Here is a 135,444-nt window from a genome sequence, read left to right as displayed (position 1 = left end):
TTTATGATTCTGACCATTTAGGAATTTCTACTTTTTAAATATTCTGCCATGAATGGATCTTACCCAACTTTTCAGACTGCTAAATATCTCTATCTCACTTCCTAGTCTTAGCATACTTTCAAATCTTGGATTTATCCCTTTTTTTCAGAAAATTCTTTATCAATGTACCCCTCTCCATATTCTGTCCCAGCTGCATTTGATCTAAAATGTTAGAAAAGACTCTTACCACCACCTAGACTCACCCTCTGCACACACACACCCCACCACCACAACTATTCATTCCATACGTATGTATTGAGTGACTGTGTGCACCAGATACTACCCTAGGTGTTAGGGATACAGCAGTGAACAAGACAGGCAAAAAACTTTGTCCTGAGCAAACTTACATTCTAGGGAGAGACAGACAATGAACAAATAAAAGAGGAAAAGAATTAGTATGTTAAGTGGTGATAACAGCTAAGGAGAAAAATAAAGTAGGAAAAGGAGGGGAATCGTAGGAGCGGGGAGGTTGCAATTCTTTATTAGAAGAACCAGGAAAGGCTTCACTAAGTGACATTAGAGCAAAGACCTGAGGGAAGAAGAAGCCAGAAATGCAGATATCTGGGGAAGGAAGAGTGTTTCCAGGTACAGGAAAGAGTAAATGTAAAGTTCTGGGCAGGAGCACACCTGACACATTTCAGAAAATAGCAAGAAGGTCCAGATGGCTGGAGCAGAGGAAGAGGGAAAGCCTAGAAATGAAGCTGGTCAGAGAGGTGATGGGGGTACATTAGCCAGCTTTGCTACAGTAACAAATGACCCCCAAGCAACATACAACAAACATTTATTTCTTCTCATGTTATGTATTGTGGCCGTGGATGAGGCTGAAGGAGCAGCCCCTGTTTGACACATGCTGCTTTCATGACAGAGGAAAAAGCACGAGAGCTAATGGCTTCCTAAGTCTTCTCGTTGGCACTGGCACATTGTCCCTTCTGCTCACATTGCACTGGCACAAGCAAGTCATATGGTCAATCCTAACAATGGGGGAGGAATTCTCCGCCTGCTTGGCAGTAAGTGGGAATGTATGATTCTCTTACAGGGAAGGGAGGTAATAGTTGGGAATATAGTTGGGAACAATTGTATAATATACCACAGGAGGGCTGGGGCATGTATAAGGACCTCAGCTTTCTCTCTGCATGAGGTGGACAGTTTTGAGCTGAGAAGTTATTTTACCCGACCCGCCTCACAATTTGAGGATCAGTATGACTACTGTGTTGAGAAAAGACTGCAGCAAGGAAACGGCTGAAGCAGGAGATCCAATTAAAAGTCATTTAATAATCCATGCGAGAGATGATGGAGTTTACACCAAAGAGGTGAGAGTGGGATGGAAAAAGTGATTGGACTCTGGGTATATTTTGTAAGTAGAGCCAATAGGATTTCATGGTGACTTGGATGTAGGGTCTGAGAGAAGGGAAGGGATCAGGGATGACATCAGTGAACTTTGCCTAAGGAACTGAAAGCATGGGTTGCCATTTATTGAGATGGCGACCCCATGGGAAGAGCAGGTTTGAAAAGGAAGATAAGGAGTTCAAATGGGAGCATGTGAAGTTAGCCTGTAAATTGGATGATAAACTCTGTTAGGATGAGGATTGTGTTTATTTCCTATTATTGTAACCCCTGTAACTGGTACAGTGAACATACTAAAAAAAAAAAAAAAAAAAAAAAAAAGTTGAATTAATGACTCCTTGGTCTCTGCTTCCCTTCTGCCATTCTTAGCCTCTGAATTTCCAGTCTAAACAAAAGGCTTTTGCCTAATGGTCTGTAGAATGACCTGTATATATGCTCTATTAGTTTTCCATTGCTGCTGTAACAAATTATCACAAACTTTGTGACTTAAAACAACACAAATTTATTATCTTACAGCTTTGTAGTTCTGAAGTGTGATACAGGTTTCACTGGGCTAAAATCAAGGGGTAAGCTAGGCTGCATTTCTTTCTTTCTGGAGCCTTTAAGGAAGAATTGCCTTTTCCAATTTCTAGAGACCACCAGCATTTCTTCAAAGCCAGCGGGGCAGGTTTTCGAAATCCTTCTCACACAGCACACTCTGACCTCTTCTTCCTTCTTCTTCCACTTTTAAGGGCCCTTGTGACTACATTGGGCCCACCTGGATAATTCAGGATACTCTCCCTATTTTAAGGTCAGATGATTAGCAACCTTAAATTCATCTGTGACCTTAATTCCTCTTTAATTCAGAAGTAAATTAGGCAACAAAATTAGAACATGGATAAAATGCATGCTGCCTCACCAGAACAGCTTATTTACTACTTTCACAAATATTAATTGACTTCTGTGTCTAAATTATTGACTAGTGACCAAAGGCAAAGTGACCTAGTGACCAGGGACTAGGCTCCAGTGACCAGGGACTAGTGACCTGGTTATTCAAAGGCTTTTAGAAGTCCTAATTCTTCTTAATTGAAAAACATAATATCTAAATTGCTAGGCATTAGAGATAGAAAAATTCATTAGCTGAGGTGAATATAGTCTAAAATGGAAAGAAAATGATTACTTTGGGAGTAGCCACCTTATATTGTATTTGTGTTTTAGGCAAAATTTTGTAGTTTATTTTAGTAATTGCAAATAATAAAAATCCTACCAATATTATATCTAGAAAATAAATCACTTTTAATTAGAGGTACCTAAACCAAATGAATAATGTAATCTGTATAATTTCAATAAACGCATTTATTCAAGGTTTATTTTTTATGGAGATCTTTCTTTTTTAAAAAAATTTCCAGGCCGGGCATGGTGGCTCACGCCTGTAATCCTAGCACTCTGGGAGGCCGAGGTGGGCGGATCGTTTGAGCTCAGGAGTTCGAGACCAGCCTGAGCAAGAGCGAGACCCCATCTCTACTAAAAATAGAAAGAAATTATATGGACAGCTAAAAATATATATAGAAAAAATTAGCCAGGCATGGTGGTGCATGCCTGTAGTCCCAGCTACTCGGGAGGCTGAGACAGGAGGATCGCTCGAGCTCAGGAGTTTGAGGTTGCTGTGAGCTAGGCTGATGCCACGGCACTCACTCTAGCCTGGGCAACAGAGTGAGACTCTGTCTCAAAAAAAAAAAAAAAAAATTTCCAATAAAATATTGCTTTTAAATTATAGCAGGGCTCACTAGATTTTTTTCATAAAATTAATTGCATATTTCATACAGTGAATATGCTATATCTTTCAAATCTTACTTTTCCCATTAAATTGATTATTAAAAGATTGTGAAAATTTTTCAATACCAGATATTACTTTGCTAAGATTACTCTAAAATGCTCATTTTCCTGTTCCCAGCTGAAATCAATTCATAATTATTAACAATAGCAAAGAAGATATTTCATCTACTCCTAAAGTAAAAGTTGTGCCTGACCAAGTGGCTTGTTTTATGATTGGTTTTCAAAGTAGTAGAGCTGACTGGATTTCAAAACAGAAATTGTGGAAGGTAACATTTTATTAACAATATTTTTTATATTAAAACCATTTATTTTCTTTGTAAATAATTTACTCATTTCAGAATACCTTTTTGCTACTAATGTACAAAAGTCACATTTTCTACCTTGTGCATTGATAACGAAAGACATTAGAGACTGACAAAAGTGGGTATTAGGTAAGTCCTCTGTAGGCAGCAGGTCAAAACCTGTGACAGGACTCCCTGACCATGAGCAGCACTGCATATAGCTAGCAGCACAGCATATAGCTAGCTGCCCATGATCTGGTCCCAAACTCACTCTCTGGACTTGACCAGGACTATATCTCTTTACGATACTTCACTTTGGGAGGATAATTGCTGTAGATGAGGGGATAAGTGATACAAATTGAATTGACATAATACAGTGATTTAAACAGCTATTGATTTCCTCTCTTCACTTTATTCATGTAATGCACTGTGAGAGTTGTCAGAATCAAAATGGAGTCGCGTGTTGAAAACCCTGACAAATAGAACTGAGAAGGCCATAAAGGGAGGATTTTCATGCACAAATGCCTAATAACAAGCACTATCACAAAAGACTATACAAAACTACAACCTTGCACAAAGGTCATTGCAACATTACACACACAAAAATACTTCTGTAAGGACATCTGCCCAGCAATTGCCTGTCCATTCTTAGACGGGTGCCACCATTGTTATTGATCCTTGCAGCCAGAAATAATTATCTCAAAACAGTTATGTAATCTTCCTCATTTTTCCTTTAAGAGCTTTTGTCTTCTTTTACCTCCCCGAATACACACATAGTTTACTATGGCAGGAGTATTCCCATGGCAATTTCCGAATAAACATCATTTTCTTTTGGGGAGTCTCCCTCCGTTTGCCATTTAGGTGGACAGCACACACCTGTTTACATGCTCCCATTTGTTGCCTATATGTATGTGTGGCTTATTCCTAGCCATGAGATGCTGATTCTGGCTACAAGTCTCTTTCTCTTCACCTAGGGTCTTCCTTAGGAAAGTCTTACCATCCTGAGTCTTCTTCAATAAGCAGACCTTATTTAGGTAGTCATCATCCTCTTTTCTCTTCCCAAAGTATTTATACTCTCATCATGCTTGCCTCTCATTTTTTTGTTTTTTAAAGAGAGATTTAGAATAGAATCCAAAACTAACATCTTGGGCATCTGGTAAACATGTCTCCAAGAACTGCTGAGTCTTCATAAATCTCCGCTAAGTCCCTGATTAAGCTTCAGAGTTCTCCTGGGCTCTTCAGCTGTCTTTTGGCAAGTACACAACATTCACCACCCCCAGAGATACCCGTTCATACAATGGTTCCTATTAGTCTGCTACTCTTGTTTCTTCCCCTTCATACCTACTTCTACTTCTTGCTGAGATTGGATATTTACTCATTTAAGTAGATGTTATCCTTTTACTTCTCCCTTCGAAATGCCTCCTGAATTTCAAACCCTCCTTTCCCATAGCCTCTTCTGGTTCACACCTTCAATGTGTCCTCCCAGACTGGAGCTCCTAACCTGTTTTATGCCATGAACCTTTTTGGCAGCCTGGTGAAGCCCATGCATCAGAAGAAAACAAGGGATTACAAGAGAGATAGATTATACGGAAATATACAGTTATTAAAATATTTTTAAAATTAAATAATGCTTCTTTATTAACATATTAAAAATAAGATCTAGTAGTGGTTCTAATAACTACCTTAATTCTCAGGTAGCAATGAGCATAATTAATACATCCACAATATCTGTAATGTAATATGAAAAGAGCTGTAATTTGTTTTGGTGACAAAGTCACAGATCCTGCTAACACTACTGTGGTTTTTTACCAAATGCATATATTTCAATTGGTGGTTACTGAAAATAAACATGTAATTTTTTTAATCCATATATTCTCCTCCCCTTCCCCTCCCCCTAGATCATAGACACTTAACTGTCCTCCCTGCCTCTGTTCTAACCAGAACACTCACTCATGAGGCTAGTCTTCAGAACTCTCTTCCTAAAATGCATATCTTGCCTGTATAAAGACTTTCGTGGGTCCCTATTGTCCATAGCAGCATCTCTTCCAGTATTCTAGAAATGGAGCTCATTTGAAATGCAAATTTCCTGGACTCCCTCTCATTCTGCAGATCTGGGGTGAAGCCTGGGACTCTGCACTTTTAAAAGTACTACAAGACAGTCTTGCACTGGTGATCAGCAGACCAGACTTTGAAAAACAGTGTAGAATCCAAATTTGTATATACGGCCTTCAGCACCCTTCACAGTCTGCCCCACCACACCCACCTTTCCAGTTCTACTCAAGCCTCACATTGTTATCGTCCATTCCCAAACAATCCTGGGCCATCCCACCTCCCTCTCTGGAGAAGCCTCTTCCCTCCCAGCCCTCCTGCTCCTCCAGCTCCTCACTGTGCATGCATCTCTCTGCTTGCTTAAAAATTACTTATCCTTCAAGGCCTAACTCCAATATAACCTTCTTTCCAAGCCCTCTGACTTTCTCACTTGAGGTGAACAATCTTGTTCTCCCTGACACTTTCTAATCACACTGTGTGTAGCTAATTATGCCAGGCCTCTGCAAGGGCAGAGGGCCTCAAACCCAGCTGCCTGAAAGATTGCTGTGAATTCATTCAGCATTCAGCATACACTGGGGAAGAGAGAAAAAGTACTGAGCAGCAATTAGGTATGAAGTAGTCACTAAAGGAATAAGACAGGGTCCTTACTTTCAAAGAGTTCATGTTCCTGGTTCATCTCCCTCACTCTTTACTCCAGCCCTTTCGTGACGGTCCTGAAGTCATCTCTCTAACTACTTCAGCCCACATTGATCTTTTCTTTTTTTTTTTTTCTTCTTGCAATTACCTGTGACCAAATGATCTTTTCTTCATTGAACCTCCCCCCCATACTGATGGATAACCAGAATCATGCTGTTTTCGAATTCATTTGTTCATGGTTTATTGAGTTACTACCATGTACCAGGAAATGTGATAGGTATTGGGCATGTATAACCTGTGAACAAGACAGTAGCTGTCCTCAAAGTTCTTAGAGTGTCGTTAACTGATGTCTTGTTGCTATTTTTGTCTCCCTGGCTAGGCTGGAAGCTCTTTAAAAACAGAGAAAGTTTTATAATTTTTTTGTAGTCTTCATTGCCATTAGCACATTGCTGGCGCAGTAAGTATTTTAATGCCCTTGAAAGAGTAAAATACTTGTTTTCCACGCCTCCCTTCGCATTCAGAGCTTCCCTTACCTGATGCTGCCAAACTAAAGGGAAAGAATCCTCTTTGTAGAACCCAGGAGGAAAGCTCCTTCGAGAGCTGGAGATGAGTGTTTGACTCTTCTTTTTCAGAAAAACAACCCCCCAAAGCACAAACTGCAGCTCCTCTGCCGGTTGTTGCTAGGACGCACCCGTTGCTAAGAGTAAAGAGGCGAGTCCTCTGCTGAGATTGACAAAGCACCACCACCAATAGCGTCCGCTCCCTAACAGGCTCTTTCAAAGCAGACTTGTGATTGGTTACCGTGATGTGACGAAACCCAACGCGCGTCTAGGGATGTCCTCGGTTTTCCACTAGCAAAGAGTTTTGTAACTTAGGTACGTCGATGACAGTGCCAGGTCTGACAGGTTCGGTCCCATGCCTCACACCCACCGCAACCTCACCCGAAGGGGAATCCTTCTGGGCTGTGGACTCTAGGAGCCAGGAGGGAAGGGTGTTATGAAGATGTCGGCTCAGCATCCCTGGGGCTGCTTCCCTGCCTACCCTCTGCGGCGAGAGGGGGGCGCTCCTGGGAACCTACCTTGGATTCAGGCGTGGGGAGGAAGTTGGGCATGACTGCGTGTCGTGGGCATCCCAGAACTTCTAATGTGTTACATTTTCCTCTTGCCAGAATAACTGTTGTCTAGAGTTTGACTTAAACTAGAAGACTGAGTCGCTGGGGAAGAAACCTGAATCCCTGAGTAACTCTAAGGGTCATTTATTCTGTGATTATGGGTCCTGTGGGATTCATACAGTGAAGCTCATCTCTCTGAACACTGTTCCCCCCCTTCCTTTAAAAAATAATTATAACTGCCTAATTTGTACACTGGTAGAACTTAATTAAAGTAATGGAATTGACCGTTGTAATTCATCTAAATTAATTTTTATACCAAATTTAAATGAAATATTTAGTTAAGAAGAGGCTTAGATTTATAACATGAGACTTAATGATTCTAAATGAATATAAGATTTTCGTGATGTGTAGAAGGATCATGTAGATTCTTTCAAATTTCTGAAGAATTTGTATTTACTACAGAAATCATAAAAAAAAAAAAAAAAAGCCTAGGAAGAGGTCTTATCTAAACATTGTGACAACCTTTTCTCGGGCTCATCCACTCCTCCACACTAACTTAGTTTTTTTTCCTGGGCTCAGTCCTCAGTCTTCTTTTTTCACTCTTTGCACTCTCCTGGTGGCATCATATATTCCCCTCATCTTCAACCATCACCTCTGAACATATCAGTGACTTTCATTTGATATTCTCAGCCTAATATATCTCTTAAGTTACAGAACTCAATTTCCACTAGCTATTGGACATTTCCAACTATCTATCTAGTTCAGTTCATAGTGTTTAATAGTTGCTAAATAAAGATACTGACTGAAAGAGTGAATGAATGAATTACTGTACCCCAGGGACCACAATTTAGCAGAGTCAAAGTCAACTCATTATTTGTCAGAAAATTTTTTTCCTCCTTTATTTCCTTTTTTAGGTAATAGCATCACTGTGCTATTTCTAATTTGCAAAAACTAGAAATCTGAGAGCCATCCTTGACTCATCATCTACTGACCACAGTCAACATATCACTAAGTCCTGTCATTTTTGTTTCTTAAATATCTCTCAAATAGTCCATTTCCTCTTAGCCATCCTCTGCCTCTGCCTTATTTCAGGTATGCCTTATCTCTCACCTAGTTGGTAGTAATAGTCTCTTGATTTGTTCTATCTCCTTCCCTCTAATTTACTTGCCAAGTTGCCAGAGAATGTTCTAAATCAGAGATCCTGACATCACTGTGCTTAAATATTCTCAATCTGGCACATGATACCCTGTACAAATAGGGATTTGAAAGATTCCAGAAAGATATCTGAAATATAATGAGTTATTTTTCCAACCTCATTTCTTACCTCTTTCCCCAGCCCACTCCATGTTTTAATTCAGTTCTTCTCAACTGAAGACCCCTAAATACTGATGCACATGAAACCACAAGAGTTGGAGGTTGGTAGTAGGCTGATGGTAAGAAGGGTTATATAATAGCTGAAGTAGACTTCTGCAACTGAGATATATTTTGTTTCCTATAAAGAATTCACCAAGTTTTTGCATTCCACTCTACAATGCATTCATGTTTGCTTTAATTTTTTAAAATGTCTAAAGTCACTATTAACTAAAATTGACACAAAATTGAATAAACACAAAGAACCCATGGGCAACTGTGACATGCTCATCCCATGGATATCCACAGCCCCTGACATACTGCTGCACAGGTCCAGGAGTTGGTGTGTCTCAGCTTGAGAGCCAAAGCTCTGATTACATGTAGCTCCTGACTGCTCCCCTTTGTCATGTCCTGTCACAACTGTGTGTCTGCTCATCCAATTGCCTCCACGTCTACCTCCACCTCAATCTGTAATGCCATTGTTCATCTTCATTACTTGGTAAACTTCTGCTTATTTTTCAAGACCCAACTCGAATGTCACCTTCTCCATAACGCCATACAGGCACCCAGTAGAATTAGTCACTCTTTCCTCTGTTTTTCTATTACAGCAAGTATTACATTGTGTTGCAGTGGCTCATTCACATGGATGTCTCCCCCTCTAGACTTTAGGGCAGGAATGGCATCTCACTCCTTTATATCTCCATTGTCTAACACAGCATCTGACATAGGTGGTGTTTAATAAAATATATACTGAATTATTTAATTGATTGACTATTCTTGAAGGGACATCGAAATGAAACCCTTTAACAAAAGTTGCTTTGTATTCTTCCAAAGAATTTCCTTTTCTTAAAAAAAAAATCCATAATCTTTTGCAGATTTAAGGAAGTAAGGATTGTAACCTTGTGATTTGGGTTAGACACCAAGCCCTTTCTGTCATCTTTTCTTTAGAGATACCCCAAGGGGATGTCCAGTAAATGGAATGAGTCATAAGTCACAATACCAAGACAGTTAGAAATTAAAAATGGGAAATGTTTAGTAATTTCTTCATGTTTTAAACTCATGATTGACCATCTGTTCTTTAATGGGAGTGGTCAGAAATGAAACAGCACCATGGTGGCTAGTGAACACTTGCATGTTCTTCCAAGGGATGCTGAATTAAATTTTCCTGAGATGTAAAGATATTTAAAAATTAGTTTTAGTTTTATCAGTTGAGTGAAAATGTAATGAGACAAGAAGTCATAACTTAAAATATTTCTCTGATTCCTTAAAGACATTTTGGTAAATTTCAGATTGGGTTTACAAAAGGATAATCTGACAAACTGACAAATTAGATATGAGGTGGATTTTTACTAATCATTTTGGTGAGTAACTCTCCCAACCCTTATATGGATATATTTTTTGAAAAAAAAGTTAGCTCAGAAACCAGGGGTGTAGGATCCTGTTTATTCCTGGGAGGCAAAAGTGTCCTTGTTTGAGCCCTAAACTGCTGGGATTACCACATGTTTTCCGAGTGTTTGGGGGAAATCACCACGGCCTATTGCAGGAGGAGCTGAGGAGCACTGCAGAAGAGTATTCAGCTTCAGAAATGAGAAAACGAGATAGAAAAGCCTGACCTAGGTACAAAGATTAGCTGTTGGAAGAACCGGCCAATTGTGGCGATTCCAGAAAAAATGGACTAAACCTTCAAGGAAAAATTAGAATATGTGCAACACTGAAGTGAGGAGAAAGGCTTTATTACTACTTCTGTACAAAATGGCTTGATTCTGCTGGGGACTAAGGAGGACACAGGCCCCACCGGGCTCCAGAAATTGTTAACCCTTCCCACAAAGGAAGGCAGGTACAGCTGATCGCAGGCCGCAGGCAACAGAAGTCTCCAGAGGGGCCAAGGCAAAGGTCAAGGCAAGGGCTGAAGAGGAAAATATGGGGCCGTGTGGTAGCAGAGTGGACTTATTTGTGAGCACAGGTGAGACTCCACTCCCTGCACGCAGAAATAGTTGGCGCTGTGAGAGGCATTATATAATGGTTACAGTCCCTACAGTATCATCAAGCATCAATGAATACCAGTTCTAATGTGGTGTACATATACCAGTTTGTACATATAATGATTATGCCTTTAAGGACTTCAAATATTTTTAAAGTGGAGTCACTTAAATAATACTGTATTTAAAGTAAGAAAATTATGTTGAAGCCTAAATTTGTCACTTTCTGGATAAAAGGCATTAGACAGGCTCTTAAACTCTCTAAATTTCATCTGCCAAATGAAGATACTTTCCTCAGGGCCAGGGCAGATAAAAGATGAGGCCAATCACATTGCTGCCCTAGGGGCATTCTTCAAAAGATATTAAACTTCCCTGCAGTGAATTGCAAATAGGTTGTCAATTACTTAGGGTTTCCACAGGGGACTTTTTACATAGCAGGAGAAAAATAAATTTATTCTTCTCTCAACCAAATAGACAGCTTCAGATTTGAAATAAAATCTATGTTGAAAATTCTTGCCATGTGAGGAGGGTTCAACCAAACGGTAATACTCCCATGCTGAGTTCAGTCAGCTTTAAAATCTAAATTTTGAACAAGTCAGTACACTCCCCAAAAGTTGTCTAGTTCGGAAAATTGTGTTTAATAAATTATTTCAAATGTAAAAAAAGAATATATGTTTGTTAACAGAAATCAGTTTTTCCCTATTTCCACTAATAAATGGTGAACAACTTTTTAAAGAGTATTAATATGAAGGGATGCCAAATTGTTAGCCTGTACAGATTGCCCATAGATCTTAATCTGCCCCTTCCCTGTTGCATTGTCATGAAAAGGCCAGCAGAGTGCCTCAAATGTGGTATATACTCAAGGAATAGTTGTTGAATCAGAATTAATCTTAAATTCTGCTCAAAATGAATTTGTATACATTGCCTCTGTTCTTTGGTGACCATTAAATGTAGATTTGACTATCCAACTGTCTACTAGACATTTCCACTTGGACTGTCTAATACACAGTTATGCAAAGCATGGCCCTTGGATCCCAGCCAGGAAATATTTGTTACTAGCTCACTAGTTCATGAAATATTTGTTACCCAACTGCAACAAAAGAAGTACAGAAATTAAAAGTGTTTAAAAACTTTTTAGCAAGTTGACAGAGTAACTCTATGCTACGTATGAACAAAATTAAGGTCTGTCTTTATTCCATTTTTCTGGCAACTTATTTGTACTGTATTTTATAGAACTATTAGTCTGTGAGGGAAATGAAAACAAAACAAAGCCAACTAGCCCTTTAACAGATAGTCTGAGTAGCACTTTATAGACATCTCAAATATACATTCAAAATTGAACTCCTGACTCTTCCCACCTACCTGCCTCTCCTGCAGTCTTCATCTCAGTTGATGGCAATTTATTTCATCTTTATGGTTGCTCAGCAAAAACTTAGAGTCATCCTTGATGCCTCTTCTTCCATCCTTTACACTTTGGAAATATATTTTCAACACTGCAGCCAGATGGGTGCACTTTGGGGCTGGGAGGGAACATCTGGGACATCTGTGTTTATCTGAGGCACCAAAGTAGCAGAAGGGCTCCCATATGGGAGTGGGAGGGGTGGGGGCGGGGTGGGGACTTAGACTTGGAAGCAGCAGAACCCCTGCCCCTCACAGCTTACCCTTGGAGTGAGTGCAGCGTGGATGCAGCGAAGTTGCCCTGGTGGGCTCAGGGCTCTCCAGGCAGCTGCTGTTGGGCCCAAACTCTCAGCCCTCCCTCCCCTTAACCAGCACCGGACAGATGCTCACACTTACATCTGCACAGCACGCACCCACCCACCCACGACCACACACCACCCATATTCACAGGCCCTCTCTCCCCATCTGGCTCAGCCTTCCTGGGGGCCACCAGGGCCTGGGGCTTAGGTGCCCCCTTCACAGGTGTCCATGGGACTGAGTTCTGACCCTGGAACCCTAAGACTCCAGGAGGACCCTCATCCTTTCCTCGGTCCCCCAAGAAAGGTCACATCATTGACCCCAAAAGTAAAGGTAGCTGGCCCCACTTGGGGAGGCGGTCTTGCAGGTGTAAGTGCAGGGGGTGTGCCTGACCCTGAGGATCTGGGGCCAAGGGGGTGGAACCAGGCAGGTGAGGCCATGAGCAGCGAGGAGTGGGAGGCTCCGACATCTTCTTGGGATCTGGGAAGGGCTGGGCTTTCCTTTCTGAGGTAGGGGTTGGGGGAGAGGGAGCACAGGGTCTCAGTGGTTAGGGGCCAGGCCGCCGCAGAGGGGACAGCAGGCTGAGCAGGAGCCCGAGGCCCAGCGGGGCGGCCCTGGCCAGCAGCCTACTGTTGGCAGCACAGACATTGTACAGGAAGCTCGGGCAGACGCTCAGGCCGGGGCAGATCACGGAGCAGCCCCTGTTCAGGGTGTGGCCAGAGTCCACAACAGACGTTCCCAATGCCAGAGGCCGCAGATAGATTCACAGAGTAGTTGTTCTGATTTGTACAGAAGCACATCAGGGGGAATGGGCTTCCTCCACACCCAGAAGGGCCGCCAGGCTGCACTGGCAAGAAGACCTTCATTCTGGAGGCGACAGAAATCCCTGTCTACAAAGCCATAGAACCCTGTTCCCTGCTGGGTGCAGCCACGCAGACGCCAGCGGCCTCGAGGAGCTCCCCAGGCATCTCCAGGTCCAGACCTTGACAGCCTTGGCGACTCCCTTGGATGCATTTTAAAAACAGTCAAATCATGTCAGTCCTCTGCTCAAAACCTTCCAATAGCTCCCATTTCTCTGTACTTAAAAGCTGAAGTCCTCACAAAGGCCTACAAGGTCCAGAATAACCTGTTTTCTATTATTAGCTTGATTCCCTCCCATTGCTCCTGGAGGCTCACAGAGCTGCAGACACGTGCTTTGGGGTAACTCAGACACACCAGGCAGACAGCTGCTGGAACACTTAAGCTAGATACCCTTCAAGATTTTGCTAAAATGTTAACTGCTCAGTGAGGCCTACCCTTCACCCTCTTTAAAATGGCAACTCTCGGCACTCTTCATTTTCCCACTCTGCTTTATTTTTGCTCGTGGTATTTAATATTTATCACCTCCTAACACACTGCATAATATACTATTTATATTCATTGACTGTCTTTGTCCACTAAAATGTAAACTCTACAGGGGCAGGGATTTTTGCCTTTACTGCTGCATCCCCAGTGTCTAAATAAATCTAGGCCTGGCATATAGAAGGCATGACATAAATGTTCATTAAATGATTTGGAATAACCACTTTGAGAGTCATTTGGCAGTATCTATTAACTGAAACTGTATACATCCTATAAACTAGCAATTCTACTCCTGGATATTTACCCTAGAGAAACTTTTACACATGTTCATAAGGAAGTTGTTCATGGATGTTCACTGCAGAATTTTTTTGTAATGGCAAAAGATGGAAACAACCTAAATGTCCATCAGTAGTGAAATGGATAGGATGATATGGTATAGTCAATAAATTACAATAAAGCTGCTAAAATAACTAAACTTTCATGCATATAGCTAAAGCAAAAATAATGAGGTAAGTGTTGAAGATTATGAACAGAACAATGCTATCTTTGTGAGCAAAAACATGTATGAACTATTTCTGTATGTAATGAGTACTTGTGTTTGGAAAAATATTACAAATGGACCAAGATGATTCAAATTCATGACAGAGGGTTGCATTTGGGGAAGGATGGTTAACTTTATAATGCTTTATTTCTTATAAATTAGGAAGACTGAAAACAAATGAAACAAAATATAAAATTTGTTCAATTTGGGGGTTGTGGGTGTTGAGTGGGATTAATATGTTATTCTTTGTACTTTTCTGTATTGGAAATTTTCCCCAAATTAAAAAAAAAATTGTCCTCTGGACTACAAGATCCTTAAGAGCAGCAACTATGTCTTATTCATATTTCCATCAACAGTATCTAATATCCTTACTGAAATATGAGTCCTCAATACTTGCTGAATTTATATGTGTTATTAATAAATAAATAAACATTTTATTGAGAAAAAAGAAATTAAGAGGGGAAAGAAGATGAGTGGTACAGATATAAGTAGAAAGAAAGGTAAAAAATATTTTGGGTTTATATATATGTGACTTAACATCCATGTTACCTGAGACTGTCAGCTGGCCTATCTTAAACAGATAGGATTTTTGAAATGACAAGAAGATAAAGATGTGAAAAAAGCCACCTTCCATCCAGCAGATATCAAGAATGTCATAGGGATCTGTTGGTTATTGTAGTAGTGTTTCCAAATTCCCAACAGATATTAATCTTTGAGATTCAGAAAAAAAAATGGAATTCCTGAAATAACAAATTATTTTTTATTTTTCATAACACTTTATTTACATGTTTTTAAAATATAATGAGTAACCATAATAATAAGCAGTGAATCATTTTTCTGTGCTAGGATTATACTAAAAGTTTCAGAGGTTTCTTTTTGTTTAAAAAAGATAACGAAAGCATGATTTATTATTATTAAGAACCAGTATGTTGAACAAGATTATATACTTCAATTATATGTAATAATGATCACAACCATCATAGATATTTCATAATAAAAATCATTAAAAGAACGAAACATTAATGCACAATAAATTCTAAATAAAATCTTTTTAAAAATAAAATAAAAATGTTTAATATTTTAAAAGTTATTCTTCAAGTGACAATTTAAAACACATTAAACAATTGCCTTATGTGATATATTTCATCTTTGTTTTGTAACATGTATTCCAAATGAAAGAAAGTTTCTTTCATTCTGCACTTGATGTTGGTTCAATTGTTAAAAGTGCTTTTAATAGCATTATCAGATTTGACATTAGGGCATATGTTACTTTATATAAGCTCATTTACTTTTTTAACAATGAAATTATTTTGTCTGTTTTACAAAGAAGTATGCCCTTTAGTGAATTTTTAAACAATGGAAAATGCAGCAAACATGATTGAGTAATATTCAAATACAGTCATGAATCACTTAATGACGGAGATACATCCTGAGAAAGGTATCATTAGGCAATTTTGTCGTTGTACAAATGTCATGTAGTGTACTTATACAAACCTAGATGGGATAGCCTACTACACACCTACACTATAGACTATTGCCCCTAGGCTACAAACCTGTACAGCACGTTACTGTAATGAGTACTGTAGGCAGTTGTAACACAGTGGTAAGTATTTGTGTATCTAAACATACCTAAATGGAGACAAGGTACAGTCAAAATTGGATATAAAAGATAAAAAATGGTACACCTATATAGGGCACTTACTATGAAGTTGCTCTGGGTGAGTCAGTGAGTGAGTGGTGAGTGAAAGTGAAGGCCAGGACATTACTGTATACTACTGTAGACTTTATAAACACTGTACAGTTAGGCTATACTAAATTTATTAAAAAAATTTTTTTCTTCAATAATAAATTAACCTTAGCTTACTGTAAGCTTTTTTAAAATGAACATATTTAAAATACCAAAGAATAAAATAAGTCTCAATGAAATCATCCTCCCAGATTGACTGGCATAGTTAGAACATTAGTCAGCCATAAGGGCTAACTCAACGGCTGCTACACTCATGATTTAGTTCTAACTTCCCTACCTGACTGGTGCTACTACCTCACAAGGCTGGCTGGTGAGAGTTTATGGGGGTCAAGTATGCCAGTCTGTTATCAGCTTTTGATGAAGGTGCACTGTGTTTCTGTTTGAAGTAGAATTTGTGGATAGTTGCATACTCAACAGTATTTTTAAATCCTGTCTGCTTAACAGCCCATCATGTCAAAGAAGATCCCTAAGAGAATGCTAAAGGAATAAAACAGATTTTTAAATGAGGATTGGGAATTGCAATATTATCTTGTTTTTGCTAAAGATAAGATGATTTGCTTGCTTTGTGATACTGCAATATCAACATTAAAGAAATTCAATGTTCATCAACATTATAACACTCATAAGGACCACAAATATTCTAAATTAGGGGAAGAGGCACGGAAGATTGTATTGCAGAATTGAAAGATCAAAAGCAAAAGCAAAGACAATTCTTTCCAGCAGCAATAAGACCTGGAAATAATGCCACTGAAACAACTTATAAAGTAGCTTGTACACTTGGGAAAAAAGGGAAGCCATTCAATGATGTAGAAATTGAGAAAGAATGCATTGTCAAGGTTGTATAACAGAGTAGTCTCCCATAGATATGGAAGGGAAATATTGACAGTGGGGAATATGTAACAGAGGGAATCGTCTGAAGAAAATGGCAAAAATATTTTCTGTCTCTTTAAAACATTCTCCATGCCTTTTGAGAACTAAAACCTGCACCCCTGCCTGGGCCAGTAGTTGTTCTTTGTGCTACAGGAGATGGCTAAACCTAGACCTGGCAAGAATTAATTATCAACTGTAGTTGAACAGCAATTGCCTGAAGCTGAGAACCCACCCTTTAAAAGCTCTGTATTTCTGCTTATGATGAGGATAATGGTATTTTTCAGACAGTAATCTCCATCCTCCTCCTTTGCCAGCAAAGTAATAAACTTCTCTTTCCTTCTCCTCAAACTACTCATCTTTGTTCTTCTGATGCAGCATTGGTGACAAGTGCTGAGTGCTGAGCTTTCAGCAACAGTTGTAGGATGCTTAGAACCTAATACCATTTCAAAGTGCAAACAATAGCCTCTTTCCTAGAGAACCATAACTGATCGGTAGCATGATTTAGCCTTCAACTTAACAGAACAACTTCATGTAATACTTCAAAAGGAAAAATGACACTATTCAATTGTTCTGGATGAATTAACTGATACTGCTGACTTAGTGCAAGTTTTATATTTCATTTGGGTCATAACAGAAGGTTTTCTTTGCTTTGAAGAGTTCCTCACTTTGGGCACTCTTGCAAACAGAACACAGGGAATAGATATGTTCAATAACTTTGAAGGTAAATGTTTTGAAGTTGGATTGAATTTGTTAAATTTAGTGAGTGTATATACAGATGGTGCATCTTCCATGATAAGAAAACATGAAGGGTTTATTGCACAGATAAAAAAGTATTAACAGATCCAGATGCTCTCATTTCTTTTCATTGTATCTTGCAACAGCAAAATCTCTGTGCTAAAGCTACTATTTTCAGTGACACTTTGTAACAAGTTCTAAGTATTGTTAACTATATTCCTACAAATGTAACACGGTGTAACATGCTAAAGTTGAATGATGAGGTATTCATTGTGTATTTGCCATATCATTCTAAAGTGCATTGACTATCACAGGGACAGGTGTTAGCTAAAATTTTATCTCTGTGAAAATAGCTAGTTAAATTTTATGAAGAACAGAATCAGCAATGTGAATTATTGAAAGAAGATTTCTATAGGAATGCAGCATTTTTGTGTGATATCATGTCAAATCAAAAAGGCTTGAATATTTCTTTGCAAGGTAAAACTAAGTCTATATGTGATATGTGGCAAAAATCCAAGCATTTTGAAAAAAAACTTTTTTTTTTTCAAAACACTTCTTGAAAAGGAAATTTCGGATGAACATTTTCCCCAGTTAGGAAAGGTCATTGATGAGCAGGATGATATATGTGAATCATTTGAAGAATATGCAGCTATTATAGACCTATTAATTGGAGAATACAATGAAAAGTTCACTGACTTTGAGAATCATGACATCACACTAAAATTAGCATGTCAGCCTCACCTAGTTGATATCACCAAGGCACCTAAAGAACTAAGGTGGAATTAATTGAGCTCTCAGTAGATGATATTTCAAAATCATTGATGCCCAGAAAGATCCAACTGAAATATGGAAAAATGCAGTAGAATACCCACACCTTCAGCAACATGCCTGAAAAATGCTTTCTTGCTTTTCAAACACTTATTGTCGCACATTTACATTCTCCTACCTAACCCAAATCAAGATGCCCTTAAGGTCACAAATGACTGATACCCATCTAGAGGATCAACTGAAAATGTGGACTTCCATGCTGCAACCAAATATTCAAGTGCTTTCCAACAAAAAGCAGACAGAATAAAGTCATTAAAAGGTTAGTTAACTTTAGAGTTAACAAATGGTTTTCATTTTTTGAAATTATTAAGTACATAGTAGTTAGGTTTTTACAAAATAATGCATTTTAAGTGTATCTAATTGAAGTTTCTTCAATGCAGCCTTATTTGATTACAGCTAAATTATTGTGGCTTTCCAACATGAAATTTTCCGCATTCCTGCACTAGGCGATAGGAATTTTTCAGTTTCATTATAATCTTATGGGATCACTGTCGTATATCTGGTCTGTCCTTGACCATGTTATGCCTTGTATGACTGTAATGTAACTTTTGTATCTCCCAGCAACATCAACAGCATTATATTAAATCATATGTTGAAATTGCCAATTTAGAGATGTATTTTGCTTTCAAAACTTATTTCTTAAAATACTATTCATTGGAGTAGCACAATGCATTCTATGTGTGTATATGTATTAATGTTTATTTTCTTTGCAAGAATGACTCACTAGCAAGTCTAGAAGCACACACTTATAACATGGCAAAAGTTAAAAGCAAGACTGACAGATTAGATCTTAACTGCTTCTCTTTTATGCACTCCTCTCCTGCTTTCTAGAAATGTTTACCTAAACCTTTGACTCTGAATGTAAGCATTTCCTTTCTTTTGACTTAATGTCAGTGTATTCCTTTGAGCCAGTAACATCACCATATTGATAATATCCTTCTTTACATTGTTTTGATGCCTTTTCCAAAAACAATTGACCATATATATGTTTGTCTATTTCTGGATTCTATTTGTTCCACTGTCTGTATATGTATTCTATATGTCTCTTTTCACTAGTACCAAACTGTCTTGCTTATATAGCTTTATAATAAGCCTTGAAATCAGGTAGAATAAATCCTACAATTTTGTCTTTCTTTAAAAAACTCCTTTGGTTATTCTAGATTTTTTGCATTTTAATATGAATTTTAGAATCAGCTTGTCAATATCTACAAAACAGTCTGCTGAAATTTTCAGTGAGATTGGGTTGAATCTATACATGAACTTGGGGTAAACTCATATTTTAACAGTATTGAGCCTTGCAATTTATGAATGAGGTTGATCTGTTCATTAATTTAGTTCTTCCAAGTTAAAAAAAAAGGCATCAATATTTATAAGCATATAAACTATGTCCAACACAGTAATGGGTGCATTATATACATCATATTAATTAAAATACACCATTCCTTTTATTGGACAGATTAAAAGGAAATGGGGTGGTGCAGGAGGTAAGGAACTCCCTAGTGGCCAGTAAGTAGCATAGGAAAGGAATTTGGGCTCTCAGCTGTCTGACTCCAAAACCTAGCTTTTTCTATTCATGGGTTTAGTGAGGGCCATCATTTACGACTGCAAACCTCTCCGAAGTTCAGATTGGTCCTGAACAATCAAGCATTTCAAACTTTTACCATGATGATAACTTCAATGTTAGAGTAAGGAGACAGTGTTAAGTTGTGTGGAGGCGTATGGGCACTAAAGATTAAATTACATTTTCCAAATTGCACTTGAGAATTGAGTGTGCCAATTATATCCTTTGGGTTTCTATCTTGTTCAAAGCACTTGGGATTCAGGCTAATGAACAACATAAAATTCTTGTACCCATTGCAAAAAATATATTTCCATTTATAAATTATCCATGCAGACTGGTTTGGGATTTGAAAAAAAGATTTTGTAAAAGGTCTGACAGCTGTTGATATAATTTCAGGAATACCTGTTAGGCAAATTCAGTGCCCTTTACAACTTACCCATGTCCAAAAAATAGAAAAAAAAAATCCAAAGTGATTGTAATTAAAATTAACCAAAGTTCCTGATCCATTCTTGATAAAGAGTAAGCTCAGGTTTAATATTTAAAAATAATTTATGAAGAAAAGGGCTATGTTTCAAAGTCTACCTCAGGTATTTCTGTTAGCATTTCTTCCAAGAGCTTTCCAGGGCTCTTTCTGTCCCTGTACCCAGTCTAGAGAAGAGTCTAGACAACTGTGCACTCATTTGATACCACTTGTCTGAAACTAGAAGGCCCGGGAAGGGTACAAGGTTCAGGCTTGAAATGTCTTAAACTTCATGATTTCACCTTGTAGGCAAAACTCAGACTGGAAGACTGCTGAGAGCACTCCCCCAAGCTAGGATGCTAGGCGCCAGACAGCCATCCCCACGTGTAAGCCCCACAACCATCTGAGAGGAATCGGGCAGGAGGGGGCGGCCCCTGGCCGGTCTGGAGCCGGGAGCCCACGCACGAACGGCGGCCCCCGAGCTAAGGGAGAAAACCCCAGCAGGCCTGTGCGGGTTGTTTATGGTGAAAGTGCGGGGTGTCATGGGGTGGGGGTGGCAGACGGAAACAGCACCGGGATCCTTCAGACTGCCTCCTCCGCTCCACCTGTCCCGAAAGGCGGCCCCACTAGGGGCGTGGACGGGAACCTGAGCAACGGGGAGGAGGGGCACGAGTTAAAGCGGCGGGGGGAGGCAGGATGTCACTGGCAACTCGGGGTCGTCGGCGTCACATCGGACTCCGGGCGGAGAGGAGCCTCAGGAGGCTGCAACAGCAGAGTGCTGACCCGCCTGCCCCTTTCCCCCACTGCTGAGAAGACTGACGCCTTCCCGCCGTCTCGCCTATCGCACGCAGCTCCCGCCGTCGCCTAGTGTCCTCGCCGGCGCCCCTGCGCGCGCCGCGGGCCTCAGGTGAGCTGAGCCGGGCGCCGCCCGGAGGCATCAGGTGTCGCGGGACCAGCGCCCGCAACGCTCAGAGAGGGACCGTGAAGCCGAGAGCCGTAGGGGACCCAAAGCGGGAGGGTCAGGCCCCCGGCCGTCGGTACGATGGAGGGCACACAGGTGGGAGCGGGGTGCGAGCTGCAGCTGTTTGGCACAGCCCCGGCACCGCCGCCGGCCCCAGGTCAGTGGCGGCGCGCCGGCAGGGGGATGGGCACGGGCCCCGCGGCTTCGGTCGGCGCGTCCCCGCCGGGTGGGTTCTTGCCCAAAGCTGCAGCAGGTGGGGGCTCTGCTCCCCGGCCCCGCTCGGGCCACCGCCCACCGAGAAGCCTGAGGCAAGGACTCCGAGAACCCGAAGCCACCGCGTCCCACAGCCTCGGACCCTGGAAGGCCTGTGGCGCGGGCGGCCGTCTGGATGCCGGCCAGGGCCCCGGAGACCGTCTTGAGGTTGACTGGCCGGCCCCTCGCGACTCAGGTTGTCCCTTTATTAGCGGTGTGGGGGAGGGGGACGGATGGAAATGGGGGCTGAAGCCGGGGTCCCTGCGCGGGCTGAAAGCAGCCTCCAGCGGGCCCGGCTGTCTGGAGGGCTCCTGGGCACCGGCGGCCTCGTCGCGCCCTTTCTCGTGCGGAATGCCAGCCCCCCAAAAGCCGTCTGAAAGCTTGTTTTAAAAAAGAAATGAATGAAAAAAGAAAGGGAGACACAAGTTTTGTGTCTGGTGAAGTGGAAAAGCGCTTCTGAGGAAACAAACTTGCACTACTTTGTCGCCAACTGTGAGGTTGTTACTATTTACGCGTATTCCCGGGCTTTCTCAAATTTTCTGCAGGTGATCCAATGAAGCCTCTGACCGCTGTGCCTAAATAACCTCTGCATGTCCGTTTGTCCCTTCTAAGAGGACGCCTAATACCTCGGGTGGACTCTCCTGATGGGCCCCTTCGCCACCTGCCTCCCGCGCCGCTCGCTGGGTGTGCGGGGCAGCGCGGATGCCTCCTGCGGCCGCGGGCCGACAGTTGGCGGTTTTTACAGTGCACCCTCTGAAGGGCTTTTGAAATAGGATAAAGCCAACGTTTGCAAGTTTAGCCGTCGGTCCTTGTGAATGAAATGTCTTGCTTCTGGGGCAACTCGGGGTGATGTGCTGAATAAATTAACGGTGATTGGCTCACTGTCTCTTCGTTCCTGTGGTTTACTGTTACATGGTGTGTGGCTAGTTTGTTTAGTTTTCCCAGTAGCAAAGTGGAAAGGGCTTAATGTCAAAGTTGGAATTCACCAACATGCTTTATTATTAACAGCTTCCTTATAATGTTGATGTTCATAAGTGAGCTTCGCTGAACATGAAATCACCTTCCTTTTAATTCCCATAGGTAAAGTCTCCTTAAATGCTGGTTAAGATACCTTACCTTTTTGAAGAAGAAAATAAAACTGTTCTTGATTGAAGATCCTAAGGCATTAATAACTTTTTTAATTTCCTTTATGTCTTTACCTAAGAATTATTGTTATTTATACTTTGACAGGCGTTTTAACACACAGGCGTATGAGCCACAGTTTAAAGAGTTTGGTCATGATTATTTGATTTTGAAGGTAGGGCATATGCCATATAGTAAATATGTTTTATGCTTTATTCATTCAATGGTATTCTTATTAATCTCTTCATTAATTAAGAGTTTAAAATTTTTCCCCAGGGCTAGTCTTCATAGCCAATATCTATTGTTTGGAGATGCTGGGCTTGCTTAGAATGTTTGAATTGAAATGAAAAGTGGGATTCTAGACTTGGAAAGCAGTGTGGTACCTAAGCAGTGACTTGTCAGATATTGTATGAATGCAGGTTAAATTCTGTCCCTCACCCCACTTCATCACTGAGTACAAGTTATTTTAAAAATATCAAACAAAGCCAGCCTTTCTATTCTGTATGGAAGGACTCTACTGTCCTGGTGGTTTGAGGTATTTTATTTTGAACAGGGTTCCATAGCATCAATCTTAGTCTGAGGGAAAATCCAAGATAGGTCCCAGTCTCTGGAGTGACTTCTCTGTCACTTTGGAAAAGCTGGCTATGAAGACAATAAAACTAGACTGACCCTTTTCAAAGGGACAGAAAAAAAAAATCCAAATGGAGTGATGCTGCTGATTGGGAATTAGACTTAAATTGAACACCTACTTTTCCCTTTGATCCCGAGGCTCATACTGCCCCTTAAGAACCTTGTTGGCTACTTAGGAAACTGCTCTGTCTGCTGTGGGTGTTAGATAAGTGAGCCTGCTTAGTGCTAGGGCTTTGTTTGCATTTTTATTTAATGCTGGCTATAATCATAGAAGGGTAGGTATCATTCCCGTTTTGCAGGAAAGGAAACTGAGACTCAGAGAGGCAAAGTGTGCCTAAGGTCACAAAAGTGTCGAGTCGTAGAACCAAGATTAGAAACCAGACTGGATCTTGGTTCTGTACACTACACCCTGCTACCTTTAACTCAGTGGTTTTACATTTTTTTCTTAATATGATGAAAGTTTTCATTTCTCCCCAGGAAAAAAATGGCATATCCACATATATGAAATTTTGCATATAATTTCAGGGTCCGTTTGCTCTCTAAAGTCCTTCCCCAGGCTCTCAGATCTCCAATTCCTGCTCTGATTATATCTATTACTGAACAAGGCAGAAAGCATATACGTACTATATATGTACGTATCTTTTACTGATAGAAGCAGCCCTTGAATTTGGTAACTTTCAACTAGTTGAAAATTCACTTAGTAATTGAAACAAATAGAAAAATGACATCTTACATTCTAACTGATTCTGCAAACATCAAAAGTGCAGTTTAGAGCAATGGTGCTTATTTGAAACCAGATCTTTAGTTTGGGCTTCTTTCTGCAATAGCGAAGAATATGGACTTGTGCCTTCAGTCACTAAATAGAAATGTTGGCTTTGTTTTCCTCCCTAGAGATGGCAAATCCTGAGGTGGTTGTAAATAGTTGCAGCTCTCATGAAGAGGAAAATCGCTGCACTTTCAACCAGCATACATCTCCATCTGAGGAGCTTCTATTAGAAGACCAGATGAGGCGAAAACTCAAATTTTTTTTTATGAATCCCTGTGAGAAGTTCTGGGCTCGAGGTAGAAAACCATGGAAACTTGCCATACAAATTCTAAAAATTGCAATGGTGACTATCCAGGTATGTGTTTCAGATCATGAGTTTGGTGAAAACCTCTTTTAATAACAAAGAGAACTATGTACAGTGGTTTTTATAACTTTTAACTGTTTGCATAATGGAGAAGAATAAAAAATAAGGAAACATACAATCTTAAACCCTTCTCCCTTTACTATTTATGAAAAAATGTCTTTTGTTCTTTACTTTTCTTCTTCCTGTCTTTCATTAAGTTATAATTTTAATTACATAATCAAATTAGTTTTTGGGAAAAGAAGATATTAATATTTGGTCTCCAGTCAAGAGGTTTAGCTGAAGGTTTCTTAATCAGCCATGGAAACCAGTGTGCCTGACATGAAGACTTTCTTTTTGTTCCTAGTTAGATTCCTGGGAATTTCTCTCTCTTCAGAAACTTCAAGGGTTTCTGTTACAGGCAAGTTCTTAGGTTCTCACAGCCTTGTGATCATGAGAATTGTGGAGTGGAAGAATGTGGTGTTAACACAAAGGGAGTGGCATTAGCTAGTAAAATATCAGACTGAGTTTTAGTTCAAAGGGAAATTCCGAATCTCATTTCCTTGGCTTCTTTTAACATTTTTTGAGAAATCATATTTTGTCATTCTTATATGTACTGGTTGTGATTTATTCTTATGAAAATATGTTTTCCTGCTGGTGAGAGTAATTGCCTCTTGTTAAAAGCAAAGAGGCAAAAATAAAAGGAGATTTTAATGAGAAATCATAGATGCATTAGGTTTATTTTTATTGTTGCTTTATCTTCTTAACTTGGTAAAAATGCATAAGTAAATAAATTGTATTAAAGGAGAGATTTTTAAAAAACCCATCATTGCTAATCTTAACTGCTTATTGAGAACAAGTGCTTATGATTGTTAGAAACTAAGGCAATTTCTACAATCATATGAGGTTGGTAGAATTCTTGCTTAAGTTTCTAATACTAGATGTGTATCAAGGGAAACAAACATTTGAGTAACTACTCTGTTCCAGTACATTATTTCATTTAATTCTAATAACATTCCTATTGAATAAATGATTGCATCTCTTGTGTTACAGATGAGAAAACTGATGTTTATAGAGGCCTTTAAAAGTCATATGGCCAGGGCCGGGCGCGGTGGCTCACGCCTGTAATCCTAGCACTCTGGGAGGCCGAGGCGGGTGGATTGCTCAAGGTCAGGAGTTCGAGACCAGCCTGAGCGAGACCCCGTCTCTACTAAAAAAAATGGAAAGACATTATATGGACAACTAAAAATCTATATAGAAAAAATTAGCCGGGCATAGTGGCGCATGCCTGTAGTCCCAGCTACTCGGGAGGCTGAGGCAGTAGGATCGCTTAAGCCCAGGAGTCTGAGGTTGCTGTGAGCTAAGCTGACGCCACGGCACTCACTCTAGCCTGGGCAACAAAGTGAGACTCTGTCTCAACAACAACAAAAAAAAAAAAGTCATATGGCCAGTAAGTGGCAAAATTGAGACATTAGAGGCAGGCACTCTCTCTAACATATCACGCTGAAAATGGATGTTCAATGCTCAATATAGTATTTGGCAAGTTGAATTTAAAGTTCTTAACTTCCTTGTGATGATACAGTGTGTCACAATGGTGAAAAGTTTATGTGTCTTATTTTTTATAAGGGGGAAATACCTGTGTCAGTTGAACATGAATATTTTCTACTTAGAATAATAATAGGTACTACTTGAGTATTGCTGGGTACCAGGCTAAACATTTAACAGACATCATCATGTTCAATTCTCAAAACAGGCCGGGCGCGGTGGCTCACGCCTGTAATCCTAGCACTCTGGGAGGCCGAGGCGGGTGGATTGCTCAAGGTCAGGAGTTCGAGACCAGCCTGAGCGAGACCCCGTCTCTACTAAAAATAGAAAGACATTATATGGACAACTAAAAATCTATATAGAAAAAATTAGCCGGGCATAGTGGCGCATGCCTGTAGTCCCAGCTACTCGGGAGGCTGAGGCAGTAGGATCGCTTAAGCCGAGGAGTCTGAGGTTGCTGTGAGCTAAGCTGACGCCACGGCACTCACTCTAGCCTGGGCAACAAAGTGAGACTCTGTCTCAACAACAACAAAAAAAAAAAAAAAAAAAAATTCTCAAAACAAATTGGAGGTAGGTAGTGGTATCCTCAGTTTACAGATGAGAACACTGAGGCTTAGTAGGGTAATATAACCTGTCATAGTCAGGGGAAACTAGAAGAATAGAATTGAGATTCATACTCAGATTTATTTCCTCTAAGACTTATGTTCTTAATTACTCCTTAATTTTTAGGAAGCTCATCTAACCTTTCTGTGTTTACTAGGGTGGTCAAGAGGAAGACTGGCCAATGGTTAAGATATTAAGCCTGTTAGTAATAATCATGTAAAAGGTGTTTAGGTAAGTTTTTCAAAGGAACTGAGGATTTCGTTATTGCGATGTTTCCTTAATCTATATCTGAACAATCAAACAAATACCAGACAAAGGCAACTTTGTAATTGTGAAAACAAGGGTGACTTGGTGACATATTACCTCTTTTCAGGGAAAAGAAAGTGGGCTTTCTGTTAAGTTGGAGATTTTGTGTCTGCAGCAGCAAAAGGAAGATGTCTACAATGATAGACCCTACTAAAAATTTCCCTTTTCCCATTACTTGGCTCAGTCTCTGAATTATAGCAGTTCCCTCTCAGCAGTTGTCACTCCTGTCTGCCACTAAGCCTTTGATGACAGAGACCAATTGTCTTCTCATTGTATATCCCAGTGGTAACACATGGAAGGTGTTCATGTATTTGAATAATTGGTAAGAATATCTTTGGGAATTCTTTGGAGGCTTTTTAGTCACCACTTTCAATAGATATAAAATCTCTGGAGTATCAAGCTATCATTTTATTGGGATTTAAATGAGGACGCTTAGCTTAAAGAGGCTCTTCAGAAATGGGGGTTATATGTGTGGAGTGAAGGCCATATATCACAAGCAGAGAGGAGAGGGGAAAAAATTAGTCTGTATTTTTCCTGATCAGACCCTGGATTACTTTGTGTAGCAATGATAGGGTGCGTAGAGGCTGGATTTAGCCTGTAAGATATGGGTTCCAATTTTGACTATATGCACATTGCCTAGTGATATAACTTGAAAAAGTCATTTAACTTCTCTGAGCATTTATGTATGCATCTATAAAACTGCTGTATTATGAACTATAATGCAGGATTAGTACGAGGAACATTTCTGGAATAGTGTATGGCCCATAGAGTATATCCCACCTTCCATATAAAATACACCCTGCCTCACTCTGGGATCTAAGTCAGAGTATAGTTAGAGTGTAATTTCTACTTTCAACGTGTACGGGGGCGGGGGGGGGGACATTGGGAGGGAAGAGAAGATGAAAGAGAGACTTGAAGCAGAGTAAGCTTTGGGATTTGATTGAAAGGCCTTTTGTTAACACAACAGCAGTGCAGTGAAACAACTTTTTGTGTGTGTGAACAACTGAGTTTCATGTAAAACTCTGAGGTCAATCCTGCATGAATATTAAGGATACATTACGTTACTATAATTTAGAGATGCATTGAAAGGATATTTTCTATTTTTGGTCTTATCGTCACAGTTTTGGTACTTAGACCTAGGAATATAGTTTGATCATAGGACTTGAACTTCCTTACATTATGGTATCGACCTGCTGCAAAACCTTCTTTATGTCCTAGAGAATTCATTTGAAACTCTTCTACTTGCTATTCAAGCCCCTGCACCCTCTGCCTCCACTTTTTCTGCTCCCATTTTCCACCTTCTTACCTTTTTTTTTTCTTTTAAGCTGGTCTTTTTTGGGCTAAGTAACCAGATGGTGGTAGCTTTCAAGGAAGAGAACACTATAGCATTCAAACACCTCTTCCTAAAAGGATACATGGACCGAATGGATGACACGTATGCAGTGTACACACAGAAAGATGTGTACGACCAGGTCACCTTCGCAGTGAACCAGGTAAATCAAGTGTATTCATTCATTGCTTGGGAGAAAAAATAGACTGGAAAAATGGTAGCAATGTACATAATAACCAATAATCAAGTGTAGAAGGGCGAACATTTCTGCTTAGAAATGACTTATGTATAAAATCGTTTTTAAATTGTTTTTTAAAAATATTGTCAATGAACATTTACAAAACTAGAAATTGAGAAAGCTTTTGTTTAGTAACAGAGAAACAGAAACTTTAAAGATTTAATTAAAAGAATCAGAGCTAGGGCTTGGCAGGGGAACCTCAAATATTTAAGATTACTAACCATGACCCTGGTTGTAAGTAATCATTAGGTCTTCAGAGCTTACACTTTTACAGGCCCTTAACAAATAATGAGAATATTAACTTTGCAGAGTTTGTATAGCAACCAAGACCTTAAAATTCACTTAAAAAATAAGGAAGGCCTTTATGTCATACATGACAATGATTTTATTGTGACATTGACTAACCACTAAACAAAAAGGAACCTTGTTTTTCATACAGATGAAACTATTTCATTCTGAGTTTCTAACCAATTAGTTTTGCTATAAACAGTACCTTTTAAAGATCCCACATTTTGTTTTCTGTAGGTATCATTGAAAGTGTTCTTGAAGTCATTATTCCCAACCTGGGTTAGTTTGCAGACCATATTTCAAAATTATTACAACTCTTCTTCAAAAAATTATTATAGTATAATTGTGGCTCTTCATTTTCTAGAGATAATCTAGGCACAGCGAGATGGTAAACTGCTAGGATAAAATAAATATTTATGGCACCAAGGCTTTCTGTTAGTATTAGGATTGGGAAGCCAAAAATTTATAGTAATAAAAATAAGTTGCATAAATTGTTAAACAGAGTTATATCCTATAATGGCAGTGAAGAGGGGAATAGCATAATGTTGGAGATAATTCAGTTTTGAGAATTTTTTAAAGTGTTTTAAGTTTCTCAAACTAGTCTGAACCAAATTGGTAGTTTGGTGAGGGGTGGGGGGTTTGGTGGTAGAGGGATTAGAGGCAAGAGGTAAATAATCCATTAAATTGTTTGTAAAACATCTTTATCCTTATTAGTAGGCCTAGACTCAGTCTTCAGAATATGATATTTGGTATTCAGGCCATTCTGCTTATCAGATTTCCATGTTCTTTACAGAAATTCATGTAGATTCGTTATTATAGTTGTCTTGGTCCATTCTTGCTGCTATAACAAAATACCAAAGACTGAGTAATTTATAAACAAGAGAAATTTCTTTCTCACTGTCTGGAGCCTGGGAAGTCCAAGATCAAGTTGCTGGCAGGTTCAGTGTCTGGCGAGGGCTTGCACCTTCTTGCTGAATCCTCACATGATGGAAGGTGGAAGGGCAAAAGGGCCTAGACAGTTTCCTCCAGCCTTTTATAAGGTCACTAATCCCATTCATGAGGGTTCTGCATTCAAACCATAGCACTAGCATATGAATAGATAATACTAATTGCAGAGGGGTACCTTGGGCAGATGATTTTTCTAATGTCTTCCAAGTACCATTTAGGCACTTTTAGTTGAAGATAAAAAGTATCTTGATCAAAATTTTCATGAATAAGTAGGGATTTTGGGGTTAATGAGGTCAGTTATTCTACATGCTTCCAGACAACTGAATAGATCAAAGCATGAAGGATCTTTGTTTTCTGTAAGGAAACAAAGTTTCCTTGTTTGATAGTTGAGGTGATAGTTATGGAGGGAAACTGACAAGAGGAACAGTGATATTTCAGTCCTTACAGGTATATCCATGACTAATCAGTTGTCCTGAAGGGTACTGTGGTTTGTTGTGATCCAATACTATGATTATAACAGCACTGCTTTTTATTATATATGCTTCTATATTTAAATGTCAAAGACCTAATTATTTTGTTTTTATATGATACCCTGGCTTTCCTCTTATTTCCTCAATCCTTTTGGGGTCAGCTTTACTGGCTCCTTTTCATCCATTTGCCCCAGAAATTTGAGCAGTCCTCAAAGGTTTGTCCTCCTCCTGCAGAAGTTTCCTCCACTACACAGCCTTGGTTGTCACCAGGATGACGTGACTCCCAAGCAGGTGCTCACACTGTTGCAGGCCGGACACTTCACAAGCACCTCAGGATTACCCTGTGCAGAGTAGCTTCATAGTCTCTTCCCACCTACTCTCTCCAGACTGGATTCTCTTTCTCGTCAGTTGCTTAGGTTAAAAGGTCTCAGGGTCTTCTTGGAATTGTTTTTTCTTGCAGCTCAAACATAGTTTATAAATTCTTATTTCTGATTGACTTCCCTTCTTTCCCACCCACCTGCCCTACCACTTCTTGGCTGTTTTCTAAAGAATTCATCTAAAATTACAGATCTTGGCCGGGCGCGGTGGCTCACGCCTGTAATCCTAGCACTCTGGGAGGCCGAGGCGGGTGGATTGCTCAAGGTCAGGAGTTCGAGACCAGCCTGAGCGAGACCCCGTCTCTACTAAAAATAGAAAGACATTATATGGACACCTAAAAATCTATATAGAAAAAATTAGCCGGGCATAGTGGCGCATGCCTGTAGTCCCAGCTACTCGGGAGGCTGAGGCAGTAGGATCGCTTAAGCCGAGGAGTCTGAGGTTGCTGTGAGCTAAGCTGATGCCACGGCACTCACTCTAGCCTGGGCAACAAAGTGAGACTCTGTCTCAACAAAAAAAAAAAAAAATAAAAAAAAATAAAAAAAAAAAATAAAATTACAGATCTTATTGTATAATATTCCTCTTTATGTAGATAGATTTATATCTATATATCTCTGTGTATAACAAACAGTGTTCAGCACCAGAGCATCTGATGTATTTTATTCCATGAAGGCAGAGGGACATAACAGGCACTCAGATGTTTGTGAATGAGTGAATGAGCTCGATAGGCTCATGGTATGAGTCAGGATCAGGAGATCACAGAAGGACCACAAATAAGCAATCTATAATTAAGGAGCAGTCAGTTTTAATCTGCTTTACTTTTGGTGCCATATCACTCAGCTAAGGACCTTTAATGTGCTTTTATATTGTCACTCAAAGGATAAATTGGGGCCCATGGATCTGAGTGAAAGACTCCTTTTCTCCAAGCATGGCAGCAAAGGCCAGAAAGGACGGATGTGCCCAGCCTAATTAAAGCCCCACAAAGGCCACAGCCAGTTGGATGCTCTGTGCAGTCTCCTCTCTGTTAGTTCCACCAGTTAGTTCTGACCATAGTCTCACCCTACAGTCCTGTCCCAGAGTCCTCCGACTTGGGCTCCAGAGCAGAACACGGCCCTGCCACTTACCCTAGATCACCCATTTCTTGCCAGATGCTTAGATCTCCACTAAGAGTCCTTATTAAGACAGCAAGGAAGTCTGACTGTGGCATAGCGTATGATGTCAGCAGGTACCTGCAGCCCTGGGCCTCAGATCTTTTGCCTTTCAAGATCTTAAAAGGTTTAAGACACAAGATTCTGTGGTCAGGAGGTTTATATCTTTAGGAGATTGCTGTGGGGATTGCCCCACACGTGCATAGTCGGCACTCAGAAGGGCTACAGGGCCCTGTCACAGCTATGACTCTGGTGTATGGCGCCTGCTTGCCTGTCTAGATTTACCGTCCATCTCACATCTCGCGTTGCAGGCACAATGGTCTGCTTGCTACCTTAGACAGAAAACAAAAATCTCAAAGCTGAGTATCTCCAGCATTATACTCTTTTCCCCTACATGTAGAACATAATGCTATTTAACAACTTATAAAGCTTGCTTCTCTTATCTTAGATTTCTGGCTCATTTTCTCAGTCCTAACGCTAACAGAAAGCTTGGTGCCATAATCACGTAGCTCATGCTGACAGTTTACCAACTCAATGTGCACAGATTGGCTCTAGTAACGAAGAGCTACCATTACATTGTAATCATTTTCCACCTTATTAATTTGACAAATATTTGAGCACCTACCATGTGCCTAAAGTGCTGATATTAGAGCAGTGGACTTGATAAATTCCCTGTCCTGTGGAGCTTGAATCCAAATGGAGGAGATGGATCTTAAACAAGTTTAACCAAAATCGTTTGTGTTAAGTAGTGATGAGTGCTACGAAGAAAAATAAACCAGCAATAACCAGCGGCTTCAGGGTGGTCGCAAAAGGCCTTTCTCAAGACTTGAAATCTGGGCAAGAATATTCCAGGCTGAAGGAGTAGCAACAGCAAAGGCCCTGAGGCTGGAAAGCATTTGATATGTTTGAGGAAATACAAGGGAGGCAAAGAGTGAGGGGATAGAGAAAGGGCCAGAGAAGTTGGGGGCTGGCTGGGTCTCTCAGGGATTTACAGGACATGGACAGGAGTTTTGAATTTTATTCTGAGAGAGACAGGAAGCCATGGAAGGGCTTTCAGTAGGGGAGAGACTCTAATGTACATAAGCAAATGCTAACATGTGTTCACTCAAATAGTCAGCATTTATTATGGATCAGGTACTGTTTTTGGTGCAGAGGTACTGCAGTGAACAAATAGACTAAGTCAAGGAGGTCATATTCTAACAGGAAGAGACAGGCAGTAAATAAGTAGATAAGAACATCATCTGTCTGTTGGTTATAAGTACTACGAAAAATATAATAAAGCAAGGAGAGTGAACAACTGGAGGTGATTGGAGAAGGCCTCTCTGATTAGGTAACATGTGAGCAGAGAGCAGACAAAAGTGAGGGCAGGCAGCCTGTGGCTATCCCAATGAAGATACTTCCAGGGAGGAGGAACAGTAAGAACAAAAGTCTTGAGCAGGTTTGTGTTTTTTTATAGGCATGAATTTACTCACTCCTTGTAGCAATCCTATGAGTTCTAGATGGAGACTAGACTATAGTGAGGGTCAGGATTGGAAGCAGGAAGACCAGTTTAGAGGCTTAATTTGTCCAGGAGAGAGATGGTGGTGGTTGGACTAGGGCCATAACAGTGAAAGTGACGAGAGGCAGTCAGATTTGTGGTGAGAAAGCTCAGATCTTTTGGTGACTCCTGTGGGGAGATAATTTGAAAGTAATGCATGACTTTCTGATGGACTAAAAGTACAATATGAGAAAAGGAGACTAAAGGATCTTTCCTAAGTTTTGGCCTGAATGACTGATTGACTTACAGAGTCATTTATAGAGAAGGGGATTATTGTGAAAGGAGTAGGTTTTTCTGTTTGCACATTTATGTTCAAGATTCCTCTTAGACACCATAGGCATCATGTAGGCAGATTGCTATCCAAATGCAGTATTCAATGAAGCATATAGGTGGTGTTTAAAACATGGGACTAGTTGAAGTCACCTGTGGAGAGAATGTGGCTAAAGAGGTTGTGGTCTTAATCCAAAGGCACTCCAAGATGTAGAGGTTGGCAATGCGAGGATAGAGCAAAGGAGACCAAGAAAAAGCAGTCAGTATTCCTAAAGTCAAGTGCAGAAAGTATTTAGTGCAGGGGAAACATTCAACTGCATCAAATACCATGGAGATATTAAGTTAGATGGGGACTGAGAACTAAGTATCAGATTTGGCAACATACTGCTCATTGGTGACCTTGACAAGGCCCAATTCAGAATCCAGCCCATAGACCTAGATTATAAGTTATTTCCTTCATTTAGCATAGCATGTTTCACATGCATCTTTTAATAGAATTTGTTTTCTATGTGTCTATTGCACAAAATTGTTAATTTCAAGACAGATGCCTTATCTTTACCTTTGTATGACCGGGTGTGCCAAACATATTGCTTACAGTAGGTTCTGAAACACCTTGTTTCAGAAACATCTACAGAAATCTATTAAGAGTTTAAGTTGGCAATTATTCCAGGGTACCACAAGATTCTTATTTGTAAAAGTAGTATTTTGTTTTATTGAGGATTCACTAGGATACGGGAATATTGCTATGAAAGTGATTATATTCTTGCAAAGATAAAATCTATATATGTGTGTGTGTGTGTGTATATACATATATATATATATTTTTTTTTTTTAAGAAAAGGTTTTGCTGGTTTGCCTTGAACAATTGTATCCCACTTTTTATATTACAGTAGTAAAGTAGAACTCTTACCTTACAGGAAATAGTTCAAAGATAAATAAAATTTGTATTAACGTTGAATTTAAAAATCAGTCCCTGAACATAGTTCTTAAGGGAGGAAAGAACCTCAAAGATTATGTGGCTTCAGACTTTAATTTTTTCAGATAAGGAACTAGAAGCTCCGCAAGTTGTGACAGAAATGAGACTTGAACCCAGAACTCTAATTCCGCGTGCCCCCTGCCATCTGCTTTGTGGTGCACAGCAGCAGGTCACTTAGCTGCACATCAGTGTGAATGTCTCCACCCTGAGGGGAGGTGGAGACCTGCCAGGTTCAAAGGTGGGGAGGGAGGGACATCGCGGCTTCACTTCTGCCCTGGCTGGCGCTCCCATTTTCTGTTCCTCCTTTTGGCTGAAGTACTTGCAGCTGCGCAACGTCTCGGTGGGGAATCATGCTTACGAGAACAAGGGCACGGAGCAGTCTGCTATGGCAGTCTGTCAGCACTTCTACAAGCGAGGAAACATCTGTCCTGGAAATGATACCTTTGACATTGATCCAGAAATTGAAACTGGTAATGTTCTTCTATAAACTAGAACTTCAATTTTAACTTCTTGGTTTATACTTAAAATCAGTCATTTCATCTCTGAAAACATTGATTTGGTCTGTGCTATGAGGGCATAGTAAGAACTATTTTAGGAGTTATTATGTGTCAGGTCCTGTTCTGAGCTCTTTACTATAACTCAAGAATCCTCAAAAAAAAAAAAAAAGCAACAAAGAAGGCATGAGTGTTTTCCCCATTTTACAGTATGGTTCAGAGGATTAAGTGATCTGCCCAACATGCAGCTAGAAGAGGCAGCGCAGAAATTGGCCCCAAGCTATCGAGCTATCGGTGCTCTTCGCCACTATATGCCACCACCTTGTGCTTGATACACCAATTAAATAGGTAGATTTTATGCTTACAGAGCATTTTGCTTGAAAATACTTGATGTATATAAAACTTCCTTTCCCCAACAGCACTTCGCTATTTAACATCTTTTGGGGGTAGGTTGAGGGATGAGAATCAGAACTTGGAATAACGCAGCTTATTCTTATTAGTAACTTGTACGTATTAATAAAATATCAGCTTAGGTCACTGAGTTAAAAAGTAGGTATTTAAATAGTTTTATAGACACAAGGATTTCTTTTTTTTTGGATAAGGATAGTAAAGGATAACAGTACCAACTAGTGAAAACTTTCTAAAATACTATCTTCCTTTTTTTTTTTAAGTGCTTATTGAGTAAAAGTTATCAGCACATATTAAAAAAAATAGATCCTTAAAACTACTTAGAAAATGTTACCTTAGTCACCGCAAGTGATTCAAGTCATATGCTTAGGATACAAAAAAGGGAGGTGGAGGGTCTCAAAGTTTATCTAGGCTTAAAAAGACAGGAAGGAAGATAATATTCTATAGAACACTAATGACATAGAGTTCATATCTTTCTCTAGCCTCCAACCCCTCCAGAAATGTAGCCACTAATGTCTTAAAAACAAATGAGTCATTGTAACCAAGCGGTATTGATGTTTAACTTTTAAAATCTTAATTCAGGGCCTGTAATCCTAGCACTCTGGGAGGCCGAGGTGGGCGGATCGTTTGAGCTCAGGAGTTCGAGACCAGCCTGAGCAAGAGCGAAACCCCATCTCTACTAAAAATAGAAAGAAATTATATGGACAGCTAAAAATATATATAGAAAAAATTAGCCGGGCATGGTGGTGCATGCCTGTAGTCCCAGCTACTCGGGAGGCTGAGACAGGAGGATCGCTTGAGCTCAGGAGTTTGAGGTTGCTGTGAGCTAGGCTGACGCCACGGCACTCACTCTAGCCTGGGCAACAGAGTGAGACTCTGTCTCAAAAAAAAAAAATCTTAATTCAGAAAAATAATAGAACCTGAATATGGTCTTAAATGTATTATCCTTTCAAAATGCAGTTTTATTTATTTATTTTAGGTACTATATCATGTTTTTTTTGTTGTTGTTGTTCTTTTCTATGGCAGAATGTTTCTTTGTAGAGCCAGATGAACCTTTTCACATTGGAACACCAGAAGAAAATAAACTCAACTTAACACTGGACTTCCACAGGTGAGGGACACAGATGGGAGTGTAATTTATGTTTGTGTGTATATGTTTCCACTGAACTAAAGTCTCCTCTGTTTTCCAGACTCCTAACAGTGGAGCTTCAGTTTAAACTGAAAGCCATTAATCTGCAGACAGTTCGTCATCAAGAGCTCCCTGACTGTTATGACTTTACCCTGACTGTAAGTGTGGGCCAGGCTAAATCTGGTTCCAGTCTGGAGAAAAGTTGTTTTATCTAGTTATATGTTTCATAAGTTTGTATTAAGGCATGATTAAGAATACAAGATGTTTCCATTTAAATGTGTATAGGGGAAACATTGATACATCTAGCTCTATTTTGTTGTAATAATTTATTTACTTGTTAATTATTTCTTCTGTACCTCAGTGTAAGTTCTGCCAGAGCAGGGACCTTGTCTTGTTCACTACTGTCTCCAGGACCAAGAACAGTGCCTGTCACAGAGTAGATGTTCAATCACAAAAGGAACAGGGGTTTGCAGGTTCTGTATGATTGGCTCACGACAGCCTGTGGCTATCTGCTTAAGGGCACTGCCAAGGGTTCTTGTTACTGTTTCTTCACCATGGATGTTGGCAGCCTTTGGGTTATTGCTCACACTGCTTGTCCTCATGCTGCCTCTGAATGCTCTCATTCGTCTCTCCCCCTGCAGCCCACCCTCTCACTTCTGCATTCTTCATGTTCCAGTTGCAGATGGAGTATTAAGCTCTCTAGGGAGCACAAGATGTGTCTAATGTGAGTTTATCACCTCACAAGATCAGAGTCCGTAACCCAGTGCAGTTTGTTCATATGCAGGATAGCATTTGAAATGACTTACCTTCATACCATCCAGAGTTCCCTCACTTTGCACTATTTGATACAAATAGTAGTTTGTAGCAAAAGCTGTGTCCAGGATACTCACTACTTGGCTGTGATACTCAAGTTGTCAGAGATGGAGGTTAAAAAAAAATTTTAGAATATGGTATAATGTAATAAGTATACATAGCATTCAATGAAAAAAGGCACAAAAACTATAAGAGTATTTTGAATTAGGCTACAAATTTCAATCATAATATCAATCAGCAAGTTATAAATTATCAGTATTATTTGATTTTTAGAAATTGAACTATAACCCAGTCTCCTCTCTTTTTTCTTTCTCTCTGTCTTGAATTTGAGAAATGACACTTTTCAGACTTTTTATAATACTGATATCTCCATTGTGGACCTTGTTTTAATTCCTTATTTAGAAAGACATTCTATCTTCTGATCTCCCAAGTATTTTGTGGAGTTTTTTGTTTTCTTTTCTTTCTTTCTCTCTTTTTAAAAATTTTATATGGGCTTACTACCTTTTCCTTTGTTTTAGGATTTTCTAGGTGTTTATTAACTCTGCTAGATTGAAAGTTCCTTGAAGGTAGGAACTATTTTATTAATCTTTTCATTCCTCAAAAAACATAGTAGGTGACACAAATATTTGTTGAATGTATAAATGAAACACTTGTGAAATCTAGACCCTTTCTATTGGCTCAATTCAGTAATAAAAGCAACCTGGCCTGTTAGCCACATGCAGATTTGTTGTATTTTCATCATTATTGTAGATCATCCCAAGCTATACTTTTGCATTGTGGATTTAGCAGTGCATCTTGTAGAACTGGGGTAGAGCTTATATCCTATGGGGTGATTTAATAATAAAAGCCGTTTGTGCAACTTCATTGTCATAAGTAAATGTAAACTGGATAGCATGCACCTGATATAAAATGTAGGGACTTTAGAGTCAGATAAGCCTACATTTCAGTTCAGCTCACCAGTTAGTAGCTGTGTAACTTTTAAGAAAATTATTTCATTGGTTTGTGCCTCAGTTTCATCTGTGAAACAAAATTAATGCCTACCTACCTGGCAAGCTTGTCGTCGAGATATAAAATAATATACATAAAGGACTTACCTAAGTATCTGGTATATACTAGATAATTGATTCATTCAACAGCTTTTTTAAAACCTTTGCTGTGTGTGCCCAGTTGGATTTAGAATGGAAAAGTAGTGCATTAGCATTCATGCATAGAGTTTAATACATTTTTGTATCATGTATTTCGAAGCTCTTTATTAGGTGTATGAACACCTAGGATTCTTGTGGTCACTTGATGAACTAACTCTTTTAGCATTATGTGATGGTACTCGTTACCTCTACTAATATTCTTTGGTTTGACATCTACATTGTTTCGTGTTAATGTAGCCACTCTAGCTTTCTTTTGATTAGTGTTAGCATGGCATATCTTTTCCCATCCTCATAATATTAACCTATTTGTGTTTTATATTTAAAGTGGGTTTCTTGTAAGGCATGGTATTGTTGGATCTTGCTTTATTATCCAATCTCACAATCTCTACCCTTTAATTAGTGTGCTTAGACCATTTATATTGTTTGCAATTATTTCCTTTTTTTCTGCCTTCTTTCGGATTATATTTTATGACTTCATTTTATTTCATTTGTTAGCTTATTAGCTATAACTCTTTGTTGTATTTTGGGGTTTATAGTAAACATTTTTAAGTTATTATAGTCTACCTTCAAGGGATATTATACCACTGTATATACAGTGTAACAACCTCACAATATACTTCCATTTCTCCCATGTTGGCCTTTATGTTATTATCATACAATTTATTTCTACATGTTATAAATTCCACAATATACTATTATTAATTTTGTTTTAAACAATTATCTTTTAAAGCAATTTAAATAATAAGAAAACATCTTTACATTTGCCCATGTAGTTACTATTTCCAGTGTGCTTCATTCTTGTGTGTAACTCCAAGTTTCCATCTAGTATCATTTTCCTTCTGCCTGAAGGGTTTCCTTTAACATTTCTTATCGTGCAGGTCTACAAGTGACGAATTCTTTCAGCTTTTGTATGTCTAGAAAATATTTAACTTTCATTTTTTTAAAGATCATTTCATTGTGTATAGAATTCTATCTTGACTGGTTGCTTGGTCTTTGTTTTGTTTTTGCCCCAGTACTTTAAATATGTTGCTCTTCTAGCTTATACTGTTTCTGATAGGAAATCTGCTATCCTCTTTATCTTTATTCTTCTGTACAGGATGTGGCTTTCCCCATCTGGGCACTTTGGAAATTTTCTCTTTATCTTTGATTTTAAGCAATTTGGTTGTGAAATCCCTTGTTGTTATTTTCTTCTTGTTTCCTGTTTGGGGTTCATTGAGTGCCATGGGTCTGTGGGTTGATAGTTGTCATTATATTTGGTATTTATTCAGCATGATTTCTTCAAATATTTTTTTCTATTATTCTCCCCCACCCCCAGCCCCCTGTCCTTTTTCAGAGGTTCTAATTATATCTATATTTGGTCACTTGACGTTATCCCATAGCTCACTAATGCTGTTTGTTTGTTTTATGTTTCAGTCTTTTTTTTTTCTGTGTGTTTCATTTTGCATAGTTTCTATGTTTTCAAATTCACTAATTTTTTTCTGTGCTATCTAATCTTTTCTAATCCCATTCAGTACTTTTCTTCTTTGTTTGAGGGATTCACCTTCTTCTGAGCATCTTAGCAAGATGTGACTGACATTGAGCCACAGATTATTTACTCAATAGGTATTTCATGAGCACCTACTATTTGTAAAACCCTGAGGCCCTTTGTGTGGGAAAAACATGGTTTCTACTTGACAAGGATTTCTGACTCAATCAAATAACACTGCGCATCTTCCTTGTATGAGGCCATGGGCTGGGTTTGCCAGCCGTTGTGGACATGGACAGACAAATCAGTGGACTGCCAAGGAAAGAAGCTTACAGTTCATCAAGAGGAGAAATATAGCGCTCTGGGAGGCCGAGGCAGGAGGATCGCTCGAGGTCAGGAGTTCGAGACCAGCCTGAGCAAGAGTGAGACTCCGTCTCTACTAAAAATAGAAAGAAATGATCTGGACAGCTACAATCATATATATAGAAAAAAATTAACCAGGCATGGTGGTGCATGCCTGTAGTCCCAGCTACTCGGGAGGCTGAGGCAGAAGGATGGCTTAAGCCCAGGAGTTTGAGGTTGCTGTGAGCTTGACACCACGGCACTCTAGCCCGGGCAACAGAACAAGACTCTGTTTCAAAAAAAAAAAAAAAAAAAAAAGAGGAGAAATAGAATGACTAAACCCTTTAAGGTCATTTGAAATCTTATATCTAAAGTGATATGAGATCTTATATCGCCCACATGGAGAAGCTTCAATAAAATTCATTTAAGTGACAGACTTTTCAAAGAACTTTTCTTCTTCAGTACTTGAGAGAAAGAGAAGAGGCAGAAAAAAAATAGACTGATTTTCTTGCCTTGCCATCCCTGTCCTTCGATGGGGACAGGGAACCAAACTAGAGTGGAAGACAGTAGAAGAACTATGGAAGGTGTTCTGGCATAGCTTTGTCCTGCTTGGCACCTGGTGTCCTGAAGTGCCTGTCCTCGAGGCAAGGCATGTCTACTGACTCCCTGCCACCAAATGCTTTGTCATAAACATTGTGCTAAAGTGACTAAGAAATCTAGGCCCAGAATAAAAATGGAAAAAGTCTTAAGGCAGAAATAATGAGCCTCCGAACTAGGAAGAATTGTGGAAGCACTAAAAATCTACCCCTAGCTGAGGTCCTGCTGGGAGTTGGAGGAAAGTATAGAAAGTATAGTTGTACCAGCTCTTGCTCATATCTAGACGGTACCTGGAGGCACCTGGAATGGGAAGGAGGGGAAGTACTATTGTTGTATACATTCTTCAGGGCTGAAATGCTGTCCTAGAAACAAAGGGTTTTAGAGAATACAAGGTCTCTCTGGAAGATCTAGTTCAACTTTTTCATTTCACAGAGAAATAATGGGAACTTCCCAAGGTTGAACAGAGTTCACAACAGGTTTGAAATGAGGATATGGGTCTCCTGTACCCTTGAAAGAATTGTTTCCTAATTAGTGCTTAGAGGTGTATCTTGGCTTCAAAAACGATAGGTATGATTTTGACCTTTTCGTGTCTTTACAGATAACATTTGACAACAAGGCCCACAGTGGAAGAATTAAAATAAGTCTAGATAATGACATTTCCATCAGAGAATGTAAAGACTGGCATGTATCTGGATCAAGTAAGTGATGAGCTTTCCTAGTTTTCAGAATGGTTATTAACTAATGTAAAACAGTCATTAAATTACTGCCCCTTGGATAGGTGGAACATTGAATAAAAGATTGGACCATTTCCAAGTCCCTAATTCTCGTAAGCATGTGAACTCATGGTAGATATCTGATGTTTCAGGTAATACCTAAGTCACTCACGCTGAAATGGCCTTCCTTACCTTCTTCAGGTGCCCTTACCTGCCCACTCCTCACCAAGAACATATGTATGGTCCCCCACCAAGACTCTACATGTGTATACCCAAACCAATTCTTATCGAGTGCATGCTGCCTAAGTACTTCCACCTTCATTTTCCTCATTTTAATATTTTAAAATATGCTTGAGATAGGCAGAACCCTTATTTTTACAGATGAAGAAACTAAGACTCAGAAGTGACACTTGGTACCCATGGTCATACAGCCAGGGAGAAGTCAGGTAGGATTTGACCCTAAAGCATCCCACACATTGTAATTGCCTTCTATCCAGGTTAAAAAGTAGACTTAGGAGCTGGGCACATTGGGTAGCACTTGTAGTTTTAGCTACTTGGGAGGCTGAGGTAGGAGGATCGCATTAGCCCAGGAGTTTGAGGCTGCAGTGTATCATGATCATGCCTGTGAATAGCCACTGCATTCTAGCCTGGGCAACACAATGAGACCCTGCCTCTAAATTTTAAAAAAATGTTTAAAGTAGATGAGAGGAAAAAAGGGTCTATTCTTAGAAATATGGGCAATAATTCAGGTATAAACTGAATACTGTTGAGAATTTTGGAGCTGAACTGGAGAAAATTGCCTGGAAAGAATTTATTAATATCTATCTCATTTTCTAGTCCCTCATAAGTAAAATAATGGTATGTTGTGCTAGACTTAATGATTCGGTCAGGGGTTCTCAGATTCTTGTGAGCAAAAGAATCTTACTGGATACCTGTTAAGATGTTGTTTTCCCAACTCCATGCAAGGCGGTCAGCAGGTCTGAGGTGGGGCTTAGGAATGTGTAGACAGCCCTTATTCAGACTGTCCTTGGATAATCACTGTTTTAGGGTTGCCTACTGATTGATTTGCCAAGTTCAGAAGTAATAACAAGGTAGTAAGAGTAAATAAAGTGAAATTTCATCACTGTAGAATTCTTTTCCCTAATAGGTAACTTCAAATACATGAAGCTCTTAAATTATAAACTGTCATTTCAATCACAAGTTTATTTGAAACACAAACCTCTTTTGTCATCTGTAAACTTTATAATGCTTCTCCCCAACTTTAGAATAAAGAAAATGAGAGGATATAAAAGTGCCTGGCACATAGGCTTTGTCTCAAATATTTGTTTCTTGGTTTTTAAGTTTTTCTAAAGTAGATTTAGAAATTTGTATAGCAATTAGATACCCTTGGCAAACATTAATGGGATGCTTCATCACAGAACTAGTCTTAAGTCCTTCATCTTTTCATTAGTATAGAGCAGTCTAACCTGTGAAATAGAGACAAGCTCTGTAGCAGAGCATGTGATGGCTGACACCTCTGCCTACCTCTCTTCACTGGCTCCGCTCATGCTGGCCGGGACTTTGCACTTTCAATTCTCCAGAATCTCTGTAAGGGTAGCTCTTTCTCATCACTAAGGTTTCAGTTAAAACTTACTTCTCCCTTTACTATACAGTATAAACGAACTCTCTTCTCTAACATTCTGCCACACTAACCTCCCTCGGATAGAGCAGTGGATCTCAAATTTTAGCATCATCTAGAGGGCTTGTGAAAACCCAGAGTTTCTGATTCAGTGGGTCTGGTTAGGACCCAAGAATGTGCATTTCTAATAAGTTCCCAAGGAATGCCAAGAACCACTGATATAGACTGATGGGAGCTGGAAACAGACTGCAAAGTTTTGAATCCTGAGTCTGCCACCTACTGGTCCTGTAACCTTGGGCAAATCATGTGACCTCTGTGCTTCAGTTTTCTCACCTGCAGAGTAGAGATAATCATGCCCACCTCTTTAGGGTTGCTGTGAGGATCAAATAAGTTAATACATACAAAGTGCTTAGAGGTATGCCTGGGAAGAAATGTGCTCAATACTTGTTAGCTATTATGATTTATTTTCTTTGTATCATTACCACTATCTGAAAGCATTTTGTTCCTGTGCTTATGTACTTCTTTGCTTGTCTCAGTGCAGCAGAGAAGTTCCACAAGATCAGAGACCTTGTCTATCTTATTCACCAATGTATCCCAGAATCTAGAAAAATGCCTGGCACATAATGGGTGCTTAATAAATACTTTATACCTAGATAAGTATATTTCAATAGAATATGCAGGGAGGCTAATTATATTGTCAATGGAAAAAAAAGCCAAACTCTGTGAAATAATTTTAAAGAGATTTACTCTGAGCCAAATTTGAGGATCATGACCTGGAGCCATGCCCAAGAAGCCTTGAGCAAGTGGACTCTCTATGGTTGGGATACAGTTTGATTTTATACATTTCAGGGAGACAGGGGTTACAGATGAAGTAATAAATCGATATGTGGGAGGCATACATGGGTTTGGCCTGAAAAGGTGAGCCATCTCCAAGGGGGGGCTTACAGATTATAGGTGGGGTTAAAGATTCTTTGGCTTGTAATTGGTTAAAAACAAGAAGCTTTGTCTAAAGGCTTGGAATGTTTTAACAGAGGAGCTGTTTATCAGAGATAAGCCACCAGACTTAGATTTGTTGTGTAAATTGAGGACCTGTAGGTTTGTCTTGCATACCCTTAGGCTTGCTAATGGGTTACAAAGGGTGTCTCCAAGAAGGGGAGGGGCATGATGAGGCATGTCTGACCTCCCTTCTCCTGGCAGGCAATTTAGTCTTGGGATATTCTTTTGGCCACGGGGGGGGGGGGGGGGGGTCCATTCAGTCAGCCGGTGGGGGGGGGGGGTGAGCGTTAAAATTTTATTTTAGTTCACAGTATTAAGAACAAAAGACCACGAGCTGATAATTAAAGATCTTGGATTGGTGGTTGTGGTGTTTTTAAAAGGACTTGTAACCTTGTGTAAATACTAATTGGAAGGGTGCTTATCAAGGCTTTTTTTTTCTTTATTGTCTTACTGGAAAGAATGCTTGAATTATCTAAATTATTCTAAAAAGAAGTAGATGTTGCCATATTAGTGTCCCACCACATAAGCACTACATAATCTTTTTTGCTTGCAGTTCAGAAGAATACTCATTACATGATGATCTTTGATGCCTTTGTCATTCTGACTTGCTTAGCTTCGTTGATCCTCTGCGTTAGATCTGTGATTAGAGGACTTCATCTTCAGCAGGTAGGATTGTTGCTTTCTAGGAATGCTACTGATATTTTGACTGACAGAGAAATTCATTGTGCCTCCCCTCTTTTCCCTAAAGGAATTTGTCAATTTTTTCCTCCTCCATTATAAGAAGGAAGTTTCTGTTTCTGATCAAATGAAGTTTGTCAATGGATGGTACATTATGATTATTATTAGTGACATATTGACAATCATTGGATCAATTCTAAAAATGGAAATCCAAGCAAAGGTAAACTTTTTCCTAATCATGCTATTGTTAGTATCAGCTTTGGATTAATGGTAATATATTTTTCCAGAATGTGAGAATTTTCAGCGTAAATGATTTCTTCCAAACCTTACAGCAAGTAAACTTGAAATCAATAATGGTAATTTTCTTAAATCTAGTCGGAAAGTCTCTTAGGCAGAGTTTTTCATAGTGAGATCCACAAACCACTGCATCAAGATCATTTGGGTGCCGGGTTAAAATGCCCCATGTTAGACTTTGAATTCAAACTCTTCAGGTGGGGCCTGTGAATTCTTACACACACCAAAATTCATACACACACCAAGCTAACTAAGGTAAGAGTTCGTAAAAACAATCTTACAAGAAATGCTACAATCTTCAACCAAAAATGAGTGAGGCTGAAGGGGAAAGTGAGGTCAAGGTGCTATTGTGTGAGTTCTTTTTTTTTTTTTTTTTTTTTTTTTTTTTTGAGACAGAGTCTCACTCTGTTGCCCAGGCTAGAGTGAGTGCCGTGGCATCAGCCTAGCTCACAGCAACCTCAAACTCCTGAGCTCAAGCGATCCTCCTGTCTCAGCCTCCCGAGTAGCTGGGACTACAGGCATGCGCCACCATGCCCAGCTAATTTTTTCTATATAGATTTTTAGCTGTCCATATAATTTCTTTCTATTTTTAGTAGAGGTGGGGTCTCGCTCTTGCTCAGGCTGGTCTCGAACTCCTGAGCTCAAACAATCCGCCCACCTCGGCCTCCCAGAGTGCTAGGATTACAGGCGTGAGCCACCGCGCCCGGCCTATTGTGTGAGTTCTTGTATTTGTTTCTTCTGTCCATTCAAAGTGAGAATGGGAGCATTTTCTTACTTTTCTCATTGATGTGCTACAAAGTTATCCATTTTAAGTTAAGACTAACCTCACTGAGAAATCAACTCTCCCTCGCAAACAGAAACCAAATTAAAAAGACTAATATTGTTCAGGAATCTTGCTCAAACTTATATTTTCCTAGTCATAATGCAACTGATTCTGAGTCATCTGGGAGTTGGTTATAAGCCTGGGCAGAGACCCCAAATGCAATGGCTCAGATAAAATTAGGAGCTTCTTTCTTTCTTATGTAATAGTCAGGGAGAGTTTTACAAGTTGGTGAGTAGCTAAGCTCCACACAGTCATTCAAGGACCCAAGCTCCTCCTACTTTGTTTCTGTGCCAGCCCTTGAGGGCTCAGCCTGACTGCATGATTGGCACTGGATCCCGTCAAAACCAGGTTGCAGCTTATGGTAAGCAAAAACACAGTATGGTGGAAGCTCTCCCACAGACTTACAGCAAGACTTTGTTTCGGTTCACATCCCACTAGAGAGAATTTAGTCAATCCTACCTGCAAAAGGAGCCAGGGAATACAGCCCCGGCAAGTGACTAGGAAGCAGAGAGAATGGGTCTAGGTCAACACTTAGTAGCTGCCACTATATGTGGCTGTAGTATATATTATTGGAATAGATGTTTAACTTTAGGGAAAAAAAAGAAACAAAAAACAAAATCAACAGAAGAAAAGGAGTACGGGGAGATTTGCAGCAAATCTTTAGTTTTATCAAATTCAACTATCATTAACTTCAATGGGTTCCAATAATCTTTCTACATTTTTCTAGGCCTCTCTGCCCATTTCATAGATGATTGTTCCATGTTTTCTTCTCTTCTAAAACCTCTCACACCCTTGCCACATTATCACTCTAAGCTAATGACCTTACCTCTTCTTTCACAAAAACAATAGAAAAAAAATTTCCACAAACTCCCACTTCATTTATCCACCTCTCAAAATCAGTGCCCACATACTAGCTATTTCTCTGTTACTGTGGATATATTGTTTCAGCCACTCTCCAGGGCCAGCCCCTCCTCCTGCCTACCAGATGCCATCCCCACTTGCTTATTCAAAGGCACGGTCCCCACTAGTCTTCCTTCTCAGGTGTCATCAATTTCCCTCTCTCTACAGGTCATACCCATTAGCATGTTTTGCCTCTTTTTGGAAAGATAACATCTCAAACCCATTTCTCCCCCTCTAGCTACTTACTATTCCAATTTCTCTGCTCCCTTTTATTTAGCAAAAGACCTCAAAAGAGTAACCTTGTTGACTCTGATTCCATTCCTACCATTCTTTTTATGTCGGTTCCAGTCAGGCTGCCCTGCCCCTCCTCAGAAAGTGTTCTTTCCAATGTCCTCCCATGCTGATGAGTCCAATCATCAATTATTTACCCTCATCTTGACCTATCAGCAGCTTTTAACACTGCATAGCACTCGCTCTTTGTTGTCATACTTTTTCATTGGGTGGTCACTTACCAGGTTTTCCTCCTAAGTCATTGGCTGGTCTTCTGACTTTCCTTTGCTGGTTCCCTCTCATCTCACCAACCTATTCAGGTGACAATGTTTCAAGACACAGTGCTTGAACATCTTCTCTTTTCTGCTCCTGTCTTGGTAATCTCATCCTGTCGCACGGCTTTAAATAGTACCTATTTGCCAATGAATCCCAAATCTATGTCTCCAGCTTGGAATTCTTCTCTGAACTCTAGACTCAAATATCCAACTGTCTATTCTACATCTCCACTTGGATATCTACTTTTCCTCTTAAAGTTATCATACTTAATAGAACTTCTAAAAACCCCACCTCCACAGTCTAACCCCTTCCTAATTTTTGTTAATGGCAACTTTCTTCAGTTGCTCAAGACAAAAATCACGGATTCATCATAGACTCCTCTTTTTCACTAACCCCCTCTCTCCTACATCTAATCCAAGAGCAAATCCTGTTGATCTTCCTTCTAAAACCACCACATCACCTCCACTATTACCAGCCTGGTTCAAGCCGCCATCTCTCACCTATATTATTGTAATAGCCTCCTTACTTCTCCAACAATCTGCTCTCAGCCACAGCAGCCAACATTTGATCATGTCACACCTGTTAAGGAATCTCAAATCTCTCCAACTAGGTCAGAGTAAAAGACAAAGTTGTTAAGTGCTTGGGGTCCTATACTACCTGTTGCCTCATCTCTTCTGTATACTCTTTCCATTGCTCACTCCAGTCAAACTCACTAACTTGCCAGACACCGTTCTGCCTCAGGGCCTTTGCGCTTGCTGGTCCCTGTGCCTGGAAGGATCCTCCCTTAGATTTTTGCTTGACTTCCTCCCTCACTCCCTTCAGATCTTTGCTCAAAAGCCACCTTTTCAGTGAGATTTTCCCTGATCACCCTATTTAAAATTACAAACCCATACCATTCCTTATCCCTTCCCCTGAATTTTCTCCTCAGCAATTGCCATCAGCTAATGTACCAAAGGTTCTATTAATTTATTTCTATTGTATCTCTCCACACCGCACCTTCACTAAAGTGTAAGCTTCATGAAGGCAGAGAATTTTGTTTGTTCACTCCTTTATCCTTGGCACCTAGAACACCTAGCTATGAGTGCCTGACTCATAGCTACCTCAATAAATATATTTTGCCCAAATGAATTTCTACTATATTAATCTGATTATATTTTTTCCCACTCTGTCTTAGAGTCTAACAAGTTACGATGTCTGTAGCATACTTCTTGGGACTTCTACTATGCTTGTGTGGCTTGGAGTCATCCGATATCTCGGATTCTTTGAGAAGTACAATGTAAGGAATTCCATGGATCTCCATGCTGTTGGTATTTCTCTCAGAGTTGTTGCACTGCTTTGGCTGAAGGACAAAGGGATTCTAATGACCTCTTTCACTTTCCCAGCTCCTTATTTTGACCCTTCAGGCAGCATTGCCTAATGTCATCAGGTTCTGTTGCTGTGCAGCTATGATTTACTTAGGCTACTGCTTCTGTGGATGGATTGTGCTGGGGCCCTACCATGACAAGGTACTGAGAAATAACTCTTTTCCTATTACTATTAAGCTTTTAGCATAGTGCCAGTGGCTTGTCATCCTTTTTAAATGAACTCCTTTTATTTTGTGATTTAGCCTTAAAATATTGAAGGTAGCATATCTATTGCCATATTTATGAACTGGTAAGTTGTGACTAGCTTGAGAGAATAATTGATTCACTCAACTGCCTCAAATTCTGTTTTGCAATATGTCAGATAATTAAGTCCCTTTTACCACCAGTGAAGCCAAGTTTAATCAGTTTGATTCATCAATATGTATCTACATATCTATATCTATCTATCCATAGAGTAGGCTATTTAGGTAAGCCTTCTCAAAATTTGACTTTATTAAAAAAGTAGTATAGGGAGAAACTTGTATTAATAAAAATATTTGAATATTTTGTTACCAGAGTTACTGTAGTCTTGACTATCATGCTGCTATCTTAAATGGAATGAACCTTAAAATGGGATTATGAGCATGCATGGTTGGGACCTGGGTATTACTGTAGAAGCATTTCGCGGTTGTCTTTCTGTGGAGGTAAAGGGGAGGGGTAAGGCTTGCCTCAGAAAAGCAGAGGCTGCAGACCAGCCCCTTCTGCATTTGATTCAGGTTGCTCCAACTAAGAGGAGCACCAAGAGAGAGATGCTTGTCCCAGGAAAAAATGGTAGGCTTATACATGTCATATGCATCACAAAGCAAATGTGTGTGGTTGCCTCAGGTTATTTGTTTGAAAGGGTAACTGGGGCTGTCTGGTGCCATTATGTTTAATATGATATCATGGTCTCCAATGGGAAGAAATGTGGAATAAAATGAGCTTTTCTCTTTTCTTTTTCCAGTTCCGTTCTCTGAACATGGTCTCTGAATGCCTTTTCTCTCTAATAAATGGAGATGATATGTTTGCCACATTTGCAAAAATGCAGCAGAAAAGTTACTTGGTCTGGCTGTTCAGCAGAATTTACCTCTACTCATTCATCAGCCTCTTTATATATATGATTTTAAGTCTTTTCATTGCATTGATCACTGATACATATGAAACAATTAAGGTAGGTTTATCAAGAGCCGTATGTGGCAGTGTTCTTTTAGAACTTATATAGTAGCAGTAAAATTTAGTACCTAAGGGGGTGGGGGAAGTTGATAGGATGTTAATTTGTTCAGGATAGAGAGAAGGACCTCAATTTTAGAGACTGAGAAATAGAAATGGAGGAGAAAATAGAACTTTTAGAAGGTTGAAAGTCTTTTCTCTAAGTAATTGTGCTGTTTCAAGCAAGCTGTCTAACCTTTTATTAGACTTATAGCAGCCAGTAGATATTGGGTAAATAAAATGGATGGAATTTCAGAAAGCCAAAATTTTGTGGGGAACTTTAAAAATCCAATTTTTATAAAGAAAAATTGTCCCTCTCCTTTGGAGTGTGCTGTCACTGAACCTGTCACTCTTTGAAAGGCCCGCATAGCACATGCCCAGAACCTGGCCTCCTGAATAGCAGAGGGCTTGATTGGGCCTGTACTAGCCATATGTACTTTATGTAGTCAGAAATCTGACTTGAAAAGCTATTGTTATTCATATGAGATATTTTAAAAATCAGTTTAAGCCCCTTGAAATATGGAAAGGCAGAATAAATATTCTTATATATTTAAATTTCTAATAACCTTATTCTGTTAGGTGGACTACTGATATAGACACTTACATGTGGGGGCTTTTCTTTCTGGGTTTGAGGGGGGTAATGAAACATGATGCCATGTAATTGCCCCCAGGGATAAAAAGAATGCCTTGGTGGGAGCTGATAATTATGAATACGTTGCTCATGAAGCCAGAGCTGTGACTTCACTCTTACTGAACAAGATTTCAGGGACTAATTATCTTCCTTGCTCTCTCTTCAGTAGAAGTTAGATGTATGTTTAGGGTCACCAAAGCAACTAGGAAAGAAAGAATGTAGTTTTAACTGTCCAAATCCCTCCCAATGGTGCTCTAAAAGTTCACTACCTTCAACTTTGTATGCAGGGAACTGCATGTGTTATTCGAGAGTGACACTGGAAATCTCTAAGAGTAACATGGGCTTTCTTTCAACTCTTGATGACATAACCTGAGACTCATATTTTAGGTTGCTAACCTCTTTTCATGGGCTCAGAGCACTTGCCAAATGGGCAAGCTAAGTTATTTCTGATCCTTTTTGGTCAGAGCATGTCCTAGAGATCTTAGACCCCAAATTGATATATATTAAACAAATCCATGTGCCTAGAGGAGTAACTCCAAAAGGGTGTACAGATTGGAAATCTCTTGTAGCAGTAAGATCTTTGTCCAGACACTTGAGATAGCTCAGGAGCATCTAAGGCTATGCTGAGGTCTCCCAGGAAAGCCTAGGATGTTAACCGCTTGGTGCTCAACAATACCCTGTTAATCCACATCATTTGGGCTTCTTGTGGCCTGAACCAGGCTCCATCAGATGCCTGCTTCACACTGGCCTGGCAGTCATGGGCCTGCAGGGCAGAGTCGTGACAGAAGTTCTCAGACTTGGGATGGGCCTGACTCACTTCTCCCTGGAGGCAGAACTCACACTCAGACTCAACATGCCCATTTTGGGCAAAAGTGGACCCAGAAAAGAGAGCTAAAGAGGGCAACTGCAGAATCCTAGGCCCACTTTACTTCAGCCAAACCTGAGAGTGACTCTAAAGGCTGCATCTTCTTGCAAGTACTTGGAAGTGACTAAACTATTCCTCTAGGAAAGTCCCCTCCCTTGCCAAATGATCCCTTTTGAATTTGTAATAAATTGTTTTCAAGGGGCTTATTAACGAGAGTTTTAAAAATTCTTTTATGTAGCATTACCAACAAGATGGCTTCCCAGAGACTGAACTTCGTACATTTATATCAGAGTGTAAAGATCTGCCTAACTCTGGAAAATACAGATTAGAAGATGACCCTCCAGTATCTTTATTCTGCTGTTGTAAAAAGTAACTATCAGGTATATCTGTGCTTTAGAGGAAAATATAAAGTATAACTGAGTTGGAAAACTACATAAATATTTTGAGATCAGGTGTAGTATACTTGAAGACTATTGTTTTGAGTGAATTGATGGCTAAAATTCACTGAGAACTATGCTTATATTTTTAAAAGCAATATTTAATGTCTTTGCAGCTTTATGCTGGGCTTGTTTTAAAAAAAACTAACTGATGAAAGAAGCTGTTGGATTATTATTCTTTCTTGTATTTTGCCATAGCTTTAGAATCTGTTCTCTATGCCTCTCTTTAGCTCTTACACTCTTGTTTCCAGCTATTCTGACTGTGTGGATTGTGTCATCAGTGGAAAACAATCCCTGGTCTGACAGTGACTTCAGGTAACTCAGTGACCCTGGCCTGGACCCCTCTCTATGGTCCATCTCTGAGAGAGTGGGGATATTTCCTGTATTGCCAGGAATCATTGTAAAGTTTTCTTTTAAAAGGCAGAGTAAGAAACAACCATCACCAGCTAACAATGCAATACAGTTATGCACTGCTTAATGAGAGAGGTATGTTCTGAGAAATGTGTTGTTAGGTGATTTCATAGTTGTGTGAACATCATAGAGTATAGTTAACACAAACCTAGATGCTATAGCCTACTGCACACCTAGGCTAATATGGGATAGCCTATTGTTCCTAGGCTACAAACCTGTACAGCATGTTACTGTAATGAATACTGTAGGCAGTTGTAACACAGTAGTATTTGTGTATCTAAACATGGAAAAGGTACAGTAAAAATATGGTATTAGAATCTTATTGGACTGCTGTGGTATATGTGGTCCATTATTCACTGAAACGTCCCTCTGTGGCACATGACTGCATTTGGTTCTGAAGGACAACTGTTATTTGATTCTGCTTTTTGTTCTGAAGAGGATCAGGTTTTTAAATATTCATTTACAAGTTTTCTCTCCTCCTTCAGTGTTAAAGTACAAAGTTGAAAGAATATCTTATACATGTATGAAAATTAAAGCACATACCAAAAGCATATTTGATCCAACGATGATTATATTAGTAGTACTTGAACAGCATGTGAAATTTATAATGCACTGCGCCTTTCATGGGCACATTCAGTCTCACAGCAAAGTGTGCTGGGGTAAGGAGCTGTGGTTTCATGGAACAGGTTTCTACAACTTACATTAAAAATATTCTGGAAAACAGGTATGCTCAAAATTTAAAAATAAGTGAGAAATGTGTATCTTAAAAAGACACAAAAATAGTCTCTACTCCTTGTAGACTGCTGATTGATAATTACAGGGATTTTCACAGCATGAATATTTGTTTTATGTCCTGTTTATTCAAATAGAAATAAATTCAATGAATAAAGTTCTTCTCAAACCACATTTTCTTTTTTTTTAAGAAGAAACTGACTTTTAAATTTCTGATTCTGTTTTAAGGACTAACTGAAGATAGCCTTGAGACACTGAAATCTTATTTAATCATAGTGACAATCAAAATAATGACTCTAGGTGTTGATATGTGACACTTTACAATAGGTATAAGCTATTTTTGTAGTACCTATGGCTTTTTTTTTTGAGACAGAGTCTCACTCTGTTGCCCAGGCTAGAGTGCCGTGGTGTCAGCCTAGCTCACAGCAACCTCAAACTCCTGGGCTCAAGCAATCCTTCTGCCTCAGCCTCCCGAGTATCTGGGGATTACAGGCATGCACCACCATGCCTGGCTAATTTTTTCTATATATTTTAGTTGTTCAGCTAATTTCTTTCTATTTTTAGTAGAGACGGGGTCTCGCTCTTGCTCAGGCTGGTCTCGAACTCCTGAGCTCAAACGATCCACCCACCTCGGCCTCCCAGAGTGCTAGGATTACAGGTGTGAGCCACCGCACCCGGCCCCTATGGCTTTTAAAAAATGAAAAATCTAAATTTTTAGGTGAGTGTTTTGGGGGGCTTAGTTTTAGTATTTGTATCACTATCATTTATAGAATTTACAAGAATCCAATGTGAATTTTGAAATTATGTTTATCTGATAAATCCTTTTCTTTACTCTTTGTGAGATTTTTAGAATAACAATAATACTTCTTCTTTTTTTTTTTTTTTTTTTTTTGAGACAGAGTCTCACTCTGTTGCCCAGGCTAGAGTGAGTGCCGTGGCGTCAGCCTAGCCCACAGCAACCTCAAACTCCTGGGCTCAAGTGATCCTCCTGTCTCAGCCTCCCGAGTAGCTGGGACTACAGGCATGCACCACCATGCCTGGCTAATTTTTTCTATATATATATTTTAGCTGTCCATATAGTTTCTTTTATATTTTTAGTAGAGATGGGGTCTCGCTCTTGCTCAGGCTGGTCTCGAACTCCCGAGCTCAAACGATCCGCCCACCTCGGCCTCCCAGAGTGCTAGGATTACAGGCGTGAGCCACCACGCCCGGCAACAATAACACTTCAGTGGAAACATAAGACCACTGACCCAGTGTTAGGCCTGGAGTTTTGCTTTGCTCTGAAGTCATTATGTTTCTTCAGTGGAATTACAGCCAGTGACTTGGCGCCTTCATGTCTCCTGATTCTCCAAGCTTTCTTATTGTGACAGGAGCCCTTAATAAATTCCAAATCCTAATTTTTAGTAATGATGCCTGTGAGAGAATAGTTCTACTATTTCCTGAAAGAAACAGCAATGACTAACTTTTTAGAACTGTCCCCAAAGCAGTACAATGGCTTGATCTGGATAGGCAGATAAATTATAGGCTAGTCATTTTAGAGTTCTACTTACATGTGTGTATGTGTTGTAGAGAATGTCAAGGTAGTTGTAAGAAGGAACAGAGGATGGAAGTCATTATTTCCTCCCAGGCTTCTAGCCTCCCTAGCCCAGGAGATCAGGGCTGGACTTTAGTTGATGATACCCCTTTCCCTGGAAGTCAGGTTCTTTGTCCCCTCTTTCCACTACAATGATTTTCAAGCTTGTGGGCATAAGAATCACTGGGGAATCTTGTTAAAATCATGGATATCCAAGTAATCCCAGGAGAGATTCTTCTTCTTCTCTCTCTCTTTTTTCTTTAGAGTACTTTACCAAAGCCTAAGCAGAGATTATTATTTGTCAAGTCCCAGGTGGAGGCCAGGAATCTGCATTTTTAGCAGGCACACAAGGTGATTCCGATGCAAGTGGTTTGTGGTGGCTGCATGGCTTAGCTGGACAGGAATAGATAAATCCCTTTGTTGGGGGCTACAAATAAGAAACTGTCTATAGGCCTTAGGATTCACACTGGCCTTCTGTTAGTCAAGAGAGAAACCACATTAGTCAAGAAAGAAACCCCAAGTAAGTGGGTTTATAAAAGTCAACTTGGATATTTTAGGATTTGTGTTATGTGTTAAAAATCATTTGTAGGTAGACTTTGACTTTACCAATGCCATATTTTCTTTAAACAATTCAGATGCCCTTTTATTCTTTCACTTAATAAAGCTTTAAAATATCTAATCATATTGAGTTTTAATCTCTTTTGTTGCAGAACACCATTTTCAAATTAAATTAATACATACAAATAGAGAAGTGTATGGATTAGAAGAAAAAAAGATAAAGCTCTCATTATTTGCAGATATGATGATCTATGTAGAAAGTCTAAGTCTAATAGAATCAAAAAATTCTCAAAACTTATTAGAAGATTCAACAAGGTTGTTGAATGCTAATATCAATTTTAAAATTCTTTAGGCTTTCTCTCCACTACTGATAATCCTCTAGAAAATACAACAGAAATAAAATAACATTCACAGTAGAAACAAAATTATGAATTATCCAGCAATTATCCTAAGGCAGAAAGCACAAGACCTTCCCAGAGAAAATGTCCTTTATAACACATAAAAAGCACATATGAATAATCGCAGAGATAATACATTTATGGATGGGGTAACTTAATGCAGTAAAGACTTAATTCTCTTTAAATTAATCTATAAATTCAAGCTAATAGATACAAAATTTCCAAGTGCTTTTTTTGAAGTTCAAAAAATTAATTCTAAAATTCATATGAGGAAAAAGTTCCATGAATAGCCAAATCCAATTTCAAAGGGAAGGACAAAGAGGAGAGATTCGCCTTACCCAATATTAAGTTACACTACAAAGTCATAGGAGAATAAAAAATGTAAATGATATTACTATGATGTTAACAGAAGAACAAACAAAAAGACCAATGAATAGAATATAGAGCCCAGAAATATACTCAAATATGTGTATTTGGGAACTTATGTCACCATAAAATGAGGGGGAAAGAATAGACCTTTAAAACATGGGTTGGCAAACTATAGCCTATGGGCCAAATCTAGCCTGCCACCTGTTTTTGTATGAGCCTTGAGCTAAGAATGGTTTTTATATTTTTAAATGGTGGGAAAAACAATAAAATCTAAATAACACATGAGTCAAAGAAGAAATCTCAAGGGATACTAAAAATTATTTTGAACTAAAAAAATGAAATTATAACTGATCAAAAATTGTGGGATGCAGTAAAAGCAGTGCCTAGAGGGAACTTTATGGCATTGAATGCACATATTAGAAAAGATGAAAGACCTAAAAATCAATCCTCTAAGCTTCCACCTTAGAAAACTGGAAAAAGGAAAGCAAATTAAATCCAAAGTAAGCAGGAAAAAAAAAAATGAAAATTACAGCAGAAACCAATGAAATTGAAAACAGGAAATCAATAGAGAAAATCAACAAAACCAGAAGCTGGTTCTTTGAAAAGATCAATAAAATTAATAAGCCACTGGCCAAGCAAACTAAGGAAAAAAAGAAAAGATACAAATCACTAATCTTAAAGTGAAAGAGGGAACATCACTACAGATCCCATGGGCATCAAAGGATCATAATAGAATATTATGAACAACTGTAGCCCACAAATTTGAAAACCTAGATGAAATGGACCAATTCCTTCAAAGATACCATTGCTAAAACTGCCATGAGAAAAAATAGATCATCTGAATAGGCCTGTATCTATTAAAGAAATGGAATCAATAAAAAATAACCTTCCCAAATGACAAAAGTCAGATGAAAGAAATCAAAGAACTAAATAAGTGGAGAGATATTCCATTTTCATGGATAAGAAGGCTCAATATTGTCAAGATGTCAGTTCTTCCCAACTCGATCTATAGATTCAACACAATCCCAACTAAAATCCAAATAAGTTATTTTGTGGATATTCCCAAAGTTTATATGGAGAGGCAAAAGACACAGAACAGCCAATATAATATTGAAGGAGAAGAACAAAGTCAGAAAACTGACACTACCAAATGTCAAGATTTACTATAGAGCTCCAGTAATCAAGATAGTGTGGTACTGTGAAAGAACAGACAAGTAGATCAATGTAACACAATAGAGAGCCTAGAAATTTACCTACATAAATATAGTCAACTGATCTTTGATGAAGGAGCAAAGACAATACAATGGAGCAGATAGTCTTTTAAACAAATGGTACTGGAATAACTGCGTATCTACATGTAAAAACCTGAGTCTAGACACAGACCTTATACCCTTCACAAATATTAACTCAAAATGTATCATACATGTAAATGTGAAATGCAAAAGTATAAAACTTCTAGATAATAACATGGGAAAAAACTCCACTACTGATAATCCTCTAGAAAATACAACAGAAATAATATAATATTCACAGTAGAAACAAAATTGGGTTTGGCAATGACTTTTTAAATACAATACTGAAGGCATGATCCATGAAAGAAATAATTGACAAGGTAGACTCTATTAAAATTAAAAACTGCTCTGCAAAAGACATCATCAAAAGGAAGAGAATAGAAGCCACAGATTGGGAGAAAAATATTTACAAAGGACACAGCTGATGAAGTACTGTTATCCCAAATATACAAAGAACTCTTAAAACTCAACAATAAGAAAACAAAAACCCCATTAAAAAATGAGTAAAAGGCCTGAGGAAATACCTCACTAAAGAAGACATACATATTGACAAGCATATGAAAAGATGATCAACATCATATGTCATTAGGGAACTGCAAATTAAAATAATAAGATACCAGTATACACCTATTATTAATAGAATGGCCAAAACCAAAAACACTGAAAATTCCAAAAGCTTGTGAGGATGTATAGCACCAGGAACTCCCATTCATTGCTGGTGGGAATGCAAAATGATACAGCCACTTTAGAAGATAGTTAAGCAGTTTCTTACAAAGCTATGCTCTTACCATACAGTCCAGCAACTGTAGTCTTTGGTATTTAACCAGAGGAATTGAAAACTTATGTCTACACATAAACCTGCACATACATGTTTATTTATAATTACCAAAACATGGAAGAAACCAAGTCATCCTTCAGTAGGTGAATAGATAAATACACATACTACAGTATGTCCATTCAGTGGACGATTATTCCATGCTAAAAGGAAATGAGCTATCAAGTCATGTAAAGACAAAGAAGCAGCTTAAATGCATATTGTTTAGTGAAAGAAAGCTAATCTGAAAAGGCTATATACTGTGTGATTGCAACTATATGACATTCTGGAAAAGGAAAAACTAAGGAAAAAATCAGTGGTTGCCAGAAGTTAGTGGTGAAAGATGAATAGATGGGGCCCGGATGATTATAAGGGCAGTGTTTTTGTCAGTGTGGGCTGCTGTTACAGAATACTGTAGACTGGGGGGCTTAAACAACAAAAATCTGTATCTCATAGCTCTGGAAGCTAGAGAGTCCAAGATCAACGTAACAGCAACCCAGTGTCTGAGAAGGCTGCTCTTCCTGGTTCGCAGACAGCCATCCTCACATGGTGAAGAGAGATGATTTCTCTCCTGTCTTTTCTTATATGGGCACTAATGGCACTCATGATGGCTCCACTCTCAAGACCTAATTATCTCCCAAATGCCCCACCTCCAAATATCATCACATTGGGGATTTAGGCTTCAACATATGAATTCCGGAGGACACAAGCATTCATTACACAGCAAGCAGTGAAACTATTCTGTATGATACTTTAGTGGTAGATGCATGTCATTATACATTTGTCAAAACTCACAGGCTGTACGGCCACAAGAGTGAACCCTAGTATAAAGTATGGACTTTGAGTAATGATTTGTCTATGTAGGTTCATTGATTATAACAAATGTACTATTCTGTTGTGTGATGTTAATAGTGGGTGAGGCTATGCATGTGTTGGGGCAGGAAATATGTGGAAACTCTGTACTTTTTGCTCAGTTTTGCTGTAAACCCAAAATTGTTCTAAAAAATAAAGTCTATTTTTTAAAAATTAAAATAAGAATAAAAATTTCATGACATATGAAACACAATCACTCTCTTATTTACTTATTGTCTATGATGATATAGAGTTGAGTAGTTGCAAAGGAGACGGTACAATTCACAAAGCCTAAGATATTTACTCTCTGACTCTTTATTTTATTTATTTTCATTTCTCTGCAACAACTGAAGGAAACTCTCTGACTCTTTACAGAAAAAATTTGCCAATTTCTGACCTATAAGATAGCTTCCTGAAAACTGGCTTACTTTAGATAGAAAAATTGAGTTGCATTCATATCTCCCACCATATGCAAAGTTGAAGTACCATGGAATTTGAGGTGAAAGATAAAACTGAAATATTACAGAAAATACAGGAGAATATTGGTGACTTAAGGGCGGAGAAAGACTTATTTTAAAAGATCATAAAAGAATGAACTATAAGGATTAATTTTGATTTTATAATTCAAAATTCAGGACAGCCATCAAGGAAGAATACCATGAACCAAGTTAAGAGATAGATGAAGACTAGAGGAAGATATTTATAATGTTTAAAACTGGTAAGGAATTAATATCCACAATATATTATAATACAAATACTACTTGCACTTACAAAAAAATGGAAAGGATGGGAAAGTAGGTAAATAAAGGGCATTATTTTTTTCTCCTATTTTATTCTGTTCTCCCTCCACATACTCTTCACAATAAATATTATTTTTGTCTGCCTACCCTAAAAAATTGTTGCATTCCTACTATTAGCCTGTATCACATTTTCTAGACTACCTAAAAAAATTTCCCTTTTAACATTGTAAATTAGTGAAACTTTCATGTGAAGGCAACCTGCTAGGGAAATTCAAGACCTCTGGTTTGTAAATTTTAAATGCCATGTTATAATACACTATTGAGCAAAAGATTCTTGTGTTATTTGGTTATTGGTCATTATAAATTTGAGTCAGGGCACAAAGCTTTTTGTCCTAGGACATACAGAACAGAACATAGATGTTTGAAAGGAACAACTCATAGCATAAAACAATGTCCATTACCACCCAGTGAGAAATGAGCTAGCATCTTTATCATAAAGAAATGATTTAATGACTTAATGCCTACCATGAGCTAAACTTACTAATTGAGAATGGTTAGATTAGGTGCCTAGAAACTATAGTTCATATCTCTTAGTATGCATGGTATTCGAACTCTTTAGCCATCTGACTCCAATTATTTTCCACTCTCACTCTCCTCCCTTCTTCTCTACCCCAGTTCCCACACACTCTTAGTTTAATATTTCGTAGACCCTTGCCGCTTAAAGAGTCATGCATGGACCAGCACCAGCAGCATCTTCTTGTTAGAAGTGTGGAAACTCAGGTCCCACTAAATCAATCTGCTTCAATAAAATCCCCTGGTGATTCATGTGCATATTAAAGTTTGAGATCCCTGGATCTCTCTTTTGAAACTATTTCTCCTTTTACTTTGTTCTATAAGAATTTGTTTACTGTTTATTTTTAATTTATTTATTTTGAGATGGGGGTCTTGCTATATTGCCCAGGCTGGAGTGCAGTGGCTATTATTGTGCACTCATTGGACCCTACATCCTCCACCTCTGGGCCTAACGTGATCCTCCTGCCTCTGCCTCCTGAGTAAGTACACCATCACACCTGGCTACTATTTATTTTTAAAATGATACTTTTATATCTACTGATAATATATGCATTACCAATTACAGCTTTCCAGGTACATGTACCTCTTCTTCACTTTGTGAAACTGTTTACAGATTGTTACAGATAGGAAACTGTTTACAGAAACTCCTCCAAGTAGAGAAAGCTACAAAAGGGCAGCAACTGTTTATTAATCCTGTCTCTATTAATGTAGCCATGTGGTTAAAATAAAGGTTTGGGGGACCTGAATAGAAATCTTGGACCTGCTCTCTACTCTGTGGGTGACCTCAGGTAAGTAACTTAAGCCTCTCTAAACCCATTTCCTCATTTCGAAAGGGAAAGGATAATATGCAGAATGCTGAGCATTCTATAACGTTATATAATATTAATACAAATCAACCTAAGTATCTAGTAGGCCCTCAGGGTTACTTCTGGCCCTTTTGAAGTACAGAGCTTTTGTACACAGTAGATATACTTAAAAATGCAAACCTTAACTATGAATTTTCTCTTAATTATTTATACTGGTGAGCTATTCAGAAGAATTATCTTGAAAGCATTGAAAGAATTGTCTAGAAAACACTTATAATGAGAAGTTTACTGATACAAAAACTGTATCCTAGTTCACAATTCCCTTCTAAAGAGGCTGTTGCCATTAGTGGAGGACTAGTAATTTGGAGCTAATAAGTTTGTCTCTTTATGGCAGTTTTTCTTTGAATTTAAAAGGCTTTGATAAATTCTTTAGCATAAAAAGTACATAACAGTTCTTAAAATATACCTCTAACACTCTCCAGTCAAGCCACAGTCTCCCTTTTTCACCGGAGTCCACATCCTCCCCACAAGAACAGAACTGTAACATTTCTTCTCTTTGTCTTATAAAAAGGAACCTAACCACACCATTGTTCCACCCACCTGCAAGGACTGTGACTACACAGATGAAATCGTCCAAGCCTGTCTGTACCCAGTGACCTCTGATGAAAGGGGCTCAAAGATAAGGCACTTTTGCCTAATAACCCTTTGGAAGTGACTTTTAAAAAAGGGTCAATTATGTATGCTTTTATATACATCGTTCTGTCCAACTGCTTTTACCTGGAGACGCATATTAAAATAATTACCTTGCAGAATATTCTTTGCCCTAGCTAAACCCAGAGAGCTTTTAAACACTTGCTGATCCAAAGGGCCTGGAACTCAGGACTTTTGCTGCTGCTACCTTGTGAGACTCCTTTGGGAAGAGGCTGTCGGCCATATCCAAATTGCCAAGTCAATATCGCTCAGTCGAACACGGCATGTACCCGCGACTCTCATCTCTTAAGATTCATGAACGGCGACAGATTGTCTTGGCCCGTTTCCCACAGGCGGCTTTCGTGCACCAACAGGGAAGAGCAGCAGCGGCTGGCAGGGCGCTTGGGTTTACCAAGTCCAGCTGCTCGGGCGGACGCGGGTCTCCGCCCTCCCTCTGTGCCCGCCACCGCCACGCGGCCACTCACTCCCAGCACAGGGGCCCCTGGAGCTCCCAAGGCGCCCAGGCGCAGGGTGATTCGTTTTTCTTTCCCTCGCGCTTGTCGCACTTTTAACATCTCCGAAACATGACCCTTGCCACTGACTTTCGTGATTGTGCACTTCAAAATAAAGAAACGGCAGCATGAATGAACTTGTCAGTTCGACGTGAAGTCCTAGGGGACTTCGCTTGGTGCTCAGTATTTCCCGAACCCCTCAAACAGAAATGACTAAAGAAATGGACAAATGAAAGGATGTAGAAACAAGAAAGGAATGCCTGGAAGAGTGAAGGAAAGACTGGAGAAATCAGGAGAGGAATGAAGAACGGTAGGAGCCGCGGAGGGCGGGGAATGCCAGGTCGGGCCGCCCGGGGGCGCTGTGCAGGGCGCTCCGCCGCCCGGTTCCCTTTTTAAGGCGCTTCTCCCCAGCCCTGCCTCCGGCGGACAGTCCGGAGCCGGAGCCGGCCCGGCGGCAGCAGTGGGCCCCTGGGACGAAAGCGTGGGAGCCGCGGCCCGGCGCCCGGGGCCCAGACACGTGCGGCAGTCCCACCCTTCGGCGTCCTCCTCCTGCCGCTCCTGGCCGCGCCATGCCTCGCGGCGTGGACGCGCAGGACCTGCTGGTGTGGAGCCGCGCCTCACGCTTGTCCTGGAGGCACCGCCACAGGTCAGTGCCCCAGGGCGCCCCGCGGCTCGACCCTTCCCTCCCCTCCAGTCCACCGTCCCAGCCTGGGGCCCCTCCTCGGCTCCATCCGCCGCCTCTGCGCCCCCGCTCGTCTCCCGGGGCTGGAGAGGCGGGCTCGTTGACACGTGGCCAAAGTCCCCCGGGGCACCGAGGTGAACAGCACCCCTCCCAGGTGGGAGGCGGGGCGGGGCGGGAAGGCCTGGCCAAGCGCCGCATCCTGCCCGGCGCGCACAGAGCCGCCTTTCAGCCGCGGGAGCCGGGCCCGCCGCCGACCCGCCGCGCCTGCTCTCGGCCGGGATCCGCGCGCACCGGGCGGCTGGCAGGAAGGGTAAGAGACCGGGACCCCGCCTAGAAGGGCTCCAGCTTCAGGGGACACGTTCCGGCGAGGCTGAAATGAGTGTGCGGTGAATGGTTTTTCCTGCTGCGAATCCCGAGAGCCGTGGAAAGTTTTGAAGGAGGAGGCATGGTTCGGCAGCCTTATCGTTTTCCTCAGGCAAGGAACCCAGAGAGAGGATCAGGTGTTTTCAGGTTAACTGTCAGGTGAGGCGTCTGGGATGCATCTTTCGGGATACCAGACTCTGAAGAAATCCTCATAAAGTCGATGGCTTTACTGTTCTAGAGTTTTCTTGCTGCCTTAGGATTTCTTGTATTAACTGCTTGCAGTTAAATAAGTCTGGGCTTTGCCTTCCGGAACAAACAGGCCTTTTCCTCAGGTGGGAGGGTTATAGTGTGGTTAACCCCAGTTCCTCTGCCTCTATGAAAGGGCGCATAGTTCAGCCGGGTGGCGCTGCCAAGGAGCCCCTCCTGCCTGGTGAAAGCTCCAGCCACCCAGATCCCAGCTGGGCTGAGGGGGTGAGTACGAACAGGCCACGGCCCCCCCTTCTCTGCTCTCAAAACAACTGTAGTGGTGGGCTGTTAAACTGTCTTAAAATAGTATTAAGACCTTCTTGCTTTCCCTGCATGGCGCTCTCAATAGTATAAATGAACTTAAAGCTAGCAAGGAAAGCCAGAATTCAAGAGGAGAATTTACCTAATTTTTGGTGGCTGCCCAGATTAAGTATTTAATTCTCGGCAAGTGGGAATATATTTTTTAGACTTGGAAAATTTTTGAATTAGAAAACATAACTTTCGTGCAAGCTCCCATTGTTAAAGGTCACATACTTGAGTGTGCACACAAATAGTTTTGAACATGTTCAAATTGAAATATATATATATATATATATATATGTTTGGTTGGACAGTACTGGTGGGAAACAGAAGGTTGTGTGTCATTGTCAATTGAGAATGGAAGAAAGAGTTATTGAGAGATGAGAAAGGTTTTCTGTGGATGTCAGGATGCAGATTCTGATATTTTATGGAGAAGGAACCAACTTCATAGTTCTCCCCAGAAGTTGGATGTGGACTTCATCACATTGAGGAACTGCTCACCACCTCTGTGATGTGCTAACCAAAACAGCACAAGTTTTGGGAAACTCGATAACTTCTTCCTATTGAATCAGAGGTCTCTTGAGATTTAGCTTATCTTCCTGTTCATACCTGAAGAGGAGTCAAATTCTCCTCGTTGGGAACTTTCCACAGGCACACTCTTCTCCTTTAGCAAACCTTCCGTAAACCAGCTTCTGTGGCCAGGACCCTTTGAAAACAGGCACATTTTCGCTGCTTTCCTTGACTTTTCCCATACAGAGGTCATCAAAACAATGCCAATTTTATTTAATTGCCTGTACAAAAAAAATGATAAATGCTGAGAAGGTGTTTGAGGTAGTCACATTCTTTTCTCCCAATGAGGAGCATATTAAAAGTGTTGTTTTTATAAATAAAGTAATAAATATAAAATACCTTAGTGTAGCAAGTAAGAAGAGTTGGGAGATAAATTTTGATCAGAGTGGCAGAGAACACAGAACTGAAAGTCAGGAACATGTTCACAAACTGATCATTTTGGTTAGGTTTCTGTTGGTGAAGTGAAACCCAGAAGAAGGGAATTCTTAAAACTTAGTGGAAAAAGAGGTACCTTCTTGTGGCTACAGTTTTCAAAGTTAAAATAGTGGCCAAAGAAAACTCTTTTGGCTTTAAAAGTTAAAAGTGGACTCTCCCCTGAAGATGGGCTGTTCTCTTTAGCTAGGGCCTAAATATTAAGTTCCATGTGTCAGTTCTAAAGAAATAAGTCACTCTTTAGTGAGCTCTTGCATCATGTTAAGCGGGTCACAGAAGAATTATAGGTATACCTTGTTTTATTGCACTTCATTTTATTTCACTTCACAGATACTGGTTTTTACAAATTGAAGGTTTGTGGCAACCCTGCATCAAACAAACCTATCAGCACTATTTTTCCAACAGCATGTGCTTACTTTGTGTCTCTGTGTCACACACTGGGAATTCTTACACTATTTCAAACTTCATTATATCTGTTATGGTGATGTGATCAGTGATCTTTGATGTTACTATTGTTACTGTTTTTCGGTGCCATGAACCTCGCCTGTATAAGATGGTGAACTTAATAAATGTGATGTGCATTCTGACTGCACCACCCACCAGCCATTTCCCTGTCTCTCTTACTCTCCTTGGGCCTCCCTATTCCCTGAGACCAACAATATTGAAATTAGGCCGTTAATAACCCTACAGTGGCCTCTGATGGTTCAAGTGAAAGGAAAAGGCACACATTTCTCACTTTAAATCAAAAGCTAGAAATTAAGCTTAGTGAGGAGGGCATGTCAAAAGCTGAGACAGGCCAAAAGCTAGGCCTCTTGTGCCAAACAGTCTGCCAAGGTGTGAATGCAAAGGAAGGTGGGGGTGGGGGGTGGAGTTTGAGTGATCTGGATAGAAGATCAAACCAGCCATAACATTCCTTCCAGCCAAAGCCTAATCCAGAGCAAGTCCCTAACTCTCTTCAATTTTGAGAAAGCTGAAAGAGGTGAGGAAGCTGCAGACGAAAAGTTTGAAGCTAGCAGAGGTTGGTTCATGAAATTAAAGGAAGGAAGTCATCTCCGTAACATGATAGTACAAGGTGAAGCAGCAAGTATTGATGGGAAAGCTGCGGCAAGTTATCCAGATCTAGCTGAGATAACTGATGAAAGTGGCTGCACTACACAACAGATCTTCAATGTAGACAAAACAGCCTCTGTTGGAAGAAAGTGCTATCTGGAACTTTCATAGCTAGAGAGGAGAAATCCATGCCTGGCTTCAGAGGACAGGCTGACTCTCTTGTTAGGGATTAATGCAGCTGGTGATTTAAGTTGAAACCAGTGCTTATCCATGCTCCAGATAGTTGATTCCTCAATGTTTTCAAAAGGAGTGTGGTTTGTTCAGAACAAGCACTTAAAAAATTTGCAGCCCTAGTTCTGCTTTCCTGGTCCTTAGGTAGCCAAATGATGATCACAGAAGTTTTTACAGGAACTTGGTGGCATGGTTGTTTTTAGGGAAATTCCTGCAAGTTTAGTGTGTTCATCTTTTAGGGGTGGTATAAAAATAGAAAATGGAAAATGAAAAGCCCCTACGGCCTTCCTTAAGCGTGCTTCTTAGGGTTAAAATGACCATGTCATTTATGTTCTGAGGACTGTGCTGAGAAGGTAACCAAAGTTTTCCTCTTTGCCTCCCTGCCCCCCCAACTTCCGTTAATTGTGGTCTGACTACCCCCAACCTCATCTGACTGGACTTATTTTTTTTCTTTCTCTCTTATGAGACTAATTGATCATGAGAAAATTACTTCATAGTAGGAATTGAAGTGAGTGAAAAAATGATGTGGAAGTAGTTAAAATTGGTCCAAAGTTTCCTTCTGCTGGATTGCCCCCTGACATTCATCCTGGGCCCAACGTGGTCGTTGTTGCAGAAACATTGACTGGTAGTCTCTGTACTTACCTCCTGCACCCCACCCATCACACACAAACTAAGAACACTGATTACCTGATACATATTAGACTCTTTCTTTTTGAAATAGCTTATTTAACTCATAATGATGACTCAAGGATGCACACATGTTCATTACCCAAAATGAAGAAAATATGGAAAACTTGAAGAAAATTAAGATTACTTATAGTATTATGTTAGAGATTACCAAATTGAAGTGTGTGTGTATGTGTGTGTGTGTTTTGGCTGGTTTACGCATGTCTAAACTTTTAAAAATATCTGTATACATATATAAATGCTGACACTTTTTGAAAAGTAGGATCTCAATACATCTATTTTGTACCTTTAAAAAAATTTAACAGTATGTTATAGACATCTTGAAGTCAGGAAAAAGTTACAAATAGAGCTGCAATTAACATTTTTTTAACTATCTTTCTGACTGGCTATATTTTTAAATTTGTGGTATAAATCTGTAGAAGTTTGATTCTTGCATCACAGATACTCTTATAGGTACTGACCAAGTGTTCTTCAAAGTTTACTTTGCCTTTAATACTTGGTAAATAAAAATTAAGTACTTTACTTAGCATACTGGTAAAAGAAAAACAAACAAAAAAATAAAATAAAGATTAAGATAGACTTTTACCAGTCTGATTATTGGTGAATTTTTGTTGTTAAATGTTCACTGGCTTGTTCAGATCCTTATTATATTGGATTATCTTTTTCTTATTAGTCCTTTGGAGCTCTCTGCAGGTAACAGTTAACTTTTGCCTGTTTAAATATATTGCAGATATTTCTCCAAATCTGTCTTTTAACCTTTTGAAGTCTTAAATTTTTGTGTTAAGATCTGTCAGTTATTTTCATGTCTTCTGAATTTTGTTATACTTAAAAAGGCATGTTAAATTATTTTAAAAATTCTATATCTTATACTGCCATCAATTTTATTCTTTTAATATGTCTAAATTTTACTTTTGCATTTGGTTTCAGGGAGGACTCTAACTTTCTCCCAAATGGATAGCAAATTATGATAATGACTGATTGAATAGTTCATTCTTTGGAAATACTTTAGGAGTAATGAATAAAACAAAATAGGGTTTCTATCAGCAAACTAGGCAACTAAATTACCTAAAACCTTCTAATGTATTTTGGCTAAGCAAGACTTTTCGATACGTTTTTAATTCAGTTTTTCATATCAATATTTTATACTTTCTATTGTTATGTTATTAATATTGTTATTATTTTCTCTTAAGCGGTACTAACCAAGGAAAAATTCATGTAGTCAGAGTTGTTGTCTCATTCGTTGACTCATTTATTTTTTCCAAAAAATATTCATTGAACACCTGTTATGCATTGTATGCTCTGGTGTATGCTGGGGTATACAGTGATGGGCAAGACCAGCCCTTCATGAAACTCTCTTGTAGGGAGGACCAATAAAGATTGTGATCTCGATTATAAAGTAAATAAAGTGATGTTAGAATCAGTGGGGAAGGCCACATTTAATAGAGTGGTCAAGGAGCCCTCTCTGAAGAGGTGACATTTGTGCTGAGAGGTGAAGGAGGATGAGAAGGAACCAGACATGCAAAGAACTGGGGGAACAACAGTAGGGTAGATGAAACAGCAAGTGAAATGCACAAAGTGGAGTATGTTCCATGGCCAGGAAGGAAGCCATGGTATAGTGAGGAAGGGGAAGGAAGGTATGGTTGAAGTGGGCAGGAGTCTTTTAGCCAATGGTAGGAAATGCTAGAAGGGTTGGATTTTACTCTGAGAGTGGGGGAAAGCCCCTAAAGGGTTTTTTAAAAGGGAAGTGACTTGTGTGTTTTTTTCTAGAGAAAGCCTATCTCTGAAACAGGGAAGCGACTTCGGACTTATGCTTTTAAAATTACTCCTCTGGCTACTATGTGAAGAATTGGGAGGCTCTTGTACTTTTTCTTTGAGAGATGACAGTGCTTAGACCAGGGAGGCTGCCGTGCATATAACAGAGGTGGGGATGTGAGAGCTGAAGAAAAGGAGAAACTAAAGCACACCTTACAGCAGGGCTCCCATAGTTTGCTGCGAGTTAGAATCTCCTGGGAAGCTTATCAAAATCCTGATGCCCAGTTCCCACCTCATATCTATTAAATTACAATGCATAGAGGCTGGGAGGCAGGCACTGAAATCTTTTTTAAATTCCCAGGTGATTCTTCCGTGCAGCCAAGGAGGAGAACCTCTGAATGGACTAGGCATTGCAGCTGAAGCATTTGGATGAATGTGTACAGATCACTGTATTGAGCAGATGAGTAGAGGAGCAGATGGAAGACAGGTCTGAGAAACCTATTAGACATGTGGGTGGAGTTTCAAGGAAGGGGTTGCATAAGGGAGGCTGTTCAAGGGAGAGATTTGCTGGAGATGAAAATGTGAAAGTCCACACCATGTGGGTAGTATTTAAAGTCACAGGATTGGACAAGCTCTTCTAGGATGGAGGCTAATAGAGAACATAAGAGCCCTGGACTGTGCCCAGGCACTGTGACTTCTAGAGGAGTTTGGTGTCCTGGAAGCTGAGAGAAGAGGTTATCCCAGGGAGGTAGCTGTATCAAATGCTGCTGAGCCACTAAGCCTAAGAAGTGTTTGTTGGAATCTGAAGATGGTTTGCTCTGAGCAATTTCAATGGAATAATGGAAATGGAAACCCAGTATTTATTTGTTCTAGAGAATCTGAAGTGCAAAGATACCTTGAGTAAGGTAATTACTGGGTTCATTTCATGAGATGTCTTTACTTTTTTTTTTTTCCTTCTTATCTTGATAACATAACCGTGTAGAAGTTTCCTGAATTTGTGGACTAGGATGGCTGTTTGCCAAAATGTCACACATTTTTTAATGAGAGAAATCGTTTGAAACATGAGTATATTTGAACATAACATTTTTTCTTCATTCCTGACCATTATACAGGCCATTATTTCTTAAAAATTATTAATTCAGTGATCAGTAGAATTGGATTCTTATAATTGGGGGCAAGTTGCAACTTTGGGGTACCTTAGTTGCCACATTTGTAAAATGAGGAGATACCAACAGGTAACCTCTAAGATGGAGCTTTTAAAACTTGGCTGAACATTAGAATCACCTGGGAAACTTTAAAAAAATTCCTGTGCCTGGGCTGCACCCATGTCAATTAGGCCAGAATCACTTCGGGTGGAACCTGGACATCCGTATTTTTGAAGCTCCTCAGGTAGTCAGTATGCAGCCAAGGTTGAAAACTATGGCTGTAAAGTCTCGTGTAGCCCCAATCCTGAGTTATTTTATCCTTTGGTATTAATATATTCCTTGCCCTCAATGAAATCAGGAAGAAGAATGGAATGAATACTGGGCAATCAAGTAGTAGTGTCTGTTTCAGGAAGTCTCAACATTTCCTTTTCAGACTTCCTTTCATAGGAAGTGATTGAAGGATGCTCTCCACAAAATGAAGGAGTAAAGCAAGGAGTCCACATGGGATCCAGAAAATGGGGAATCCAACTTTGGAAGGAGATGAAGGAATTCCCACAGCGATGGCTTTGAATAGGGTTAGAAAGCAACCAGTGTAGGTTGGGGCAAAAGGATGAGAGCTGTGGGAACTGATGGCTCCAAGACAGAAAGGAATGGACGGAGTACCTGGCTTTTGTGTATTTAAGGGCACAGTCAGAGTCAGTCAGAGTTTGGTCATAAAGTCATGGTTGGTATGTAGAAAATTAAGCAAATGGGAAAAAGGCAATTAATTCCAGAAAAAACATTTTTTACAAGGAAGAATATAACATTACAATGTATTAATAGTGTAACTGTGAAGAATTTTTGCATATTCACCTCATAAAACCTAAATGTTAATCCAAATTTTTGTTGAAACTTCATTGGGAAGATGAGCGGGGAGGTGAAATGCATATGTTGGTGGGGAGGGGCAAATATAAGAGCTAACTCCATATTTTCCAAGGGAGGATGCAAATTGATACTATCTAAAAGAGGAAAAAAATGGTGGCATAAGTATTATTTAGAAATATTAAAGTAAATGACTGAAAAAAAAAAACAAAACCCCAGATAAAAGTGGTTGCCTCTAAGGAACAGAAATCAGGGGTGGGGTTCACTATACTTCCTTCTAAATTTTGTACATGATTAAATTTGAGGCTAAAAGGGACAGTTGGGAGTTAGGTGGGACCAGATCACACAGAGCTACATAGATGTGGGTTCCTGGTTTGGGGGCCTGGGATACTGATTGTACCGGTCACTATGATGAAGATACAGGATGAAGGATAGATTTAGGAAGTGGCTTGCCCTGCCTCCCTGCCCCATCACCTGCGACTAATAAGAGACAGTTGTGAGTTAAAAAACAAAACAACAACAAAAACATTCTGTTCTGGTGCCACTACACCAATACATGGTACCTAAACAGGTCTGGTAGGAAAAGTGGTACCCATCAAGATTATTATTTGTTTGTTGGAGCCAGGGGAGTAAGCTTCAATTTCTTCAAAGCTAAGGAGTTTGTAATATCAGCTGGAATACCAACAGCCACATTTAAGGTATGCTTGGAGCTCTGGAACACCAGTAAAGTAGTCCCAAATATATTTTCTTATAACTTGTCCCCATCAGTGAAAAGAACATCCACCCTCTCTGAACGTATATTCATTTATATATTGTATGCAAAACCATATGTATGTTATAAGATAAACATTTTAAGGGATTAGATAAGGATACTAAAGTGAGTTGCCAAATGCAGCAACTTCATAATATGACTTCATAGTATCATTGGCTAATATCTTAGGGTACTATATACTTAAAGCCATGCTCCTCATTTAGCAGTAGTAGATTTAACCAATATTTTAAATAGTTTTCTTAATAAATCCATTTTCCCCCCAACTTCCTAGATCAGATTTGCTTTTCATCTTTAACTCATGGCCAGGAAAATTTATTAGAGTGTTAGCTCTTCCATTTTCTTGATGTTAATTTCGGTTTACATTAGTTTTACAATGAATCTAATTTTTTGCAAGAATCTTTATATGCTTTGCCTATTTTGTGAGGTGTATTTTCACTAAAACTGGATAATCCACAGTGCTTAAATAGGTCTACATAAACCATAAATGGTGGGAATATACTGAAAGCCAGTGGGGGTGCCATCAGCCCCCAACTTTGGGGAACTTGCCCTGTTCCCCCAGGATTCCCCACGTACCTTAAGAGTATCTGATGCTCTTACCAAGGGAGGGCAGCTTAGGTGTGATGGATAATAATCTGTGTATTAAATTTTGGGAAATCTTAACTTCTCTCTTTTCTAGGTTGATGCATTTAGAAGCCCTAACCCTTTCTTCTCACATACCAGTGAATGGTCTTGCATACCCACTATGTCAAAGGACTCCACTTTGGAGACTACTGCAGTAGGGGAAAAAGACAAGTTCAGTCCTCTTGTCAAGTAGGGTAAGGATCATGCAGGCCAAAGGCAGTAGCACTCTGGGCTGTTGGTGTATTTGCTGACAAAGTACCATCACTGAAACTGGTGTGTGCATTTTTCTGGGGCAAAGATCAAGAGCCTTTGTCCTGTTCTCACAGGGATTTATGACCCCAATAAGGTTAAGAATCACTGGCAGCGTTGTTTTGTTTTTTTTCAAAACTTCAGGCTTCCGTAGACTCTTTTAGGCATTGGTTTGATAAGGCTGAAATTGCCCGTAGTCATATGATAGCCTCAAATTTAGCCAACATCACACAGTCCTGGTTATCTGGGAAAAGAGTAGGTTTTCTTAATTACTAACAGTAGCTTTGATGTGCTTCCCTCCTGTTTTCTCACCATAGTACCAGTCTCAGGCTCCTGTTCTGTGTCCTGTGTTCTTTTCCATTCTACTGTCTCTAGCTTTTGTTTAGCCCACTGATGGGTAACTTTTCATTCTATTCTAGATCTTGTTTTTATGCCTTCAAATACTATGCTGTTTTTCTTTGATATTTTGGTCTTACTGGTGCTGTTTATTAAGCTTGTAAAAGTCAAGATCATGCATTTCCTATAGTTTAGTGAAACAAATAATTCATAAGAGTCATGATTGCTCTTATTTATTTCATGCAATTTCAATTGCGTGACTGCCCTGCAATTGATGGGTTCATGTAATTTAGAAGATCTTCTTTGTTTTCTGTTCCTTAACTAGTTTTATGGTGCAGTCACTTTCACTTCCCCTGATTTGTGTTATCACAAGTTAGCAGCTCTCTGTGCTTTCTGAACAGCCGGTAAGCTTCATCATTTGTGATGGAAGTTGCAGTATTTCTCCTGTTTGCTGACCTAATTCTTGCTTATGAAGTTGTGATCGCAGCTTTCAAGTCTCCTGTACCAAACACCCAGCCCCCTGCTCAGCATCAGAAGGTGTTGACTAAGTGTGTGTCAAATGAAGGAGTTTTTTAGTCCTAAGATAGTGTCCTGTCTCTTTGTTTTTTGTTTTTTTTCTGTCTTTTCACTTTGCACCATTTTTTTCACCATTTTATTTTGTTATAGCAAAAAGGTGCCTAGTTTTGTGTGTGTTTGTGTGTGTGTGTGTGTGTGTTTGTGTGTGTCTGTTTGATACCCTTTATCCACCAGGGCAAACCTACAAACTGGGAAGAGGGGAACAAGAAAGAGAACTCAAAAAAGTAAAGTTTAGAAAGCTTATACATTTACCATTTTCCTCGAGATATCAGAATTTTTGAACCAATATATTATTAACTTTTCCTCACAAATTTAGATGTTCTTTTTAAACTTAAGTTAGACTTATTTAAAAAAACACTCCATCCTGTACATTTATTATTCATATCCTTTTTTTTTTTATATTTCTATCATTCTGTCATCAGTCAACCACATTTGACTAGTGCTATCCTATATTTCCCCAATTGGCTCATGTACTCTGGAAGGAAACATTTATCATGCTAGTTATTTTCCATTTTCCTCATCTTTAACATTGCTAAAAGTATTGCAACTGCTCTGTAAATAGCCATGAGAAACAATTCTGGAAAGATACAATAGTATAAATAATGTAACACAATGAGCAATCCTGATATTTATTATTTGCTTCTTTTGACCTTTTTCTTTTCTTTGCCTGGGACTTCTTTTTTTTTTTTTTTTTTTGAGACAGAGTCTCACCCTGTTGCCCGGGCTAGAGTGAGTGCCGTGGCATCAGCCTAGCTCACAGCAACCTCAAACTCCTGGGCTTAAGCGATCCTACTGCCTCAGCCTCCCGAGTAGCTGGGACTACAAGCATGTGCCACCATGCCCGGCTAATTTTTTCTATATATATTTTAGTTGGCCAGATAATTTCTATTTTTAGTAGAGACGGGGTCTCGCTCTTGCTCAGGCTGGTCTCGAACTCCTGACCTCGAGCGATCCACCCGCCTCGGCCTCCCAGAGTGCTAGGATTACAGGCGTGAGCCACCGCGCCCGGCCTGCCTGGGACTTCTTAATAAAGTTTCTTAGGGCAACATTAGCATCAGTTATCATTTCTTGAACACTTAGTGGCCATGTCACTAGTCAAAGGAACCAGTAGCCAGAAGAGTTATTTGAAGCCTCTTGAAGCACTTGGGCTGTATCAGGCACTCTTTCTCTTTCCAGCGTGCTAGATGCATACTTCAACTATAGCTTTTTAACACATTTTATCATACTTTTATCTATTCATATTGCTCCCTTCCCATGGACTAAGCTCTTGGAAGGCAGGAAAATGTCTCCAATGGAGCTTGATTCACAAGGTGTTCTCTAAGTATTTGCCTGAATGCCTTGTGTTATGCACGCTGTTTTGGAGAAAACAACGTCTTCTTCCTTCAGTTTAGTATTTCTCACACAGATGCTGTGTGTGTGTGTGTGTGTGTGTAGGTGTGTAGGTCAGTCGGTCCCATGATCTTATTCTCAGGGGTCTAAGAATTCAATGCATACCTTTTCATATGCTCTTTTCATTTTATTAAGTGAAAAGCTATTGTGAATCACCAGAAGGAATACTTTAGGAATACCGATCTGCTAAAGTGATGGTGGTTAACTCTAAATTCAGCATTGCTGAAACATGCCCAGAGGGCTTCTTATAGGCATGTTCTCAGAGGTCTGAGAGTTCATGTTTGAGGGTCTTGCTCTCAGGCATGGTTAAGATGCCATCTTCTTGGAAATGCCTACCTCAACATGTCCAGTCAGGTGCCCACATAGCACTTCCACTGTGTGTATGATACGGGCTTTCCCACAGCTCTCTGAACCCCTCTCCCCAGAGTCAGAACTCTGCTTCCATCATATGTTTTACACATATCTTACAAGCATTCACTGAGCTATTTGATAAGATGTATTGACAAGGCTGTCTTTCCTATTGGACACTGAGCACGTGAAGTCCAGGGAACCTTGTCAGCTTTGTGTTCTGAGCACCCAGCACAGGGCTTGCTCAGCACAGTAAGTGCTCATTAAGTTGGTCAGATCGAATTAAAAAACTCAGGACAAACACATTTTTAAAGTCTTCACTTTCTTTTGAAATGAGAGTCATTGTGGTAATTGATTTTTCATTTCTAAAAGTTTTTTTTGTTTTTTCAGAGTTTTTCATATAGATATTTTTACTATGTTGTTTTTTAAAGATGGTGTATACGTGAGGGGGAAAAACCCCTGACAAACTATATTTTTCCTCTGCTCTCACACCACAACAATTAACACAGAAGATCTCTGTGACCAAACGTAGGGATTTCTCCCCACCAACAAGCAATCAGTTCTGCAGTGGAGACCACCTGAGTGTCCTCTAATTCAGTTCTATTCTGACACTGTCTACCTGGAGATAGTGTCAGATCCCACAGGCTGAGGGCTCAGTCCCCAAGACTGTTCGCCCTCAGACACCAGTCACAAGTCCTGGCCTCTGGAACTTTTGCCTGACTGGTTCTCAAGACACTCTCCTTGGGTTCAATTAATTTACTAGAGAAGCTCACAAAACTCAGGGAGACACGTTTACCAGTTTGTTATAAAGGATATTACAAAGGATACAGATGAAGAGAGGCATAGGGTGAGGTATGGGGGAAGGGGCACGGAGCTTCCATGCCCTCCCTGGACCACCCTCCAGGAGATTCATGTGTTCAGCTATCTAGAAGCTCTCTGAACCCTGTCCTCAGGCATTTTATGGAAACTTCACAAGATAGGCATGATTGACAACCATGCAGAAATGTGATTAGACAAAAAGGGTATGATCTGATAGCCTTGCTGGAAACCCAGCAAGGCCTGTCTGTTCCGTTCTTTCTGGCCTACCTGTGCAGCATTCTTTCCTCCAGGGTATGGAGCAGGACTCAAAATTGAGGGGTCTTATGACCTACAATCAGACAAGGTAGTTGGGAGAATCCTTCATGGCCGTCTCCAAGGCAGAAAGACAGGGAAGAGTCCTGTCTTAGGGAGAAAAAGGAGCAGGTGAAAGAAGGGCAGAAGAAGGTCAGAGAGAGAAATTCTGTTTTCAGAGACCTTCTCCTGAAGCCTAAAGTGCCCCAATGTTGTAACAAGGGTTTATGGGAGTTATGAGCCAAGAACCATGGATGAAAGCTGCTATGTGTATACAGCATAATATAGATGGTGAGCATGGTTATTTTCTAACGTGTCTAGTTCTAACATACTTAGTCCTTTTTTTGTTGTCTGTTTCTAAGTCTGTTTCATGTTACTTGGTTTCCTCATGGGTTTAGCTATATTTAACTACCTGCTAGTCACTGTGATTTACAAGTTATTTGTTAGAGTGTCCTAAATCCTAGGATGAACCTCTGGAGAGGTCTGTGTGTGTTCTGGGATATGAAGGGCCATTCCAGTCTGGGACCCCCGTCCCCATGCAAGCTGACAGTTTGAAGTTCCCTGGTGCAGCCAGGTGTGAAGCTCAAAGGTTTGAGCCTCATTTGATAATGGCCTGGCTAATAGCCACTGTTTCTCAGGATGGGTCTATTTTTTAATTTCCTTTTCTTTGATTTGGAACCACTCTAGCCTTGTGTGTGGTCCTATAAGTTTGGGGACAGGCAGTTTCGATGCTGCTTATTTTCCTGAGAGGGTAGCCCTCTGGGGCACCCATCTAGATGTGAGGAGGGTCTCCTGTCAGCTCTTGGGTAGGCTTTGGCCCTTGAGTCCTGGCTCCCTTATCCCTCTTTTCTGAGGTTACAGAACCAAAGCCTAAATGTATGTGAAGGGCAATTGGCTCTTTCTTCTCTAGTTATCCCCAAAGATTGGCCCAGGAGAGCCTGTTCTCTTTTAACTTTTGAGTCTTTTAGAGGTACTTCCCATCCCCATCCCCCTCAAGAAGTATGTAGTGTATCCAGGATTTTCCCTTTCCTTCCCCTCCCTCCTTTTCCTTCTCTCCCTTCCTCCCTCCCTCCTTTATTCCTCCCTTCTCTCTTTCCTTTCTTTCTTCCTCCTTTCCTTCCTGTCTTGCAGGATAGTTCTTAATATAACCAAGCCCACTGCTCCTGGAAACAGATCTACAAATCAATTTGGAAATAGTAAATTATTAACAACTGAGTATAAGCTTTAAACTATTCATTGCATTTTGGGCTTTGTGTTAATCCATTTTGTGTTCCTGTAAAGGAACACCTGAGACTGGGTAATTTATCAAGAAAAGAGGTTATTTGGCTCTCAGGTCTACAGACTGTGCAAGCATGACGCCAGCATCTGCTTCTGGTGGGGGCTTCAGGGAGCTTCCAATCAAGGTGAAAGGTGAAGGAGGAGCAGGCATGTCTCATGGTGAGAGAGGGAGCACGAGAGAGCCTGTGCTCTCTAACAACGAATTCTTACGTGAACTAGTAAAGTGAGAACTCACTAATTACCACAGGGACGGCACCAAGCCATTCATGAGGGATCCTCCCCCATGACCTAAACACCTCCCACCAGGCCCCATCTCCAACATCAGGGATCAAATTTCAACATGAGATTTGGAGGGGACATATATCTAAACTATTTCAGACTTCCTTTAAATTTGTTATCAAGGTAGATAACATAGACCACAAGTCAGTCTAAAAATATGTCACTTAGATGTTTTCAGTAAAAAGATTCCTAAAAATGACCCCCAATTATAAAAACTTCCCAAGAAATTCAGTAACTTGAATGATTAGCTTAACTTAATAGAATTTACTCATTAAACTTACCATCAAGACACTTCCTAAAACAAGAAATCTAACTGAGACTGGCTTAATCCCCAAACGGTATTTATTGGCTCAGATTGAAAGTCTTGAAATAGATAGTTTCAGGAAAAACTAGATCCAGGAACTCAAATATTGTCATTAGGCATGTGTTATATAATATGTTACATTGTTATATATATTTTCATGTTATATTGATATATTATCTGCATACATATATTCTATGTTATATTCATTACTAGTAGAATTCAATTTTTAGTTTTGTTTTTAAGTTCTTTTAATTTTAAAGTATTAAGGGGGTACATATGTTTTTGTTACATGGATAGCTTTTATAATTCTTAAGTCAGGGCTATTAGTGTACCCATCACTCAACTAGTGTTCATTGTACCTGTTAGATGGGCAGTTTTTTAGTTTTTAAGATAAAGAATAAAGTAGAAGTACTAATATATGTTATACTCCCAGTGGATTGTTTTGCACACCCCACTTTGGGGACTACTCAGTGGAAAGGCTACATTTCTCCATACAGTTAAAATAACAGTCCTGGGACCACATCTTACTGGTTCTTTTTGGTCTAGCTTAAGTTGTGTGCCCATTCCTGAGTCTAGAGTCCTTGAAATAGTAAAAGCAAAATTTTATTAACATAAGTGGCAGATATCTGATTAGGTGTAGAGAGTTGCTCTTTGAACTTTTTAAAGCTATTTATATTCTGGAACCTTATAATCACTGATATTTTTTCCAAAAAAAGGGGACATAATCTTTCTCTCAGTCCAGAGTTACAGAACAAAGATTGTCTACTTCCATAACAATCTAATTTCATTAGTCTATACTAAATTTCTGTAATTTCATACTTGGAGTATCCTGAAAGTGTCCAATCTGGTTTTTGTTCACATATACACTTACATGCAACTCACACAGCTTACTTAGCACAACTTACACATACTCACACAAACACAAGCATATACACTTTCTTGAAATACTTCAGTTACAGATGAATGCCTTATGTTAAGATGCAGGAATGGATGAGTGTTGCCAGTAAATTCTGTTTTATAATCCTCAAGAATGGCCATTTTGAACAAGAAGGGTGGCTATGTGGAAAGGCAAGCGATAGAGGGTGCAGAATAATCTTCAGGTTTCTGAAGAGAAAAGGAATTCACTGGTTGGAGAGTTTTGTTTGTATGAATAGCTAAAGCATGTGAACGGAAGGTATTTTTCAGGAGCTTTCTGAGGAACAGGCTGTTCTGGGTATTTAAAAATTGATCTTCTGTGGCAGAAACTCAATGGCGCATCTTGATTCTGAGGTGAAAGAAGAATGTCTGAGGGAAGACCTGAAGTTTTACTTCATGAACCCTTGTGAAAAATACCGAGCCAGACACCAGATTCCATGGAAACTGGGTTTGCAGATTTTGAAGATAGTCATGGTCACCGCACAGGTAATTTATATTACCATCTCATTCAGTTTTTTCCTTATTCCAAGATAAAACTCTTTTACTGTATTCTGTTTTTGTTTTTTGTTTTTGTCTGTTGTTGTTGTTTGAGACAGAGTCTCACTGTGTTGCCTGGGCTAGAGTGCTGTGGCATCAGCCTAGCTCTCACAGCAACCTCAAAGTCCTGGGCTCAAGCAATCCTCCTGCCTCAGCCTCCCTAGGACTGTAGGCATGCGCAACCATGTCTGGCTAATTTTTCTATTTTTAGTAGAGACGGGGTCTCGCTCTTGCTCAGGCTGGTCTGGAACTCCTGAGCTCAAGAGTCTTCCTGCCTTGGCCTCCCAGAGTGCTAGGTTTACAGGCCTGAGCCACCGAACCCAGCCTGTTTTCGTGTATCTTGTACTTTTGTTCTGAAAAGTCCACACTCAAGTTCATAAAACTATAAAATTATGTTGACTCTAAAGGGCAGATGATAGGTTGAAGTTCAATTTAGAAGATGACCTTGTTTTACCAAGATATCATGAGGTCATCTCTCTATAGGCTTTGTAAATACTAGATAAATGTAGACCTGTATTGAGGGGGGTTTCTGTATCTGAGTGAGGCACATAGGCTGGCCAAGCCTGTAAATCCAAAGTAATTTGTGTTCTTGTAATCTCTCATCTTTATTCAAATACACTTTACTCAAATATACTTTTGAAATCACATTTTTTTTTTTTTGTCTTCAGACTTACAGAGTGCTAAGTTTTTCTTTTATCAGTCACAACATGCTCTGAGTACTAACCCCCCCAGGCACTATTGGGAGTGTATTAATACAAAACTCCCTTTGGACCTTTCGTTTAAGTTCATATTGTTGAGTACTCTCTCACTGGTATCAAAACAGTCATCAGAGTTGTCATCTAGTTTTTGGACTTGTGGTATTGAACCAGTTTTAAGGTAGGTAACCACATTCGAAACTTGTGCCCTTTTAAACTGATTTGGGACATTTGGCTCTTTTGGCAAATACTCATTCAGTTTTCAATGTAAAAGTTTGTAAAGATCTTATTTATGGAACATAAAAAAAAAACTTTTTAAAAAATACCTCCATATAGTTCTAGAAATGAGAGGAGGTTCCTGCCCAAACTGAAGTTGCTTCTTTGTTCTCTAAAGAGGGCTTCCGGTTGCATGATGTGCTGTATTTACCAGCTCATTAAGTTTTAGTGAAAGACTTCAAAAGAAACAACAAGGTTGAGATACAGGAACACTGTTAAATGTATATGCTTATTATTAGTTGTTTTCATTCTTGGATTTGAAGTTTTAGATTTGGCAACCAATGAAATAGGTGCATTGTTAGCATTACTTGGAAGGAGAAGAAATAATGTCCCCTTTTGTCATTTGGTTAATTTTAATTTGTTTCCCAATTTCTTCTCTTGCTAAACCAGCTTCCATTTCAACTTTTTGATTTACTAAGGTTACTAAAATTCTAACTTATCCAGGCATAAAATGTCATTGCAATCTTTGACTTATCTTCTTTATTCTGACACCTACTAAATCTTCTTGATTCTTCGTTCAAAACTACATCTATTTATGTTTTTCCATATTCACCATCTTCTCTCTAGCACAGACTCATAACTTTAGTTAAAAATATTTATTTTCTAAATATATTTCTGGGAACCTATAATTTACTTTTCATGTGGATATATCCTGTCTTCCCTAATAAAATTGGGAGGGATTAAACCATTGTTCCCCTGTAGGATCATTCTAATACATTTTTTATTTGGATGATAACTAATTAGAGCAAATTTCTTGAATACCTTCCTTCCACCAAATCCTACTTTCCCCTTCTCTTCTTTTTCTGTCTTTTAATGCTATATCTTCAAATCTAATGGGATGGGTGACCTTTTATCAAGGTAGATGGGAAAGAAACTTTTAACATTCTTACTCTGCATTCTGCAATAATTTATAAACTCAAAGGAGGTGTCTACATTTTTTTTGCTGGTTCTACTCCTCCCATATTCTTTGTACATAATTAGAGTGGTATCTTGTTTTTACCTGGTACAGAATATTTTCTGCTACAACGATTTCGTAATGAGGTCTTTTTTTTTTTTAAGACAGAGTCTCACTCCGTTGCCTGGGCTAGAGTGCCATGGCATCAGCCTAGCTCACAGCAACCTCAAACTCTTGGTCTCAAGCAATCCTCCTGCCTCAGCCTCCCGAGTAGCTGGGACCACAGGCATGCGCCACCATGCCTGGCTAATTTTTTCTGTATATATTTTTAGTTGTTCATATAATTTCTTTCTTTTTTTTAGTAGAGATGGGGTCTTGCTCTGCTCAGGCTGGTCTCAAACTCCTGAGCTCAAACAATCCTCCCGCCTCGGCCTACCAGAGTGCTAGCATTACAGGCGTGAGCCACCGCACCTGGCCCATAGTGAGGTCTTGAATTCACAATCTTTGCCAGACTACACTTTATGAGTAATTATTTTTCTGTTTTGTATCATATTCTCAGAAAATCTTAAGATCTAATTAGTGAGACTAGGATACATTTTTGTTGTCAATTCCTTTTAAAAAATAAAGTCATTTGGCTAATACCATCATCCCTTACTCTTGTTCTGCAGAGAGTGTTTGGTTCTATCATAGCAAGAAAGGGACTTCCTACCCAAAGTTTGTCTTCTTTAAGAGATGCTTTGAAAATCCCAACAATTCTCTGATGCTGGGCCATACACGTGGATCTTGGCTTTTCTACAGACAACTGAATAGAGGAAATTTCTTGCTCCTGATGCCAGATAGGGGTGGTTCCAAGCAGAGATTACAACTCCACGTCCTCCCATTCCCAAAGTTGATGAGCTTTGAGTTTAAATAAGGTGGTTTCAAATATCAGCAGATTGTGTGCCACTTTCTTGGTAAATTTGTACGTTCCCTATTCAAATTTTTTTTGTGTTTCTTTAGCTTCACTATGAGTGTAGGAGGAACGGGTCTAATATCCCTGCTTCTAGAGTTAAGTTGGCAGCACTTCAGTTTAACACATTAACTGATAAATGAGTTGTATTTAACTCATGCTAGTTTTGAGCCTGGGGCCTTGTGATGCACGTGTAACTCATACGTCTCTACCCTGGGAGCCACGTAAACTATTTCTCAAGTTGCATATAACTCATGCACAGAAAACAATAAAAAATAACACATTTTTCATTAAATAAGAAGGATTGTTTTGTTTTGAAGTTTTTATTCTATTTTCGTAATAAAACACTGTGGCCCCAAGGGAAAAAATTTTTTTTCTAGTGTGGCAGTCAGTATGTTAAGAGGTAGTGTGGTCAAGTGGTTGAGAGAACAAATAGGTTCTAGAGTTAAACATACCTGGGTTCAGATCCTTGTTCCAACACTTTCTAGTTGTTCCAACTTGGATAAATTGTTTGACTTTAGGTTGCATATGTATAAAGTGGGATTACATTCACCAGCTGACTCAGTATTTGACGTTGACATTGTGATGGGCACTATTTCATTTCCTGAACATGTAATAGTAGGAAAAAAAGAAAAAAAAAAAATCCCTGTCCTTGTGGAGCCCACTGTAATAGCTCCTTCATAGGGTGTTGGGGAATTAAATGAAAAATAATAATTATAAATTTTTAGCAAAGTGCCCAGTACTCAGTAGATAAGATTTGTTATTCAATACCATGCAGTTTTTGTTTTGTTTTTTTTTTTTTTTTTTTTTTTTTGAGACAGAGTCTCGCTCTTTTGCCCTGGCTAGAGTGCCATGGCGTCAGCCTAGCTCACAGCAACCTCAACTCCTGGGCTCAAGCAATCCTCCTGCCTCAGCCTCCCAAGTAGCTGGGACTACAGGCATGCGCCATCATGCCCGGCTAATTTTTTCTATATATTTTTAGTTGTTCAGATAATTTCTTTCTATTTTTTAGTAGAGACGGGGTCTCGCTCTTGCTCAGGCTGGTCTCGAACTCCTGACCTTGAGCGATCCACCCGCCTTGGCCTCCCAGAGTGCTAGGATTATAGGCGTGAGCCACTGCGCCCGGCCTACCATGCAGTTTTGATCTTGCCCACATTGTATCAAAGCTTAGCACAGAGTAAGCACTCAGCAACCTTTGGTTGAAGAACTTAATTCATGTGTGTATGTACCAGTTTTTTTGTTTTTTTTTTTATGTGTGTCAGTATGTTTAATAAAACCTTGAAACTGTCGTGGGTGTTTGTTCCCTGGTTTATTTTTTTAGCTTTTAAAGAGCAACATGACCTTTTCTGGCTTCTCCTACAAGCACGATTGACAGACATCACATGCTTAGAAGAGCCTGTAACCTTCTGTTGTTTCATTTTCAGCACAGGTTGGATGATGTGAGACTTCTTATCTGATGTTTTCCTTAGAATATCTGGGTTTTAGCAGTTGCTTAATCCTTTGACTTGGTATTTGAGGAATGCAACACGATGGGAGTCAAATGCTAGGGTGGTATCTATGTAGATTCTCAAACTGTAGTTGCCTCTCATAATTCTAAAAGCTAGCACTTAGATTGTTTTTTATAAGAAGGGTCCCAGAGACAACTTTTTCAGCAGAAGAAAATTATTTGTGTAGCATTATAAGGATGATTTTGGAGTTAGGCCTGGCTTTCATTTTAGTTGTGTGACTTGGGAAATTTAGTGGGGCTAAAGTTCAGTTTCCACGTATGTAAAATGGGGATAACAGTCGTAACATGTACTTAGGGTGGTTGTGGGGTAAATGAGATAATGTGTGTAAAGCAGTTAGTATAGTGCTTGGCATATAATTGCTGAAAAATGGTGGCTGTTATTTTTAATTATTTAGTCTTTAAAAAAATTCAGACAAAATGTAAAAGCTAAAAAATATAAACCACTTAAAAAAAAAACCCTTATGCCAGTTTGGATATGCAAATTAACAGTTTTATCATAATTGACATTTTGTATATTATTGTTTCAAGATATCATATTGAACCTTGGAATGACAACAAATGACAGTACTGTCTAGGTCATGTAGTTAAACTTGCTAATTTCACACATGAAGAAACAGTCCCAAAAATGCTTTGGTGACTTAGCTGAGTGAGGACTTGGGCAAACTTTCCAGAGTCTCATTGCTTTATAAGGCAGCTGAGGAGATGACTTGGGGAGTTGGGGACATGTGTGTGAGGTTTACAGGGCTTTGACTTCACTACTACCACTGCCTGTGTGTACGTGTGAGAGAGACAAGAGAGAGAAGAGGAGGATGAGAGTGTGCGGCATGAGAAAGTGGATGTGTGGAGAGAAGGAGAGAGGGAGAGTGAGTGTGTATCTGTAGTTTCCTATATTTTTTGTGAACTTTTGGTGCTGACCAGTTTCCCCATTTATTGAGTTCCAAGAAGAAAACTTTCACTCCTGGTGAAGGGAGCCCTTGGGTACCTACCCTTGTGCCAGAATACAGTGTAAGGGAGAATAAGTAGATGTTTTGTCAGGAACGGATGGGTGCTTGGTGACAACGAATGAGCTTGACATCTTATAGGTAAAGCAAGCCCTGTTATTCTTTCAAGTGCTTTGATACTGTAGATCTTGGTGGGAGAAATAGGTGTAAATCTTATATAAGAATTCTTGCAGAGCTGGATTAATTGAATTCTTTAGAGAATTATTACCTCTTAGCTGGAGTAAGTATTTATGGAGGCCACTTTTCAAAAGCATTTTTAAAAGCCACATGCAAAACATAGTATGATTTTAAAAACATATGTATAATTTCTAAGTATTAAATCAATAAAACATGAGTTACTGCTTCATATACTAAGTAATCAATTTTGAAAACAATTTGAAATCCAAGTATAAGAAAAATGGATTCAGATTTAACTGACTTGGATTCTTTCTTTCTTAATTAAAGGCCTGTGGGACTCTTAGTTATTGGAAATCTCTTTTAGTTTTATACTACTTTGAATTGCTGATGTAGCTTAATGAGACTATTCATTGGGACTTGTATTTTGATATGGATGCTATTAATATAAACCAAAAAATTTATCTTTTCTTCTAGTTTATAGGTGAGGGTTGATGATAATAAGTCATTTGCCTCCCCTGGTAAATGGTAAAGTTTATGTATTCCTGTTTGATTTTCTTTTCTAGCTTGTTCGTTTTGGTTTAAGTAACCAGCTGGTGGTTGCTTTCAAAGAAGATAACACAGTTGCTTTTAAGCACTTGTTTTTAAAAGGATATTCTGGTATAGATGAAGATGACTACAGCTGCAGTGTATATACTCAAGAGGACACCTATGAGAGCATCTTTTTTGCTATTAATCAGGCAAGTGTTCTGTTGTTATAAATGACCCTTACTTTAAGAACATATTGATACTTGGCCTTATCTTAGGAAACAAACAAAAATTATACATATATTAAAATATCCTAATGTAAATTTTGCATAATCTGCCCAAAATATGTTTATTGCTATTTCCAAAGCTACATTTCCACACAGTAGAGTTTGCCTATTTTGAATTTTTCTTTAAGATTTATCTTATTTATTTATCCCTTTATACCCCTACTTTTGGGAGGTTACCCAAATAGCCAAGAGTAGATTTGTCATCTTAGGAAATTTGATGAAGATTTGATACCAAATCTAAGATTCTATGGTCTCAATTTTGATGCCTTAGCATTAATAACCCTAGCTGAATCTTAAGAATATGGAATATGATATACTTATGTCTAAATAGGTATGAAAGAACGGATTGAATTTAGGGGAGAGAAACTGTTTTTGTTCTTTTTCTTTCATTCAATAAATATTCAAGTACCTAGTATGTAGCAGGTGCTATTCTAGACATTGGGGATATAGAGGTGAATAAAACAGATAAAAACCCTGCCCTTACAGAGCTTAATTCTAGAGGAGAGAGATAAACAAATAGAAAGAAGTAAAATGTATCAAATGCTGGCTCCCTGAAAACACCACCCAAAAAAACATGTTGGTGAGCAAAGCTGAGCTTATTGCTTACAGTGATAAGGGAGATGCTATCTTGATCAGTCTCAGTAGCACGTTGGGTAGGGAGGGAGTTCCTCAATGTGGGGGGAACTTGAGTAGAATTAGGTAAGAATCAGGATATAATAGTTTAGGATTGGTTGACACCAAGGTGAGGGTGGCAGGGCAGCTTCAAAAAGTCTTGGAGTTGTTATCAGACTAAACCTTCAAATTGGTGTCTTTAAATGAGTTTAAATAAGTTTTTTGAATGTTCCTGAAATAAACAGTACAGTTATTTGCAACTTTTATGTTCCAGGGCAAAAGTTTCCTGGGATAGTAAAGCCATATTAATGAAGATGAGGGCCAGTAAAGCCTTGTTAGTGCAGATAGCCAGACAGTAAAGTGGTGTTAATGTCAGCTAATGTAAGGTAATGTAAGTTAATGTTAGTTGTGTTGATGCAAGCTTGGGGTGTGCATGGCTTGGGTCCTTAGTGGCATGTCCCAAAGGGGTAACTGCTAAGGAATAAAGTAGGGAAGGAGATGAGGAGTGCCTGGGCGTGGTGATAGATGTTTGCGATTTTATTTTTTATTTTGAATTGACAAATAGTGATTGTATATATTATACATTTATGGGGTACAATGTACAGCTTTGATATATGTTTGCAATTTCCATTGGTAAGGGAAGGCCCCATTGAGGTGGTGCTATTGAGTGGAGACCCGAAGGAGTGAACCAAGCAGGTGGATACCTGGGGTTCCAGGCAAAGGGAGCACCAAAGGCCAGAGGCTGAAGTACGCCTGGCCAGCTCCAGGAACTGCCTGGAGGCCAGCGTGGCTTTGTGGGGTAGAGCCAAGGGACGGCAATAGGGATGAGGTCATAGAGATAAGGCAGAACCCTGGCTCTGGCTCTCAGTGAGATGCAGCCCTCTGTAAGCATGTTTACTTTAGTTGTGAGTTCTGTGAGGCAGTGTGTTCCTGCACAACCTGAGAAAAGTTCTTTATGATAACTTCAGTGGGGAAGTTCTATTGAGGGGCATGATGTAAACAATAAAAAGCTATTATAAAAGTGCATTCCATATGCAATAACTTCTGATCAAACTTCTAAAAGTTCGTATGTGTTTTTATTTAACTATTTTTAATAGTATCGTCGTCTAAAGGACATTACCCTGGGGACCCTTGGTTATGGAGAAAATGAAGACCATAGAATTGGCTTAAAAGTCTGTAAGCAGCATTACAAGAAAGGGACCACGTTTCCTTCTAATGAGACATTGAGTGTTGACAGCGACATTGAGATAGGTAATGCAACGATAATTTCATTACATGTCTTTATCATCATCTGTGTTAAGAGTGAAAATGCCCTCATGTGCTGGCAACCCAAATGGAACAACTTTGCTTTTGTGAGAGCTAACTTTTACTATTATAGAGACTGTCACTTTAACATTTGCCTGCAGAAGGCTTTGGCTCAAGAAACTACCGTGGCTTTGGTGATGGGACAGGGACAGCATTTGTGAATCTTTTTAGTGCAATTCAAAATTGTTGGTTTTGGGATAATGCACAGGTATTTCCTTTTATTTGGGTTTTGTCTCTCCATGAGAGACCAATTAGGCTTTTTGAAAACATGGTCAGTATATATTAAATGAAATGATATATGTAAAAATGCTTTGTACATTTGTTCTTATTATTTGTATGTAGATGCTTTTCAAAGGTATATTGTGATGAATAACTCATTTTCTCTTTTAGGAGATTGGCAAAAAGTTAATAGCTAATCACGGAGAATTGTGCCATTTTGTTAAGAATTTAAAAGCACACCATATATAAATGCAAAGTGTTTGACTTAAGACTTTGGGGGTTTTGTTATTCACTCAACAAACCTCTGGTATATAGCCACCAGGTCAGGGCACTCAGTTTTATGTACTGGGGTTGCAAAGATTAATCAGTTATGGCTCCTCAAGTACCTAACATTTCAGAGTAGAGGTCCTAATAGCAGTTTAAATTTGAAATGGTTTTATTAAAATGAGAGCATCACGTTTTACCATATTTTACCATATTTCCTATAATCTGGTCTTAAGGTACCTTGGTGACACAACAGGAGAACACCTCTATAAGACAGAGGTTTTAATTCTGTTTCTACAGGCTGTCTGTTCAGAATCTCTTTCTGAGTGTATGTGTTGTGTGCTCTGGACGCTGAAAGAAGGCAGCCCGTCAGCCAGCACCATCAGGGCCCTTGTAGAGTCTGGCTCCCAGGCTGCTTTCAGAGACCATTTAGAGGACGGTTGCTTGGTTTTGTACCCAGCAACACTGAAATGTGGTTTGTCTTATTGCCCTGGAGGCTTCTGCTAAGCTGAGATCTGTTTGGCAGTCCACACACAGAGGCTAATCATGCTTTACTCTTAATCTTTTACCTCAGTTGTCTTCCTCCCAGGGGGTGATTTCCTGTAGCTGTGATAGGAGGACTTGATAGGTGGGGCTGAAAGCTTGTCCCATCACCCTGTGTTTCAAGGAAGCCATCTGTCACTTGCCCTTTTAAAAACGTGCAACTCAAACTGTATGTACCATATGGCTGTTTCCCAGTGATTCATATGCTGTTTTTCTCAATTGATTTTTCTTGGAAAAATTGATTAAAGAAATGTGGCCAAGTCAGTATCAGTAGTAGACTGGACACACAGTGCTGAAAAGCAGGATTTATTCCCTGACCATTGGACACCGGTGCCCTGGTTCATTTCCTTTCAATCAGAATATGGACAGAGGTTGATTATTAATTTGACCTTATTTTAAGAGAGATTGCTTAAGCAGGTTAATTATATTCTTTGACTTATTACATATGACTTGTCAAAGAGAACCTTTTGATGTATCTATTCAAAATGTGTAAAGAAAATTTTTAAAATACTTGATACCGGATTTTAGCCCCACTTTTCTTGAATACATTGGAGGAAGCCTATAAATGATATCTATAGGAACTGAGTTTGACTTCATTAATTTGGCATTACAATTTAAGTAGGTGAACTGGCAGAAGCTGTTCTAGATTAACTACCCATGAATTTTGCGTTATCTTTACTACTAAGAGAATCATCTGTTCATTGTGCTGAATGCAAAGATCTGCCTCTATGCCCAGCTTTCCTTGTGGGTTTATATTTAGTTGCACAACTGATTGTGTAGATCAAGGCCAGCATTTCCCTTAATTCGTGCTAGTGGTCATATCCCTCCTGGTTCTGCCTCTAGAACAGTAGCTTTCCAGGTCAGCCTCTATTGGGGTGACTGTTATGAATCCTGTTTAAGAAAAAATTTTTTTATAATATTTGGGTGGCTATTTTTCTCATATAGCGTTTCATTTTCTGTAATACAATTTTTTAGTTTCTCATGTTCTTCTCTCCACATGTTCTTAGCATGAGACATTCTGACCATTTCATCATTTTTCTTGCTGTCTTAAGACCATGTCTAATCCACCCTCCAAGGGGGTTGTTATTTCATTAGCTGAAGTATTCTGCTCTGTAAGCAAGATTCATTTGAGTGATGAGGCTGTTACTGTAGATATCAGTTTGTTCTCCTTTAAGTTTGATGTTTTACTTAGGACTTTTGCCATCCTTTTACAGAAATCTCAGTTTTTGCTGCCACCAGGCACTGGGCAGCCTCAGTAGCAATGACTATAGTGTCATAAGGTCAGCTGGATATCAGAGAGTTCTGAATGTGCATTTAAATAAAGTGTAACTCTATAATTATGAACAAAGTAATACAAAATTTGAACAACAGAACAGATTTTTATAAGGAGAATTTTACAGATAGTGTAAAATTAACTGATAAAATTCTGTCATATTTCTCAGAATCTAAGAGGCCATCAATTTTTTTCTAAAGACTCATCTGCTTTAGAGATGTTTAAAAGTGAAAAGAGTTCCATCCTGGAGTGAATGAAGTACAGGAGAAAAAGACCTAGGACAGTGTCCGGCACATAGATCTTGAACATGTTACTTCGTTCAGAATATAGCTGTTTACTCAGATCAGTTTAATTTAATTTTTCTTTCTATTTCACCTTACAATAGGAATGTTAGGAGGACTTTAAATATCACCAGTTTGGCCTTCACTTTGTAGTTGAAGAAACGAATGCTTGGTCAAGGTAGGCAGCTACGCCAAGTTCACGTAACGAGTTAGTGATAGTAGGAAGGTCTTTGCTCTCAAAGACCAGCAGCATGGGCATTACCTGGGAGCTTGGGAGAAACGCAGAATCTCAGGCCTCACCCTAGAGCTACTAAAGCCAAATGTGCATCTTAACAAGATCCCAAAGTGATTCATGCACATTCAATTTTTGAAGCACTGCCTCAGTGCTCTCCAACCAAAGATCCTTCACTTCACATAGACATCTTTTTTTTTTTTTTTTTTACTGGCTTCATCACATTTTCCACTATCCATCGTCACCTCCTGCCTTCAGTGCCTTCAGTATCCAGCTTAGGTATACCCTTTTCCATCAATATCCCTCCCTCACAAAAGCTGCCAGGGCGCTTGCCACTCCTTTCTTACCTGGACCCTCTCAAGGGCCATTGGTCCCAGCCTCTTCCATCCCTGTGCCCCAGCAGCTGATGCTTGCAGGACAAGCGTGCCAGAGTACAACACCCTCATCTTCTTGCCACCGTATCTTCAGTGCTCCTTGCATAGCTTCTCTCCACTTCTTTCACCCTGTGTTACACAGGAGTGCAGAGGCGAGGCCACAGTTAAAAGCCTCACCTGAGCAGCAGGGCCCACACCCACCCCTTTCAGCCTCTTAGAAGTCATTCATGCCCTTTCTCTCTGGTACCCAAATTTACACCTCTAACCTAAATTTCTCCCCTGAGCTCCACACTCCTCATATCTTCAACTGGCTACTTGACAACTCCATCGTGTCACCTAATAGAGATTTCAAACCTGCTGTGTCCCAAACAGATCATTTCAAACCTCCCCCATCTCTCTACCTACCCCTGGCTCAACCACAGTCAAAGCCACTATGTGCTTAGACGGTCTCCCTGCTTCTGGGCTTGCCTCCACATCCCCTGCCCTGCCCTGGCCTACCCTGCAGCAACCAGAGTGGTAAATCGGGCCATATCATTTCCTGGCTTAAAAACCATTGGTGGCTTCTCATTCCATTTAGAATAAAATCCACAAGACCCTATAGGAGCTGGCCACCTGCCTGCCTCCTAAGCTCCTCACGCCCTTGTCCTCACTTCTCTGTAGCATCATCCATTCTGTTTGTTGAACAAACCTGCCTCTTTCTTGCCTGGAGGCCTTAGGGCTTGTGTTTTTTCCTACCAGGAATAGTAGCCCCTTGGATCTATGCATAGCTGATTCTTTTTCCTTTAGGAAAACAGTTTCAGTTCAAACATCTTAGCACCTTGAGAGTCATTCCCTGACCACCGTTCCTAAGGTGAGGCTATCCTACCTAGTTATTCTCAGTCACTGTTCTGTGTCTTAGTACTTTTCACATGGTGAAATTACCTGGTATATATTTTTTTACTTATTGTTTATCTCCCCCTCTAGAATGTGACTCCATGAAGGCAGTGGCCAAGTCTGTCTTGTACATTGCTTTACCTTCAGTGCCTAGCACAGCACCTGGCTTTCAGCAAATATTGACTGAATAAATGAATGAATTGGGTAGGGAGCCCGGGTCTTTGATGTTCTCAGAGATCAGCCTCCCCAGTGTACTGGTGGAGCTCAGGCTCTGGAACTGAGCAAAGGTGGATTTAAATTTTGGATAACCAGCTAGCTGTGTGACCTTGAGGAAGTTTCTTGACTTCTCTGTGCTTTGGTTTGTTCTTCTGTGGAAGGGCAGCAATAGTTTCTGTCTCACAAGTTGCTTTGAGGATTCAACAGGATGATGCATTCATTGAGAGAACATATAAAGCCCTAGCATAGTGCCCAGCATGGAGTAAGTACTCAGTATGTTTTTGCTATTTTTATCATCATCAGTCTTTTCTTGCCTGAAAACAAATTTCTTTTTATTAACTGCCCTGACTGTATTAAGGTCTAGTCAGGAAAACCAACATTAAATTGTTTCTGGACACTAATACTTTATTTGCCACACACACTCTCTAAAATCTACCTTTCTTGAATATTATGTTTGTTGAGTTCTCTCTTCAGCTCTGTGTCCCTGTTTTTGGCTCAAGGTGCCTAATTTTCATTAAACGTAAGTGTGCCCCACACGTCGGGACATATTTTGAGTGCCAGCTATATGGTAGGCAATGAGTGTTTAATGAGGTACAACACAGTTGTGTTCTTGCTCTCAAAGACTTTACACTCTAGTTGAAGGGATCAACGAGCAAGTTAAGAGTTAGGACTGTGAGATAACACTCTCAAAGAATTAGCCATTAAGTCTACCAAGATTCTTGAGCACCTGCTGGGTGCCAGGCACTGCACTAGGCCCTGCCTTTTCCATTTCAAAGGCAGCACAGAAGGGGTGGTGGCCACCTGGGCAAGGGGCAGCCATGCGTTTCACACCTGTTCTGTCTCTAGGTCACTGTTACTTTGAAAGGTGCTCCCCACTACGCCTCCTGAATGCCTGCCCTGTAAAGCGAGGGTGTTAGATTACACAATAATGAGGCTAATTTACATATCAGGCAATCGTTCTTCTATAGTTTATGGCTCATAATTTGTTTTTACTTGAATGCAACCTGAGCTCTTTTCCTTTCTCTTTATTTTTTATTTTGAAAAAGTGTCAGACTTAACAGAAAAGTTACAAAATAGCACAAAGAATTTCTGTATACCCTTCATCCAGATTTCCCGAATACTAACATTTTATCACATTTGCTTTATCATTTTTCCTATGTATAAATATTTCTCCTAAAGTTACAGACATGCTGTTTATTTACCTCTGAATACTTCATTGTGCATTTTCCCCCAAAGAAGAGCATTCTCCTACATAACCACTGTGCAGTGCTGACGATGATGAATTAACATTGATGCAATACTGTGATCTACAAACCCCATTTGTCAATTGTCTTAATGTTCTTTATAGCAAAATAAAAACAACCCCTCCCCACCAGGATCCTATCTAGGATCACATCTGGCATTTAGTTGTCATGCCTTTTCAGTCTCTTTTAATCTGGAGCAAGAAAAAATTCCTTGGTTTTGTTTGTTGAACTTTTATGATCTTGACATTTTAAAAGAGTAGAATGAATGTCCCTCGCATTGGGCTTTTCTGTTTCTTCATGACTAGATTGAGGTTATGCATTTTTGGCGGGAATACCACCCAAGTGATGATGTGTCCATCTCAGTACATTGTATCAGGAGGTGCGTGATGTCTGTTATCCCATTACTGGCGACGTTAACTTTGCTCACTTGGTTTGTGTGGCCTCTGCCAGGTTCCACTGTAAGGTTGCTATCAGTCTTCCCGTGTAATTAGTATTTTCTGGGACGATATTCATGCTTTGAAACTTTCTAAGTCTCCTTCTTCTCCTTACACTTTTGCCCACGAGTTTTAACATCTGATTCTTGATGGAAACAACCATTTCTTGTTCTTTTATTGCCCTAGATTGTGTTCACTTAGACCTTGAGCCTTTCTCCAGGAACCCGCAGGACTGGAAGAACTCATCATTCTTCAGATTGGATTTTTATCGGTAAATACATTTTAAAGTCTCATTTCCCAGGAAATGGGGGTAAGGGGAAGGAGAGTAGTATAGTAACCTTGTGACAATTTATACATTTTAATATATTTTATTCAGGCTCTTAAAAGTTGAAATCTCCTTTCAACTCAAAGGCATTGACCTACAAACGATTCATTACCGTGAGTTACCAGACTGTTACGTCTTTCAGAATACGGCAAGTGTTTTTCTTTTACTAAGCCACTTTCTCTTATTTTTCCCTACACCTTTTGTAGATGTGGAGTATAAAATGTATCAGCCTATAGATGAATTAGATGCAGTTGTGTTTCAAACAGATCTAATGATACGTTATGGTATTGTCGGTCCAGACCATTACTTCTGAAGATGAAGCAAACCCTTTTCAACTTTTAAAAACTAGATTTCTGGGTCAAAAGAAGAATTTTAAAAATTGGCTTTGACCTCCTACTCTCCTAATATGTTAAAAAAAAAAAAAAGTTCATGAGAAGTGTTTTAAGTATCTGTAGTGTTATCAGCTTCAAAAGAAGGTCTTTGCAAATGTAGTAGCAAATGTTTTCAAACCTTGAGGCAGAAACTGCCCCCTTGATCTGAAGGCCAGGCTGCAAAGGCGCAGTTGTTTTTCCTTTTATTTTGGGAGAGGCATGTGTAGTAGAAGAGACTGTTCACTTTTATGGGGAGAGTAAGCTGCTTTCTCACTTTCATGGACATTCTCTCTCCTTCCATCTGTCTTTTCTGTTCTTCTTTATGTCCTTTTTGTGCTTCTTTTCTTCCTTCTATCCCTTCCTTTCCTGTTTAATGGGCTAAACTGGGATGCTTAGCTGAAAGTTATATTTGTATACACTTTTAGCAGTTCACAAGAGTGCTTTATTTAACAACAATCAATAAATACTTAATGAGTCCCTACTGTGCACCAAGCATTTCACTATGCCCTAAAGGTGCAGGGCTCTCAGGAAGCTTACAGCGTAGTGGAGGAAACAGACAGGAAAACAACTAAATGAGATAAAAGTAACTACAGGTTGTGATACATAGTAAGGAAGAATGTCTTCAGCTGAGAAGAATATGGTTTTTTTTTTTTGAGACAGAGTCTCGCTTTGTTGCCCGGGCTAGAGTGAGTGCCGTGGCGTCCGCCTAGCTCACAGCAACCTCAAACTCCTGGGCTCAAGCGATCCTCCTGCCTCAGCCTCCCGAGTAGCTGGGACTACAGGCATGCACCACCATGCCCGGCTAATTTTTTCTATGTATATTTTTAGTTGTCCAGATAATTTCTTTCTATTTTTAGTAGAGACAGAGTCTCACTCTTGCTCAGGCTGGTCTTGAACTCCTGACCTCGAGCAATCCACCTGCCTCAGCCTCCCAGAGTGCTAGGATTACAGGCATGAGCCACGGCGCCCGGCCAAGGGTATGGTTAATCTCCCTGGGGTGGGTGGGCCAGAGGAGCACTGGGAGCATCTGGAGGGATGAGGAGAAAGGCAGGAGAAGAGCTGGAGGACTAGGGTCTGCAAGGATGAGGTCATTGATGACTTTGTTGTGATACAGTAAGCAGCATGGGTCAAAAACTATTGGCTCTTCATTTTTATTTTGTTCTTTGGACTTATTAATATGTCTGCTTAAGGTTCGCAAGGCTTGAGAAAGGCTTTCCTGGGTAAAACAGAGACCTAGAGTGCCAATGTTAGTGGAGTGGAGGTTTAGTCAAAGCTTATAGATTCAGAAATGAGGGTGATGTGGTTTAGTTCTTGAACCTATGGTTTGGTTGTAGTGATGTTCTTGGATTACACAGAATTGGCTTATGTTCAGAGACATGCAGATGCATGTGGGTTTGCTCACCTATACATTCAGCTCTCCAGGCTTTTTGCCTGTGAACTTTTTGGATTTCTTAATGGAATACGTGGCATATATCACTTAAAAACTTTAAGCGATGGATTTAAATTCCATAATGTGGAAGACTGAGGACATTTGGACATCTTAAGTTCAGCTGGCAGCCTTGGAGCAATCTTTTTGTTTCTGAAATCACTATGTAGCTCTTGAAGCAAACATAAAAATAATTTTCAGCCTGGTAAAACCCAGAATTTCATACCTAAAGGACTAAATTGAAGGAAATGCTTTTAAATTCCATTCAGCATAATAAATAAGATCATTGCGTACTCCTGTCAAAGACTGGTGAATTCTGGTTTTTGTTCCCAGAAGTGGTTGGCTGTTTTACTCTAGGATTTCTCTGAACCAGAGATCTGAAATCCTGGATTTGGTGAGATTCATGTATGCCACTCCCCCTTAGATTATATTTTTTCATTAATTTAACAGAAAGTTTAAAGAAATCCTGTGATGAGGATATTTTCATCAGTATAATTTTCCTTGTTGCCCTAATTTATATCTTTATCTATTGTGTGTTCCTTAGCCACTAATTGTAGCTGTTGTCATTTTTGACAATTTGATTTCAGAGCTTCATAGTAGAGGATTGAAAGATTTATATAGTGCCATTCCTCCCATTCTCTCCTGGCCTGCAAGATTTCTGCTGAGAAATCTGATGACAGTCCAATGGAGATTCCCTTATATGTGACTTGATGCTTTTCTATTGCAGCTTTTAAAATTCTGTTTTTGATTTTTGACAATTTGATTATAACATGCCTCAGAGAGGATATTTTTGGGATGAATCTAACTGGGGATCTTTGTGCTTCCAGGATCTGGATGCCCATATCTCTCCTAAGACTTGGGAAGTTTTCAGTTATTATTTTGTTAAATAGAGTTTCTGTGACTTTCTCCATCTCTTGTCCCTCTGGAACTCCTTTAATGCAAAACTTTGTTCACTTACTGGTGTCCCATAAGTCTCACAGGCCTTTTTCATTCTTTTTTGATTCTTATTTTCTGTCTTTCCTCCGACTGGATTATTTAAAAAGACCAGTCTTCAAGTTCAGAAATTCTTTCTTCTGCTTGATCTAGTCTATTGTTAAAGTTCTCATTTGTATTTTTTATTTTATTCATTGAATATTTTAACTCTAAGATTTATGTTTGGTTCTTTTTTATGTTGTCTATTTTTTTGTTGAATTTCTCATTCAGATCATAAATTGTTTTCCTGATTTTACTGAATTATTTGTATTCTCTTGTATCTTGCTGAGTCTTCTTGAGATCATTATTTTGAATTTCTTGTCAGCTATTTTGTAAATATCCTTTTCTTCGGGGTCTCTTACTTAAGAATTACTGTGTTCCTATGGGGGGATGTCACATTTACTTGTTTTTTCATGTTTCTTCTGTCCCTGCATTGCTATCTATGCGTCTGGTGGAACAGTTGCTTTTTCCAATTTTATAGAGTAGCTTTCATAAGAAGGGACTTTTTCCTATAGAGGGGTCCTAGGGTGTCAGTTGGGTGTAGTACATTGGCCTTGGTTCTGGGTGGTCTCTATCCGATTTATTCAGTTGTAATGCTTGTCAGCAATGTCCATGGTTGCCTTCATGGCCTAGGCTGTGGGTGTTTGTGACAATGGTGGCATGGTTTTGCTGGAGGTGGTTGTGGTAGGCTCTTGGAGGGGCAGGGGCTGCCACCTGACTGGCTGTCAGGCTGAGTGTGCATGGGCCCCGAGGAGGACTTTCCTTTAGCAAAGATTGCTGCCTTCTGTGAGGTAATGGGGGCCACTGGGAGTCTCCAGCTTAACTTTTTCCTATAACAATAAGTTCCTGCCTGGTTCTGAGCTGATCCCAGTGAGGGAGACAGTGTGGCAGAGGCAGGGTGCCTTGCTCCCCTCTCTATGGTGCTATCCCGGGCTTCTGTGCTCCACCAGGATTCCCCACTCCCCTGATGCTCTCCAGCATACTTCCTCAGTCTTTCGTCAAAATATAGTTGTTTATTCATTGTTTTGGCCCCTTTTCTTGGAAGGGGGTGAGCACCAGGCGACTCTAGTTGGCTGTTTTGCTGACCAGTATAATTCTCTTTGGATCAGCACACTGTTTGGATGCCATTGATTTTTTTTTTAAAACCAAATTGATCAAACAAGTTATACTTTCTGCTGGGCTGTAACCTCCCTGTACATTTTTGTCTCCAGATTACCTTTGACAATAGAGCTCACAGTGGCAAAATCAAAATCTATTTTGACAGTGATGCCAACATCGAAGAATGTAAAGACTTAAACATACTTGGATCTAGTAAGTATGCTCTACAGTTTCCCATCATGTACTTTAACACTTTATTTTGGGATTTGGGGTGTTTAAATGGTTTATTTGGATGCTAATAGGAAGACAATTTCCAGAAAACCACATTTTGAGCATTAATACATTAACTGCCATGAGTGTTGTATTTAACTCACTCTAGTTTTGACCCTGGGGCCACATGAAGTATATATAAAATCTTGTTGATGTTCTTATTATTACAATTAATATTGACAATTTAATTCTAAAAATGTGGATTAAATAAATAGAAGTCAATAAATTTCATTTTTCTATTTATGCTTACCTTTAAATTACACTCAAAGTTTTTATTCTGTTTTCATAATAAAACACTGTGGCCCCGAGGAAAAGTTTGTTTTTTTGTGTGTGGCAATCAATGTGTTAAACTCTGTAAAGCATATCCCAACGCTTTGTGTTTTTGTTTAATTCATCAGATGTTTATTACACTCCTCTTGGGAGAGGTAGGATGCATCAGTGGTTAGGAGCTCAGGCTTTGTAGCCAGACCATCTGGGTTGGGGTTCTGGTGCTGCTTACTGTGCCTGTGATCTTGGACAAATGACTTCACCTGTCTGTCTCAGTACCTTTTTCTGTGAAATTATGGTAATAATAGTGCAGGGTGAGCATCCCAAATCTGAAAATCTGAAATCTGGATTGCTTCAAAATTTGAAACTTTTGAGCTCCACCATGATGCTTAAAAGAAATGCTCATTGGAGCATTTTGGGTTTCAAATATTTGGATTTGGGATGTTCAACCAGTAAGTATATTTCAAGTATTCCAAAAAAAAAAAAAAAAAATATCTGAAATCTGAAACACTTCTGGGCTAAGCATTTCAGGTAAAGGATCTCGACCTGCACTTACCCTTCCAGGATGCTGAGTATTAATGAGTCAGTATGTAAAGCAAAGCACTGAGAACAAGAGTTGGCACATATTAATTATGAGGCTTTAGTGAGGGAGAAAGCAAGAAAATGCCTTAGTGAGGGAAACTGACATGTTTATAAAATCTCTAATGTGTTATGGATAAAAACAAGTGATGCACAGACAAAAAGTATGGGAAAGAAAGCAAAAATTGAATTTGACTTGGGCAGAGTGAGAAATAAAATCTAGAAATGACTCTTGGAGAAGGTATGCTTTGATCTGAGCCTTGGACGATGGAAAAGAATCAAGGCCTTGAGAGCCAGAGAGCAACCTGTACAAACGCTGGGTCACCTACTCAGTCATTACTTGGAAAATGCCTCTTAATCCACATGTTTAAAATAGGCTACCTACCAAGCCAGTTCTGTTTGCTCAGCAAGGGGTCGGGATGCTGTTAATGACGGATGGTCAGTGTTTTTTAATTTGCAAGTTTGTTCAAGTGAGTTTCCCTTTGACTTGATTATTGGAACAAAATAAAATGTAAAACACTTGTGGTTCCGATTTTAGATTGTTTTAAAGTATCATTGATTTGTGGCCTGCTGCTTTTCAGTTGTATCTTTTTTTTTTTTTTTAGATCAATGAACTGTATTTGAAAAATATCAAACGTTGACATATGTAACTGTCAATTTTCCATCTTTGGAAGCTCTAACATTCCGTGAATGAAAATATTTTGAAATACCTTAATTGTCTTAAAATTTTACTTAAAATGTTTATACATTTAAAGAAGCATGAGAAGATGCAGTTTTCTTTTATACATTCATGGTTAATATTTGTGAAAACTCTGCATTTGTTAAAGGAAAACTTGTTAAGTTTTTTTTCAAACAAGTGTTGTGGGGTTTTTTTTGTTTGTTTGTTTTTTCTATTTAGTATAAAACAACCCAGGGGAGCCAAATTTGCCCTGGAAATACGCTTTATCTTAAAATTGATAACTAAAGCATTATATAGTAAATGGAATTCTTGCTGCTGCTGAGAAGTTCCTTAAAAATGTAATTTATATCAAAGTGACTTATCTCTAATTGGCAAGTCGTAAGAGAGAGAAATGGAAAGGGAAAAAGAGAACAGTCAGAAATATGCAGGCAAGTTTGGAAATTAGGTAATTTGGGGAAAATACAATGAAGAGTTTTTTGTGTGTTTACTTGTTTGTTCTCAGTTTATATGTTTAGACAAAGTGCTCTTCAGTTTTACGGAAAATAATTCTTAGTTTGGGAAAGAGTGTTAGGGAGTTGTAAACTTGCCCAGAAATCAATTTTAGGAGGACTCTGAGGAAAGCAGATTGGCAGTGAATAGGTGGTGATGATGTGGGAAAGACTTGAGAAGAGGGAAGAATATCTCACTCTTGCCCAAACAGCCACTTATCCTACTCTTGCAGAAACAGCCACTTCAACAAGACTCTACTAGAATTTCTTCTTGGGAAGGTGGAAGATACAAAACTTATAAATAGCAAAATCAAGTTGTATTTTGAGTTTCTTAGTCTCAGTTGTATCTTATGTCTCGATTTCAGTTTTGATTTCAGTAGTTGCACTGACTTAACCATCTGATCTGAATATACTGTTTTGGTTTTTGTTAAAAAGCGGTTAGTATTCCCCAGCAGACATCACTTTCCTCACAGATACACAGGCATTAGGTGCATATGGTCCAAGTTCAAGTACAAGGTGCAATTTCCTGTGAAAAGAAGCTAACCTTTGTTACATATGTGATTTGGAATGGTCGTTATAAAGATCAAAATGACAGAATGAATTAGTCAAATGTGTCGCCAGAGCAGTGTTTCCTTCCTCCCCACAGGGCTGCTTACGAAACTAGGGGTTTTTCCCTGGTCTATGCTCAGAAGAGAGGCTCTCTGGCCCCCTCCTGTGGCCGATGAAGAGAAACATAAACCTCATAGACTGTTGGGTAAAAACACTGGCATTTACACCTGCTTCTCCTGGAGCTGTGCACTAGAAACCAGCTATCACCAGGAGAATACGAATTTGAAATAAAATGATGTGATGGGAAAGTCTTAAAAAGCTAATGTTTGGAAACCAGCTTAGGAAATGGATTTCCCCCCCCCCCCCCATATGAAACTGTCTGGTGGATCAAGATTGTCCTGGCTTTGGGGGAAGTGGAACAAAGGCAAGGGCGACATCTGGTGGGATTCTTACCCTATTTCCAAAAAGTTCTCAGGCTCGTTCACATCGATGCACTTACCCCAGGCTCGCTCTCCTTCTTGCTATCTCAGTATTATCATATTATCTCAAGGTGGATATGAAGGCAAATGTCCATTTTCACATATAAACCTCATGTTGCCTTTTGTGACCTCTGATTCCCATCTCCAAATGTGCCACTAATCCTCATGTAACTTGATTTTATAAATATAGCAATTTGGAGATGAGGGGCTTAGGGAGGAATTAGTGGGCAGGATTCCCCATTGATGGGCAATATAAATGGTATTATGGGGAAAGGGGTTTCAGTGATTTCGGGAAGCCCTGGGTGAGAGTGCCAAGGGCAGGCTAGTGGTGGTATGTGTAGGACCTCTCAGGCCTTTGGAAGGGCTGAGTGGTCTGTGGGACTTCCCTAACCAGGGAGGCAGGGGCATCTTTCCGGACTAGTGTTTTATAAACTCAGGTTTGGGAAATGTTCCTGTGGGGTGACATTGTTTCAATAGGGTGAGAAAGCTGTTAGGATGATCATAAAATATATAAATATATTTTAGCACACCAAACTAGTCTTCTCAATAATTCAAAGAAAAATGGAATGCTATACTGGATTCTGTTAGGAAGGATAGTTTATTTTTCTAGGTCTGTTTGTTTTCCCATCTGTAAATAAGGCCCATTGCGAGCAATCTTAGAGACTTTTGTTCTAGTTATATGTCAGAAAGGAAGGTACCAGATGCTGTCCTTGCATTTCATAAGATTTTCAGTCCCATCTTCCCAAGAACTACCTCTATTTCTTCTGCTCCATTCTGTGGGACCAAGGAAAAAAAAATAAAGGTTCCTCTGATAGAGCTAAGTTGTTTTCTTACCTACCTATTAGATGATATCCCAAGATAGCTTAAATTTCTTGAGTATAAAATGGCTAGAGGTGAATGTAAGCGCTAGGTGATGGGCGCTATTCTAACAAGCACTTCACATAGATTGTGCCACCTGATTCTCATGACAGCCCTGTGAAGCAGGTGCCTTTGCCCCCCCATCCCTATTTTGTAGGGGCATCTGAAGCTTAGTAAGGTTAAGTCATTTGCTCAGGGACTTACATTTACTAGCTGGCTGTCTCTGCTTTGTCGCCCACTGGATGAGCTGCTTTGCCCTCAGACACTCACGCCAATATCACCCACACCTTTGCGTTATTAAATCCAAGGACATGATGGTGTTTCTCTTCGGTGCCCTCTCTGCAGAGGTGCCCCAGCTGTAGTCTCTCCCCTGCTGGTTGTCTGTCTCCAGTCCTGTTTCCTTCTCCTCTGGCCTTTCCTCTCTATCTCATTACTGAGATTATCTCTTTTCTAATTCTCAAACACTGTCCCCTCCCACCTCCCCACTCCACAATCTTTCCTACTCTGCTTGTCTCTCTGTGGGCCCTCTGAGTAGCTGTCCATTCCCATGGCTTCAGCTGCCACCAGATCGTCCTCTCTTCTCATGCATGTCCAGGCTGAACTCATTTTACCCAAGACAGAAAACCAGGAGTCATTCTTGGTTGTCCTTCTTCCTTATTCCCCAGGTCCAACTGGAGACCAGGTTGTGACTCTCCTTCATCTCTTGCAGCCCTGTGCCTTCTCCTTTCCCTCTGCCCCTGCTCGGCTCAGATCTTCATAAGTTCTAACTTAGATTATTCAAGGGTCTCGTATTCTTCTCAGTTCTCTTCATTTATTTGTGAGCATACTGAAGCATTATGCTAAGCACAGGGGCTGTATTTTGTTCAACACTACTGTCTTTGTCCTGTCCTTTTTCTGTTGCTTGTAACAGAACACCTGAAACCAGCTAACTTATTTTAAAAAATCTGTTTCTTACATTTCTGGAGCCAGTAAGAAGTCCAGAGTTGAGGATCCACATCTGGTGTGGGCCTCCTTGCTGGTGGGGACTTTCTTCAGAGTCCCGAGGCAGCACAGGACATCACATGGTGAGGGGGCTGAGTGTGCCAGCTCAGGTCTCTCTTCCTCTTTTTATAAAGCCACGAGTGCCATTCCCATGATAATCCATTAATCCGCGAATGCACGGATCCCTTTGCGAGGGCAGAGACCTTATAACCCAATCACCTCTTAAAGTCTCCCCCTCTCAATACTGCCACATTGCAGATTAAATTGCAACATGAGTTTTGGAGGGGACAGATACTCAAACCATAGCAACTACTCATGGTTCCTGCCTCACAGAGCCAATCTTTTGGTGGGGAAGATGGACATTGAGTGATAACATAGGAACCACTAAGTGTTCGCTGTTATTATCTCTTTAGGGCTGTTCCAAGGGCTCTTCATATATGAACTTGTATAATCCTCACAATAGCCCCACAATGTAGGTGGTTTTTATTCTACCCATTTTTCAGATGAAGAAACTGAGACACAGGAGTTCAACAACTTCCCCAAGGCTCTACAGCTTCTGAGGGCAGAGCCAAGATTCAGAGCCAGGCCATCGGGCTCCCTCCCCATTTCACACTGTGCCTGCTCCATGCTGTGGTCTTTGAAGATGTAATTATAAGTTCAGCAGCTGTTGTGCAAAGGAGAGGAAAAGGTGCTGCAGATGTGTGTAGTCACAGGGAGTACTGTGAAAGGATATAGGAGGGGGCTAAGAGAGTTGAGAATTTAGGGATTCTGTTCTGAGGTGGGGGATTTTTAATCTGAAACATGAGGCTGCTTCCTAATTGTTTGAGCATGTGTGGGGGCTGGGGAGATGTGCCACTCCGGGCAGAGGGACCAGCATGCGCGAAGTCCTGCAGGGAGAGCACAGTGGAGAAGGTGGGGGCCAGGCACGAGAGAGCCAGAGTGGAATTTGGGATGCTATTGTGACGTCTGAGAGAAGCTAAGGTTACAGTTTCACCTCCCTCCGATACGTTCTCCATGCTACTGTGTATTCCAAACCAAAAATCTGATTACCAGGCTCCTCCTTACTTCCATTCCAAGAATTTATTTCTCTACGTGCAAAGAACGCTTCTGGAATTGGCACTCTGCTGGGAAGGTGCACAGTGAGGTTGAGAAGCAGAAATGGGGCTTCTGAGTGATGGGGTTTTAATTTGTCTATTCTCTCATTGGTGGTGAACTTGGTGTCTGTGCTTTTAGGGGAAAGAACTCAGAGTATGTCAGTAGTTTTGCCTTCTTTCAATGGAGCCTAAATGGATTACCTTCTGTTGAATTCTGTTTATAATAGAATTCAGTAAATATGTATAAATAAATTTAAATGCACTTATTAGCAGCTCATGTTTTTAAATGTATAAATCTTCACATCAGAGAGTGTCTCACTTTTTGGACCTCTGAATGAATGTAGCGTGATTTGTTTCTGAAATTTACCATTTTAACAGCAGGTTAAACATTTTGTTTTAACAATAGATAAAACATTTCTCATTTGAACTTCTTTTCACACTGCCATTTTCTTTGGAAATTTTTCTCAGGTAAGGTGTGTTTAACATTTGAATTCTGTTTTTATTCCTCAGCTCAGAAAAATACGGAGTATGTCCTGGTGTTTGATGCATTTGTCATTGTGATTTGCTTGGCATCTCTTATCCTGTGCACAAGATCCATTGTTCTTGCCCTGAGGTTACGAAAGGTAGGTGTGTGTCCCTGTTTTCTCCCTGCCCTCTGGGCCTGCGCGCTCTTTGGCCAAGTAGTGGACCACCGACGTTGTACCATCTGCCCTCTCTGGAGCCCTTGGACTAAATTGGATTCCTTTGAGTGATTGCCCCCACGAGGCATAATCAGCCTGGGTGTAGGAAGTGGGTAAAGGCTCTGAGTATGTCAGGTGGGATCAGATAATTATCCTGTTGAAAACTGAGCTAGTAAGTACAGGTCCTTAGTGGTGAACTCTCAAGCTTTTGAATGTTTCCAGAATAAAGGAGGCCCTTTTAGTGCAGGAGTGATCTTAAGAACAAAGTAATAGCATGTGTGGGTTTCATCTTTTGTCTTCAAATCAGAGTTCATTTTGACAGGGAAGCATGGTAAATGGGTTATAATGAAGCGTAAAATACTTTATTCTATTTTTTAAATAGTTTAAACACTCTCCTTTGAGTTTCATTTTACCTTTCTACTCTCAGGGCTCTTATAAGTATGTACTCCAGCTCCCCCTAAGTCTTATTCTATCGGGGTTAGGGGAGGTAGGAAGTAGGTGGAACACCATCTGTGGAGCAAGGAAATAGTCTACATTCCAGTTTCCTTAATCTTGACCTTTGTCAGTTTACCTTGTAAACCCCCACCTCTCTTCTCTGCTCTCCAATGCCCTTGATCCAAGGTTAATGTCCTGTCTCTGCCAAAGTGAGAGGGTAACATTAGGAGCACACACTGTAGAGCCAGCCTGCCTGGACGCAGGTCCTGACTTAGCCTCTCTGGGCCTCAGTCCCCTCACCTGGGTGGTGGGGCTGATGGTGCCTGGTTCATTGGGTTGTCATCGGAATGAATGAGTTGATAATATGGAAAATATTTGGAACGAACTATATGTTGGCTATAATGACAGGAGCTTGTTGGCGTCAGAGCATACGTATTTAACGTTTGAGTGCATTTAGCAGGCAGTGGAATGCTTACTTATCACTGGGGTAGATTATGGGGACAGTGTGTACCGTGATCTCCACCCTTGAAGTGGCTCTATCAGGTTGGAAAGGCAGGGCCTGTCATTTCACAGATGAGGGCGCTGCTTTGTGCTTGTCTTCTTCCAGAGGGTAGTGTGGTTTGTAAGAAAGGCTTTTTAAAATGTTTGCCGTAGAGATTTCTAAATTTCTTCCTGGAGAAGTACAAACGGCGGGTGTGTGATGCTGACCGGTGGGAGTTCATCAACGGCTGGTACGTCCTGGTGATTATCAGCGACCTAATGACAATAATTGGATCCATATTAAAAATGGAAATCAAAGCAAAGGTAATATCTTAATATCTTTTGTTCTTTATATTCTTCTGCATGATCTTGGGCATTTTAAGATATAAAATGCTACGGGGACTAGCTTGATTCTGGAGTTTTCTCTTTCCTCACACCCGTGCAAGCGAGGCCTCCTCTGGCTCAGTGACTCGTGAAGGGAAGATAAGGAAGCTGATGTACTTTGGGAGGTGATATTCCTGTGAATGCCTCCAGGAAACTCGGCAACACCTTCAGAATAGTGATTAAAGTTTGAGAAGATTGTATATTTGGGCTTCATTTTTTTTTCTTTTTAAGTTGCAAAAGGAGCAGCTTACTCATAAACTAGTCACTTCCCCTGAACACGCACATCATGAGCCTGTGGCGAGGACCTGTGACTGTCGGGTGCTGGATAGATGGGGGTGAGGGCAGGAACACTGCAGTGCCTGCGAACGCCCCATGCTTCGTACAGATGGGCTGATTTAATCTCATAACTAAGCCTTGACTCCTGCTTCCCCCGGCTCTTCTCCTCTCCACGCTGTGCTCCTATCAGCAGGTCTCGCCGACTTTACCTCCTAACTGCAGTGCCTCCCTCTTCTCCATCCGGACCACGCTGGCTTCCTTCAGGCCACCTTCTTCTCTGGCCTGGACGTTCCAGCAGCTTCCTGACTGGTTTTCCCACCTTCTGTCTTATATCCCTCATATCCACCTGCACCGCTGTCAGAATACTTTTTCTGATAGTGTCTATCTTGCTATTGCAACCTTTTCTGCCTCCTGGGGCCTGCTTTGGGATGAAGTGGGCCTTGCTCAGGATGGCCTCCAGGGTCCTCATCATCCAGCTCTGCCTCTGCTCCCGCCCCGGCTCTGACATCTCACTGGTCCTCGGCATCGTGCCTGTGCTCAGCCTTTGTCCACTTACCTGCGGTGCCTTCTCCCAGCCTGTCCTGCAGGCCCAGCTCTGCTCTGGCGTCACGCCTGTGGGAGTCCCTCTGTGACAAGCTAGGCCTTGTGTCTTTCATTGCACTTAGCATATCATATTAGAATCGTGTTTGTGTGTTTGTCTCCTCAACCTGACCTGGGATTTCTTGAGAGCAGGAATTGTGTTAGCAAATCATGGTGAAGCTTTCTTTTAAAAGTAGCTGAATTGTATTGTTTGATATTTAACAAACACCATTTGTTTATATACTTTAATGCCTAGGTCAGTGATAAATGCGATTTCTATTTCAGGATATTATTTGGGGAAAAAAATCAGTTCAACCAATTGACATACCAAAAGGAAGTGAGAAACACATTTGGAATTGTGTTTTCTATTTTTCTTCATTTTTTTCTTTTAAAAACTCTTAATATCACCTATGGGGGGGCAGATAATTCATTCTTTTCTAGTCAATTTAAAGTGAGGTTAATAAGGTGAGCGGAGTAGAATATTTTATGCATTTGTCCTTTTTTTTTTTTTTTTCTATTCCTTAGAATCTCACAAACTATGATCTGTGCAGCATTTTGCTTGGGACATCTACGCTTTTTGTTTGGGTTGGAGTCATCAGATACCTGGGTTATTTCCAAGCATACAACGTAAGCATTGGGCAGTGCTGCTATAATTGAGGCTCGTTTCTTCTTTGGGTTCTAGTACCTACTTTTTCATTTCCCCCATTCTGCTGATTTTTTTTTCAGGTGCTCATTTTAACGATGCAGGCCTCACTGCCAAAAGTTCTTCGGTTTTGTGCTTGTGCTGGTATGATTTATCTGGGTTACACATTCTGTGGCTGGATTGTCTTAGGACCATATCATGACAAGGTGTGTAGCACTAATTCTTCCTTCCGCACATTAGGCATGTGGGACCCTTAAAATAGGGTTTAGACTCACCTTCCTCCTACTCTTCTCCAGCACATACCCTTCACACCAGTAAGCACATATCTTTGCGTCCGTTTTCTTTTTCTTGTCCTTCTTGGGATATTGAAGGGACTATAGGATATTGAAGCAAGAACTGCATGAGACTAGAAAGCAGATATTAGAGCTGTCTGGGACTGGCTTAAGGGGCCATGTATTCACCCGGTGATCATCAAACGAGAAATGTTTGGACGTGAGATCACTATAGTACAACTGGAGATTAAGTGAGGAAGATTTTATAAAATCTTTCTAATTTAAAGTATTAGGGTTTTCATCCAAGTTAATTGAGAAGAATGAAGGTGGGTAAAGACTCTAGACTCTAACATGCCTAGAATGACCATGTTAGGTTTATGATTTAAATGATTAATGCATCTTGTCTCTGCAGGCGGTTTTGAGTACAGCATCATCGTGCCTTATTAAGATCAGTGTCTGAGTTTAAACTATTACTGAACTTCAGTTAGCATCACAATCTCAGGGACATCCAAGTTATGCTAAGATGTTCTTGTTTTAAAATGATATATTTGATTGGTAGATACATCAGGAAATGAAACCAGGTAGGCCTTGCTTTTAACCCCTCCCAAAATAAAAGGAGTTATTACATCTTACAGTTTTTCTTCCATGGGCCTGTGGCAGTTGGAATCATAGCTGCTAATGCTTACTGCTTGTGTGTTAGGCACTCTGGGGTGCATTTCCGTGTTCTCTCTCGTTTAATCACCCCGTGTTCTCTCTCGTTTAATCACCCCAACAGCCCAGGGTTAGTTGTGCTAACTAAAATGTGATCAAATCTGGTTTGCCAAACTGTTGACAAAGAGTAAGCTATACATGAATCTCAAACCTTCTGTGTTGTCCTGCCAAAATAAAGCGTAGTAACCTGGTATACCCAGACTTTCTCCTCTTTAAAGTGTCACATTTAACATGTCCAGAGAGAATTACTACTGTTTTTCTTATTTGAGATACTGTGTAATTAACAAAGAGAAAAACTATCTTCATAATCTTATTGCTCTTCAAATTCCACGTAGCTCCTTTAAACGTGACTCATGAGAAAGAGATTGTTCTTTGATATGATCTCTCTGATCTGGAGAACTTAACTGTCTTAGTGCCCAGGAAAGTTTACACTTTTCTTTCTTACTTGCCTTGTGCTTTGAAAGCTTTCCCACCTCTTTGTCACTAGAGGGCAGTGTTGTACCGTGTGGAATAAATACTGAGCCTGAGGATTTGGCTTTATTTCTATGGCCCCAAGACTTCAGGACCAGTGATCCTATCTCCTTTGCACCCCCACCCCACCCCAATCTCCTCTACACATCAGTATTCTGGAACGTGCTCAGATAATGTTGCTTTAATTTTACTGGATGCCTACCATTCTCAAGTGCTATTTGTTAGGTATGGTGCCCAACCTCTTTACCTCCTTTGGTGTGTTAACCCTCTCTTTCCCTTCTCTATAGTGAAATATTATTATCTTTTTACAGGAAATAGGCAGCTTCATACAGTAAATAATTTTCCTAAGATTACTGAGTTAGTAAATGGCAGAGATGGAATTCAAACCCAGGTCTGTCTGGCCCCAGTACACATGCTTTAACTAATACCCTGTAGGGCTTTTCTTGGTATTGTCTAAAACACATCATTGCAAAAGAACATTTGGTCTGACCTAAACAACAGGATTGTACTTCTAGATCAACTGTGAGAGGAAAGCCACGTACTCAGTCTCATTCTCTCCATGTGTGTCAAGGTTACCTCATGGAAAGTGAGGTTATTGGTTTTGTGAGCCTGACTGCATTTCCATATGTTCAGTTCTGCCCTTTCAAAGGATCCAGGTGACATTGGGATGCTCTGGGCCAGCACTGTCCAATAAAAATATAATGCAAGCTGCGAATGAGAGCCATGTGTATACTTTAACATTTTCTAGTAGCCACATTACAAAATAGGCAGATGAAATTAATTTTAATTATATATTTTATTATACTATTATTTTAGCATGTAATCAGTATAAAATAGTGAGGTATTTTACATTCCTTTCGTTGTAGGAGGACTGAAATCTGGTGTATATTTTGTCCCCATAGCATGTCTCAGCTTGGACTAGCTGCACATCAGGTGTTCAACAGTCACATGTGGCTAGTGGCTACAATTATGGATGTTGTACCCCTGACTTATGTTTCTCACTTAATGTCAGCCTTCTCTTTATCCTCCAGAAGAGTAGAGGGATAAGGGATGTCCCTAGGGTTGTCTAGCAAGTCTGTTTATAGCGTCTGTAGCCAGGCTGATATGTTGGGGAAATGCATAGCTGAGTTAATTCAGTGAGTGCCTGAGTTAGTGGAGGGAGAGAACTTGAGTCTGGTTCTGGAATTTTCAGCTTTTCTTTTCTATATTGCTTCTTCTTTGTATCTGCAGTTAGAAAATTTTACTGCCTCCTGCCCCATTTCCCACAGATTAATCCAAACTGTCAAAAACTTTCAGCTTCTGCCAGTATCTGTTGAATGAGAGGACCTTCAGTGTTACCGAGCCTTGAAAAAATGAGCCTTACGGCAAGTGTTTTCTAGGATTTTTAGAATCACGGCAACCTTGAACGTGAAAGCCAATTCTTTCTTTAAAACAAACAAACAAACAAACAAACAAAAACTCTAATGAGGAAAACTGTAATTTGACACTGTTGTTTGATGGGTAGCTGGAATCCTCCAGTGCTGTAGCTCCCTCTCTTCCTATTAGACATTTAATTTCAGTGGTTCAACTGAAGGAGGCGAAGATGCAGAAAGTGTCCTGCTGGTGTTTGTTCCCAGCACTGATGGACCTTGGCACGGTGGCCTTTTAAAACGTCCGGGCACCGAGGGCTAGAGATGTTGATGTTCTTCCAGACCTCATCTTGCATTATTAAATATTACTCTAATGTGGCTTTTACATTTCCAGAGGACTTTATTTATTTATTTTTTTACTATGAGGAATAAATTATAGTCTTACATTGTCCCCATTTTACAAATGAGAAGACTAAGGCATTGAAAAACTGTTGGACTTTGCCAATGCCATGGGTAAAAGTTTGGCAGACCCAACATTACATCTTCATGTTTCCAAGGCCTCTGGTTTTAACCAAGCACCTCTCTTATTCAAAAGAACTGTTAGCCAGTTATAACATTTTACCTAAAAGTTGTACGAGGTTCTTAGCACCAGCTTTTGAAGCAAATTGTTATGTCATCCTCTGACATTAGCCATTGCAGGTTATGTTTTCATTTAAATGAAAGTTTTTTTGGATCAATCACAAAATTATCATTTGTGAAATAAATGCTTGGGTTCTCACTGTGGCCCAGAGAACCTATGGAGACTTTTATGGAAATACCCCTTTAATATTTATTAAAATTAAATGTCACACACCAAATAGCTTCCTCTAGACCAAGTTCGTGGAGGGCAAGGATGATGGCTATTCCTCTTTATGTTCCCAGTGTCCAGCATGGTGCGTGGAACATGGCAGGTGCTTAACAAGTCTGTTGAATGATCAAGAAACAGGGAGAGACAGCAATGCCTGCTTTTCAGGGCCTTACAAACCAAAGCAATGCCCTGTAAATGTGGTCCTTTTAGACTGGAAGCACATTAGGACCTTACCTTAGATGCTTTTTAAGCTCACTTCTATTATGGAATTTGGCCACTGAAACTGACTGTGGTTCATAGCCACTTCTTCTGGTTCAAAATGACAGGGTGTGTACCAGTCACCTAATTTATTGGGTCACTGTTTTAACTTTTTGGTGTGTTAAAATAATTCTCACGTGCACAGAGGAGGGGGAGGTAAAATGTTATGAATAACATTAATGTTGAGGCAGATATTGTATCTACAGGGAAGTAAGGAATGAATTTGATATGTGCTAATCTACTAGCTATTTGCAGTTCTGAAACCTAAAGCATAGGCCATTAGGGGTTCTTGAAACTAAAGAAAAGAATTGACTGGATTCCAAAAGAAACTACTGGAAATATGAATAGTGCTGTCAGAGTTGTAATTGACATCCATGGAAACCAGATTTAACTTCACTATCTTAAGGCTACTGGAGGGGATAGAAAATATTTACTTTGGGAACCGCCTATCCTATTGTTAAATAATCTGCATATTGTTAAGTGATTTACTCAACTGGATGTTGCCTCCAGGTCTTGATGGGATTAGTCTAGTTCAACAGAGTTGTTGCTGATGCAGAACTCTGATGACCCTGTGTGGGGTGCATTTGTATACCTTCTCCCTTGGCCACCAGTTTTGCCTTGCCTGGTTCAGCCTTGGGGAGTGTTAAGACATGGCGTTTGCTGTCTAGCTGGGATATAGAGAAGTCTGTATGATAAGCAAGGAGAAGACCATCTGTAGTTTACTCTGTGGTTCTTACAATACAGAGTACAGAGAAGGGACTAGAGCTACCAGGGCAGTCTGTCTTGAAGTAGACTTTGAAATAACTCTTCAACAGTGGCTTGATTGGACACAGAGAAGAGGAAGAAGAATATACCAGGTGAGAAGAATAAATCTCATGAGGAAAAAACGTAGAAATGGGCCTGATGCTGTGGGAAGAGATGAGCACAGGGTGTTAATATTGATAGGAGGAGATGCAATGAGACCACCCGAAGGAGGAACTTACTCCAGCCTTCTTGGTTCAGATTTTTATTTTGCATCCAGACTTTGTCCAGTCTTGTGTAAGAGAAATGAACTAAAAGCCATCTTCTATGAAGTTTAGTTTTACGGCAGCTTGGACTGGAGAGTGAAGAGGTTATAGTGAAAAAGACTTCCTTGGAGGTTTCTCTAATAATCCAGATATCAGTATTGACAAGTAGTGACATTGGAATGAAGTAGAAAGGGTGGATCAGAGGACCACGTCATAGGAACAGACAGGCCTTAGGAGACTGAAGGGAGAGGGAAGGTTAATCTGTTCAACACATAGTTTTAAGTTCTTGATTATTTTGGAGTAAATGTTTCTTTGATAGGAGATTAGAATTACTGACAGAAATAGGGAAATTTGGAAGGAAAGCCCATTTTCCTTAGTTTGTTGGCATTTTCAAGGAACGGTCTGTTATATAACGAACATACTCTAAGTGTGAATAGCATAAGAAGATGTTTATGTTAAGTAGGAAAAAAATCAGGATCCAAAATTATTAGATGGGCACAACTGCAAATATATAAAAAATTCATAGGGAAAAACTGAGAGAAATGTCAAGAGATTATCTTTGAGAATATGTAGGGGGATTTTGAATAATGTTTTCCTACTTTTTGTGGTTTTCTAGCTGTCTTAAGATGAATAAGTTACCCCTACCACAAATGACAACAACAGCTTAACAAAACAAGCTAACTAGGTACTATATCTCAGAAACTAACTTTTGTTTCCCCCCCTACAGTTTCAAAATCTGAACACAGTTGCTGAGTGTCTGTTTTCTCTGGTCAACGGTGATGACATGTTTGCAACCTTTGCTCAGATCCAGCAGAAGAGCGTCTTGGTGTGGCTGTTCAGTCGCCTGTATTTATATTCCTTTATCAGCCTTTTTATATACATGATTCTCAGCCTTTTTATTGCACTTATTACAGATTCTTATGACACCATTAAGGTAAGTAATTATCAATATTTGTTGCCAAAAAGTTACTGTAAATTCTATATAGATTAGAACATAGGAAAATATCACATATTTTACTTAAAATATTATAATTTTATTTAGATTTTGAGATTGGGTAGACAAGAAACTTTCTAGAGACTAGAGGTTGTTTTCAGTATGCATTTGGGACATGTCCCTGTTCCTCGGATCAGGATGGGTTGGTTTGGAGGTGCCAGGGGAAAGAGAAAGGAAGGGTAAGGATGGCTGGGTGTGGGGAATCGCGGACTCCGGGTTGTAGGCTCAGCCCTGGCAGATGCACCTGCCTGTGTGACTGCCTGGGGCTTAGGTTTTGAGTCAGTTTCAGTGATAAGAGGTGGCTGCCGCCCTGACAACTCTAAATGTTGGTACAACTTACACTGGATGAGAATGGCTACTTGCATGGTGCAGGTTCCCTTTAAATTATGAAAACTAAAGCTCTTATGACTGTTTGCCTTCCTACTTTTTTAAGTTACCTGGTGAGTTCTGTATCGTTTCAGACTGGGCCCATTTAACTAATTTGTAGCTTGAAGAAAATTCACTTCCTTAGTCCTGGTACCTTCACAGCAGATGGTAGTGCTTGGAAAATGCTGTTTCAGGGTCAGTGTCTGAGCAACCGGGGTGCCATGTCGGTGCCTTGGGACGCTGTCCTTTGCTTAACACCTTCTCAGAATAACTCAGAAGAAAGCCAATCCTTTGGAAAACTCCTGAGCACATCTTTAGTGTGTGGGGAGGTTGGTGTTGAGGTGGGAATGGTAGTTGGCTCTAACAGTAGGGATTGACATGGAGAGAGAAGAGTTGCCTTTTAACACACCCCTCGCTAGCTGTTCCCAGCTTTCTTTCTGGAGTTTTCCTTTGGATTGTTCTCTGTTCCCGTGGTTGCCCTGGCTTGGCTTTCTGGGACTGACAGATTGATTCATCATCTTTAATACCAGTTCTTGGATCTGGACTAGCTATGTGGGAGAGTTTTATTTTAGCAAAGGTGGGTTTGGTTTGTTGACAAGGAGAACAATTCTCATGCTCTATAAATAAGGTAACAACATTATGTACTTTTTAAAGAAATTCCAACAGAATGGATTTCCTGAAACAGATCTGCAGGAATTCCTGAAGGAGTGTAGCAGCAAGGAGCAGTATCAGAACGAGTCCTCAAGCTTCCTGTCCTGCATCTGCTGTCTGAGGAGGTCAGTGTTGTGGCCAGTCTCTGTGCTCCTGAGACGGCCTGCTCTGTTGCCTTGAGAAAGAGCCACTCTGAGATTAGCACTACATGCAGAAATTAGCTTATTGTGAGAAATCATTCATCTTTTTCTTTCCTCCCACTGAAATTGGGTTTACAAGTGAATTGTTTCTTATGAGACAGAGTTGGAAGAAAGCTACATGACGCGATTGCAATCTCTTAGGAATATATGAGACTATTAAAAGAAGACATGAATATGTCCCTAAAGTCAGGAGACTGAATTCTTAAGTGGCCAAAGTGAGAGGTCAGAGCTCTTGTTTTTAGAGGTAGAACCCTGGGATGGTCAGAGGTGTTTTCCCTTTCACAGTATGGGGTACAGATAACCTTTCTTGATCAGAGCAGGAAATCTGCGTGAGAGGAGGCCGTCCGTGTGCTCGGTGGACATGAGCGTTGGCCAGAGTGCCCGGCTTGCTGCCCGTCAGCACACGTAGGAAAATGGTCTGGACCTCCTGGACCAAGCATCTCAAAAGGGGGTTTGGGGGTCAGATGAGGACAGTTTCTTAAATGTGCCCATGTTTGTTTTCATCTGAAGTTGTTAGGGTAGAGGTTTTTAACTGAAAGTATACCCTACCCATTTTTTTTTTCAAAGAAAATGTGAGAACATAATTGCTATTTGAAATCACAGGATGTATTTTTCTGTTAATCAATTCATACCTCATCTTGGGATTTGAAATTATATGATTAAGCATATCCAAAGAATGTCTGGTAAATATGAAATGAGGTCTTCTGAGAAGAGCTGTTTTCAAAATCACATTTTATCCTCTCAGAGCATTACATTGTTGCTGTGGAAGCCGGGATAGAGGAAAATTAATTTTCTTAATAGACGGCTGCCCCCTCAGAGGCAGCCTGTATACAGAAAGTCTCTCAAAGTTGCTTTTCTATTATATCGTTAACTGTAAGGGGGAAAATTCACTGGAGAATGTAGTGGTGAGTTCTGAAAAGTAACCGATAAGTCTTTGGTGTTTGGACCTTGGTTTGCACCCCTCGAAGCCCTGCAAGGTTGTGAAATGTTTTCTTGTGCTGCCACATGGAATGAATGAAAGATTGAAAGGGTGGACTAGAAGACTTTGATAAGATTGGGTCTAGGTGGTGAGAAGACGGGAGCAATATCAGCAGACAGTTTGCCCTAAGGTGTGCCAAGGGCTGTGGAGGACAGACGCCTGGTGTGAAGGAGGGCCTGCCCGCCCATCGTGAGGAGCGAAGAATGAAACAGAACAAGAGGGTCCACCAAGGAAATCAACCGAGGAACTAGGATGATGACAGTCTTAAAGAAAAAAAAAAAAAAAACAAGATTAAAAAAAAATAAAAACAGTGGTGGCTGTAGCCATGTTTGGCCAACAGGTGGTCACAGGTGAAGTCAACTAGAGAAGTTTCAGTGGAACCATCCGCCCAGACCCCAAGGAGTTTGGATGGAGGCTGCAGAGTGAACGGGGGTCGCAGGGCCTGATGGAAGGAAATGGATTGTAACGGAGCCTTGAAAACAAGCGATGGCTTTGACTCCATCAAAAACCTAGTATACCTTGGTGTGTTTAAAAGCTAGGAACAGAAGGATGGAATAAAGTTGAGAAAGGCTGTGAATGGAGAGTAAATATTGAAGAAGGACCTCACTGAGGCAACGTGGGGAACACTGAGATTCAGCACTGCAGAGATTGTTGTCTGTGTGCCCTGTCTGGTGACCATGACAGACGACACCGTCTGCCCCAGCTCTGCCTCCTGCAGAGCATGGGTGTGGTCACTCTTTTTCAGCAAAGCAGTCCAGCAAGCACCACACATGGATCCCCCTTTGGATTGTTGGCAGAGCCTCTAGCCTGAGCAGCGGAACACCTGAGTTTTCTTTTGAACCCTGCCGTTAACCAAGTGTGTCCCGTGACCTCTTCTAAACCTCTTGGATCCTCCAGTGTCATCAGGGCAGACCAGGTGACCTCTGAAACCCCCTCCAGTTCTAAACTGATGCGATTCTTTGGAGAGATGTTTGGTGGAAGAAATGCAGAATGAACCTTTGCTCTTCTTTACTGCAATGAAGGAGGAGAATTGGCTGTTCCAGCCGTTGTAAGGCTGTGTTAGCAGAAGAGCATGGAAGGTCGTAAGAGATGGACAGTTCCTCATAATTTGTTTCCAAAAGTGTCTACTCACACCTCAAACAGTGTGAATCACCCTTCCTAATTTCTCTTCCTTTTATATGTTTCACTCAACACATCTATAACCGATTGAATGTGTAGAGTATTCCCATTTCTCCTCAAAGATTTTAAACATCATTGTTCTCTTTTCTCTTTCCTCCTTCCCCTTTCTGTTACAGGAAAAGAAGCAGTGATCACTTGATGCTTATTAACTAAAGACCTTCTGCTAAAGACAATTAAGGTTCAGGGCTCCTTATCCAGTGGTAACATAGAGGGATGCCAAACTGGACCGGCAGTTCCAAAAGGACTGTCTTATTTCATTGTGAGGTGGAAGAGAGGACCGACTGTCAGCTGGCTGACCATGACTGAAGTTGTTAACTTTTTGTAAACTTAGATGAAGAAGAATGGACCATGGGCTACTAACGGGCATTAGTGCAATTGCGGAGTGATAATGAAATTCTCTATTAGTCTGTTAATTTATGACATAATGTTGGGGTGGGAAAAAAATCCCCTTTCAGAGTGTAGAAGACAATGGTGTTTAAAGCCATGTATTTAAAGGTGTGTGTTTATTGTTAAATAAGGATTTATTTTTAAATGTGATTCTTGGGTTCAGAGACATTTGTTGATTTGTGGTCTGCACAGAAGTGAAGTTGATTGCAATACCAACTTGTAGACTCCAGGCTAGAGAAATTATTAAGCCATTTAAAGATCACACTTAAATGAACAAAAGACCTCATGCAATGGACATCTTTTGGACTACTTCCCTGTGAGTTTTCTTCAGCATGATATGAAGCAGCTGTTGGCATAGTCAGTGGGATGAATAAGAAATAGTCGTTTGGAGGCCTCATTACTTGTACTAATTGTTGATTGCACACACATGACGTGGAAGTGAACTGTAGCCTGGTCAGTCATTTTGACAACTGACCTCCACTGAGTTGGGAATTTGCCTTTGTCAAGCAAGGAAATATGGTATATTTTTCTCCAAATAAACTTATTTTTATCATATCATATGACATTCCTACTATTTTTTAAAATGCAGTGTCTCTTAACATCTACCCAGTGAAAAATTCAGATCACATCTCTATTAACTAGCTGGTCTCCAGAAGGGATTTCCCACTTTCTTAAAAGCAGTGAAGAAGATATAGGGGCTAGTATATAGAAATGACTCCATAAATATTTATGATGATGATTTGAGAGATGAACATCACTTCATGCATAGACTTACTGCATACTTGAGCTATCTCAGGGGTCAATTATTTTAAAGTTACTGGTGAAAAGTAGAATGTGAATTAAGCAGGACCCTCCTTCCAGGGCTCTCCCTCTCCTTCCCTGGCCTCAGCCATGCCCCTCACCCGAAGCCACCACCCAATTTTCCTTCCCTTGTCCCCCTCCCACCTCCTTGCCCTCACTGTATCTTCATGTGCCCACACTAATCTAGGCAGGGAAAATCATCCAATTAATACCATTAAAGTTTGTGATAGAGTAAATGACCCGTGTCTACACACAGAATACTCTGTTTAAAATTACCATTTTAAACTTCTTTTTTTTTTACCAAAAATGTCAAGAGTTATGTTCGAATTTTTTAAACTAAGGACCATTAAACTGGTGGTTCTGGGATAATTTGCATGACTCTGGAATCAGGTATGTAATTAGACCACTTATTAACTTCTGAGTATATTCTTACATACTTCGTTTTATCTCTGATCAGAATTGCTATTAAAGCCTCTCGCTTATTCTGCAGCTGTGACTGCCATTTGAATAGAAGATTAATGATGATCTTCCATATTCATATTATTCTTTTATTGGCTTTCATGCTTCCTTTCATTCCTTTTCCTTCCAGCTGGCCAAAACACTTTGAGGAAGAAAAATCTTTTTCAAGGTTACCCCACATGTGTGGAAACATTGTTTTCTCCCTTTTTAGTAATTTTAAACAATTGTCACTTTACCAACTGTGTCATCTGTTTGGATTTTAGTGAACAACGTTGTGTCATAACTCTGCTAATAGACACATCCAGGACCAACCATTTTCTCTCAGAATTTACCTCCGTGGCTTGCAGTGACACAGTCAAGGCCATATGCAATGTCTTAAAGCCTGTCCACTGGGGGTGGTAGGAAAGGGCGTGGGCAAGGGAGCCATCTAGACGGACCTGAGTTAAAAGCTGCAGCTTAACCTATAGCTTTGAGGCCCTGAGAATTCACTTTCTTTCTTTTAAGTGATGATGAAAAACCCCAGTAAACTGAGATTGGCATTTAAGTCACACAGCTCATGGCACTGAATTGATACCTGAGCCATCTTTTCCCGTTGATTCTCCACCATGGGCGTTAAGTGGGTTCCATGGGGCCACGGAATGGTGCAGACACTAAGAGCATTACTTCTGCAAACCATCTTCCTCTGCTCTTCTCTTCCTCCTACTATCTGAGTGTCCATGGGCAGATCACACTGTGCCTCAATTTCCTCATTCATAAAATAGATTGTGAGGATTAAATGAGTCAAACATAAAGTACATACAACAGGGCATGACTTCCAAGTGCTTAATGAATATTGGCTCTTTAGAAAAATGCTTTTTTCACATGGTCTACAACTGTGCAAATATATTCACCTGGGCCAGTCAGAGAGATCTTTATTTTGGAGAGCTCACCACACACTTCTGGTGGACTTTGTTCTGGTTAGGACTTCACTGTGCAAAAGTCTCCCATCCAGCCCTGTCCTGGAGGTGATTATCAGTTCAACCCTAAGACGTTCGCACTTAGCCATGGAGAATCAGCCTGAATGCCCTGCCGCTAGGGCACAGCTGTCAGTCCTGATGGAAGGGAAAAGGTCCCACAGGTCCACAAGCTGTCACAAAGCTCCAGTCCCTCACCCTGGGCGAGACCCTCAGTCTTCTTCTAGGAGCTGACTGCCTTAACCAAACTTTTCAGAATGTGCCAAGCATAGGCCAGCTCACTTCTCAGCCCATTGCTAATCCACAGTGGTGATCACGGAAGGGTGGGAGAGGGAGAGGGTATTCAGGAAAAGCTCTTTGTGAGCTTCCGGTCACCACCACCCAACTCCTGCTGACTGACAGCCTATGATATAGCGATAGCAAGAGGGGTGCTCTGACCCACTGGTAAGCCCAGGCTCAGAATCTCAGGTTTGTGAAAAGCACAGTAGCACAGCTTTTTGACCCAGGCGCAAATAGCCAGTCACCCTCTTGTGCCTGAGAATCTTTGTGTAAAAATAGCCCAACACTGTCATTGCTGTTCAGGGGCCCTAAAGTCATTGGGAAAGTATGTTTAATAAACCCCTACCATGGTCTTGGCCACAGAGTGTTTCCTGACAATACAAAGAGCTGTGATGCTCACAGATGCAATTCCAGACATCTGAACAATTCACTTGGGACAGCCACATATTGCAGCAACACTGGATAAATAGACCTCATTTTACTGTTAATCAGTTCCATTTTTATGTTCATGTAACTTGGGGAAATTTTATTTTGCTTCACTTGACTTGAAGTTTGACTGTCTCAACCGTGTAGTTGTCCTGTCCCCACTTGTCCACAGAGGATACATTTCAAGATCCCAGAGTATGCCTGAAACCACAGACAGTATGGAATCCTATACAGCTGCTGTCCCCAACCCCCAGGTTGCAGAGCTCCGCGCCCCCATCCATGGAAAAATTGTCTTCCGAGAAACTTAGAAACTGGAGGGGCCACAGAGCAGGAGGTGAGCGGCAGGCGAGTGAATGAAGAAGCTTCATTTGCATTCAGAGCCGCTCCCCATCGCTTGCATCACCACCTGAGCTCTGCTCCCGTGCCCCCATCACGCATGGAAAAATTGTCTTCCATGAAACCAGTCCCTGGTGCCAAAAAGGTTGGGGACTGCTACTGTACAGATTGAGCATCTCTAATTTGAAAATCAAAATCTGAAACTGTGTGTGTGCCAACATGACTTCAGAAGTGGAGTCATGGGATGGGTCACAGTCAAAACGCAGTCAAAAATGTTTCATGCCCAAAATTGTTAAAAATATTGTATAAAATTACCTTTAGGCTATATTTAGAAGATGTTTATGAAACAAATGAATTTCGTGTTTAGACTTGGGTCCCCTCCCTAAGATATCTCATGTATATGCAAATATTCCAAGATCCAAAAAAAAAATCCAAAGTCTGAAACCCTTCTCGTCCCAGGCATTTTGGATAAGGGATACGCAACCTATATATGCTATGTTTTTTCCTATATATACCTACCTGTGATGAAGTTTAACTTATAAATTAGGCACAGTAAGGGATTAACTACAATCATAAATAGAACAATTAATAACAAATAATAAAAATTAAATTAATAAAAATTGTGTGAATGTAGTCTCTCTTTTTCTCAAGATATCTTGTGCTGTACTCACCCTTCTTTTGCTGATCTGAGATGACAAATTGCTACGTAATGAGGTGAAAGATGTCGGCATGTGACGTAGCGTCAGGCTGCTGTTGACCTTCTGATGCTGCGTTGGGAGGGTCATCCGCTTCACGTGATCCTGGATCATCAAGCCATGATGACGTCAATGGTTAGATGTTGGGAGCAAACGGTGTCGCTGACTAATGGACAGGAGCCTATACAGCATGGATACCCTGGACAAAGGGATGATTCACGTCCCAAGCTAGATGGAGTGGCACGGTGTGAAATTTCATCATGTTACTCAGAGAAGCATGCAATTCAAAACTTATGAATTGTTTATTTCTGGAGTTTTCCATGTTACTTTTTTCAGTCCTTAGTTGATCTCAAGTAACTAAAACCACGGAAAGCCAAACCTTGGATGAGGGTGGGAAGTACTGTATTCCAATGACACTGAGTCTTTCTCTACCAAATATCTAGAATTTCACACTATTTGTAAAAGCACCACGGAATGGCTCCTATGGGACTGCTGATGGGGACGTCACAGACTGAACCCCAGGCACAGCACTCTGCTGTCAGGCACTCCGGGAAGGACAGTGAACTGTAGGCAGGGGCACAGGAAGCCCATAGGGAGTGCCTCTGCCTTCCCTCCTTCCCACTTGAGATGTCCCAGGCTCTGGACATTGACGAGTCAGGGCCTGCCTCCTGCACCCTGCACTTGGCTTAATGATCTGTCATCACAGTCCTGACATTCTTAATACTTCATTTTTCACCGGGCCCCACAAGTTATGTAGCTAATCTTGATAACTATAAAACTTGGTGACTAAAAGGTGACTAAAGCATGGCCTTTTAAGAAAAGGCTAGGAATCCAGTATTGTACTTTTTAATTTAATGAAAGGGGCCAGGTGCGGTGGTGCACACCTATAATCCCAGCACTTTGGAAGGCTGTGGTGGGAGTATTGCTGGAGGCCAGGAGTTTGAGACTAGCCTGGGCAACATAGCGAAACAAAAAAGAATTTAATGTCTTTATGTCTACAAAAAAGAATTTAAAAATTAGCCAGGCGTGGTGGCGCATGCCTGCAGTCTCAGCTACTCAGGAGGCTGAGCCAGGACGATCACTTGAGCCCAGGAGTTCAAGGTTGCAGTGAGATGTGATCGTGCCATTGGACTACAGCCTGGGTGACAGAGTGAGACCTTGTCTCAAAATAAATAAATAAATAAAAGGAAAGAGTGAACTTGCGTTGGAATTGCTTTTTTGAAAAGTAGACTTTATTTTCTAGAGCAATTTTAGGTTTACAGTGAAATGGAGAGGAAGGTACAGAGAGCTCTCCCATCCCTCCTGCCTGCACATGTGCACAGCCTCCTGCATTACCAACCTCCCCCGCCAGAGTGGTGCCTTTGTGACCCTCCAGCCAATGAACCTGCATTGACACAGCACCCTCACCCAAGGTCCCCAGTTTCTGTTAAGGTTCACTCTTGGTGTTGGACACTATGGGTTTGACCAAATGTATAACGTGTATCAACCATTGTAGTATCATACAGAGTAGTTTCACTGCCCTAAAAACCCTGTTCTCTGCCTAGTTATTGCTCCCTCATCACCACTCCCTGCCGGAACTCCCAGCAGCCATGAGTCTTCTTACTGTCTCCAAAATTTTTTTCCCAATATGTCATATAGTTGGAAACCTACAGTATGTAGCCTTTTCAGCCTGGCTTCTTTCATTTAATAATATGCATTTACGTTTCCTTCATGCCTTTTCATGGAATTGCTGTCTAACAGGCACTTAGGTACACCTTTTTGTTGTGTCCTCACAGAGCAGTGGCTGTGGGCTGCTTCTTACCTCACAAAGATGGAGATTGAACTTCTGTGGTTGTGACATGGGTCCCTGCAGGCTGGGGCTGAGCTGCTCTCCTTTGTCCCGTGCCCCACTTTCCTCGGTGAAGGGCTTCATTTTCTGGCTCTCTGTTTAAAGTTTTTCCCTTGACAGAGACTTAGTTTCGGGAGGTTCAACTTCAACTCAAGCATGTCTGCCCGGTTGCCACGTGACCTCCGATCTTGTCAGGGAAAACAATACAACTCAAGACTGTTTTATGCTGCCCTCATTTATAGCAAATGCTGCCTCAGACCAGTGTGTGAAAATGATGACAAATGTTTCTCTTGCCATCGGTCTCTGCCAGAGAACCAGGGAGTGAATGAGAAACTACACGAGTTACATACGAACATTTCCACACCACCTTACATAACAAGGACAGCAAAACTCTGACTCCTTAAAGACCACTGGGAGCTGTGGTGAATGGGGGAGACAATTTATTAGGGTGATGTATGTTTTTTAGTTTCTAATGATACATAAATTATCCCATGAGCCACGATACATATGGTTTAAAGAGAATTTTAAATGAAAGCAATTTTTTTTCTAGCAACACTAATTGCCTAGCAGCAGTAAATTACTCATCCCCCGCTGCCTGTGGGCTGTGGTCATTACTCTCTCCTCGAGGTTGAGCGGATGTCCCCCAAGAGGAACGTTTGCTCTGACAAAGTGAATTTACATCCTCACTTGTGAGCCTGCCATGCTAGGTCTCCGGAAGGAGACGATATTAATAATGCCTTTCGGACCCAGCACCGTGTTTGTGCCAGCCTGCTTGCATTATCCATGCTGACAGGACAGTGAGTTGAGTCTTAGCTCTTGATTTGCCTTTGGGGGGAAATCAGAGCTCTGCCATCAAATTTAATCTTCTCCAGCTAGGGGGATGCAGTCTGAAAGGCAGATTTAGCTAAGTTTCCTAGGTGACAAGCAAGGGAAGTGATAAGCACCAATAATTTTGGGAAACCAGATAGCCAGATAACCACATGATGTGTAGAAGGAAAATGATGGTGCTATTAAAGACCATTAATTCAACACACATTTGTTGATTTCCAGGACTGTGCTAAGTATTAAGGATGCAAGGAATGAATGACAAGATCCCTACCTTCAACAAGTTTGAAGTATCTAGCAGGAGAGATGGTCACATAAAAAGCAAGTGTAATACAAGGTCAGCCCAAGGTACTGTATGAGAGCAGAATGGTGGTAGCTCCTGCCTGCCTCTTGAAGAGACTAGACAATGCTAGAACTTAGACTTGAAGAATATGTTGTATTTGATCAGATGGACATGGTGTGGGGTGGAAGAAGGGCTTTCTGGATAAAGGTAGCAGAATGGGAATGGCTGGGACATCTGAGAGAGAGCCTGGTCAGGTAGGAAAAGTGTGCTGTGGAGTGAAAAGAGTATAGGTTATATATTGGGGAAAATGATAGGAGGCAAGACTAGAGAAGTGACAAGGCAAGGCCACAAGGACTGTGCATGCCATGGGCGGGCTGTAGACCTGGGTGCTACAGGACCAGAAAAGGCAGAATGTGAAGGATGGGTTGGAGTGGACTGAGACAGGCAGGGAAATTAGTCACAAAGCTGCTGCAGTCATCCCGGTTAAAGACAGACAGGGAGAGAGATGCGAGAGAGATGCCATTACCCTGTAAATAAACACAATCACAAACACAGTGAGAAATTTGCGTGAAAACTGTCTCTAAGTAATACACCACATTGCATACATGTGTTTTATCTATCTGCATATGCAGTTGTATCTTGGTATCTCGGAGGCATTGCTTCCAGGACCTCCCTGGAATGCCAAAGTCTGTGGATGCTCAAGTCCCTGATATAAAGTGGCATAGTATTTGCACATAACTTGCACACATCCTCCTGTACACTTTAAATCATCTCTAGATTACTTGTTACACCTAATACAATCTAAATATTATGTAAATAGTTGTTATACTGTAACAGGGAATAATGACAAGGAAAAACAAAGTCTGTCCACGTTCAGTACAGAAGCAACCACTGTTTTTTTTTTTTTATCTGCCCTCAGTTGAACCCATAACGTTAAGACCTATGGACATGGAGGGCCGACTATATCTTTTTCTTTCTTAAAAGACTTTTCTGCTAACTATCCTGTCATTTTCTTAAAGGTTCATGCTTTTGAACTATGCTTTTGGAGGGAAGAGTCTCTTTTCATAACTTCTATCATTAGAAATATATTTGTTAGGATGAATGGGTTGAATGCATACTTCTATCACATGGAGATTTCTCCTTCCCACAATTTTAAGAAAAGAAGTGTATCCTAGACTTTCTGTTTCTGCATCATCCTTCCCCACCCACTCCTACATCCACACACTCTGAAGTGCTCCGACATTGGCCAGTAGCAATTTTCTGTCTATAAAGGTGGCCAGACTTGTAGGTGTAACCGCTAACAACGTCCGCCTGACATCTGTAGCCTGAAACTCACAGACTGCACAGGGATTTTATAAAGACCCCATCCCACCCCCAGACCTCCGCCTCTGACCACCATCAGGATTTGGGAGTGGGAGCACAAAGCTTTAGAACTGGGTGTGGCTGCCTGGGGAAGGAGGGTGTCACGGTCACTGCTAGGAGGCACTTTCCCTTTGCCTCCCTTAGGCTAGGCAGTGTATGGGGGGCGGTGTGGGGAGACTGCAGGGGGAGGAGGAGGTGAGCTGATGGAGGAGCTCTGAGAAGGGACTGCTTTGTGCCCACCCCACAACTGCCTGGATTTGCAAGGTGGTTGTAAATACAGTCATGTTAGAGGAATGTTCTGAGCTAAAGTAGCCTGAGACAGGGGTTCAGAGCAGGGAGGGTGGCGCGTGCAAGGTTTTAAGACCGGAGTCCAGGGGAGGGGCGGAGCAGCTGAAAGTTAAGGTACCCTCCCGGTTTCCGCACCAAATGTAAGGTTTCTTTGAAGTAGCCAGTGCCAGAGAAAGAAAGACGAGCAGAGCTGAAAGGGATAAGTAAAGAGGCTTTATTGGAGCGCTCCCGGGTTGGGGTAAGGAGTACCCAAGAGAGGGACCGGGGCGAGCCTCACAGTCCCACGAGTGGAACTAGAGAAGCTGCCCCGCCCAGAAGTCTGCCTGGGTTTATATACGTTTTTAGGGCTGGGGGATGGGAGCTTCTTTGGCCAGGAGATGTCGGTGCGAGGAGTGAGGAATTTCTTTGTTTGAGCTTTGGGGCGGGTATTCAGGATAGGAGAGGCTTCTTTTTCATTAGGGAAGGGAGGGGAGACTGCCACCAGCCTTACAGCGCGGCCCCCACCTCACAAATGAAGAAAGGATAGAGTTGCAGAAAAGTCATTCTATTTCTTAAAATGTTATTTTAATACTTTTTAAGAAAATTAAAATAACCTAGATATCAAAGAAGTGGGCAACAGTTGAGAAAATTATAATAAATTGACACAATTGAGAAAAAAAAAAGAAAGAAAGAAAAGATGGAGTTGTACCAATGCCTGAGTGTGTGTGGTACTGATCTGCCTCTTTCCATACAGTCTCCTGCAGAGGCGACCAGCAGTGTGTTGAGCTTTGTGTGTTGAGATTAACCCCAGCGATGCTTCTTCCGACTCTTCCAGCCCCGACGAATGTGCCCCACAAGGATTAGAGGTGGTAAACTCCTAGCACTTCCTTAATGTGTGGAACATATTGGGGGGCAGGGACAGGAAAACACCCATCAGAGGTTTCCCCACTTCTTCAAGCCAGGAGGTCCAGGGAGCCAGCGGGTGTTGGTGGTGAGGGAGCCCTCATGGCCCTGCAAGCCGACCATGGAGCAGGGAACCCATCTCCAGCCCTGGGGGGCACAGTGGACAGCCCGGCGTGGGCGTAGGCCGCTGGAGGTTCAGCTCTTGGAGGCGTGCTGACAGGGCCGAGGCGTGCTGACAGGGCCAAGCCATGGCTTTAAGGTGATCCACACCAGCACGGTGACCCTGGATGACCAGCGAGACACCATGAGGGGAAACTATCATTGTCCAAAATCATTCCTGAACAATAAAACCGCTCAGTCCTGGTTGGATCTCTGGACAAAATGCACTTCAGCCTCAAGCCAGACTAACACCGAGACTGCTTCTCATGTCTTTTCTCTTGAAGGTCAAAGTCCTGAAATAGCTGTTAAGGTTGGAGGAAGGAGTGGCTGGATCTGTGATGATCCTACTACTAGATTTTTATCTCCCTTGCATAAATCGTTCCACAGTCCACTGCAAAAGACAAGCATAAGAGAAAAGACAGGTAGATAAGGGAAGTTTGGGGTGGGGAGGCGGATAGAGTGATGACATGATCTCACCCCCTCACACTTTTCTCTAGGCTTGGGGAGGCCCTGATATTAGCCCACTGTGCAAAATACTCTGTCCAAGTTTCCACATCTATATGATTGAGACAAAGATGTGATTGAGATAAAAGAGTTGACATTTATTGTGTTGCATTAAAAATGAAACCACTAAATAGGATAAAACTCACAGATATATATTTCTTCCCCATTGGCCTTTTCAAAGACTGCCAATCCATTTTTGCAGCAGGCAGCTTAGAGGGTGAGTTACTGAGACAGAAATGTACGAGCCAAATGACCAGTAGCATCGACCAGTACTATCAGGAATATGTCTTAAAAAGACAACTATTCAGCACCTTAGGACTATGTGGCCAAATAAATTCCACATGGATTACAGATTTAAATGTGAAAAAATTAAGCCTATAAAAGAAATATTAAAAAATAGGTAAATATTGATCTGATCTCAGAAGTCAAGAAGGACTTTCTGAGTTCAAAGTTGCAAAAAAACATTTAAAAAAATCAAATAGATTTTACTCTATAAAACCCCAAAATTTCAGAAAAGTAAGGATGTAAACAAAATTTTAAAAGCACACTGGGAAAAAAAATAATTGCAGCATATATGACTGGCTTAATATCCTTACTATGTAAAGAATCATTACTAATTCCTGGAGCCCCCATGGCCCGAATGGTGTTTTCTTTCTCTGCGTTTCATGTCCCTTGCAAGCTTCCTGGTGAGAAGCAAGCACTCAACAAATAATGTATTTTTTTTTAAGAGCTATATTTGGTCGAATGCCTACTATGTACATGTATTATTCCCCCTTATCCCAACAAACATACAGGTTACATATCAAGATCTCCATTTTACCAAAAAGAACACTGAGCACAGGGTAGGTGGCAGAGCCTGGCTTCAAATCCAAAGCTGACTCCACAGCCTTCCTCCTTCTGCCGTCTACCTTCTGAATAAATGCTTATTGAATGGAGTTAAATGGCAGAAATAAATGTTTAGCCTACTTAATGAGAAATATGACTTCTATTTTCAAACCGCACCTTGTTAAGCAACATTCCTTGAACTCAAACAATGCTGGTGCTAATGGAAAGTATTTTTACCTTTTTGGGGGAATTGAAAGCCCTATGGAGGCTCACAGCTCTAACACTAAATTACTTAGTAATTTAGACACATTATTAAGCTGCTCCAAGGCTCAGAATCCTTATCTGTAATACAGGGACAATAAAACTGAGAACACAGAGAGGTTATGTAACTTGCCCAAGGTCACACAGTAGTAACTGCTTGAGTGGAGACTCAGACTTAGGCAGTCCATCTTTAGAGCTGGATAGTTCACAAGGTTGATGTGATATCTAGGAGAAAATGAATGTAAGGAAGCTTTGAAAATGATAAACTAGACACGGATGAATAGAGATAAAGTAATAAACCTGTTTGTTGTGCAAGAATTATGAAAATTGGAGTTCGAGATGGACATCTCAGATGTCTGGGTGTGTTCTTCTTGACCTAGTCTCTTTTTTTAAATTTCTACAGCTTAAAATGCATGCTGGTAGACTTATCGTCGCCTCCCTTTCACCCCCTTTACAGTAAAACAGTGTGGCAGTACTGATTAATGGATCAAAGCATGCCCACTATTATAATCTTATCCAACTGGCTCCTTTTAAAAAAAAAAAAAAAAAAAGATAATTGCATCCACTGGGTGGAGTTTCTGGCATGTGCAATAATGAATCACCAAATAGCTGTGACTGAAAAGAGATAGTCACTCCAGAAAGCCTGTACTCAGCACCTCTTTCATCTATCTCTCTGGCTAGAAGCCAGGAGAGTTGGTGTTAATACATGTTTTAATACCACTCATGTACTTTTCATGCCTCAATGCAGTATTTGATCATCGATGAAGTCAGCAGTTGTACGTGCATCTCAATTAGTGTACCTTTCAGAAGGTGGCCTTCCTATTCTCTCTCTCTCCCTAATTTATATAATTTAATTTTCTGAACCATTTGAGAGAAAGTTGCACATACTCTTATGAAAGGATCATGATATAAGTATTATAAGGTATAAATGGGAAGCCTTAATACTTCAGTGTGTATTTCCTAAGATCAAGAATAATCTCTTATAGAATCACAGTACAATGGTCAAGTTCAGGAATTTTGATGTTGCTACAATGCTACTTATGTGCAGTCCATAATCCAGTTTTATCAATTGTCCAAATAATTCTCTTTATAGCATTGTTTTCCCCTCGAGCACAGGATCTAATCCATGATCACTATTGAATTTGTCATATCTCTTTAGTTTCCTTTACTCTGGAACAGTTCTTCAGCCTTTCTTTGTCTTTAATGACATTGAGATTTTTGAAAAATACTGGTCATTATTTTACGTATAGGCCCTTAATCTGGATTTGATTTGTCAGTGTTTCCTTATGATTAGACTTGGGTTGCGCATTTGTGGCAAGAATACCACAGAAGCACTGTGGTGTCATATTACCGTATCCAGAGGCACCTGATACTGGTGTGCCCCTCATTGGTGATACTTACTTTCATCCCAGTTAAGGTAGCCTCTGGTTTCTCCATTGCTGCGGTGGGCATACAAATGCATCACTCCGATCTCCTGTCATGAGGAGCGTAACTGATGAAATGCCCTGGCTGCTGCACTCAGAATCCATCTGCTTGGGCACTTCGCTTCCCACCCACTTCTCCTGGCCAATGACTCTACCAGCATGGCAATTAGTATCTTTTATTGTGTTTTGTTGTTGTTGTTTATCAAGCTCATGTTATCTACCTCAAAATTCAAGTTACCTAAATAAGAATAATGGAGCAAACTGTCAAGAGGCAAAGCAAGACATCCTAGTTTCACGCTTACAAGAGCTACAAAACCCATTACTAAGAAAAAATATTTCTTTACGCTCAACACTGAAACTAGTTTTGCTTCTCTTTGGATATAGACGTAGCTCTAGTTGTATGCATGTGCAGTGATAGACAGGTGAATGGGGAGAACTGTTTTATGGGGCCATGATTTGCTTATATTAGTGAAAATATATCAATGACAGTTTTACTCTTAAAGTCTAGACAGAGCACACAATAGCAGATAATTGAGATTTTACAGGCATGTTCAAGAAATGGTGGGTAAAGCTTTTAATACCAACAATCATAAGAGCACAGATTCAAAATAAGGATAATATCTTACATTTATATAATACTAAAAGGTTTGCAAAGAGCTTTTACACGTATTATTTAGTTTTATCCTCACAATAACCCTGTGCTAGGTAGAAAAAGTATTGTTATCCCTATTTGATATATGGGGGAAATTATATTTTTTCACAAACAGAAAAATTAAAGAAAGAAAGTTAATTGGAATGCCCATGGATTATAAAAAGTGTATCTGAAACTTGGCGTAAGAAGCACTCAGTTTCTGAAAATACCTACTGTTATTCCTGGAAATTTTCATTTCTTTTATAATATTTATAATTGCTAATATACTAGAATGAGTGTTCCCAACCAGTAGAGAACCCTCACTTAAATCTATAATTCCTTTTGCTGCTCTTTGTAATCAGGATTTAATAAATAAAATAACACAAGCACTGAATGCGAATCTTTTTTCTTTGACATTGCAGGTTTAAACCCTTTCGATTGCCATGGGGTTAATTAAAAAAGAGAGAAAAGAACCAAATTTAGTAACTGTAGATCTGATTTATTTCACAGGTGGGATAAGAAGGTGTTATCCACCCCGCCACCCCACCCCAGTAAGAATACTTCTCTAAAGGTTGCAATGAAACCTGTGTGAGAAAATGGTTTTATAGACAAATTCTTGCTCTTTTGCATAGTAATTTCTTGGAGGATTATTTTTATATAAGTTGTGTTTCTCTTTATCCCAAATAACAGATTTTGCCTTAAGGTCTCTTTTTGTTTGCTATTAATAGAGTTATGCAGGCTTTCTAATGGTTAGTATATATTTCTTATCATTATGATTTAAATATATCTCATTCAAATAGCATTAGCTGGGTTTGTTGGTTCAATTGCAATATCTCTATTTGAACCCAATAGTTTATTTTGTTTACATTTATTGTGATTACTGATTTATTTGGACTTCTTTCTATAATCCTGATCTATGTTTTCCATAAATCATGCTTTTTGTTTTTCTTGTTTCTTCCCCCCCCCCCTTCCTTCTACTGGATTAATGGAATTTTCTTTATTTCGTTCTATTTTTTTTTCTTTTGGTGTTTACTCGTAATCTTTTAACTTTTTACCTGACTTAGAAAAACATAAAGTTAATCAAAGTCTCTGCGCTGCTCTGCAATGACATAGGAACCTGGGGCCTCAGGCCACCCTCAATACCCATTTACTCTCTCTCACATGTTTTTCTTGTCTAGTGTTTTAGTGCCTTTTTTCATCTCCCTTCCCCTAGTGTTAAAATTTTTTCCTTATTATCTGGGATAGACAATGTGTATTCAAATTTACTTGTGTTTTTACCACTTACCACAGAAAAAACGGTTTTTGCCAACCACTTCTTCTTTCTGGCTTCAATTTCCTCCTTTCTTTAGTAGCCTTTTGATTGAGTTTTCATTTTTATCTAAAAAGAATCCTTATTTAAATTTCAGTTTTCAATAACTCTTTAGCTGAAAATTAAATTTTAGGTTGCCCAATATTTTCCTTCAACTCTTTGGTAATGATATTCTGTTTATTACTGATCTCTACGGGTGTGAAGTCTGTTATTCTCATCGGTCTTTTCTCACTGGCTGCTTTTAAGGTTTATTCATCTCTAATACTTCGTGTGTGTGTGTGTGTGTGTGTGTGTGAAATTTAAACCTTCAAACAGGAGGTACTGTAGTTGTGCTTCTTGAATCTGAAAGTGTATGTCTTTCTTCAATTCTGAAAAATACCGAGTCATTAGTTTTTGAAAAATATTAATTCCTTCTTCCACATGCACCTTTCATAGGCTGGAGGGGGCAGATTGCCAGCGCTGAAAGAAACAGTTCTGCAGTCACTTCTCATACTTGCACAAGTAGGGTCCAGCAGGGCATCTGAGAATATGAGGTCCTGGGATCTATTTTATTCTAGGCCTTTGGGACTTCACGCATGCCTGAAAAGGAGAGAAAGCCATCAAAACAATTTATTACAATCGTTTCATATTTTACAACTTCCATAAAATTTTATTTTAGAAATGAAAAAATGTACCCAAAAGTAGAAAGAATCATAACAAATACCCATTTTCAGTGAGCAGATCAATGATTTTTTTAAAAAAAAATCATAATAGAGAACATTTCCATCATCCCTGGAAGTTATCTTGTGCCCCAGGAGCCCCTGATACTCCGATTTCTATCCCCACACCTTAGTCTCTTTTGTTCTAGCACTGCATGTAAATGGAATGCACTCCTTTATGTCTGGCTTCTGTCATTTAACTTAATGCTTTTGGTATTCATCCCAATCGTTGCTGTGTTGGTAGCTCATTACCTTTTTTTAATTGAGTATTACTCCATTGTGTAAATCTGCAACAATTTATGAATCCATTCACCTGTTGATGGACATTTGTGCTGTTTCCAGCTTTTAGCTATTACAAATAAAGCTGCAACGAATACTCTATGCAAGTCTTTTTGTGGACATTTGTTTTCATTTCTTTTGAGTATATAGCCGTAAGTGGAGTTACTAAGTCATAGGGTAGGTATCTGTTGAAATTTATAAGAAAATGCCTAATAGGTTTTCAAAATGGTTGTACCATTTTATAATCCCATTGGCAACAAAACTCCCCATTGGTTTACTTTTTGCCAACATTTGGTGTTCTTATTCTTTTCCATTTTAGTCATTATAGTGTATGTGAAGTGGTATCTCACGGCAGTTTCAATTCGTATTTCCCTGATAACTATTGATGATCTTTTCATGGGCTTATTAGCCATTCATTTCTATTCTTTTTGTGAAGTGTCTGTTCCAGTATTTTGCCTATTTTTAAGTTGGGTTGTCTTTTTATTATTAATTTTTAGGAGATCTTTTTGTATTCCATATACAAATCCTTTTTCAAGAACATGTAGAACAAATAATTTTTCTCGGTCTATGGCTTGCATTTTCATTTTCTTGGTGGTGTCTTTTGAAGAGCAGTTTATAGTTTTGAAGCCCAATTTATTAATTTTTTTCTATTAGTTTCTGTTGCTTGTCAGATAAATTTTGCCTATCTCATTATAGTCTCCTATAATTGTTGTAGCTCACTGCAACTTCAAACTCCTGGGCTCAAGTGATCCTCTTGCCTCAGCCCCCCAAGTAGCTGGGACTGCAGGTGCTCACCATGATGCCCAGCTAATGTTGCTAGATTTTTATTTGCTAATATTTTTTGAGAATCTCTTTTATATTTTCACAAATAATATTGGTCTGTAATTTTCCTTTCTTGTTCTTGTCAGGTTTTGCTATTAAAGTTATGTGAGTCTCATAAAATAGGTAGGGAAGTTTTCCCTCCTCTATTTTTTCAAAAAGGTTCTGTAAGATGAATATCATTTCTTTTTTAAATATTTTTTTTTTTTTTTTGAGACAGAGTCTCACTTTGTTGCCCAGGCTAGAGTGAGTGCCGTGGCGTCAGCTTAGCTCACAGCAACCTCAGACTCCTCGGCTTAAGCGATCCTACTGCCTCAGCCTCCCGAGTAGCTGGGACTACAGGCATGCGCCACTATGCCCGGCTAATTTTTCTATATATATTTTTAGTTGTCCATATAATTTCTTTCTATTTTTTTTTTTAGTAGAGACGGGGTCTCGCTCTTGCTCAGGCTGGTCTCGAACTCCTGACCTTGAGCGATCCACCCGCCTCGGCCTCCCAGAGTGCTAGGATTACAGGCGTGAGCCACCGCGCCCGGCCTCTTTTTTAAATATTTGACAGAATTCCTCAGTGAAGACATTTGACCTGGAGTTTTGTGAGAAAGTTTTTGTTAATAATTACATATTCAATTGCTTTGAGAGGCATCATATTGCTTTTTCATCGATTTTGGTAGGTCATGTTTTCTCTCCATTTTAGTAAGTCATCAAGTTGTCAAATTTATCTAATATTGTTTTATTACTTTTTGGTATGTGTGGGATTGATAATCATGACCCTCTTTCATTCTTGATATTGGCAATTCGTGGGGTTTTTCTTTCTTATCTTGACCAATCTACTATAGGCATATCAATTTTATTAATATTTTCAACAGGCCAGCTTTTGGTTTCCTTAATTTTCTCTATTATTTGTTTTCTATTTCATTTCTTTTCATTCTTATTTTTATGATTTCCTTTTCCTGCTTACTTTGGGTTGATTTTGCTCTTCCTTTTTCTAGCTTCTTAATGTAGAAGTTTAGATCACTGATTTTTAAACTTTATTTTTTTTCTAATACAGACAGTTTTAGAAATAATACAGCTTGCAATGGTTTGACTTACTATTTTTTTGACTTTGCAAAGGGTTTATCTGGATGTAACCCTGGTGTAAGTTGAGGAACATCTGTGCCGGCATTTAAGGATACAAATACCCCTTTAAGTACTGCTTTGGCTGCAGCCCATAAATTTTGATATGAAGTGTTTTCCTTATTATTCAGTTCAAAATATTTTCTAAATTCTCTTGTGATTCCTTCTTTGATTAATGGGTTATGTATTTGTGTGTTGCTTAATTTCCAAATATTTGGGGAATTTTCTAGATATTTTTCATTGTTGGCTTCTAATTGACTACAATTTTGGCCAGAGAATAATTTCAATCCTCTTATTAAAAGTTGTTTTATGGTTCAGAACATAGTCTACCTTGTTGGATATTACACGTGCACTTGAAAATAAATGTATTTTGTAGTTGATGGGTATAATGGTTTATAAATACCAAATGAGGTCAAATTGGTTAATAGCATTGTTCAAATCTTCTATAACCTTATTTTTCAACTACCTATCTCATCAATTACTGAGAAGTATTAAAATCTCCAACAATGATCATGGATTTGTCTATGTCTCTCTTTAGTTCTATTAATTTTTATTTCCTATACCTTGAAGGTCCATTATATGATAAGCTGACCTTTTCATCATCATGAAATATCCTGGCTTTTTTTTCTGTTAATAAGCTCATTTTAAAAATTACTGTAGTATGCTATCTCTTTTTAATTCCCATTGTGCTTGGAGGTAGGTGCAATTATTCCATGTATAGTTGTAGAGATTGAATGAAACTGGCCAAGGTTGTATAACTAGTAAATATGGTAGTGCACACTAAAGTTTTTGAACTTGATAGCGAGTCTTAGAAGTCATGGGTACTTTAATTAAGTCATGCAACATGTTTTATTTTTATTCTTTCGGTTTTCAGAACTTTTTACATATATATTTATTCTTACACACATCAGTCATTATTATCCTCACTAATATTCACACTTTTCCTCTGATTATTTGCCTCCACTATACTG

The 135,444-nt window shown here is 40.0% G+C and overlaps 2 protein-coding genes across 3 annotated transcripts; both read left to right on the top strand.

Annotated features, from left to right (window-relative positions):
* Nucleotides 1–24,240: 24,240 nt before the first annotated feature.
* MCOLN3 (mucolipin TRP cation channel 3) lies at nt 24,241–51,911 on the top strand. Of its 2 annotated transcripts, XM_069478145.1 has the most exons (12): nt 24,241–24,468; nt 28,233–28,400; nt 34,807–34,960; nt 36,419–36,503; nt 36,583–36,679; nt 41,482–41,581; nt 44,764–44,876; nt 44,959–45,108; nt 48,626–48,727; nt 48,834–48,956; nt 49,798–50,004; nt 51,777–51,911. In XM_069478145.1, the coding sequence occupies exons 1-12, from the start codon at nt 24,241–24,243 to the stop codon at nt 51,909–51,911; spliced, it is 1,662 nt and encodes a 553-aa protein (XP_069334246.1). The 2 variants fall into 2 exon arrangements, with proteins under 2 accessions (XP_069334246.1, XP_069334247.1); XM_069478146.1 differs by lacking the exon at nt 28,233–28,400.
* Nucleotides 51,912–63,422: 11,511 nt separating this feature from the next.
* Nucleotides 63,423–117,291, top strand: MCOLN2 (mucolipin TRP cation channel 2). Its single transcript, XM_069478144.1, has 14 exons — nt 63,423–63,499; nt 79,118–79,277; nt 85,332–85,505; nt 87,290–87,443; nt 93,637–93,721; nt 93,827–93,923; nt 97,756–97,855; nt 104,397–104,509; nt 105,656–105,805; nt 107,246–107,347; nt 107,447–107,569; nt 113,006–113,212; nt 114,293–114,414; nt 116,764–117,291. The coding sequence occupies exons 1-14, from the start codon at nt 63,423–63,425 to the stop codon at nt 116,798–116,800; spliced, it is 1,701 nt and encodes a 566-aa protein (XP_069334245.1). The 3' UTR covers nt 116,801–117,291.
* Nucleotides 117,292–135,444: the final 18,153 nt, after the last annotated feature.

Source organism: Eulemur rufifrons, chromosome 8, assembly GCF_041146395.1.
Source record: "Eulemur rufifrons isolate Redbay chromosome 8, OSU_ERuf_1, whole genome shotgun sequence".
In the NCBI taxonomy this organism is placed as follows: domain Eukaryota; kingdom Metazoa; phylum Chordata; class Mammalia; order Primates; family Lemuridae; genus Eulemur; species Eulemur rufifrons.
Note: the sequence above shows the minus strand (reverse complement) of the source record. Positions and strands in the feature narration are given on the sequence as shown.

Coding starts and splice junctions, on each gene's coding strand:
- MCOLN3 (XM_069478145.1), top strand. CDS start 24,241: ATGGCAAATCCTGAGGTGGTTGTAAATAGTTGCAGCTCTCATGAAGAG. Junction 34,961..36,418: donor TGATCCAGAAATTGAAACTG/GTAATGTTCTTC, acceptor TTTCTATGGCAG/AATGTTTCTTTGTAGAGCCA. Junction 41,582..44,763: donor CTGGCATGTATCTGGATCAA/GTAAGTGATGAG, acceptor TTTTGCTTGCAG/TTCAGAAGAATACTCATTAC.
- MCOLN2 (XM_069478144.1), top strand. CDS start 63,423: ATGGTTCGGCAGCCTTATCGTTTTCCTCAGGCAAGGAACCCAGAGAGA. Junction 87,444..93,636: donor TGACAGCGACATTGAGATAG/GTAATGCAACGA, acceptor TTATTGCCCTAG/ATTGTGTTCACTTAGACCTT. Junction 105,806..107,245: donor AAATGGAAATCAAAGCAAAG/GTAATATCTTAA, acceptor TCTATTCCTTAG/AATCTCACAAACTATGATCT.